General features: G+C 36.1%; 2 protein-coding genes and 1 pseudogene across 2 annotated transcripts; all 3 read right to left on the bottom strand.

Annotated features, from left to right (window-relative positions):
• Nucleotides 1–43,077: 43,077 nt before the first annotated feature.
• Nucleotides 43,078–43,545, bottom strand: LOC121789435 (zinc finger protein CONSTANS-LIKE 5-like). Its single transcript, XM_042187902.1, has 2 exons — nucleotides 43,436–43,545; nucleotides 43,078–43,352 (listed from the first exon to the last, which is right to left on the bottom strand). The coding sequence occupies exons 1-2, from the start codon at nucleotides 43,496–43,498 to the stop codon at nucleotides 43,137–43,139; spliced, it is 279 nt and encodes a 92-aa protein (XP_042043836.1). The 5' UTR covers nucleotides 43,499–43,545; the 3' UTR covers nucleotides 43,078–43,136.
• A 15,333-nt stretch (nucleotides 43,546–58,878) lies between these two features.
• LOC121789432 lies at nucleotides 58,879–79,821 on the bottom strand (annotated as a pseudogene).
• A 29,015-nt stretch (nucleotides 79,822–108,836) lies between these two features.
• LOC121789433 lies at nucleotides 108,837–110,630 on the bottom strand. Its single transcript, XM_042187901.1, has 2 exons — nucleotides 110,319–110,630; nucleotides 108,837–108,890 (listed from the first exon to the last, which is right to left on the bottom strand). The coding sequence occupies exons 1-2, from the start codon at nucleotides 110,628–110,630 to the stop codon at nucleotides 108,837–108,839; spliced, it is 366 nt and encodes a 121-aa protein (XP_042043835.1).
• Between the last annotated feature and the right edge of the window lie 33,549 nt (nucleotides 110,631–144,179).

Below are 144,179 nucleotides of genomic sequence, written 5' to 3' on the forward strand. Positions count from 1 at the left end.
TAAATAAATTACATTCATTAAACACAAAATAAACATAGACACACTTCACACACATAAATACACACTAAACACATCTCCAGTAAAAAATACACACACTAATATTAAAATACATAGATTAAACACAAAATACACAATACATTTAATAAAAATACATACATTGCATAATATACATAAACTATACCAAATATAAATAATCACTATACACATCCTTGATCCAAATACACACATTATAAATATATTACATACATTAAACACAAAATACACATAGACACACTAATAATAAAATACACAAATTAAACACACAATCCACATACTCCAAACTTCGTACATTGCAAAAATACAAATTACTCAAAATACATACATTGCATAAAATAGACACACTATACACATCCCTGGTCAAAATACAAACATTAATAATAAAATTCACACATCACAAAAATACATACATTGCATAAATACATAGACTATACCAAATATAAATAAACACTATACACATTCCCGATCCAAACACACATTATAAATAAATTACATACATTAAACACAAAATACACATAGACACACTTCACACACATAAACACACACTAAACACATCTCCAGTAAAAAATACACACACTAACATTAAAATACATAGATTAAACACAAAATACACAATTCACACACAGACACACTCCATAGCATACATTGAAGACAATACATTTAATAAAAATACATACATTGCATAATATACACAAACTATACCAAATATAAATAAACACTATACACATCCTTGATCCAAATACACACATTATAAATATATTACATACATTAAACACAAAATACACATAGACAAACTAATAATAAAATACACAAATTAAACACACAATCCACATACTCCAAACTTCGTACATTGCAAAAATACAAATTACTCAAAATACATACATTGCATAAATTAGACACACTATACACATCCCTGGTCAAAATACAAACATTAATAATAAAATACACACATTAAACACGAAAAACACACATCACAAAAATACATACATTGCATAAATACATAGACTATACCAAATATAAATAAACACTATACACATCCCCGATCCAAACACACATTATAAATAAATTACATTCATTAAACACAAAATAAACATAGACACACTTCACACACATAAATACACACTAAACACATCTCCAGTAAAAAATACACACACTAATATTAAAATACATAGATTAAACACAAAATACACAATACATTTAATAAAAATACATACATTGCATAAATACATAAACTATACCAAATATAAATAATCACTATACACATCCTTGATCTAAATACACACATTATAAATATATTACATACATTAAACACAAAATACACATAGACACACTAATAATAAAATACACAAATTAAACACACAATCCACATACTCCAAACTTCGTACATTGCAAAAATACAAATTACTCAAAATACATACATTGCATAAAATGGACACACTATACACATCCCTGGTCAAAATACAAACATTAATAATAAAATACACACATCACAAAAATACATACATTGCATAAATACATAGACTATACCAAATATAAATAAACACTATACACATCCCCGATCCAAACACACATTACATACATTAAACACAAAATACACATAGACACACTTCACACACATAAACACACACTAAACACATCTCCAGTCAAAAATACACACACTAATATTAAAATACATAGATTAAACACAAAATACACAATTCTCACACAGACACACTCCATAGCATACATTGAACACAATACATTTAATAAAAATAAATACATTGCATAATATACACAAACTATACCAAATACAAATAAACACTATACACATCCCCGATCCAAATACACACATTATAAATATATTACATACATTAAACATAAAATACACATAGACACACTAATAATAAAATATACAAATTAAACACACAATCCACATACTCCAAACTTCGTACATTGCAAAAATACAAATTACTCAAAATACATACATTGCATAAAATAGACACACTATACACATCCCTGGTCAAAATACAAACATTAATAATAAAATACACACATCACAAAAATACATACATTGCATAAATACATAGACTATACCAAATATAAATAAACACTATACACATTCCCGATCCAAACACACATTATAAATAAATTACATACTGTACATGTATATTTTGTGTGTAATATGTAATTTGTGCATAGTGTGTATATTGCGTGTTTATACTTTGTGCTATATGTGTAATTTATATTACTATGTATATTTTTTGTTTGGTTATGCTATGTATAACGTGGGTCGTGTGTATTTTGTGTATCATGTATGTAGTTTAGTATGCGTAGTGTGTGTATTTTGTGATGTGTACATGTAGGTGTTATGCTTGTATTTTGTGCATAATTTGTTTAAGGTGTATGCTATGTGTGTATTTTCTATATGTGTACATTGTGTTTATACGGTGTGCCATGTGTGTATTTTGAGTATAGTTTATTTAGCCCGTTTGTTTTGATATGTGTATTTTGTGTTGTGTGGGTGTAATACTTGTATTTTGTGTATTGTGTGTGTAGATTAGTATGTAAAGTGTGCGTATATGTATAATGTGTTTATGGTGAGAGCTGTGTGTTTATTTTTTGTACATGTATATTTTGTGTATAATGTATAATTTGTGCATAGTTTGTTTATTGCGTGTATACTTTTTGTATAGTGAATGTGTTTTGTGTATATTGTATTTAGTTAGTTTGTTTTGCGTATAGTATATATAGTTCGTTTGTTTTGTGATTAGTACATGCAATGTGTGTTTATAATTTTTATGTATTATATGATGTGATTGTGGGTGCATTGCTTGTATTTTGTGCATAACGTGCTTATAGTGTGTGGTATATGTGTGTTTTATATGCTTGCTTATTTTGTTTGCAGGGAATGTAGAGCAGCATATGCAATGTGTGCATATTGGGAGTATTGTAGGTATTTTTTGTACTTTTTGCGTATTTTGTGTATTGAGTGTGCGTATTTTGTGTACATAGTGCGTAATGTACATGTTGTATATTATGTGCAATATTGTGTGTATTGTGTTTATAGTTTGTGTAAAGTGTGTATTTATTTTGTGTATTATCTACAATATTTGAAGTGTGTATTTTTTGTTGTGTGTAAATGTGGTTATAATGCTTGTATTTTGTGTATGATGTGTTTATACTTTGTGCTATGTGTGTAATTACTAGTAGTATGTATATTTTCTGTATTGGTTATGCTTTGTATAATGCGGGTCGTGTGTATTTTGTGTATCATGTATGTAGTTTAGTATGCGTAGTGTGTGTATTTTGTGATGTGTACATGTAGTTGTAATGCTTATATTTTGATCATAATTTGTTTAAGGTGTGTGCTATGTGTGTATTTTCTGTATGTGTATTTTGTACATAGTTTATTTAGCCCGTTTGTTTTGATATGTGTATTTTGTGTTGTGTGGGTGAAATACTTGTATTTTGTGTATAGTGTGTGTAGGTTACTATGTACAGTGTGTGTATATCTATAATGTGTTTATGGTGCGATCTCTGTGTTTATATTTTGTACATGTATATTTTGTATGCAATGTGTAATTTGTGCATAGTGTGTATATTGCGTGTATACTTTTTGTGTAGTGAATGTGTTTTGTGTATATTTTATTTAGTTAGTTTGTTTTGTGTATAGTGTATGTAGTTCGTTTGTTTTGTGATTAGTACGTGTCGTGTATGTTTATATTTTTGTATGTATTATGGGATGTGTTTGTATATACAATGCTTGTATTTTGTGTAGTGTATACGTGGGTGCAGTGATTGTATTTTGTGTATAATGTGCTTATAGTGTGAGCTATATGTCTATTTTATATACTTGTATATTTTGTTTATAGTGAGTATAGAGTTGTATGTGCAATGTGTGTATAAGTATTGTAGGTTTTTTTTGTATGCTTTGCGTATTTTGTGCATTAAGTGTCTGTATTTTGTGTATATAGTGCATAATGTGTATGTTGTATATTATGTGCAATATTGTATGTGTTGTGTGTATTTTGTGTTGTGTGTAAATGTGGTTATAATGCTTGTATGTAGTGTAGTACTATTTATATTTTCTATATTTATAATGTGTGTAGTCTGTGTATTTTGTGTATAATGTGTGTATATTAGTATGCATAGTGAGTATTTTGTGATGTGTATATGTAGATGCAATGCTTATATTTAGTGCATAATTTGTTTATGTTGTGCGTTATGTGTGTATTTTTTGGAAGTGTACATTGTGTTTATACGGTGTGCCATGTGTATATTTAGCCTGTTTGTTTTGATGCGTGTATTTTGTGTTGTGTTTTTCTATGGGCATAATACTTGTATTTTGTGTATGGTGTGCGTAGGTTTTATGTACAGTGTATATTGCGTACAGTGTGTATATATATAATGTGTTTATGTTGTGAATTCGGTGTTTATTTTTTGTAAATGAATATTTTGTGTGTAATGTGTAATTTGTGCATAGTGTGTATATTGCGTGTTTATACTTTGTGCTATGTGTGTAATTTATAGTACTATGTATATTTTTTGTATTGGTTATGCTTTGTATAATGTGGGTCGTGTGTATTTTGTGTATCATGTATGTAGTTTAGTATGCATAGTGTGTGTATTTTGTGATGTGTACATGTAGATGTTATGCTTATATTTTGTGCACAATTTGTTTAAGGTGTGTGCTATGTGTGTATTTTCTATATGTGTACATTGTGTTTATACGGTGTGCCATGTGTGTATTTGGAGTATAGTTTATTTAGCCCGTTTGTGTTTTGTATTTTGTGTTGTGTGGGTGTAATACTTGTATTTTGTGTATTGTGTGTGTAGATTAGTATGTAAAGTGTGCGTATATGTATAATGTGTTTATGGTGGGAGTTGTGTGTTTATTTTTTGTACATGTATATTTTGTGTGTAATATGTAATTTGTGCATAGTGGGTATATTGCGTGTTTATACTTTGTGCTATATGTGTAATTTATATTACTATGTATATTTTTTGTTTGGTTATGCTATGTATAACGTGGGTCGTGTGTATTTTGTGTATCATGTATATAGTTTAGTATGCATAGTGTGTGTATTTTGTGATGTGTACATGTAGGTGTTATGCTTATATTTTTTGCATAATTTGTTTAAGGTGTGTGCTATGTGTGTATTTTCTATATGTGTATATTGTGTTTATACGGTGTGCCATGTGTGTATTTGGAGTATAGTTTATTTAGCCCGTTTGTTTTGATATGTGTATTTTGTGTTGTGTGGGTGTAATACTTGTATTTTGTGTATTGTGTGTGTAGATTAGTATGTAAAGTGTGCGTATATGTATAATGTGTTTATGGTGAGAGTTGTGTGTTTATTTTTTGTACATGTATATTTTGTGTGTAATATGTAATTTGTGCATAGTGTGTATATTGCGTGTTTATACTTTGTGCTATATGTGTAATTTATATTACTATGTATATTTTTTGTTTGGTTATGCTATGTATAACGTGGGTCGTGTGTATTTTGTGTATCATGTATGTAGTTTAGTATGCGTAGTGTGTGTATTTTGTGATGTGTACATGTAGGTGTTATGCTTGTATTTTGTGCATAATTTGTTTAAGGTGTATGCTATGTGTGTGTTTCCTATATGTGTACATTGTGTTTATACGGTGTGCCATGTGTGTATTTTGAGTATAGTTTATTTAGCCCGTTTGTTTTGATATGTGTATTTTGTGTTGTGTGGGTGTAATACTTGTATTTTGTGTATTGTGTGTGTAGATTAGTATGTAAAGTGTGCGTATATGTATAATGTGTTTATGGTGAGAGTTGTGTGTTTATTTTTTGTACATGTATATTTTGTGTGTAATGTGTAATTTGTGCATAGTGTGTATATTGCGTGTATACTTTCGGTATAGTGAATGTGTTTTGTGTATATTATATTTAGTTAGTTTGTTTTGTGTATATTGTATATAGTTCGTTTGTTTTGTGATTAGTATATATAGTTCGTTTGTTTTGTGATTAGTACATGCAGCGTGTGTTTATAATTTTTATGTATTATGTGATGTGATTGTGGGTGCATTGCTTGTATTTTGTGTATAACGTGCTTATAGTGTGTGGTATATGTGTGTTTTATATGCTTGTTTATTTTGTTTACAGTGAGTGTAGAGCAGCATGTGCAATGTGTGCATATTGGGAGTATTGTAGGTATTTTTTGTACGCTTTGCGTATTTTGTCTATTGAGTGTGTATTTTGTGTACATAGTGTGTAATGTACATTTTGTATATTATGTGCAATATTGTGTGTATTGTGTTTATAGTTTGTGTAAAGTGTGCATATATTTTGTGTATTATCTACAATATTTGAAGTGTGTATTTTTTGTTGTGTGTAAATGTGGTTATAATGCTTGTATTTTGTGTATGATGTGTTTATACTTTGTGCTATGTGTGTAATTACTAGTAGTATGTATATTCTCTGTACTGGTTATGCTTTGTATAATGCAGGTCGTGTGTATTTTGTGTATCATGTATGTAGTTTAGTATGCTTAGTGTGCTTATATTTTGATCATAATTTGTTTAAGGTGTGTGCTATGTGTGTATTTTCTGTATGTGTATTTTGTACATAGTTTATTTAGCCCGTTTGTTTTGATGTGTGTATTTTGTGTTGTGTGGGTGAAATACTTGTATTTTGTGTATAGTGTGTGTAGGTTAGTATGTACAGTGTGTGTATATCTATAATGTGTTTATGGTGCGATCTCTGTGTTTATATTTTGTACATGTATATTTTGTATGCAATGTGTAATTTGTGCATAGTGTGTATATTGCGTGTATACTTTTTGTGTAGTGAATGTGTTTTGTGTATATTTTATTTAGTTAGTTTGTTTTGTGTATAGTGTATGTAGTTCGTTTGTTTTGTGATTAGTACGTGTCGTGTATGTTTATATTTTTGTATGTATTATGGGATGTGTTTGTATATACAATGCTTGTATTTTGTGTAGTGTATACGTGGGTGCAGTGATTGTATTTTGTGTATAATGTGCTTATAGTGTGAGGTATATGTCTATTTTATATACTTGTATATTTTGTTTATTGTGAGTATAGAGTTGTATGTGCAATGTGTGTATAAGTATTGTAGGTTTTTTTTGTATGCTTTGCGTATTTTGTGCATTAAGTGTCTGTATTTTGTGTATATAGTGCGTAATGTGTATGTTGTATATTATGTGCAATATTGTATGTGTTGTGTGTATTTTGTGTTGTGTGTAAATGTGGTTATAATGCTTGTATGTAGTGTAGTACTATTTATATTTTCTATATTTATAATGTGTGTAGTCTATGTATTTTGTGTATAATGTGTGTATATTAGTATGCATAGTGTGTATTTTGTGATGTGTATATGTAGATGCAATGCTTATATTTTGTGCATAATTTGTTTATGTTGTGCGTTATGTGTGTATTTTTTGGAAGTGTACATTGTGTTTATACGGTGTGCCATGTGTATATTTAGCCTGTTTGTTTTGATGTGTGTATTTTGTGTATGGTGTGCGTAGGTTTTATGAACAGTGTATATTGCGTACAGTGTGTATATGTATAATGTGTTTATGTTGTGAGTTCGGTGTTTATTTTGTGTGTAATGTGTAATTTGTGCATAGTGTGTATATTGCGTGTTTATACTTTGTGCTATGTGTGTAATTTATAGTACTATGTATATTTTTTGTATTGGTTATGCTTTGTATAATGTGGGTCGTGTGTATTTTGTGTATCATGTATGTAGTTTAGTATGCATAGTGTGTGTATTTTGTGATGTGTACATGTAGATGTTATGCTTATATTTTGTGCACAATTTGTTTAAGGTGTATGCTATGTGTGTGTTTCCTATATGTGTACATTGTGTTTATACGGTGTGCCATGTGTGTATTTTGAGTATAGTTTATTTAGCCCGTTTGTTTTGATATGTGTATTTTGTGTTGTGTGGGTGTAATACTTGTATTTTGTGTATTGTGTGTGTAGATTAGTATGTAAAGTGTGCGTATATGTATAATGTGTTTATGGTGAGAGTTGTGTGTTTATTTTTTGTACATGTATATTTTGTGTGTAATGTGTAATTTGTGCATAGTGTGTATATTGCGTGTATACTTTTGGTATAGTGAATGTGTTTTGTGTATATTATATTTAGTTAGTTTGTTTTGTGTATATTGTATATAGTTCGTTTGTTTTGTGATTAGTATATATAGTTCGTTTGTTTTGTGATTAGTACATGCAGCGTGTGTTTATAATTTTTATGTATTATGTGATGTGATTGTGGGTGCATTGCTTGTATTTTGTGTATAACGTGCTTATAGTGTGTGGTATATGTGTGTTTTATATGCTTGTTTATTTTGTTTACAGTGAGTGTAGAGCAGCATGTGCAATGTGTGCATATTGGGAGTATTGTAGGTATTTTTTGTACGCTTTGCGTATTTTGTCTATTGAGTGTGTATTTTGTGTACATAGTGTGTAATGTACATTTTGTATATTATGTGCAATATTGTGTGTATTGTGTTTATAGTTTGTGTAAAGTGTGCATATATTTTGTGTATTATCTACAATATTTGAAGTGTGTATTTTTTGTTGTGTGTAAATGTGGTTATAATGCTTGTATTTTGTGTATGATGTGTTTATACTTTGTGCTATGTGTGTAATTACTAGTAGTATGTATATTCTCTGTACTGGTTATGCTTTGTATAATGCAGGTCGTGTGTATTTTGTGTATCATGTATGTAGTTTAGTATGCTTAGTGTGCTTATATTTTGATCATAATTTGTTTAAGGTGTGCGCTATGTGTGTATTTTCTGTATGTGTATTTTGTACATAGTTTATTTAGCCCGTTTGTTTTGATGTGTGTATTTTGTGTTGTGTGGGTGAAATACTTGTATTTTGTGTATAGTGTGTGTAGGTTAGTATGTACAGTGTGTGTATATCTATAATGTGTTTATGGTGCGATCTCTGTGTTTATATTTTGTACATGTATATTTTGTATGCAATGTGTAATTTGTGCATAGTGTGTATATTGCGTGTATACTTTTTGTGTAGTGAATGTGTTTTGTGTATATTTTATTTAGTTAGTTTGTTTTGTGTATAGTGTATGTAGTTCGTTTGTTTTGTGATTAGTACGTGTCGTGTATGTTTATATTTTTGTATGTATTATGGGATGTGTTTGTATATACAATGCTTGTATTTTGTGTAGTGTATACGTGGGTGCAGTGATTGTATTTTGTGTATAATGTGCTTATAGTGTGAGGTATATGTCTATTTTATATACTTGTATATTTGTTTATAGTGAGTATAGAGTTGTATGTGCAATGTGTGTATAAGTATTGTAGGTTTTTTTTGTATGCTTTGCGTATTTTGTGCATTAAGTGTCTGTATTTTGTGTATATAGTGCGTAATGTGTATGTTGTATATTATGTGCAATATTGTATGTGTTGTGTGTATTTTGTGTTGTGTGTAAATGTGGTTATAATGCTTGTATGTAGTGTAGTACTATTTATATTTTCTATATTTATAATGTGTGTAGTCTATGTATTTTGTGTATAATGTGTGTATATTAGTATGCATAGTGTGTATTTTGTGATGTGTATATGTAGATGCAATGCTTATATTTTGTGCATAATTTGTTTATGTTGTGCGTTATGTGTGTATTTTTTAGAAGTGTACATTGTGTTTATACGGTGTGCCATGTGTATATTTAGCCTGTTTGTTTTGATGTGTGTATTTTGTGTATGGTGTGCGTAGGTTTTATGAACAGTGTATATTGCGTACAGTGTGTATATGTATAATGTGTTTATGTTGTGAGTTCGGTGTTTATTTTGTGTGTAATGTGTAATTTGTGCATAGTGTGTATATTGCGTGTTTATACTTTGTGCTATGTGTGTAATTTATAGTACTATGTATATTTTTTGTATTGGTTATGCTTTGTATAATGTGGGTCGTGTGTATTTTGTGTATCATGTATGTAGTTTAGTATGCATAGTGTGTGTATTTTGTGATGTGTACATGTAGATGTTATGCTTATATTTTGTGCACAATTTGTTTAAGGTGTGTGCTATGTGTGTATTTTCTATATGTGTACATTGTGTTTATACGGTGTGCCATGTGTGTATTTGGAGTATAGTTTATTTAGCCCGTTTGTGTTTTGTATTTTGTGTTGTGTGGGCGTAATTCTTGTATTTTGTGTATTGTGTGTGTAGATTAGTATGTAAAGTGTGCGTATATGTATAATGTGTTTATGGTGAGAGTTGTGTGTTTATTTTTTGTACATGTATATTTTGTGTGTAATATGTAATTTGTGCATAGTGGGTATATTGCGTGTTTATATTTTGTGCTATATGTGTAATTTATATTACTATGTATATTTTTTGTTTGGTTATGCTATGTATAACGTGGGTCGTGTGTATTTTGTGTATCATGTATATAGTTTAGTATGCATAGTGTGTGTATTTTGTGATGTGTACGTGTAGGTGTTATGCTTATATTTTTTGCATAATTTGTTTAAGGTGTGTGCTATGTGTGTATTTTCTATATGTGTATATTGTGTTTATACGGTGTGTCATGTGTGTATTTGGAGTATAGTTTATTTAGCCCGTTTGTTTTGATATGTGTATTTTGTGTTGTGTGGGTGTAATACTTGTATTTTTTGTATTGTGTGTGTAGATTAGTATGTAAAGTGTGCGTATATGTATAATGTGTTTATGGTGAGAGTTGTGTGTTTATTTTTTGTACATGTATATTTTGTGTGTAATATGTAATTTGTGCATAGTGTGTATATTGCGTGTTTATACTTTGTGCTATATGTGTAATTTATATTACTATGTATATTTTTTGTTTGGTTATGCTATGTATAACGTGGGTCGTGTGTATTTTGTGTATCATGTATGTAGTTTAGTATGCGTAGTGTGTGTATTTTGTGATGTGTACATGTAGGTGTTATGCTTGTATTTTGTGCATAATTTGTTTAAGGTGTATGCTATGTGTGTGTTTTCTATATGTGTACATAGTGTTTATACGGTGTGCCATGTGTGTATTTTGAGTATAGTTTATTTAGCCCGTTTGTTTTGATATGTGTATTTTGTGTTGTGTGGGTGTAATACTTGTATTTTGTGTATTGTGTGTGTAGATTAGTATGTAAAGTGTGCGTATATGTATAATGTGTTTATGGTGAGAGTTGTGTGTTTATTTTTTGTACATGTATATTTTGTGTGTAATGTGTAATTTGTGCATAGTGTGTATATTGCGTGTATACTTTTGGTATAGTGAATGTGTTTTGTGTATATTATATTTAGTTAGTTTGTTTTGTGTATATTGTATGTAGTTCGTTTGTTTTGTGATTAGTATATATAGTTCGTTTGTTTTGTGATTAGTACATGCAGCGTGTGTTTATAATTTTTATGTATTATGTGATGTGATTGTGGGTGCATTGCTTGTATTTTGGGTACAACGTGCTTATAGTGTGTGGTATGTGTGTTTTATATGCTTGTTTATTTTGTTTACAGTGAGTGTAGAGCAGCATGTGCAATGTGTGCATATTGGGAGTATTGTAGGTATTTTTTGTACGCTTTGCGTATTTTGTGTATTGAGTGTGTATTTTGTGTACATAGTGTGTAATGTACATTTTGTATATTATGTGCAATATTGTGTGTATTGTGTTTATAGTTTGTGTAAAGTGTGCATTTATTTTGTGTATTATCTACCATATTTGAAGTGTGTATTTTTTGTTGTGTGTAAATGTGGTTATAATGCTTGTATTTTGTGTATGATGTGTTTATACTTTGTGCTATGTGTGTAATTACTAGTAGTATGTATATTCTCTGTACTGGTTATGCTTTTTATAATGCGGGTCGTGTGTAGTTTGTGTATCATGTATGTAGTTTAGTATGCTTAGTGTGCTTATATTTTGATCATAATTTGTTTAAGGTGTGTGCTATGTGTGCATTTTCTGTATGTGTATTTTGTACATAGTTTATTTAGCCCGTTTGTTTTGATGTGTGTATTTTGTGTTGTGTGGGTGAAATACTTGTATTTTGTGTATAGTGTGTGTAGGTTAGTATGTACAGTGTGTGTATATCTATAATGTGTTTATGGTGCGATCTCTGTGTTTATATTTTGTACATGTATATTTTGTATGCAATGTGTAATTTGTGCATAGTGTGTATATTGCGTGTATACTTTTTGTGTAGTGAATGTGTTTTGTGTATATTTTATTTAGTTAGTTTGTTTTGTGTATAGTGTATGTAGTTCGTTTGTTTTGTGATTAGTACGTGTCGTGTATGTTTATATTTTTGTATGTATTATGGGATGTGTTTGTATATACAATGCTTGTATTTTGTGTAGTGTATACGTGGGTGCAGTGATTGTATTTTGTGTATAATGTGCTTATAGTGTGAGGTATATGTCTATTTTATATACTTGTATATTTTGTTTATAGTGAGTATAGAGTTGTATGTGCAATGTGTGTATAAGTATTGTAGGTTTTTTTTGTATGCTTTGCGTATTTTGTGCATTAAGTGTCTGTATTTTGTGTATATAGTGCGTAATGTGTATGTTGTATATTATGTGCAATATTGTATGTGTTGTGTGTATTTTGTGTTGTGTGTAAATGTGGTTATAATGCTTGTATGTAGTGTAGTACTATTTATATTTTCTATATTTATAATGTGTGTAGTCTGTGTATTTTGTGTATAATGTGTGTATATTAGTATGCATAGTGTGTATTTTGTGATGTGTATATGTAGATGCAATGCTTATATTTAGTGCATAATTTGTTTATGTTGTGCGTTATGTGTGTATTTTTTGGAAGTATACATTGTGTTTATACGGTGTGCCATGTGTATATTTAGCCTGTTTGTTTTGATGTGTGTATTTTGTGTTGTGTTTTTCTATGGGCATAATACTTGTATTTTGTGTATGGTGTGCGTAGGTTTTATGTACAGTGTATATTGCGTACAGTGTGTATATGTATAATGTGTTTATGTTGTGAGTTCGGTGTTTATTTTTTGTACATGAATATTTTGTGTGTAATGTGTAATTTGTGCATAGTGTGTATATTGCGTGTTTATACTTTGTGCTATGTGTGTAATTTATATTACTATGTATATTTTTTGTATTGGTTATGCTCTGTATAATGTGGGTCGTGTGTATTTTGTGTATTATGTATGTAGTTTAGTATGCATAGTGTGTGTATTTTGTGATGTGTACATGTAGATGTTATGCTTATATTTTGTGCATAATTTGTTTAAGGTGTGTGCTATGTGTGTATTTTCTATATGTGTACATTGTGTTTATACGGTGTGCCATGTGTGTATTTGGAGTATAGTTTATTTAGCCCGTTTGTTTTGATATGTGTATTTTGTGTTGTGTGGGTGTAATACTTGTATTTTGTGTATTGTGTGTGTAGATTAGTATGTAAAGTGTGCGTATATGTATAATGTGTTTATGGTGAGAGTTGTGTGTTTATTTTTTGTACATGTATATTTTGTGTGTAATATGTAATTTGTGCATAGTGTGTATATTGCGTGTTTATACTTTGTGCTATATGTGTAATTTATATTACTATGTATATTTTTTGTTTGGTTATGCTATGTATAACGTGGGTCGTGTGTATTTTGTGTATCATGTATGTAGTTTAGTATGCATAGTGTGTGTATTTTGTGAATAAAAATAAATACATTGCATAATATACACAAACTATACCAAATATAAATAAATACTATACACATCCCCGATCCAAATACACACATTATAAATATATTACATACATTAAACACAAAATACACATACACACACTAATAATAAAATACACAAATTAAACACACAATCCACATACTCCAAACTTCGTACATTGCAAAAATACAAATTACTCAAAATACATACATTGCATAAAATAGACACATTATACACATCCCTGGTCAAAATACAAACATTAATAATAAAATACACACATCACAAAAATACATACATTGCATAAATACATAAACTATACCAAATATAAATAATCACAATACACATTCCCGATCCAAACACACATTATAAATAAATTACATACATTAAACACAAAATACACATAGACACACTTCACACACATAAACACACACTAAACACATCTCCAGTCAAAAATACACACACTAATATTAAAATACATAGATTAAACACAAAATACACAATTCTCACACAGACACACTCCATAGCATACATTGAACACAATACATTTAATAAAAATAAATACATTGCATAATATACACAAACTATACCAAATATAAATAAACACTATACACATCCCCGATCCAAATACACACATTATAAATATATTACATACACTAAACACAAAATACACATAGACACACTAATAATAAAATACACAAAGTAAACACACAATCCACATACTCCAAACTTCGTACATTTAAAAAATACAAATTACACAAAATACATACATTGCATAAATTAGACACACTATACACATCCCTGGTCAAAATACAAACATTAATAATAAAATACACACATCACAAAAATACATACATTGCATAAATACATAGACTATACCAAATATAAATAAACACTATACACATTCCCGATCCAAACACACATTATAAATAAATTACATACATTAAACACAAAATACACACAGACACACTTCACACACATAAACACACACTAAACACATCTCCAGTCAAAAATACAAACACTAACATTAAAATACATAGATTAAACACAAAATATACAATTCACACACAGACACACTCCATAGCATACATTGAAGACAATACATTTAATAAAAATACATACATTGCATAATATACACAAAACTATACCAAATATAAATAAACACTATACACATCCTTGATCCAAATACACACATTATAAATATATTACATACATTAAACACAAAATACACATAGACACACTAATAATAAAATACACAAATTAAACACACAATCCACATACTCCAAACTTCGTACATTGCAAAAATACAAATTACTCAAAATACATACATTGCATAAATTAGACACACTATACACATCCCTGGTCAAAATACAAACATTAATAATAAAATACACACATTAAACATGAAAAACACACATCACAAAAATACATACATTGCATAAATACATAGACTATACCAAATATAAATAAACACTATACACATCCCCGATCCAAACACACATTATAAATAAATTACATTCATTAAACACAAAATAAACATAGACACACTTCACACACATAAACACACACTAAACACATCTCCAGTAAAAAATACACACACTAATATTAAAATACATAGATTAAACACAAAATACACAATACATTTAATAAAAATACATACATTGCATAATATACACAAACTATACCAAATATAAATAATCACTATACACATCCTTGATCCAAATACACACATTATAAATATATTACATACATTAAACACAAAATACACATAGACACACTAATAATAAAATACACAAATTAAACACACAATCCACATACTCCAAACTTCGTACATTGCAAAAATACAAATTACCCAAAATACATACATTGCATAAAATAGACACACTATACACATCCCTGGTCAAAATACAAACATTAATAATAAAATACACACATCACAAAAATACATACATTGCATAAATACATTGCATAATATACACAAACTATACCACATATAAATAAACACTATACACATCCCCGATCCAAATACACACATTATATACATTAAACACAAAATACACATAGACACACTTCACACACATAAACACACACTAAACACATCTCCAGTCAAAAATACACACACTAATATTAAAATACATAGATTAAACACAAAATACACAATTCTCACACAGACACACTCCATAGCATACATTGAACACAATACATTTAATAAAAATAAATACATTGCATAATATACACAAACTATACCAAATATAAATAAACACTATACACATCCCCGATCCAAATACACACATTATAAATAAATTACATACATTAAACACAAAATACACATAGACACACTAATAATAAAATACACAAATTAAACACACAATCCACATACTCCAAACTTCGTACATTGCAAAAATACAAATTACTCAAAATACATACATTGCATAAAATAGAAACACTATACACATCCCTGGTCAAAATACAAACATTAATAATAAAATAAACACATCACAAAAATACATACATTGCATAAATACATAGACTATACCAAATATAAATAAACACTATACACATTCCCGATCCAAACACACATTATAAATAAATTACATACATTAAACACAAAATACACACAGACACACTTCACACACATAAACACACACTAAACACATCTCCAGTCAAAAATACACACACTAATATTAAAATACATAGATTAAACACAAAATACACAATTCACACACAGACACACTCCATAGCATACATTGAACACAATACATTTAATAAAAATACATACATTGCATAATATACACAAACTATACCAAATATAAATAAACACTATACACATCCTTGATCCAAATACACACATTATAAATATATTACATACATTAAACAAAAAATACACATAGACACACTAATAATAAAATACACAAATTAAACACACAATCTACATACTCCAAACTTCGTACATTGCAAAAATACAAATTACTCAAAATACATACATTGCATAAATTAGACACACTATACACATCCCTGGTCAAAATACAAACATTAATAATAAAATAAACACATCACAAAAATACATACATTGCATAAATACATAGACTATACCAAATATAAATAAACACTATACACATTCCCGATCCAAACACACATTATAAATAAATTACATACATTAAACACAAAATACACACAGACACACTTCACACACATAAACACACACTAAACACATCTCCAGTCAAAAATACACACACTAATATTAAAATACATAGATTAAACACAAAATACACAATTCACACACAGACACACTCCATAGCATACATTGAACACAATACATTTAATAAAAATAAATACATTGCATAATATACACAAACTATACCAAATATAAATAAACACCATACACATCCCCGATCCAAATACACACATTATAAATACATTACATACACTAAACACAAAATACACATAGACACACTAATAATAAAATACACAAAGTAAACACACAATCCACATACTCCAAACTTCGTACATTGCAAAAATACAAATTACTCAAAATACATACATTGCATAAATTAGACACACTATACACATCCCTGGTCAAAATACAAACATTAATAATAAAATACACACATCACAAAAATACATACATTGCATAAATACATAGACTATACCAAATATAAATAAACACTATACACATTCCCGATCCAAACACACATTATAAATAAATTACATACATTAAACACAAAATAAACATAGACACACTTCACACACATAAACACACACTAAACACATCTCCACTAAAAAATACACACACTAATATTAAAATACATAGATTAAACACAACATACACAATACATTTAATAAAAAAACATACATTGCATAATATACATAAACTATACCAAATATAAATAATCACTATACACATCCTTGATCCAAATACACACATTATAAATATATTACATACATTAAACACAAAATACACATAGACACACTAATAATAAAATACACAAAGTAAACACACAATCCACATACTCCAAACTTCGTACATTGCAAAAATACAAATTACTCAAAATACATACATTGCATAAAATAGACACACTATACACATCCCTGGTCAAAATACAAACATTGATAATAAAATACACACATCACAAAAATACATACATGGCATAAATACATAGACTATACCAAATATAAATAAACACTATACACATTCCCGATCCAAACACACATTATAAATAAATTACATACATTAAACACAAAATAAACATAGACACACTTCACACACATAAACACACACTAAACACATCTCCACTAAAAAATACACACACTAATATTAAAATACATAGATTAAACACAACATACACAATACATTTAATAAAAAAACATACATTGCATAATATACACAAACTATACCAAATATAAATAAACACTATACACATCCCCGATCCAAATACACACATTATAAATATATTACATACATTAAACACAAAATACACATAGACACACTAATAATAAAATACACAAATTAAACACACAATCCACATACTCCAAACTTCGTACATTGCAAAAATACAAATTACTCAAAATACATACATTGCATAAAATAGAAACACTATACACATCCCTGGTCAAAATACAAACATTAATAATAAAATAAACACATCACAAAAATACATACATTGCATAAATACATAGACTATACCAAATATAAATAAACACAATACACATTCCCGATCCAAACACACATTATAAATAAATTACATACATTAAACACAAAATACACATTGACACACTTCACACACATAAACACACACTAAACACATCTCCAGTCAAAAATACACACACTAATATTAAAATACATAGATTAAACACAAAATACACAATTCTCACACAGACACACTCCATAGCATACATTGAACACAATACATTTAATAAAAATAAATACATTGCATAATATACACAAACTATACCAAATATAAATAAACACTATACACATCCCCGATCCAAATACACACATTATAAATATATTACATACACTAAACACAAAATACACATAGACACACTAATAATAAAATACACAAAGTAAACACACAATCCACATACTCCAAACTTCGTACATTGAAAAAATACAAATTACTCAAAATACATACATTGCATAAATTAGACACACTATACACATCCCTGGTCAAAATACAAACATTAATAATAAAATACACACATCACAAAAATACATACATTGCATAAATACATAGACTATACCAAATATAAATAAACACTATACACATTCACGATCCAAACACACATTATAAATAAATTACATACATTAAACACAAAATACACACAGACACACTTCACACACATAAACACACACTAAACACATCTCCAGTCAAAAATACAAACACTAACATTAAAATACATAGATTAAACACAAAATACACAATTCACACACAGACACACTCCATAGCATACATTGAAGACAATACATTTAATAAAAATACATACATTGCATAATATACACAAACTATACCAAATATAAATAAACACTATACACATCCTTGATCCAAATACACACATTATAAATATATTACATACATTAAACACAAAATACACATAGACACACTAATAATAAAATACACAAATTAAACACACAATCTACATACTCCAAACTTCGTACATTGCAAAAATACAAATTACTCAAAATACATACATTGCATAAATTAGACACACTATACACATCCCTGGTCAAAATACAAACATTAATAATAAAATAAACACATCACAAAAATACATACATTGCATAAATACATAGACTATACCAAATATAAATAAACACTATACACATTCCCGATCCAAACACACATTATAAATAAATTACATACATTAAACACAAAATACACACAGACACACTTCACACACATAAACACACACTAAACACATCTCGAGTCAAAAATACACACACTAATATTAAAATACATAGATTAAACACAAAATACACAATTCACACACAGACACACTCCATAGCATACATTGAACACAATACATTTAATAAAAATAAATACATTGCATAATATACACAAACTATACCAAATATAAATAAACACCATACACATCCCCGATCCAAATACACACATTATAAATATATTACATACACTAAACACAAAATACACATAGACACACTAATAATAAAATACACAAAGTAAACACACAATCCACATACTCCAAACTTCGTACATTGCAAAAATACAAATTACTCAAAATACATACATTGCATAAATTAGACACACTATACACATCCCTGGTCAAAATACAAACATTAATAATAAAATACATACATTGCATAAATACATAGACTATACCAAATATAAATAAACACTATACACATTCCCGATCCAAACACACATTATAAATAAATTACATACATTAAACACAAAATAAACATAGACACACTTCACACACATAAACACACACTAAACACATCTCCAGTAAAAAATACACACACTAATATTAAAATACATAGATTAAACACAACATACACAATACATTTAATAAAAAAACATACATTGCATAATATACATAAACTATACCAAATATAAATAATCACTATACACATCCTTGATCCAAATACACACATTATAAATATATTACATACATTAAACACAAAATACACATAGACACACTAATAATAAAATACACAAAGTAAACACACAATCCACATACTCCAAACTTCATACATTGCAAAAATACAAATTACTCAAAATACATACATTGCATAAAATAGACACACTATACACATCCCTGGTCAAAATACAAACATTGATAATAAAATACACACATCACAAAAATACATACATTGCATAAATACATAGACTATACCAAATATAAATAAACACAATACACATTCCCGATCCAAACACACATTATAAATAAATTACATACATTAAACACAAAATACACATTGACACACTTCACACACATAAACACACACTAAACACATCTCCAGTCAAAAATACACACACTAATATTAAAATACATAGATTAAACACAAAATACACAATTCTCACACAGACACACTCCATAGCATACATTGAACACAATACATTTAATAAAAATAAATACATTGCATAATATACACAAACTATACCAAATATAAATAAACACTATACACATCCCCGATCCAAATACACACATTATAAATATATTACATACACTAAACACAAAATACACATAGACACACTAATAATAAAATACACAAAGTAAACACACAATCCACATACTCCAAACTTCGTACATTGAAAAAATACAAATTACTCAAAATACATACATTGCATAAATTAGACACACTATACACATCCCTGGTCAAAATACAAACATTAATAATAAAATACACACATCACAAAAATACATACATTGCATAAATACATAGACTATACCAAATATAAATAAACACTATACACATTCACGATCCAAACACACATTATAAATAAATTACATACATTAAACACAAAATACACACAGACACACTTCACACACATAAACACACACTAAACACATCTCCAGTCAAAAATACAAACACTAACATTAAAATACATAGATTAAACACAAAATACACAATTCACACACAGACACACTCCATAGCATACATTGAAGACAATACATTTAATAAAAATACATACATTGCATAATATACACAAACTATACCAAATATAAATAAACACTATACACATCCTTGATCCAAATACACACATTATAAATATATTACATACATTAAACACAAAATACACATAGACACACTAATAATAAAATACACAAATTAAACACACAATCTACATACTCCAAACTTCGTACATTGCAAAAATACAAATTACTCAAAATACATACATTGCATAAATTAGACACACTATACACATCCCTGGTCAAAATACAAACATTAATAATAAAATAAACACATCACAAAAATACATACATTGCATAAATACATAGACTATACCAAATATAAATAAACACTATACACATTCCCGATCCAAACACACATTATAAATAAATTACATACATTAAACACAAAATACACACAGACACACTTCACACACATAAACACACACTAAACACATCTCCAGTCAAAAATACACACACTAATATTAAAATACATAGATTAAACACAAAATACACAATTCACACACAGACACACTCCATAGCATACATTGAACACAATACATTTAATAAAAATAAATACATTGCATAATATACACAAACTATACCAAATATAAATAAACACCATACACATCCCCGATCCAAATACACACATTATAAATATATTACATACACTAAACACAAAATACACATAGACACACTAATAATAAAATACACAAAGTAAACACACAATCCACATACTCCAAACTTCGTACATTGCAAAAATACAAATTACTCAAAATACATACATTGCATAAATTAGACACACTATACACATCCCTGGTCAAAATACAAACATTAATAATAAAATACATACATTGCATAAATACATAGACTATACCAAATATAAATAAACACTATACACATTCCCGATCCAAACACACATTATAAATAAATTACATACATTAAACACAAAATAAACATAGACACACTTCACACACATAAACACACACTAAACACATCTCCAGTAAAAAATACACACACTAATATTAAAATACATAGATTAAACACAACATACACAATACATTTAATAAAAAAACATACATTGCATAATATACATAAACTATACCAAATATAAATAATCACTATACACATCCTTGATCCAAATACACACATTATAAATATATTACATACATTAAACACAAAATACACATAGACACACTAATAATAAAATACACAAAGTAAACACACAATCCACATACTCCAAACTTCGTACATTGCAAAAATACAAATTACTCAAAATACATACATTGCATAAAATAGACACACTATACACATCCCTGGTCAAAATACAAACATTGATAATAAAATACACACATCACAAAAATACATACATTGCATAAATACATAGACTATACCAAATATAAATAAACACAATACACATTCCCGATCCAAACACACATTATAAATAAATTACATACATTAAACACAAAATACACATTGACACACTTCACACACATAAACACACACTAAACACATCTCCAGTCAAAAATACACACACTAATATTAAAATACATAGATTAAACACAAAATACACAATTCTCACACAGACACACTCCATAGCATACATTGAACACAATACATTTAATAAAAATAAATACATTGCATAATATACACAAACTATACCAAATATAAATAAACACTATACACATCCCCGATCCAAATACACACATTATAAATATATTACATACACTAAACACAAAATACACATAGACACACTAATAATAAAATACACAAAGTAAACACACAATCCACATACTCCAAACTTCGTACATTGAAAAAATACAAATTACTCAAAATACATACATTGCATAAATTAGACACACTATACACATCCCTGGTCAAAATACAAACATTAATAATAAAATACACACATCACAAAAATACATACATTGCATAAATACATAGACTATACCAAATATAAATAAACACTATACACATTCACGATCCAAACACACATTATAAATAAATTACATACATTAAACACAAAATACACACAGACACACTTCACACACATAAACACACACTAAACACATCTCCAGTCAAAAATACAAACACTAACATTAAAATACATAGATTAAACACAAAATACACAATTCACACACAGACACACTCCATAGCATACATTGAAGACAATACATTTAATAAAAATACATACATTGCATAATATACACAAACTATACCAAATATAAATAAACACTATACACATCCTTGATCCAAATACACACATTATAAATATATTACATACATTAAACACAAAATACACATAGACACACTAATAATAAAATACACAAATTAAACACACAATCTACATACTCCAAACTTCGTACATTGCAAAAATACAAATTACTCAAAATACATACATTGCATAAATTAGACACACTATACACATCCCTGGTCAAAATACAAACATTAATAATAAAATAAACACATCACAAAAATACATACATTGCATAAATACACATCCCTGGTCAAAATACAAACATTAATAATAAAATACACACATCACAAAAATACATACATTGCATAAATACATAGACTATACCAAATATAAATAAACACTATACACATTCCCGATCCAAACACACATTATAAATAAATTACATACATTAAACACAAAATACACACAGACACACTTCACACACATAAACACACACTAAACACATCTCCAGTCAAAAATACAAACACTAACATTAAAATACATAGATTAAACACTAAAAAGGAAAGTGTGTCATCTTAGTATAGACGGACGGAGTTTGTCATTAAAATATACTCCCTCCTCGGGTTATTAACCAAAATTTACTCTATCCGTTCTCATCTTAGTTGGAGCATTTTTTCGGCACGAAAATTAAAATATACATTATTAGAGATTAAATGAAGAGAATAAAATATGAAAAAAATAAAATAAAAAAGAAAGAAAAAATCAATAGGAGAGAGGATAAAAAATTTTCAAAAAAGGTTACAACCCGACTACTTTGAGCCTACCTAAAAACAAATATGATAAAACTACCATGGGACATAAAAAGTAAGTGAGTTGAAAAAATTGGTGACTCACGTTCATGTATTACTTAAAACTAGTATTATTAATTGTGCTATGCATACTTTACAAATAAAAAATAAAAAAAATGTACTACTCGCGTCCCACTTTAAGTGGAGCATTTCCATTTCGGCAGAGAATTTTATACTTTTTTTATTTATGAATTGAATGGAGAATAATAAAAGTAAGACAAAATAAAGTGGAGACAACGATGTTTATATTTCATAATATATGTTAATTAGAATAAGATATAAAAAATGTGCGCTTACACAAGGACAGAGGGAGCATATACTATCACTTTATTAGATATACATAAATAATCATGTTTAAAAATTTGTAAAAAATAATACAAATGCTAATTATAATATTTTTCAAATTTCAAATAAAACAAAATATTCATACTTTAACATGTATTTTTAATATGAAAAATATTAATATTTCTATTAAATAGTTAATCAAAACAATTTAATAAACAAATAGTAGTAGTTCATAAATTTTAATCACCAAAAACATACTCCGCATATTTAGAAATAGAAACATAACTTAAAATGGTAACAACAAATCTAGTTCATAAGTTTTGAAAAATTTATTTATAAATGATATTAACAATGTTCACAACTATCAACATCATGTTAGAGTTTGGTATACTAGAAATCACCTTTAGAGTGATTGGATATTGTCATAATTGTGTTATGTTTACATTTAATGGTTGTTTTACATGTTTAAATATATAAGAAACATAATGAAGAGCGAGAATTTTTTGCACACACTGTAGGTAAACAAGTAAAACCACAAACTGGTCCGGCAGATTCAATAAACCATCAGGTCAAGCAGATCTTACACCTTTTTGGATGTCGTCGGGTGCACTATCAAGCTACTATCAAAACCTTATCCCACTACACTATTGGCTACTACATGGAAGTAAGGATCGAATCTCACAGGGTTGTATGTGTGAAGAATGTGTTTGGAGGTTTTGGAAAGTGTTCGGTTGCTGCCACGCAACTAGTGGGTTAAGCATAAATCTACTGGGTTCAGCGGAATTAAAAGACTATTCTATCTACTTGACCTAGCGGACAAGAAACGTACAGACGTATGCATGAATATCAAACATGAGTAAATATTTCAATCTAAACTAAGCAACTAAAAACACTTGCAATTAAACGATCATGTTTAACTTTTCCAGAAATAGCCAAAACAATATGCAAAAGCAAGTGGAGACCAGATTTCCTAAACTGACTAGGGTGGGTGGCAGAAAAGCTGTAAAAGTAAAAAGAATAAAGCAAGATGCAGATCTGATCCTAACTACTAAACTAGTTCATCTTCTTTGCGAGACCAACAAAAAGAGCAGAGCGGAACAGGGCATCAAACATATTAAACTTCGGATCAAGACATAACAGTGAAATTTAAGCATGAAACTACCAGATTCTACTCTACTCGACCAAGCAGAATTGGGAATGAACAGTAACAAGCCATAACCATGCATAATTAAAACAAAGAAGATCAGATCCGCCAACTCAAACTCAAATTCAACACCAAATCCCAACATCACCACATTCAGATCCATCCTCCTCAACTCAGATCTTCAAAGTCCAACTCGAATACAACCGATTCCAACACCCAGCATCCAATCAATTGCTAAACGCATCCAAAACAGTAAAGACCCAATATCAACGCCTCGAGATCCAAAGAGACGTCAACAGAAACATCCATAGCATTCAGGTAAGTTCAAACACAAAGGTGCAACGCCGAGCTTAACAAAACATCAACAATAACTTCGGAATTCAGCTACGAAAATGATTCAAAGCATAAAAGTTAAACTAAAACAGAAATTGGAAATTGTTTCTTCGCCCACTTGGGACAGTGTTACACGGCTAAACACGAACAAGACACACCACAACAGCCAGAAATTCACCCCATAACCAAGTACGCAGAAAAAATGAAGTAGAATTGAAGTGGATTGAGCTCTCGGGAAACTTGAGATAAGAGTAGAACTGCCTCTTCTTTGGATATCCATCCCTTTATATAGGTGAGGCTCTGATCCCTAGGGCGTCTTCTGGCTGATTTGACAATTATACCCCTGAGAAGGATCTTAAAAATTTGCTCATTTGCTCCCATTCTGCTCCCATCTCCATCTTTCTGATTCTCATAGGTCCGTGCGGCGACTTCTGGTACTTCACTTCAAATTCACTCGATTGCATCTGCCATGTCAATTTGCACAAATCTTTGGGTCTAGCAGATTTCTTACGCACCTAAACTTAGGAACACATGTTAGCTCCCCGAAAACACAGAAATTTGCCCCATAACCAATGCATGAAACAAGCCTTATCACATAACAAGTCTAAGTCTTTGTTTTATTAGATTGGTTGTCAGCGTCGTCCAATTTAAGGTAACACGGTCAGTTTTGAACAAAGGAAAAACATATATTCACAACCTATATAGGCCTTGAAATACCTATCGTGAAAGGATGCAATATTAGTTTATATATTTCTAACCCTTACTGAAATAAGATGACATTGGTGTTGTATAGCACTAAATGGATCTAACAGCAAAGCGTGTCATCCACAAATGAGACTATTTTTCATGGTTGGATGGTGTATAATTTATGTCATATATCAAATTAAATAAATGAGTTTAATTTAAATTAATTAATTTTACATATTTTTAATTAAATAAATATAACTAATCTTATTTGTACACCAACACTTTACAAATATTATTTGTGATCACTCGTCTTCTTGATAATTGAAATGAGAATCATTTGTTATCTGATATATCTAACATGCACCCTCACAGATGGTCTGATTATCTGTCTGCACCCTCAATGAGTAGTATGTGGAGTTCACTCATGGGCTAAATCTGTGCATGTGTCTGTATGTGATCTAGTGTGCGCACCCTAATCTGTCACTAAGCACTTAAAGGGAGCTATATGTATTTAAATATGTGAAATTGTTGGTGATCTTCATATGTGTGTTGGTGACTGGATAAGGTTGTCATATATTCTTTGTGTTTCACTCGATAATTGGCAATATGCAATTTATTTTGTATACTATCATAAATATTTCATGAATTAATATGTAATTATGACTCAGGTAAATTCGATTATATCAAAGATTAATGACATACATGTAAGATTATATTATGGTTTGCTTCTAATATTAAATATATGCACGTGGATAGGATCATGTTGGTGCTGGAGTCTTTTCATACTATCTCCATCCACAAAAAATAGACTAGTTTTACCATTTTCGGTCGTCCACTAAAAATAGATCAATTTCTAAATATGGAAAATTTTAAACATTAGAATCCTACTAATATGTGGACCCCATCCACTAATACTCCTCCTCCTTACTTTTTCCTCCTCTCTGTTACTTTACCAATTATACATTAAAATCGTGTCATATACAACGATGTTTATTTTTTTACGGATATAGTAAATAATATAATGAAAATGTAAGGATTCCTAACGTTTACTTAACTCTGCAAAGTAGGCTCTAATGGTGAGTATACTGAACTTGTCGAAGCTCAGTCCTTTCCTTCCCCCTGCGAATTAGGTGAGTAGACTAGCCCTTTTGCTCTTTTGTATAGTTGCTCAAGTCAGGTCACCAGCTAAACTTTTGCGTTTGGGTAATACTTTTGGATTTGCTAGTTGTAGCATATATAGGAAGTGTGATATAATTGGAACGTTTTAGTTGTTTCATACACTTTTGTTAAGCATGTATATTATACAAATAGTTATTCATGTTGTATAAATATATATAGACATTATATTGCGATTTTTTCCGTTTTCCAAGTAAAGGAAATTAATCATCTTTATATATAAAAAGGTTATAGAATCAAGGATTTTATACTAATATGAAATTTATACATCACTTATTCAATTATTAAATTAACCAGATAAGGAGGTTACACTCAAAATATACATTGAAACATTTTTATATGACTGAACTATATTTTCTTTACCTAAACTTATTAAATATGATATTTAAACATTAAAAAATATTGCCACACGTAGATTTTGATTTAATATCAATGGTGGAGTGTTGCATTTTTCGACTTTTTCTAGTCCAAACTACCCTCCAATCTTAAAGGGACATTTTAGTTTATTTGTAACAATAGACTTTTACCATTTCTTTTCTAAATGTGCAAAGAAATAAAATAAAATTTATATACAAATAAATCAATCTACATAGGATAATTTAACTTATTAAAATTTTGTTTAAAGGTTTCAGAATATTTGCAAATAAAAAATTTATTTATATTTCTATCACCACAATAGACTAAAATGTCCATTAAGTTTTATTTAAAGGTTTCAAAATATTTGCAAATAAAAAAATTATTTATATTTAAAGGCTGGAATGTATTTTGGTAGAAAAAAGTTCAAAAAGTGCAAAAATCCATTTCTCAGTATTAAACCAAAGTCTATGGACATGTATATAAAAATAAGACTCATATTCGACTAACTTTTTCCACCAATCATTTTTTCAATTTCTTAAAACTCACGCTGAGTCATGTAAACAATATTTGGTGGACAAAGTATATTAAAAGAGGGGATCCTCGAGTATAAAAAAATATCCTTGGAACTCAAATAATTGAATAAGTCGAGTACATTTCTATGTAAATTCAGGACACTGAGGGCTCAAAACATAATTAACCCTTTTTGAAATATATAAAAAAAACAGTTCATAGTTCGGATGAGGTCGGATCAGGAGCGTTATTCTACTTTTCATCCCTTAGATCCTTTATTCTACTTAATATGAGCCGTTATATCTCATTCATCAACGGTCCAGATGATCTGCATTATTACACTATAATGGTGCATTATTAGTCGATGTGCATTATTCAACAGAAAATCTGCATTATGGGTTTAGGGTTTAGGAAAAAGAAGAAAATATGCAAAAAGGAAATGAATACATCCCTATATATATAAGTGCGTTATATTGATAATCCCAATTTCCGTAATAACCCTATAACTAAATCTGGACAACACATATTTCTAATCATGCGGTTGAGATTCAAACTTAGATTTACTTCATAAAAAAAAGCGCGGGGGTAAAACTGTCATTTCGCTCATTTAATTTCGCAGCCGATAAAATGATACTTCGACCTATAAAATGACAAAACTATCATTATAAGCCAAAAGTCTCATTCTATCTGACAAAACTATCATTCTATCCGAAAAAAGTATCATTTTATCAACTCAAAATATCATTCTATCTGCCGTGAGTATCATTTTATCATTTTATCAGTCAAAAGTATCATTTTATTAACTCAGAGTATCATTCTATCCGGCAAAACTATCATTCTATGCAATAAACCTATCGTTTTATCATTTTATCATTTTACGTGATATTTGGCGAAATTCAGAGTATCATTTGATCATTCAGAGTATCATTTTATCAACTCAGAGTATCATTCTATCCGGCAAAACTATCATTCTATGCAATAAACCTATCATTTTATCATTTTATCAGTCAGTCAAAAGTATCATTTGATCAACTCAGAGTATCATTCTATCCGGCAAAACTATAATTCTATGCAATAAACCTATCATTTTATCATTTTACGTGATATTTGGCGAAATTCAGAGTATCATTTTATCAGTCAAAAGTATCATTTTATTAACTCAGAGTATCATTCTATCCGACAAAACTATCATTCTATGCAATAAACCTATCCTTTTATCATTTTACGTGATATTTGGCGAAATTCAGAGTATCATTTTATCATTCAGGGTATCATTTTATCAACTCATAGTATCATTCTATCCGGCAAAACTATCATTCTATGCAATAAACCTATCATTTTATCATTTTATCAATCAGTCAAAAGTATCATTTTATCAACTCAGAGTATCATTCTATCCGGCAAAACTATCATTCTATGCAATACACCTATCATTTTATCATTTTATCATTTTACGTCACTATTTGGCAAAATTCAGAGTATCATTTTATCATTCAGAGTATCATTTTACAATTCAGAGTATAATTTATCAACTCAAAGTATCATTCTATCCGGCAAAACTATCATTCTATGCAATAAACCTATCATTTTATCATTTTACGTGATATTTGGCGAAATTCAGAGTATCATTTTATCAACTCAGAGTATCATTCTATCCGGCAAAACTATCATTCTATGCAATAAACTTATCATTTTATAATTTTATCTTTTTACGTGATATTTGGCGAAATTCAGAGTATCATTTTATCATTCAGGGTATCATTTTATCAACTCATAGTATCATTCTATCCGGCAAAACTATCATTCTATGCAATAAACCTATCATTTTATCATTTTATCAGTTAGTCAAAAGTATCATTTTATCAACTCAGAGTATCATTCTATCCGGCAAAACTATCATTCTATGCAATAAACCTATCATTTTATCATTTTACGTGATATTTGGCGAAATTCAGAGTATCATTTTATCACTCAGAGTATCATTTTATCAACTCAGAGTATCATTCTATCCGGCAACACTATCATTCTATGCAATAAACCTATCATTTTATCATTTTACGTGATATTTGGCGAAATTCAGAGTATCATTTTATCAACTCAGAGTATCATTCTATCCGGCAAAACTATCATTCTATGCAACAAACCTATCATTTTATCATTTTACGTGATATTTTGGCGAAATTCAGAGTATCATTTTATCATTCAGAGTATCATTTTATCAACTCAGAGTATCATTCTATCCGGCAAAACTATCATTCTATGCAATAAACCTATCATTTTATCATTTTACGTGATATTTGGCGAAATTCAGAGTTTCATTTTATCAACTCAGAGTATCATTCTATCCGGCAAAACTATCATTCTATGCAATAAACCTATCATTTTATAATTTTATCTTTTTACGTGATATTTGGCGAAATTCAGAGTATCATTTTATCATTCAGAGTATCATTTTATCAACTTAGAGTATCATTCTATCCGGCAAAACTATTATTCTATGCAATAAACTTATCATTTTATCATTTTACGTGATATTTGTTAAATTCAGAGTATCATTTTATCAACTCAGAGTATCATTCTATCCGGCAAAACTATCATTCTATGCAATAAACCTATCATTTTATCATTTTATCAGTCAGTCAAAAGTATCATTTTATCAACTTAGAGTATCATTCTATCCGGCAAAACTATCATTCTATGCAATAAACCTATCATTTTACGTGATATTTGGCAAAATTCAGAGTATCATTTTATCACTCAGAGTATCATTTTATCAACTCAGAGTATCATTCTATCTGGCAAAACTATCATTCTATGCAATAAACCTATCATTTTATCATTTTATGTGATATTTGGCGAAATTCAGAGTATCATTTTATCAACTCAGAGTATCATTCTATCCGGCAAAACTATCATTCTATGCAATAAACTTATCATTTTATAATTTTATCTTGTTACGTGATATTTGGCGAAATTCAGAGTATCATTTTATCATTCAGGGTATCATTTTATCAACTCATAGTATCATTCTATCCGGCAAAACTATCATTCTATGCAATAAACCTATCATTTTATCATTTTATCAGTTAGTCAAAAGTATCATTTTATCAACTCAGAGTATCATTCTATCCGCCAAAACTATCATTCTATGCAATAAACCTATCATTTTATCATTTTACGTGATATTTGGCGAAATTCAGAGTATCATTTTATCACTCAGAGTATCATTTTATCAACTCAGAGTATCATTCTATCCGGCAACACTATCATTCTATGCAATAAACCTATCATTTTATCATTTTACGTGATATTTGGCGAAATTCAGAGTATCATTTTATCATTCAGGGTATCATTATATCCGGCAAAACTATCATTCTATGCAATAAACCTATCATTTTATCATTTTACGTGATATTTGGCGAAATTCAGAGTATAATTTTATCACTCAGAGTATCATTTTATCAACTCAGAGTATCATTCTATCCGGCAACACTATCATTCTATGCAATAAACCTATCATTTTATCATTTTACGTGATATTTGGCGAAATTCAGAGTATCATTTTATCATTCAGGGTATCATTCTATCCGGCAAAACTATCATTCTATGCAATAAACCTATCATTTTATCATTTTACGTGATATTTTGGCGAAATTCAGAGTATCATTTTATCATTCAGAGTATCATTTTATCAACTCAGAGTATCATTCTATCCGGCAAAACTATCATTCTATGCAATAAACCTATCATTTTATCATTTTACGTGATATTTGGCGAAATTCAGAGTTTCATTTTATCAACTCAGAGTATCATTCTATCCGGCAAAACTATCATTCTATGCAATAAACTTATCATTTTATAATTTTATCTTTTTACGTGATATTTGGCGAAATTCAGAGTATCATTTTATCATTCAGGGTATCATTTTATCAACTCATAGTATCATTCTATCCGGCAAAACTATCATTCTATGCAATAAACCTATCATTTTATCATTTTATCAGTTAGTCAAAAGTATCATTTTATCAACTCAGAGTATCATTCTATCCGGCAAAACTATCATTCTATGCAATAAACCTATCATTTTATCATTTTACGTGATATTTGGCGAAATTCAGAGTATCATTTTATCACTCAGAGTATCATTTTATCAACTCAGAGTATCATTCTATCCGGCAACACTATCATTCTATGCAATAAACCTATCATTTTATCATTTTACGTGATATTTGGCGAAATTCAGAGTATCATTTTATCAACTCAGAGTATCATTCTATCCGGCAAAACTATCATTCTATGCAACAAACCTATCATTTTATCATTTTACGTGATATTTTGGCGAAATTCAGAGTATCATTTTATCATTCAGAGTATCATTTTATCAACTCAGAGTATCATTCTATCCGGCAAAACTATCATTCTATGCAATAAACCTATCATTTTATCATTTTACGTGATATTTGGCGAAATTCAGAGTTTCATTTTATCAACTCAGAGTATCATTCTATCCGGCAAAACTATCATTCTATGCAATAAACCTATCATTTTATAATTTTATCTTTTTACGTGATATTTGGCGAAATTCAGAGTATCATTTTATCATTCAGAGTATCATTTTATCAACTTAGAGTATCATTCTATCCGGCAAAACTATTATTCTATGCAATAAACTTATCATTTTATCATTTTACGTGATATTTGTTAAATTCAGAGTATCATTTTATCAACTCAGAGTATCATTCTATCCGGCAAAACTATCATTCTATGCAATAAACCTATCATTTTATCATTTTATCAGTCAGTCAAAAGTATCATTTTATCAACTTAGAGTATCATTCTATCCGGCAAAAACTATCATTCTATGCAATAAACCTATCATTTTACGTGATATTTGGCAAAATTCAGAGTATCATTTTATCACTCAGAGTATCATTTTATCAACTCAGAGTATCATTCTATCTGGCAAAACTATCATTCTATGCAATAAACCTATCATTTTATCATTTTATGTGATATTTGGCGAAATTCAGAGTATCATTTTATCAACTCAGAGTATCATTCTATCCGGCAAAACTATCATTCTATGCAATAAACTTATCATTTTATAATTTTATCTTGTTACGTGATATTTGGCGAAATTCAGAGTATCATTTTATCATTCAGGGTATCATTTTATCAACTCATAGTATCATTCTATCCGGCAAAACTATCATTCTATGCAATAAACCTATCATTTTATCATTTTATCATTTAGTCAAAAGTATCATTTTATCAACTCAGAGTATCATTCTATCCGGCAAAACTATCATTCTATGCAATAAACCTATCATTTTATCATTTTACGTGATATTTGGCGAAATTCAGAGTATCATTTTATCACTCAGAGTATCATTTTATCAACTCAGAGTATCATTCTATCCGGCAACACTATCATTCTATGCAATAAACCTATCATTTTATCATTTTACGTGATATTTGGCGAAATTCAGAGTATCATTTTATCATTCAGGGTATCATTATATCCGGCAAAACTATCATTCTATGCAATAAACCTATCATTTTATCATTTTACGTGATATTTGGCGAAATTCAGAGTATAATTTTATCACTCAGAGTATCATTTTATCAACTCAGAGTATCATTCTATCCGGCAACACTATCATTCTATGCAATAAACCTATCATTTTATCATTTTACGTGATATTTGGCGAAATTCAGAGTATCATTTTATCATTCAGGGTATCATTCTATCCGGCAAAACTATCATTCTATGCAATAAACCTATCATTTTATCATTTTACGTGATATTTTGGCGAAATTCAGAGTATCATTTTATCATTCAGAGTATCATTTTATCAACTCAGAGTATCATTCTATCCGGCAAAACTATCATTCTATGCAATAAACCTATCATTTTATCATTTTACGTGATATTTGGCGAAATTCAGAGTTTCATTTTATCAACTCAGAGTATCATTCTATCCGGCAAAACTATCATTCTATGCAATAAACTTATCATTTTATAATTTTATCTTTTTACGTGATATTTGGCGAAATTCAGAGTATCATTTTATCATTCAGGGTATCATTTTATCAACTCATAGTATCATTCTATCCGGCAAAACTATCATTCTATGCAATAAACCTATCATTTTATCATTTTATCAGTTAGTCAAAAGTATCATTTTATCAACTCAGAGTATCATTCTATCCGGCAAAACTATCATTCTATGCAATAAACCTATCATTTTATCATTTTACGTGATATTTGGCGAAATTCAGAGTATCATTTTATCACTCAGAGTATCATTTTATCAACTCAGAGTATCATTCTATCCGGCAACACTATCATTCTATGCAATAAACCTATCATTTTATCATTTTACGTGATATTTGGCGAAATTCAGAGTATCATTTTATCAACTCAGAGTATCATTCTATCCGGCAAAACTATCATTCTATGCAACAAACCTATCATTTTATCATTTTACGTGATATTTTGGCGAAATTCAGAGTATCATTTTATCATTCAGAGTATCATTTTATCAACTCAGAGTATCATTCTATCCGGCAAAACTATCATTCTATGCAATAAACCTATCATTTTATCATTTTACGTGATATTTGGCGAAATTCAGAGTTTCATTTTATCAACTCAGAGTATCATTCTATCCGGCAAAACTATCATTCTATGCAATAAACCTATCATTTTATAATTTTATCTTTTTACGTGATATTTGGCGAAATTCAGAGTATCATTTTATCATTCAGAGTATCATTTTATCAACTTAGAGTTTCATTCTATCCGGCAAAACTATTATTCTATGCAATAAACTTATCATTTTATCATTTTACGTGATATTTGTTAAATTCAGAGTATCATTTTATCAACTCAGAGTATCATTCTATCCGACAAAACTATCATTCTATGCAATAAACCTATCATTTTATCATTTTATCAGTCAGTCAAAAGTATCATTTTATCAACTTAGAGTATCATTCTATCCGGCAAAACTATCATTCTATGCAATAAACCTATCATTTTACGTGATATTTGGCAAAATTCAGAGTATCATTTTATCACTCAGAGTATCATTTTATCAACTCAGAGTATCATTCTATCTGGCAAAACTATCATTCTATGCAATAAACCTATCATTTTATCATTTTATGTGATATTTGGCGAAATTCAGAGTATCATTTTATCAACTCAGAGTATCATTCTATCCGGCAAAACTATCATTCTATGCAATAAACTTATCATTTTATAATTTTATCTTGTTACGTGATATTTGGCGAAATTCAGAGTATCATTTTATCATTCAGGGTATCATTTTATCAACTCATAGTATCATTCTATCCGGCAAAACTATCATTCTATGCAATAAACCTATCATTTTATCATTTTATCAGTTAGTCAAAAGTATCATTTTATCAACTCAGAGTATCATTCTATCCGGCAAAACTATCATTCTATGCAATAAACCTATCATTTTATCATTTTACGTGATATTTGGCGAAATTCAGAGTATCATTTTATCACTCAGAGTATCATTTTATCAACTCAGAGTATCATTCTATCCGGCAACACTATCATTCTATGCAATAAACCTATCATTTTATCATTTTACGTGATATTTGGCGAAATTCAGAGTATCATTTTATCATTCAGGGTATCATTATATCCGGCAAAACTATCATTCTATGCAATAAACCTATCATTTTATCATTTTACGTGATATTTGGCGAAATTCAGAGTATAATTTTATCACTCAGAGTATCATTTTATCAACTCAGAGTATCATTCTATCCGGCAAAACTATCATTCTATACAATAAACCTATCATTTTATCATTTTACGTGATATTTTGGCGAAATTCAGAGTATCATTTTATCATTCAGAGTATCATTTTATCAACTCAGAGTATCATTCTATCCGGCAAAACTATCATTCTATGCAATAAACCTATCATTTTATCATTTTACGTGATATTTGGCGAAATTCAGAGTTTCATTTTATCAACTCAGAGTATCATTCTATCCGGCAAAACTATCATTCTATGCAATAAACCTATCATTTTATAATTTTATCTTTTTACGTGATATTTGGCGAAATTCAGAGTATCATTTTATCATTCAGAGTATCATTTTATCAACTTAGAGTATCATTCTATCCGGCAAAACTATTATTCTATGCAATAAACTTATCATTTTATCATTTTACGTGATATTTGTTAAATTCAGAGTATCATTTTATCAACTCAGAGTATCATTCTATCCGGCAAAACTATCATTCTATGCAATAAACCTATCATTTTATCATTTTATCAGTCAGTCAAAAGTATCATTTTATCAACTTAGAGTATCATTCTATCCGGCAAAACTATCATTCTATGCAATAAACCTATCATTTTACGTGATATTTGGCAAAATTCAGAGTATCATTTTATCACTCAGAGTATCATTTTATCAACTCAGAGTATCATTCTATCTGGCAAAACTATCATTCTATGCAATAAACCTATCATTTTATCATTTTATGTGATATTTGGCGAAATTCAGAGTATCATTTTATCAACTCAGAGTATCATTCTATCCGGCAAAACTATCATTCTATGCAATAAACTTATCATTTTATAATTTTATCTTGTTACGTGATATTTGGCGAAATTCAGAGTATCATTTTATCATTCAGGGTATCATTTTATCAACTCAGAGTATCATTCTATCCGGCAAAACTATCATTCTATGCAATAAACCTATCATTTTATCATTTTATCAGTTAGTCAAAAGTATCATTTTATCAACTCAGAGTATCATTCTATCCGGCAAAACTATCATTCTATGCAATAAACCTATCATTTTATCATTTTACGTGATATTTGGCGAAATTCAGAGTATCATTTTATCACTCAGAGTATCATTTTATCAACTCAGAGTATCATTCTATCCGGCAACACTATCATTCTATGCAATAAACCTATCATTTTATCATTTTACGTGATATTTGGCGAAATTCAGAGTATCATTTTATCATTCAGGGTATCATTATATCCGGCAAAACTATCATTCTATGCAATAAACCTATCATTTTATCATTTTACGTGATATTTGGCGAAATTCAGAGTATAATTTTATCACTCAGAGTATCATTTTATCAACTCAGAGTATCATTCTATCCGGCAACACTATCATTCTATGCAATAAACCTATCATTTTATCATTTTACGTGATATTTGGCGAAATTCAGAGTATCATTTTATCATTCAGGGTATCATTCTATCCGGCAAAACTATCATTCTATGCAATAAACCTATCATTTTATCATTTTACGTGATATTTTGGCGAAATTCAGAGTATCATTTTATCATTCAGAGTATCATTTTATCAACTCAGAGTATCATTCTATCCGGCAAAACTATCATTCTATGCAATAAACCTATCATTTTATCATTTTACGTGATATTTGGCGAAATTCAGAGTTTCATTTTATCAACTCAGAGTATCATTCTATCCGGCAAAACTATCATTCTATGCAATAAACCTATCATTTTATAATTTTATCTTTTTACGTGATATTTGGCGAAATTCAGAGTATCATTTTATCATTCAGAGTATCATTTTATCAACTTAGAGTATCATTCTATCCGGCAAAACTATTATTCTATGCAATAAACTTATCATTTTATCATTTTATGTGATATTTGTTAAATTCAGAGTATCATTTTATCAACTCAGAGTATCATTCTATCCGGCAAAACTATCATTCTATGCAATAAACCTATCATTTTATCATTTTATCAGTCAGTCAAAAGTATCATTTTATCAACTTAGAGTATCATTCTATCCGGCAAAACTATCATTCTATGCAATAAACCTATCATTTTACGTGATATTTGGCAAAATTCAGAGTATCATTTTATCACTCAGAGTATCATTTTATCAACTCAGAGTATCATTCTATCTGGCAAAACTATCATTCTATGCAATAAACCTATCATTTTATCATTTTATGTGATATTTGGCGAAATTTAGAGTATCATTTTATCAACTCAAAGTATCATTCTATCCGGCAAAACTATCATTCTATGCAATAAACCTATCATTTTATTATTTTATCTTTTTACGTGATATTTGGCGAAATTCAGAGTATCATTTTATCATTCAGAGTATCATTTTATCAACTCAAAGTATCATTCTATCCGGCATAACTATCATTCTATGCAATAAACCTAACATATATCATTTTATCATTTTACTAGATATTTGGCGAAATTCAAAAATTAAATGAGCGAAATGATATATTTACCCTTCCGCCTTTTTTATGAAGTAGAGTATCATTCTATCCGGCAAAACTATCATTCTATGCAATAAACCTAACATATATCATTTTATCATTTTACGTGATATTTGGCGAAATTCAGAAATTAAATGAGCGAAATGACATATTTACCCTCCGCCTTTTTTTATGAAGTAAATCTAAGTGTGAATCTCAACCGCATGATTAGAAATATGTGTGGTCCAGATTTAGTTATAGGGTTATTACGATATTTAGGGGTTATCATATGATCACGACTATATATATATATACATACATATATATATATATATATATATATATATATATATATATATATATATAGGGTCATGTTAAAGTCCTTTTCGTGCATTAGATTTAAGTTGCTTCTCGATTTGGAGCGTCCGATCTGGAGGATGGACGATCCGGATTACAATCCTACTTAACCATCCCGTACTTCATTATTTAGTGATTTTCGTTCATTATGAGGGTTAATTAGTAATTTTATGTTCTAAAAAAATGCAAACGTTCTGGGTGAGATTTACGCGGGATTCACCCACTACTTTCCATCTACGCAGCGCCGAATCAAATTCCGCTTCTCTCTCCCGCTCCGTTCTCAATTTCCCACCGATAGTAAAACCCTAGCCGCCACCACGCAAGGGCTCGCCGTTCATTCTGAAATTCAACGAGTGTTCCGTTGCTGTTCTGAAAAAGATATCACCGCGTTTGCTTCTGGAGGTAGTGTTTTTCGATTGTTATTGGACTGATTCAATCTACGAGTTGTTACAACTGTGTCCGTGTTTTTGCCCGTAATACACCACCCACACCACGATTCAACCGATTAATCTGTCTGTCTAAATTCATTATATGCATCGTTAGATGAATTCTATATCTGCTGGTGGTGGTCACTGAGAATAGTATGTAGTCGAGTTTGTACATTATTTGCATGATTGTGTGCATTAATATAACTGATGTTGAGTGATTTTGCAGAGCCACCTCACGCAAAACACTACCCTTCAAGATCTCAACCAACGCCGGCTGGAATGTGAGGGATCTATTTCATTTGCATATAGAATTCCTGGTATTGATGTAAATATTGCAATCCTGTTTTATGCATCATTTGACTGCTGTTGTACATCAGTTTAAGAGTGAATACAATATTTATTTGTTCATTACTTGATTGATTGGGTATACGGGGGATTAGGTGAATGCAATATTCCTATGCGCATTATTTGATTGAATCTATACATTATTTAACTATTAGTATTCATTATTTATAAATTAATAGGGATTATTTGACTGCTTGTGTACATGAGTGAATGGGTGAATGCAATATTTCTGTGTGCAGTATTTATTGAATCTGTACATTATTTACCTAGTAATTTACATTATTTGTCAAGTATTGAGCATTATGTGACTGCTTGTGTACTTGGGTGAATGGCTGAATGCAATATTCGTGTGTGCATTATTTTATTGAATCTGGACATTATTTAGCTAATAGTTTACATTATTTATCAAGTATTGGGTATTATGTGAATGCTTGTGTACATGGGTGAATAGGTGAATGCAATATTTGTATGTTCATTACTTGATCGAATCTGTACATTATGTAGTTATTTCTATGCATTATATATCCTGTTTTATGCATCATTTGACTGTTGTTGTACACGAGTTTAAGAATGAGTACAATATTTATATGTTCATTACTTGAGTGATTCTGTTCATTATTTGGCTATTTGAATGCATTATTTATCCTTTTTATGCATCATGTGATTGCTGTTGTACATGAGTCAAAGAGTGAATTGAATATTTGTATGTTCATTACTTGGCCGGATCTGTACATTATTTAGTTATTTTAGTGCATTATTTAACATGGTTTATGCTTTATGTGACTGTTGTTGGACATGAGACAAGGAGTGATTGCAATATTCTTGGTGCATTTGTTGATTTATTCTTAACATTATTTGATTATTAAAATGCATTATGTATCAGTTTTTAGGCATTATTTTGATGCTTCTGTACAATGGTGTATAAGTGAATGCAGTATAACTGTCCACATTATTTTATCCAGTCTGTAAATTATGTAACTAATTATATGTTATTATTGTGTATGTTGTACAACATGAAAGTAGCTAAGATTGGACATCGACGAGGCGGTCGATGATATACTGCCAGTAGGAATTAACCATAAATTCAGGGAGCGCTTATCAGAGGCCGGGACTAGTACAGCTCCGGAAGAGACGGAGGATAGGAAACTAAGGGGTAGGAACGTCGACCATCTGTATTGTTGACGAACCCCTACAGAGTTTCTGAATTGTATAAAGAGTTTAACTCCACGGCAGAAGGAAGACGTCACGGAACTTGTACATGAGTCTAAGAGTGAATGCAATATTTGTACATTATTTAGCTATTTCTATGAATTGTTTATCTTGTTTTATGCATCAATAGACTGCTGTTGTACACGAGTCTAAGAATGAATGCAATATTTGTATGTTCATTATTTGAGTGATTTTATACATTATTTGGCTATTTGAATGCATTATTTTTCCTGTTTTATGCATCACGTGATTGTTGTTGTACATACTAGACCCTAGCCCCTAGGCTTGTTAAACCCCTAGGGAAAACAAGAAACATGCGCCAAACATCGAAACACGGCACACCTGAAATTAAACGGATCAGGATAAATGTTCATTACATATCACATAAAATGCATTACAGAAACTAAACTACGCATTATACTACACTAAAATGTACATTCTGTATATCAGTTTTAAAAAATACCTACGCGCTATACATGTGCAACCCGAGATGAATTACTGCAGCTCGTGTATTTATACAACATTTTTTAGACTTATAACATACTACACCCTAGCCTCTGGGCTTGTTAAACCCTTAGGGAAAACAAGAAACGTGCGCTAAATATCGAAACACGACACAACTTAAATGAAACGAGATAGAATAAATGTTCATTACATATCACAAATAATGCATTACAGAAACTAAAACTACGCATTACACTACATAATATGTACATTATTTATATCTATTTTTAAAAATGCCTACGCGCTATGCATGTGCAACCCCAGATGAATTACTGCAGCTCGTGTATTTAGACAACGTTTTTTAGACTTTGATCATACTACATCCTAGCCCCTAGGCTTGTGAAACCCTTAGGGAAAACAAGAAATGTGTGTAAAACATCAAAACACGGCACAACCTAAATTAAACGGGTAAGGATAAATGTTCATTACATACCACAAATAATGCATTACAGAAACTAAACTACGCATTATACTACACAATATGTACATTATGTATATCTGTTTTAAAATATACCTACGCATTATGCATGTGGAAACCCAAACGAATTACTCCAGCTCGTGTATTTGGACAACGTTTTTTAGACTTAGAACATACTACACCCTAGCCCCTAGGCTTGTCAAACCCTTAGGGAAAACAAGAAACGTTCGCCAAACAACGACACACGACACAACTTAAATTAAATGGGTCAGGATAAATGTTCATTACATATCACAAAGAATGCATTACAGAACTTAAACTACGCATTATACTATACAAAATATACATTATGTGCAACCCCAGACGAATTACTTCAGCTCGTGTATTTGGAAAATGTTTTTTAGACTTAGAATATACTACACCCTAGCCCCTAGGCTTATCAAACCCTTAGGGAAAATAAGAAACGTGTGCCAAACAACGACACATGGCACAACTTAAATTAAACAGGTCAGGATAAATGTTCATTACATATCACAAAGAATGCATTATAGAATCTAAACTACGCATTATACTATACAAAATATACATTATGTGCAACCTCCGACGAATTACTGCAACTCGTGTATTTGGACAACGTTTTTTAGACGCCTATCGAATCATCTTCTCGAACTTTTTTGCATATTTGGACAACCGTACGACGCAGCGTCGCCACCGAGGTGCGACTCCACCTCCAGCTCAGACCGCTACGCGAATCTCCCTTTAATTCTCGGCATCGTCTCCGCGTACGCTTTCCTCGACGCGTATCGAATCGTCTTCTCGAACTTTCTGTTCTTCCTCTTCTCTCTGTACCTCAGCACCCTCGCCTCTCTATCCATTCCCAGCACCGCCACGCTCTCGCTCTTCCCCAAGCTCTCCGTCGCCTCCGGCACCACCCCCACCTCCATTGACGACGACAACACCTGTAATTAGCAATTTCAAAATCAATTGAGCATATCCACCAAATTAGGGTTTATCAAATCAAAAGAGGGGAACAGGAGCATACTCTCTGGCTGATGGATTGCGAGGTGAAATTGTACATGAATGGCTTGGGCACCGCGTAATCCATTTCAAAAGTGGGGAATCCGTTCACGACGGGACCCGGTACGTATTGACCCAATTCGTTCTGCACCGGCACGACTCCGTCGGAGGAGAAGGAATTAAACTAAATCTGGAACCAATTTTTCTGAGAAACTGCAATAATCCGCACGGAGGAAATCTCGCAGCATTCCATAACTAATTAGAATAGATAATCTCTATTCTACCCTTCTCACGTTAATAAATCATAAAATCTGATAATTCCATTCAAATATTTAATCCATTGGATCAGCACAAATACACGGTTGAGATTAAAAAGGAAATTGGATTAAGTAGAGGAAAATGATTTGAATACAATCCTCTATATATATATGTATATATATATATATATATATAAATATAATAAGGGAGCGTTATTCTCCTATTCATCCATGGGATCCTTTATTCTTCTTAATATGCGCCGTTAGATCTCATTCATCAACGGTCTAGATGATCTACATTATTAGTCGGTGTGCATTATTCCACTGAAAATCTGCATTATTAGTCGGTGTGCATTATTCAATGGAAAATCTGCATTATTAAATGACATGTGGCACTAATCTAACCATCGGATGACAAAATCGTGGGGCTGAGATCAAGAAGGAAAAATGAGAAAATATACAAAAAGGAAATGAATACATCCATATATATATATATATATATATATATATATATATATATCATGTTTCACGTATAAAACCATAAATTTTTTAGAAAAAAATTGTATTTGATGTAAATTTCAAGATGGATTAAAGCTATAAGAGCATCCACAACCGTGCTCTTGCCAGCGGCACGGTTGTGGGCCCGACCCCACTTTTTCTGTCTGCTCTCTGGCAAGAGCACAACACCCACAGTTGTGCTCTTCCGCAAAGACGAGCACAATTAATTTAAAATTCAATTACACAAAAACATTTCCATAATACTAAAATTCATTAAAAAACCACAATAAATATTACAAATTACAAATAAAATAAAAAAGACATAATTAAAATCCTAAAAATTAAAAATTACATAATTAAAATCCTAAAAATTAAAAATTAAATAATTAACATACTAAAATTAAAAATTACATAATTAAACTTCTAAAAATTAAAAATTACATGATTATTGGCTAATATTAGCCGAGGAAGACTACGCATCCGGCGGCACCAACCCCAATTGTTTTTTGAGACCCAATATCATGTCCTCATGCGTTTAAAGTTGCGTGGGGTCATAGTTGACCTATCGGCCATATTGAGTTAGGTCAAAAGGGCACACAACGAGTTGTTCGAGGGTGGAGGTGGAACATAGGGTGCGGGTTCGGGGGCGGGGGCCGATGGAGTCGCGGAGCGCCGGCGGTCGACCGCCGCCTTCTTCCTTCCTTGCGGTCGGCGTTGGGAACCGCTTGGTCCGGCGTCGGGGCTACCCAAGTTAGCTCCGGCGAATTGGCTAGCCACTTCTTCGGAGCCGGATGCGGATAGGGATACCGACCTTGACCGTTTGGAGGAGCCGCTCGAGGAGGATGTTACGCCTCCCATATACCTCGGGTGGAACCGCGTTTCCTGTCAAACGTTGAGATACTTGAACGACTTACCGTTCAAGGATTGGTAGGTGTTTAGCGCTGTAATACCCCGACTTTTTCTGCCTTTTTTTTATTGTTCGTAGTGACATCGTTTGTGCACCTAAAATTTTTGCCTTTGTTTCGTTAATCGATAGAAGGATATAATCATTTTGGGGCCTATACCAATCATTCTTTTTCTACCCAATTTATTTATTTTTCCTAGCCCAATTCTTTTTATGAAACTACTTTTGAAAGCCCAATTATTCCATAAAGAATTAAACGGCCAACACAAAAATTTCAGCTCCATAAAATCTTTCAGGCCATGATCTGCGCTAGCTGAAAATTCGGAACTAAATCAGTTTCAGCAAACCCTAGCAATAATCTATTTACTTTCACGTTACACACATCCAAATTTATGGAGGCAGTTTTGAATCTATCAAGGAAGAGAGAGAGGAGATGACGAAGGCGGAGTCTCGCGGCGACGGCTGGTATGTGGGGCGCACGCAGCGGCAACCGCTGCACTAGGCGATGAGGCTGGACGGAGTGACGATGGCTGGAGATAACAGTGTGAAAGCAACGAGGCTGCGTTCTGACCGAAGGAGGAGCTGCCAACTAAGGAAGGGAGACGGCGAGAAAGAGAGATATGCAGCAGGACGGCGGTGGTGTGAATTGGAGGTCACCGGTGCTACAGCCTGCTGAACAGCGGGTAACACCGCGAAAACAGCACCGGGCAACAGGGGCGGGGCTGACCGCGACGATGAAGAAATCACTGCTGGAACGCGATGGAGTCTCGCGGTGGCATGATTTCGGATGGAGCAAGGCAGCGATAGAACGGGATCCACTCCGGGCTGAACTGATGTGGAGCTGCGACGGAGGAAGGGTGAATCAGCGAACAGCAGCAGCAGCTCCTGCTGCGTCGCGGCATTGGCAGCGGTGGTGTTGTATTTTGCCGGCGGAAATCAGCGAAGGAGGAGAGAGACGGGACGGCGAAAGCACCGCGCTGCTGCTCGACGAGTCTCGAACAGCAGCGGCGGCAGGTCGTACGAGCAGACAGCAGTAACAGCCGCAGTGGAGGTCGCTGGAGTGGGCAAGGCGCCGGCTGGAGCAATGACGTCGGCGCAGAATTTGTGAAGAAGAGTCGAGATTTGAGAGAGAAAGAAGACGATGGAGGGGATGAGAAGTGAAAATTGAGAACAGAGGGAGAAAGAGTTGACGTGAAATTGGGGGAGAAAGATGAGTGATTATGGGCTGCTCTTTTCTTTTTCTTGTTGAATATTAATTTTGTTAGTTTGGGTATGCAGTTAGGAGTATAAAATTAGTTGGGCTGATTTGAATACAAGAATCATTAGAGCTCGGGTGACCTCAAAAATAAATGAAAGACAAGACAAGCTTGGACTTAAGGAAGGGAATTCTCCGCGAATCAATTTGAAGTCGAAGTAAGAAATCAGAAAATTAAACGAACGAGGTGGGCTTTCTTTTTAAATAAGGGCTATGCCCTAAGTATATTTTTATGTGAAAATGATATGAATATTTGTCATGCCGTGTTTTGTTTTATTCTATGGAAACCTATCTGATGTGGCTTTTGCCATCAATGGATAATCGAATTCGGGTCTGTCTAGGGAGTAAGTCACTATTCAGGCTAGTGTACACCTATGGAGATCGTGAGCCGTCTTTTGGGTCGGCCGGTCTAGTGACTTGGAATGTGGCCACGTTCCTTGTCATCAATGGATCAGATATGGTAGACATCCATGGGAAAATGACTGCAGTCACGAGTTTTACGATGGAAATGATTTTAGTGTCTTGGGGCGATTTCTAAAGTTAAAACCCCAAGGTCACTCAATGGTGGCATGATAAATATTTTTGTATAAAATGTTTTCGGCATGAGTCCACTGAGTGCATCAAGTACTCAGCCCTGCTTTTATTTTTTAAAAATTGCAGGTTGAGCGTGACGGGTGCGGTGGGTGTTGAGCAAGACCGTTGAAGAAATTTAAGTGTGTAGAATGTGTCATGTCTTCATACATAGCATTATTCTACTCTCGAAATGCTTCCGTGTAGAATGTGTCATGTCTTCATACATAGCATTATTCTACTCTCGAAATGCTTCCGCTAAGTAGTTGTTCTTCTTTTGAGTTCTTGTATCGTTGAGATAGTATTCATTTTGAGTTGTTGATTGTTGAGATACTCTGATTTTATTCGAGTTATTCCCATTTGTTTCGGGCTATGGTTGAGTTGTGTTGTTTTCCCCTTTCTTCCCCGCTTCTTTAATCCTCCCCTAGTCGCGATCAACTGTGTTTTCTATCCTTAGAAAATGCGGGCGTGACAAAGTGGTATCAGAGCAATTTTTCTTTCCGCTCTGGACCCGAGAGTCTTTTTTGTTTTAGTCTAGACTTGTTTCGCTAGACTAAAATAATAATGATAATAATTATGCATTGAAGGCTCAACATCCCGCTTCGCCACGCTCAATCAAGAAAGAGGTAATTTATTTTATGAAAAATTTTTATAAGAAAGTTTTCTGGAAATGAGATGAGAAGAGCTATGGTTACGAAAACAAAGTATGTTTTACAATGGGATAGCAGAGCTATGGTTATGAAAATAAAGTATGTTTTACAATGAGATAGATGAGCTATGGTTATATATATATGTGTGTGTGTGTGTGTGTGTGTGTTTTGCGAGAAGATGAAAATCAATGGTGATAAAAAGATGTATGTCTTGCAATAGGATGACTTGTCTTTTATGATAAGATTTGATTAATGGAAAATGTTGTGTTTATGAATTGTTCAAAAATTTTAAGATTCGAGAAAAATAGTTTTAACTTTTCGTTGGAAAATTGAGCGATGGAAGTGTGATGTTATGAGGTGCAGGGTATAATGCGTTATTCTATGGAGTGTTTTATACGAATGATGAAAGTTGATGCGAAAGTACGTTTTAGTTTTGAGTCAAAACTTTTACTTTAAAAGTGAGATTGGAAATTTTTGAGGAAAAGGGCGAGAGTTTGAAGAAAGCTTTTGTGTCAAAATTTTATGAATGTAAATGTGAAGGGCGAAAGTGTTTTGCTATGGGATGTGAAAATGTTGTGTGTTTATCTTGTGGTATAAATGACGTTAATTGTGGTAGATGTTGAGATGTGAGATGATGAAGTATGTTGCGAACATAGAGTGCTTATGTTGTAGACTAGATTGTGTATGCGCGAACCGTAGTTTTAAGTTGAAATAATCGATCACTTTCCCGAGTGACAAAAACGAACGAGAATCTGAAAATTTGGGGTGAGCCCCTAAATTGTCAAGGCACGACGAGGCAAGGAGATCGAGAGTGCGAATGGAGGCCGATGGACCATGAGACTTTTTCTTGAAATTGCGTGAAACTTTGGAGCAAGCTTGATGTGTGAACTATTTTACTATTTCCTACGTTTTCCCTGAACGGTAAGAACAAAAAGAATACAAGGAAGGTTTCAAGAAGATGAGGATAGAGAAGACGAAATGAAGCTTCAAACACGAAAGTGGGTGCAAGACAAGATGATGGAGAAATTCTATATTCGAAGGACGTAAGCAAATTTCGGGACCAAATTTTTGTTAAGATGGGTAGATTGTAATACCCCGACTTTTTCTGCCTTTTTTTTATTGTTCGTAGTGACATCGTTTGTGCACCTAAAATTTTTGCCTTTGTTTCGTTAATCGATAGAAGGATATAATCATTTTGGGGCCTATACCAATAATTCTTTTTCTACCCAATTTATTTATTTTTCCTAGCCCAATTCTTTTTATGAAACTACTTTTGAAAGCCCAATTATTCCATAAAGAATTAAACGGCCAACACAAAAATTTCAGCTCCATAAAATCTTTCAGGCCATGATCTGCGCTAGCTGAAAATTCGGAACTAAATCAGTTTCAGCAAACCCTAGCAATAATCTATTTACTTTCACGTTACACACATACAAATTTATGGAGGCGGTTTTGAATCTATCAAGGAAGAGAGAGAGGAGATGACGAAGGCGGAGTCTCGCGGCGACAGCTGGATTGTGGGGCGCACGCAGCGGCAACCGCTGCACTAGGCGATGAGGCTGGACGGAGTGACGATGGCTGGAGATAACAGTGTGAAAGCAACGAGGCTGCGTTCTGACCGACGGAGGAGCTGCCAACTAAGGAAGGGAGACGGCGAGAAAGAGAGATATGCAGCAGGACGGCGGTGGTGTGAATTGGAGGTCACCGGTGCTACAGCCTGCTGAACAGCGGGTAACACCGCGAAAACAGCACCGGGCAACAGGGGCTGACCGCGACGATGAAGAAATCACTGCTGGAACGCGATGGAGTCTCGCGGTGGCATGATTTCCGATGGAGCAAGGCAGCGATAGAACGAGATCCACTCCGGGCTGAACCGATGTGGAGCTGCGACGGAGGAAGGGTGAATCAGCGAACAGCAGCAGCAGCTCCTGCTGCGTCGCGGCATTGGCAGCGGTGGTGTTGTATTTTGCCGGTGGAAATCAGCGAAGGAGGAGAGAGACGGGACAGCGAAAGCACCGCGCGGCTGCTCGACGAGTCTCGAACAGCAGCGGCGGCAGGTCGTACGAGCAGACAGCAGCAACAGCCGCAGTGGAGGTCGCTGGAGTGGGCAAGGCGCCGGCTGGAGCAATGACGTCGGCGCAGAATTTGTGCAGAAGAGTCGAGATTTGAGAGAGAAAGAAGACGATGGAGGGGATGAGAAGTGAAAATTGAGAACAGAGGGAGAAAGAGTTGACGTGAAATTGGGGGAGAAAGATGAGTGATTATGGGCTGCTCTTTTCTTTTTGGGCCAAAGTAATAATTGGGCTTGTTGAATATTAATTTTGTTAGTTTGGGTATGCAGTTAGGAGTATAAAATTAGTTGGGCTGATTTGAATACAAGAATCATTAGAGCTCGGGTGACCTCAAAAATAAATGAAAGACAAGACAAGCTTGGACTTAAGGAAGGGAATTCTCCGCGAATCAATTTGAAGTCGAAGTAAGAAATCAGAAAATTAAACGAACGAGGTGGGCTTTCTTTTTAAATAAGGGCTATGCCCTAAGTATATTTTTATGTGAAAATGATATGAATATTTGTCATGCCGTGTTTTGTTTTATTCTATGGAAACCTATCTGATGTGGCTTTTGCCATCAATGGATAATCGAATTCGGGTCTGTCTAGGGAGTGAGTCCCTATTCATGCTAGTGTACACCTATGGAGATCGTGAGCCGTCTTTTGGGTCGGCCGGTCTAGTGACTTGGAATGTGGCCACGTTCCTTGTCATCAATGGATCAGATATGGTAGACATCCATGGGAAAATGACTGCAGTCACGAGTTTTACGATGGAAATGATTTTAGTGTCTTGGGGCGATTTCTAAAGTTAAAACCCCAAGGTCACTCAATGGTGGCATGATAAATATTTTTGTATAAAATGTTTTCGGCATGAGTCCACTGAGTGCATCAAGTACTCAGCCCTGCTTTTATTTTTTAAAAATTGCAGGTTGAGCGTGACGGGTGCGGTGGGTGTTGAGCAAGACCGTTGAAGAAATTTAAGTGTGTAGAATGTGTCATGTCTTCATACATAGCATTATTCTACTCTCGAAATGCTTCCGTGTAGAATGTGTCATGTCTTCATACATAGCATTATTCTACTCTCGAAATGCTTCCGCTAAGTAGTTGTTCTTCTTTTGAGTTCTTGTATCGTTGAGATAGTATTCATTTTGAGTTGTTGATTGTTGAGATACTCTGATTTTATTCGAGTTATTCCCATTTGTTTCGGGCTATGGTTGAGTTGTGTTGTTTTCCCCTTTCTTCCCCGCTTCTTTAATCCTCCCCTAGTCGCGATCAACTGTGTTTTCTATCCTTAGAAAATGCGGGCGTGACAAAGTGGTATCAGAGCAATTTTTTTTTCCGCTCTGGACCCGAGAGTCTTTTTTTGTTTTAGTCTAGACTTGTTTCGCTAGACTAAAATAATAATGATAATAATTATGCATTGAAGGCTCAACATCCCGCTTCGCCACGCTCAATCAAGAAAGAGGTAATTTATTTTATGAAAAATTTTTATAAGAAAGTTTTCTGGAAATGAGATGAGAAGAGCTATGGTTACGAAAACAAAGTATGTTTTACAATGGGATAGCAGAGCTATGGTTATGAAAATAAAGTATGTTTTACAATGAGATAGATGAGCTATGGTTATATATATATGTGTGTGTGTGTGTGTGTGTGTGTTTTGCGAGAAGATGAAAATCAATGGTGATAAAAAGATGTATGTCTTGCAATAGGATGACTTGTCTTTTATGATAAGATTTGATTAATGGAAAATGTTGTGTTTATGAATTGTTCAAAAATTTTAAGATTCGAGAAAAATAGTTTTAACTTTTCGTTGGAAAATTGAGCGATGGAAGTGTGATGTTATGAGGTGCAGGGTATAATGCGTTATTCTATGGAGTGTTTTATACGAATGATGAAAGTTGATGCGAAAGTACGTTTTAGTTTTGAGTCAAAACTTTTACTTTAAAAGTGAGATTGGAAATTTTTGAGGAAAAGGGCGAGAGTTTGAAGAAAGCTTTTGTGTCAAAATTTTATGAATGTAAATGTGAAGGGCGAAAGTGTTTTGCTATGGGATGTGAAAATGTTGTGTGTTTATCTTGTGGTATAAATGACGTTAATTGTGGTAGATGTTGAGATGTGAGATGATGAAGTATGTTGCGAACATAGAGTGCTTATGTTGTAGACTAGATTGTGTATGCGCGAACCGTAGTTTTAAGTTGAAATAATCGATCACTTTCCCGAGTGACAAAAACGAACGAGAATCTGAAAATTTGGGGTGAGCCCCTAAATTGTCAAGGCACGACGAGGCAAGGAGATCGAGAGTGCGAATGGAGGCCGATGGACCATGAGACTTTTTCTTGAAATTGCGTGAAACTTTGGAGCAAGCTTGATGTGTGAACTATTTTACTATTTCCTACGTTTTCCCTGAACGGTAAGAACAAAAAGAATACAAGGAAGGTTTCAAGAAGATGAGGATAGAGAAGACGAAATGAAGCTTCAAACACGAAAGTGGGTGCAAGACAAGATGATGGAGAAATTCTATATTCGAAGGACGTAAGCAAATTTCGGGACCAAATTTTTGTTAAGATGGGTAGATTGTAATACCCCGACTTTTTCTGCCTTTTTTTTATTGTTCGTAGTGACATCGTTTGTGCACCTAAAATTTTTGCCTTTGTTTCGTTAATCGATAGAAGGATATAATCATTTTGGGGCCTATACCAATAATTCTTTTTCTACCCAATTTATTTATTTTTCCTAGCCCAATTCTTTTTATGAAACTACTTTTGAAAGCCCAATTATTCCATAAAGAATTAAACGGCCAACACAAAATTTCAGCTCCATAAAATCTTTCAGGCCATGATCTGCGCTAGCTGAAAATTCGGAACTAAATCAGTTTCAGCAAACCCTAGCAATAATCTATTTACTTTCACGTTACACACATACAAATTTATGGAGGCGGTTTTGAATCTATCAAGGAAGAGAGAGAGGAGATGACGAAGGCGGAGTCTCGCGGCGACAGCTGGATTGTGGGGCGCACGCAGCGGCAACCGCTGCACTAGGCGATGAGGCTGGACGGAGTGACGATGGCTGGAGATAACAGTGTGAAAGCAACGAGGCTGCGTTCTGACCGACGGAGGAGCTGCCAACTAAGGAAGGGAGACGGCGAGAAAGAGAGATATGCAGCAGGACGGCGGTGGTGTGAATTGGAGGTCACCGGTGCTACAGCCTGCTGAACAGCGGGTAACACCGCGAAAACAGCACCGGGCAACAGGGGCTGACCGCGACGATGAAGAAATCACTGCTGGAACGCGATGGAGTCTCGCGGGTGGCATGATTTCCGATGGAGCAAGGCAGCGATAGAACGAGATCCACTCCGGGCTGAACCGATGTGGAGCTGCGACGGAGGAAGGGTGAATCAGCGAACAGCAGCAGCAGCTCCTGCTGCGTCGCGGCATTGGCAGCGGTGGTGTTGTATTTTGCCGGTGGAAATCAGCGAAGGAGGAGAGAGACGGGACAGCGAAAGCACCGCGCGGCTGCTCGACGAGTCTCGAACAGCAGCGGCGGCAGGTCGTACGAGCAGACAGCAGCAACAGCCGCAGTGGAGGTCGCTGGAGTGGGCAAGGCGCCGGCTGGAGCAATGACGTCGGCGCAGAATTTGTGCAGAAGAGTCGAGATTTGAGAGAGAAAGAAGACGATGGAGGGGATGAGAAGTGAAAATTGAGAACAGAGGGAGAAAGAGTTGACGTGAAATTGGGGGAGAAAGATGAGTGATTATGGGCTGCTCTTTTCTTTTTGGGCCAAAGTAATAATTGGGCTTGTTGAATATTAATTTTGTTAGTTTGGGTATGCAGTTAGGAGTATAAAATTAGTTGGGCTGATTTGAATACAAGAATCATTAGAGCTCGGGTGACCTCAAAAATAAATGAAAGACAAGACAAGCTTGGACTTAAGGAAGGGAATTCTCCGCGAATCAATTTGAAGTCGAAGTAAGAAATCAGAAAATTAAACGAACGAGGTGGGCTTTCTTTTTAAATAAGGGCTATGCCCTAAGTATATTTTTATGTGAAAATGATATGAATATTTGTCATGCCGTGTTTTGTTTTATTCTATGGAAACCTATCTGATGTGGCTTTTGCCATCAATGGATAATCGAATTCGGGTCTGTCTAGGGAGTGAGTCCCTATTCATGCTAGTGTACACCTATGGAGATCGTGAGCCGTCTTTTGGGTCGGCCGGTCTAGTGACTTGGAATGTGGCCACGTTCCTTGTCATCAATGGATCAGATATGGTAGACATCCATGGGAAAATGACTGCAGTCACGAGTTTTACGATGGAAATGATTTTAGTGTCTTGGGGCGATTTCTAAAGTTAAAACCCCAAGGTCACTCAATGGTGGCATGATAAATATTTTTGTATAAAATGTTTTCGGCATGAGTCCACTGAGTGCATCAAGTACTCAGCCCTGCTTTTATTTTTTAAAAATTGCAGGTTGAGCGTGACGGGTGCGGTGGGTGTTGAGCAAGACCGTTGAAGAAATTTAAGTGTGTAGAATGTGTCATGTCTTCATACATAGCATTATTCTACTCTCGAAATGCTTCCGCTAAGTAGTTGTTCTTCTTTTGAGTTCTTGTATCGTTGAGATAGTATTCATTTTGAGTTGTTGATTGTTGAGATACTCTGATTTTATTCGAGTTATTCCCATTTGTTTCGGGCTATGGTTGAGTTGTGTTGTTTTCCCCTTTCTTCCCCGCTTCTTTAATCCTCCCCTAGTCGCGATCAACTGTGTTTTCTATCCTTAGAAAATGCGGGCGTGACAAAGTGGTATCAGAGCAATTTTTCTTTCCGCTCTGGACCCGAGAGTCTTTTTTTGTTTTAGTCTAGACTTGTTTCGCTAGACTAAAATAATAATGATAATAATTATGCATTGAAGGCTCAACATCCCGCTTCGCCACGCTCAATCAAGAAAGAGGTAATTTATTTTATGAAAAATTTTTATAAGAAAGTTTTCTGGAAATGAGATGAGAAGAGCTATGGTTACGAAAACAAAGTATGTTTTACAATGGGATAGCAGAGCTATGGTTATGAAAATAAAGTATGTTTTACAATGAGATAGATGAGCTATGGTTATATATATATGTGTGTGTGTGTGTGTGTGTGTGTGTTTTGCGAGAAGATGAAAATCAATGGTGATAAAAAGATGTATGTCTTGCAATAGGATGACTTGTCTTTTATGATAAGATTTGATTAATGGAAAATGTTGTGTTTATGAATTGTTCAAAAATTTTAAGATTCGAGAAAAATAGTTTTAACTTTTCGTTGGAAAATTGAGCGATGGAAGTGTGATGTTATGAGGTGCAGGGTATAATGCGTTATTCTATGGAGTGTTTTATACGAATGATGAAAGTTGATGCGAAAGTACGTTTTAGTTTTGAGTCAAAACTTTTACTTTAAAAGTGAGATTGGAAATTTTTGAGGAAAAGGGCGAGAGTTTGAAGAAAGCTTTTGTGTCAAAATTTTATGAATGTAAATGTGAAGGGCGAAAGTGTTTTGCTATGGGATGTGAAAATGTTGTGTGTTTATCTTGTGGTATAAATGACGTTAATTGTGGTAGATGTTGAGATGTGAGATGATGAAGTATGTTGCGAACATAGAGTGCTTATGTTGTAGACTAGATTGTGTATGCGCGAACCGTAGTTTTAAGTTGAAATAATCGATCACTTTCCCGAGTGACAAAAACGAACGAGAATCTGAAAATTTGGGGTGAGCCCCTAAATTGTCAAGGCACGACGAGGCAAGGAGATCGAGAGTGCGAATGGAGGCCGATGGACCATGAGACTTTTTCTTGAAATTGCGTGAAACTTTGGAGCAAGCTTGATGTGTGAACTATTTTACTATTTCCTACGTTTTCCCTGAACGGTAAGAACAAAAAGAATACAAGGAAGGTTTCAAGAAGATGAGGATAGAGAAGACGAAATGAAGCTTCAAACACGAAAGTGGGTGCAAGACAAGATGATGGAGAAATTCTATATTCGAAGGACGTAAGCAAATTTCGGGACCAAATTTTTGTTAAGATGGGTAGATTGTAATACCCCGACTTTTTCTGCCTTTTTTTTATTGTTCGTAGTGACATCGTTTGTGCACCTAAAATTTTTGCCTTTGTTTCGTTAATCGATAGAAGGATATAATCATTTTGGGGGCCTATACCAATAATTCTTTTTCTACCCAATTTATTTATTTTTCCTAGCCCAATTCTTTTTATGAAACTACTTTTGAAAGCCCAATTATTCCATAAAGAATTAAACGGCCAACACAAAAATTTCAGCTCCATAAAATCTTTCAGGCCATGATCTGCGCTAGCTGAAAATTCGGAACTAAATCAGTTTCAGCAAACCCTAGCAATAATCTATTTACTTTCACGTTACACACATACAAATTTATGGAGGCGGTTTTGAATCTATCAAGGAAGAGAGAGAGGAGATGACGAAGGCGGAGTCTCGCGGCGACAGCTGGTATGTGGGGCGCACGCAGCGGCAACCGCTGCACTAGGCGATGAGGCTGGACGGAGTGACGATGGCTGGAGATAACAGTGTGAAAGCAACGAGGCTGCGTTCTGACCGACGGAGGAGCTGCCAACTAAGGAAGGGAGACGGCGAGAAAGAGAGATATGCAGCAGGACGGCGGTGGTGTGAATTGGAGGTCACCGGTGCTACAGCCTGCTGAACAGCGGGTAACACCGCGAAAACAGCACCGGGCAACAGGGGCTGACCGCGACGATGAAGAAATCACTGCTGGAACGCGATGGAGTCTCGCGGTGGCATGATTTCCGATGGAGCAAGGCAGCGATAGAACGAGATCCACTCCGGGCTGAACCGATGTGGAGCTGCGACGGAGGAAGGGTGAATCAGCGAACAGCAGCAGCAGCTCCTGCTGCGTCGCGGCATTGGCAGCGGTGGTGTTGTATTTTGCCGGTGGAAATCAGCGAAGGAGGAGAGAGACGGGACAGCGAAAGCACCGCGCGGCTGCTCGACGAGTCTCGAACAGCAGCGGCGGCAGGTCGTACGAGCAGACAGCAGCAACAGCCGCAGTGGAGGTCGCTGGAGTGGGCAAGGCGCCGGCTGGAGCAATGACGTCGGCGCAGAATTTGTGCAGAAGAGTCGAGATTTGAGAGAGAAAGAAGACGATGGAGGGGATGAGAAGTGAAAATTGAGAACAGAGGGAGAAAGAGTTGACGTGAAATTGGGGGAGAAAGATGAGTGATTATGGGCTGCTCTTTTCTTTTTGGGCCAAAGTAATAATTGGGCTTGTTGAATATTAATTTTGTTAGTTTGGGTATGCAGTTAGGAGTATAAAATTAGTTGGGCTGATTTGAATACAAGAATCATTAGAGCTCGGGTGACCTCAAAAATAAATGAAAGACAAGACAAGCTTGGACTTAAGGAAGGGAATTCTCCACGAATCAATTTGAAGTCGAAGTAAGAAATCAGAAAATTAAACGAACGAGGTGGGCTTTCTTTTTAAATAAGGGCTATGCCCTAAGTATATTTTTATGTGAAAATGATATGAATATTTGTCATGCCGTGTTTTGTTTTATTCTATGGAAACCTATCTGATGTGGCTTTTGCCATCAATGGATAATCGAATTCGGGTCTGTCTAGGGAGTGAGTCCCTATTCATGCTAGTGTACACCTATGGAGATCGTGAGCCGTCTTTTGGGTCGGCCGGTCTAGTGACTTGGAATGTGGCCACGTTCCTTGTCATCAATGGATCAGATATGGTAGACATCCATGGGAAAATGACTGCAGTCACGAGTTTTACGATGGAAATGATTTTAGTGTCTTGGGGCGATTTCTAAAGTTAAAACCCCAAGGTCACTCAATGGTGGCATGATAAATACTTTTGTATAAAATGTTTTCGGCATGAGTCCACTGAGTGCATCAAGTACTCAGCCCTGCTTTTATTTTTTAAAAATTGCAGGTTGAGCGTGACGGGTGCGGTGGGTGTTGAGCAAGACCGTTGAAGAAATTTAAGTGTGTAGAATGTGTCATGTCTTCATACATAGCATTATTCTACTCTCGAAATGCTTCCGCTAAGTAGTTGTTCTTCTTTTGAGTTCTTGTATCGTTGAGATAGTATTCATTTTGAGTTGTTGATTGTTGAGATACTCTAATTTTATTTGAGTTATTCCCATTTGTTTCGGGCTATGGTTGAGTTGTGTTGTTTTCCCCTTTCTTCCTCGCTTCTTTAATCCTCCCCTAGTCGCGATCAACTGTGTTTTCTATCCTTAGAAAATGCGGGCGTGACAAGCGCGGCAGTGATGATGTCGACCTCGCTCCGGCCGCTCCCGGCATTCCGCGACTCCTGGAGGAAATAGCCATTGAACTTGCCAATTTCTTCGTTGACTCGGCCGATGCAGTTGCGCACCATACTCTCGTTGCGCTCGATCGTTCCCGGCGGCCGGTTTGCATTGTACCGGCGAGAGACGCGCCACCAAAAGTTATCGCCGGATTGGTTCGTGCCAACCGCCGCATCTTCAGAGATTTCGAAGTACATCTTGAACAATTTATCCATCTCCGCCGGAGTGTACGGTGTTCGGACACCGCTACGAGTAGGAGCCGGTAGAGTTTGGGAGGGGGCGGTCGGCCTAGGCTCCGGTGTCCACCCGGATCGCCCTTCGGAGGCACCTTGGTCGTCTATTGGGTATGGCCGGTAGCCACCCGAAACGGCCGAATCTTGGGTGAGAGGAGGGGTCGAATATTCCGTTTCCGGACTAGGAAACGGTTGTGCACCAAACCATTCGGGGTTCCAATCGTGATAGGGAGGGTTGTCATCGCCTTGGCTGGACATTGTTATGGTACGAGAGAATGAAGATGAAAATGAATATGGGAGAATGAAGATGAGAATGGATATTTGAGAATGAAGATGAAAATTGTGTAGTTTGATGTGAATTTTTGGGTGTGAAAGTGGGGGTATTTATAGATGAAAGTGTGTATTTTTGGAGGGGAAAAAAAAAAAAAAAAAGTGTAAAAATCGGTAATAAACGGTTATAATTTTTTTGGGAAGTGAAAAATTTTTTTTATCGTTTTTTTAATTAAAAACTGATTTTAAATTAAAAAAAAATATTTAAAGGCAACGGCTATGCAGTTGCCCAATCGCCGCGCGGCGCGAGCGCAGCGGCGGCGAGACACATCCGTTCCAGCGGCGCGGACGGCGGTGGCGACGGCTGCCACCGTTGCGGATGCTCTAAGTAGGCAAAAATTAAGTGAGCAAAACAATGCTGTCTAGGAAAGCAAGTTCACACCAAGTCACTCCTCAACATGACTCGTAGACTAAGTGAAACTGCAAGCAAGAATCTGTGCCATTTCTGAACCCATAAACACCAATGCGAAAAACTTACATAGTTAAAGCGAAGAGACCACCTAACAGAGATGATAAAAAAAACCTAGATAATTGGCAGAACTGATAGTCGAAACACCCTGTGATACGAGTTGCAGTTTTGAAGAATCACCCTCGAGGAGCAGCCATTTGTTGCTTCTTGATCCTTTCATCATTTTTAACCATACTGAACAAAGCGCAGAAGACGATGGATTTGAGTGTATGCCCAAGTATATTAATTTTCACTAAACTAGAAATTTCATCATTGAGATCTACCCATTCCGCACGATTAACATAGCTCCAAACGTATAGTTTAATGACACAAAACCCGATTTTTTATGCTCGAAGCTGTTAAATAGAAGCCAGCAGGATTTTGCACAGTAGATAAAAGTCTAGAAAAGCATAAGAAAATGGATGGGTTGATTTATGCTCTGTTACCTGATGACATGTGGGGTTATAAATATCCATTGAGAACCTTGGGCCAAAGCAAAATCCACTATAGCATCCAAGCTGATTTTTCTGCTAACTGCATCCTGCAATTTAGAGCAGCATATAAAATTATGGCTCTTGTCTAGTTATTTAGTGTCAGATATCATAATGATGAGCACTGACTACATGAACCCCATCGTACTTGAAGACACTGTGAGTCATGTGAATCATATTGAAGTATATGATCGAAGAAATACATGTATCATTAACATTGATAGCACCACCAAAGCCAATATTCAATTCTGGGTTACAAGTAACATGATTTTCAGCTGAACATCAAGACTCGAAACCAATATTTACTTTAAACTAAAACGATTTTCTGTTAAGCAAACTGAATAACTGAAAGACCACTACGATTCAATAAACTTGTATGGTACAGTACAAGGCATATAGATATGCTTCTCATTCTTCTTTTCTATGCATATAAGAAATCTTATAAAAACGGTTCTTGTTTAAAGTACTATATATTCAGTATATTTAGCTAGTTTATTGGGCATCGACTTGCTTTTTTTGTAACCATCGAGGAAACCTACAGATGCCACTTTATTGTTACCAGTGAGGAAACACATTCTGATGATATTTGGTCTTGTCATCATTGTATCATATATTAATAAATATGCAGTTCCTTCCACAGTTGTAGTAATTTTATATGGTATATATTGAAGGATTCCCAAAATTTCTGTATCCTTAATTTTCAGAATATATCAAAACCTAAAACATGTCAACCCTCAACTCCAAATGATTTACAATAATCAGAGAAAATTTAAATTAATGACAAACGCATAGGATATAGTCAATCTAGAAGCATTTTGTGGATAGGAAGCCAAAAGTAATTGAGGGAGGACATACCATAAATACATCAAATTCATCCATTGCCCGAAAAGGTGCTTCTGTCATCTCATGAAGTGCAAGGGCAAAACATAATGTTGAAAAGGATCTCTCACCACCTGTTGAAACATCAAATAACAGTTAATCGCAAGCAATACCACCATACCCGATTGTGTTTTGTTTCAGTTCACTTTTTTTTTACTTTTTTCTGTTTAATATGAAAGTGTAAGCCAATGACAAAATTCTAGGAATCACAAGCCAAAAGAAATGTGCAATGCATTAATTTAATCATTGATCAAACAGTATTTACTCGCTGTTCTAACCAGTTCAGACAATTAAATGATAAATCTAAAATGCAGATAGAACGAGATGTATGAGAGGCATTGCCTGAGTTTTAAACTAACTATTTTACTTTTGTCTTTTCATTAGCATTAGCACTGTGGATTGGCATTGTGCATTTCCGTAATCTTTGGATTCCAGACATGCCAAAGTTGTTAGAGTAAAGAGACGAAGAAGGCTGGCAACGAACAATAAGAATAGAAAATATAGTTGATATTAATATATAAACTGAAACGAAACAAATGATAATACTCTTATGAGGACACTCATCTAATGAGGCTCTACGACATATTATTCCTTAAACTAAACAAATGATTGAACATTGCTCACAAACCTCAAGGGGCCTACATGTAGGACCTTCAAAAGATTAAAAAGACTAAGGAAATAAATATTACGATAATGATCATAGTGTAATAATTAGAAACTCCACTCCACCACCTCCACCATCCTGTAACCTCTCCTTGTAATAACTCTTCACTACTCCATAATAATCACAATATAATTATTGCAGCACAATGTTCATGTTTGAGAACATGAGGCTGCATGCAAAACCAAACAATTTATCAGAGGAATCATGTACTGAGGCAGGGCCGGCAGTAGTGGAAATGGCATAGGGAAGCCAAGAAGAAAAATTGTGGGTTCAGACCAACAAGGCAACTCTGGATCGAAATGTTGCGGCAAGAAGAACAAGGGGGGTGTGTTTGATAACTTAGGCACTGCCGCAAACACTGTGGTGGCAGTGGGGCAACAGAATTAATCGGAACCAAATTTGTATACCAAACTAGCACTCATGTTGCCCTTAAATTTTAAGGAAGGGCGGAGCGGGAAAAGGCAAAAGCAAAGTAGAGGTTTGGTCAGGCAGCTCGAGCAGATGGGCAGTCGCGGACTCGCGGTTCACTCTGATCCAGAGGAAGGGTGTAGCAGTGCACGACAATGTGAGCAGTTGGCGTCAGGTAGGGGCGGTGTGGAGAGAATGTAGAGAGAGAAGTGTGGAGAGAAATGCAGAAAGCGAAGGGGGATTTAGGGATTTTGAGATAATTGAAGAGAGGTGTGGACAATAGGGTACACTACTCATCCGAAAGTCTAAAAATTGGGTACGTATTAGTTTTATTAAGCTCCCAACTTACTATTAGTTTGACTATCCTCATTCGCTAATTAGGTAAACTAACACTAATTTGAAAGTGATGATCTAAGTATTGTACCCTATTTCTAATCAATTTGAGACGTTTCATTCTTTATTTTTGTTCACACCTTATATCTACACATAAGTATATTATCATTTCTACAGAATATGTTCAAAGAGCTGGTTGTTTTGCAGCAATATACAAATAAGCTCTTACTCCCTCCATCCGCGAAATGTTGTCCAAGTTTGACTTGGCATGGGTTTTAAGAAATGTGAAGAAAAAGTGAGTGGAAAAAGTTAGTGGAATATAGGTCTCATATTTATATATTGGTTTTATAATTGAATGTGAGTGTAATGAGTTAGTTGAAAGTAGGGTCCATTTACCAAAAATAGAAAAAAAACAAAGTGGACAACATTTCACGGACGGACCGAAATGGCAAAACTGGATAATATTTCACGGACGGAGGGAGTAGCAATTATTGTAAATTAGCACAAATGATACAAAATTGGTTTCTCCATATTGTCCACTAGCAGTCAAAACATGAAACATATATCTGCAAAGGATCAAACCTGAAAGTCCACTAGTGTCACGAACAGTGCTGCTTGATGCATCTTGCGGCATCTTTACCTGGTAAGATAGGAACAATGAGGGAAATTATCCAGCCACATATCACTTATTTTTAGATTGGAGACATGGAACCTTGAAAGTAACCATTCTGATCAGGTAGAGTTTCATAGTTCAAGCACTTTACCTCTACTGAGAGAGTCTGCTCTTCATAACTAACTTTGATCTGACCACTGATCCCTTTCTTTTTCAAATGGCCATTGAATCTATCAGATATAATCATTAGATCACAAATCATTGTCCTCCTACAAATAGAGAAAGAAAGATACATCTAATGAGGGGACAAAAATAAAAAAAGAGAAGAGGTCCTACTGCCATGTTAGCTGACGCTTCAAAAGAGTTGCGTTCCTCTGGAATTTGCCCCATCTCACGTTTAGTGCCTTTTCACATGCCTAAAATGAACTTTCATATAAAATTAACATACTTCAAGATGCAAAACAACTATAGACCACTTTTATAGCAAAGAACAAGCGTGAGACATTAAGGATGCTTGAACTCACTTCCAACTTTTCCTTGAAGGCTTTGTAAGTACGCAGTTTTCTTGATATTTTACGCTCTTTTTCTCATGTAACATTCTGAGATCATCAATTGATTCTGGAAATCTGCATTAGAAACTACCATTTCAAACCACAGAAGCACAAATCAACCCAATGTCTACGTATTTCAATATTTTACTTAACTTTGGCCCTCACGCTTAAGTCTTTCAGTCAACCTAGTAAGTTCAGCACTGAGGGTCTCGGGATTGCTTTCCTTAAGGCATCCTAATGCCTCAATCTCACCCTCGGGAATTATAATTGACGCTTTATGACGACTCTCCTGCAATTTCATCATAAACCAAGTGTAGATTTTATTTGAGAACAAACTTACAATTGAGACCTATGAATGCAGTGATTAAGTAATGTCGGTTTAAATGGGTAATAGGGAAATTAAAAAAGGACGATCGCAGGGGAGTAAAATCGGAAACAATTGTGTTAGAACTGATGCGGCAAGGCAAAGCTATTAGAAAAGTAAAAATATATTAGCACTTGAAGAAACTTAAAATATCTACTAAAGACACCACCATATCAACTACAAACACAAAATGTAATCCATCTCTTTCCATAGCACCTGACAGCTGTGCTCAAGCTCCCGATACCCTGCCTCAGCATTTTTTAGGTCAGCAAGGACTTTTGTTTGCATAACTCCTTCATAATGCTTTTTATCCTGAACAAGAATCATATAGGTAAACGTCAAAGAACTTGTAGCAAAAAGAAGGGAAACAGTGAGAATAAGTAAGAAGGCAAAGAAATGGACCTTTTCTGCTTCTTTTAGATCTCTCTCAATCATCATTAATTCATTCTCTGCTTCTGCTAATGCCTCAATTTCTGTCTTTGCCGAATCTACATTATAAATGCTAAAGTAAGGAATAAAGAAACCAATAAGACTCAACATAACTAATTGATACAGAAAGAGGATACCACAAAGATTCTCCAGTGACATTTTAAGTTCATTAGCTTTAGTTCCGGCTTCTTTCACCCTATTATGAACTTTTGCTAGTAAAGCTTTTTTTTTCTTGTATTTCATCTTGCAGTTTCTGCACATAAATTCCAAGTCAGAAAACATGAATAGATAACTATATAAGATGCCCAATATACAGACCAGATCTCTCTAGCTACACTATTTAATTAGCTCTAGAAAGTAGGCCAAGGATTAAGGTGGAATTATTAAAAAGACGCACAGATATCTCTTGACGAATGTCGTCCAGATTAGAATCATCTGCTCCATTAGCTTCTGAGGAAAGCAGTTTCTTCACATCTTTCAGGTCTAATTCTTTTGACCTACAATGCCGCTCCAGATCCATGCGCCTTCTCTGCAAGAATTTAGACCAACTATGAATCAGCATAACGAAGCAACACTTCAGAAAATACAAAAAAATGTACGAACAATTTTAGCATAATTCATAAATTGAATACCATAAGCAATATGACTATATGTATTTATCCTAATTTCATTTACTTTTTTACTTGAATTTCTTTTAAGAATGCCCTGTTATATAGTACTCCCTCTGTCCCAACTAAGTTGAGTCTTATCTACATTATTCCTTTTTTTACTTTACTATATATCCGCTTTAACTATTTATTACTCCCTCTGTCCCATAATAGATGGCACACTTGGGGAATGGCACGGGATTTTAAGAGATGTTGTTTTGTGTGTTAGGTGGAGGGATAAAATAGTATATTTATATTAATGTGAGAGAACTTTTTTCAAAAAAGGAAATATGACATTTTTGTGGGACAAACTAAAAAGGAAAGTGTGACATCTATTATGGTACGGAGGGAGTACGATTTTTTCAAAACGAGTGCAAAAAAGAAGTGACTCAACTTAGTTGGAACAGAGGGAGTATAGTCTTTTATTACAAAACGATCACGTCTTGATTTAATGTGAAGCTTTGTTAAGGTTCTTTTACCAATTGATTCAAACAATATCATTTAGCTGTTATGGCCCGAGGAAGCCTACCTTAAAACATACTCTCTCCGTCTCCCAAAAATTGACAAAGTTGTATAAGGCACGGGTTTTAATGTGCAATTGGTAAAGTAAGAGAGAGATAAGAAAAGGTAAGAGAGAAAGGTAGTGGTAGTGGTGTTAGTGGATTGTGGGGCCCATGTTATTAACAGTTCAAAACTTTTCTTATTTAGACTTCGTCTAATTTGGGGGGCGGCCTAAAATGGAAATACTAGCCTATTTTTTTGGGACGGAGGGAGTATGTTTCAGTGTAGAAGATTAATCTTTAATTTTGTTAGATTACACTAGCAGCTTTGGTAGTTGGACCTACATAATGGCAGTTTAAGTCCGGAAAACTTACAATTGCTTTGGTGTTACATGACATCATGAATTTGCAATTAAGATTTAATGATAAGCAAGAATTATGTACAGGCTTTTAATGTTACAGTTCTATCGCTAATACTGAGACTGCAATTAATGCAATATTTTAGAGACTATTACTGACTCCAAAGTTGGAGGGTATGAGGGGTTACCTTCATATTGCCTAACGTGTTTCGGAGATCCGTTAAGTCTTCCTCCTTGGCACGTTTCTGTCCTCGGCCTTGTTGGGCTTTTAGTTTTGCTTCTGAAGCTTCTCTCTCCAGATATTTAATTTGATCATCAAATGAACCAGAAAGACGGCCAGCCCTAACGTTTTTGTTTGGGGGAAGAATTGTTTGAGCTGAACTACGGTAAAACCTACAAAATTCCTTTAATTTATAATTGACTTCCACCCAAAAATTAAACTTGAAAGTAGAAACCACACTTATGGGGGCACATGGATAGATGGAAAACAGGAACTTAATTTGTAATCAACATAAAGAAAACGCGGTGTTTTCAAGAAGATGAAGCAATTTAATAGGAACATTACTTGTTTATGTAAGAAACTTATATAAATAAGCATTTAGATCAATATACTTGTAATATGAATGCACTTACTTTATCCTTAAGAAGTTAAAAACTCATAAAATAATTAGTCCATCAAAATTCCAACTTACTCTCTTCTTTTGTCGACTTAGTAGGTTACTAATATTAGCTTCACAAGTAGTACATCAAAATTTCAAAAAAATCTGCCAACTTACTCACAATTACTCCCTCCGTCCGCCATTAAATGTCCCATTTTTTCTTTTTCGTCCGTCCGCCAATAAATGTCTCATTTCACTTTTACTAAATTTGGTAAGTGGACCCTACATTTCACTCATTTCACTCACACTTTATTATAAAACCAATATATAAAAGTAGGCCCCACCTTCCACTAACTTTTCTACCCACTTTACTACTACATAAAGTTAAACAATTTCTTAAAACCCGTGCCGGTCAAATATGGGACATTTAATCATGGACGGAGGGAGTATTTCACAGGCTGTACCAAACAGCATAATATCAATACTAAACATCCCATTGATTTTCTATTGAAACAAGATCAATTAAATTTTGCAGCAGAAGATGAATTAGTGTGATGCATTCCTACAAAGAAATGGTATAAAAAAGGCAAGAGAAGACTCTTGTTATTTGGATGTGCAGGGGTTCCAGATTAGCTTACATTTTGTACCCATCCGATGTGTAAACCTCCTTAAGGTTTGGTATCCTCTGATCAAAGGCAACAGTTTTACCAACTTCATAATCTTTGACAAGCACTTGCCTCTCAGCATTACCCTGCAAAAGATGCACATATAATATTAAAAAAGGGGGGTAATAACACCAATACCCTGCTGAAGAAACAAAATATAAACAGGAAGACTCTTGATTAAACATGAAGGGGAAAATCAAATTTAACACTGCATAACCAAACAGCTAAAGCCTTCTCCAAAAAAAAATATGTTTGCAGTAACTCTCTGAATGTATGCAATGTTCCTTTATTTTATATTTTTATAACAAAAGAAAACAATACAAGGAATGAACCATCACTATAGTGCAAAACCTTAAGATAATAGTTTTATTTTAGTTAAAACCAGGGATAGAACAAGAAAATGCTGAAAGCCTACCATATCAATCAAAACATTGAGTACTGTAGAATTGTCTGAATGCAGAACAGACAATGCAGTGGGATGATTAGTCTGAGGCAGCATGTGATTTGGAATGTTGATCCTACCAATAGGCACAGCTAAACTATTAGAGCCAATAGGAACTGCAAATCATTGTCAGAAATTGACTACTGCATAGACATGAACAAGCAACCTCGGTCTGCGAAAATCATGTACGATAATCTGTAAGTGGTTATAGTTAGCTTCCCTTGCACATGCTCTTAAGATACGAGAATCTTTATGATCCGTGACAATGAAAGCATTGAGCAACCTGCCAACTGCAGTTTCAATAGCAATAGCCCACATGTCTCCATGTTCCAATTCCTGCAATAATTTTTCAACAACGTAAAGACCTAAACTACCTCAAAATATTTCAGAAGCCTCACATGCCTGAAAACAACTAAGTGATCCTTTTATCCAAAACAAAAGTGTCTATCCTGTTACACCAGAATCGGGATCTGGGTGAGGGTAGACAGTAATCTCCTTACTAGAAAATTATGTCCTCATCAATGAATTAATAACTAAGTCACATAATGCTCTTGGGTGAAATTTTAACAAGTTAAAAAAAATGACAAACACAGAGAACGGGGAAAGCATTTGATATTGTCATCAAGTCACTGAGAAAAGTCCATTTTGTCATCAGTTAAAGTCCAAAAGTATCTAGATTCTAATCAAAAAACAAGAAGGGATCACTACCTATAACTTACTGAGTCAATCACTGAAACAGTACAGATACTTTATGAAAAAAAAGGAAAAAGGATGGTGGTGAACTGGTGATTACTTTGAGAACAACAGAACTGGTGATTACTTTGACAATGAACAAATGCAACATTATGATACTCATAAAAGATCAAAAAACAGATCCCCTTATGTATGTTCCATGTAGATACACATTTAAGTTAATTGATCAAGAAAAACTCTGGTACACTAGATTTATGGCTTGTTTAAATGGCTCCCAAACTTTGGCTGAAGTTATCTACTTTTCCTTTTCACCAGAATCCAACAACAAACCTTTTCATCCTCCAAAAGCACTAATTGGTTACATTTTCATCAATTATATATGGAGAAACAAAAGCAGAAAATTAAGTATATATTACAAAAACCAACAGTAAACCATGAAGATCCGTTAACAAGCATAAATAGGTAGCATCAATATCATGCGGGATGAAGTATGCCAATGAACTTGTATAATATACCACATGGGCACCTAAGGGACCAATGGGTGGAATACTAAATTTATGCTGATTCCGCTCGATCGCCTGTAAAAGATTGGTTACCCGACCTCCTCCAAATGCAGTAACCTTCAATGAAAAAGAAACTGAGATAAAAAAAAACAAAGTAAACGTAACAGAATATACGAATATCAACAAGATGAGAATCGAGACCTTATTCCTTTGATGCATTTGGATTTCCCGTATCCGTGAGGAAATATCACGATTGCTTTTATCGACATCTTCAATCCGGAGAAGGACATGCTGACTAAATTATTCCATGAACAGTGACTAAGTAGTTAGTGGGCCGAACTATGTATAAAGTCAGTGGTCCAGAAATATCGCCACAAGGTGTGTCCAACCAATCACATATGCAGAAACCACTTCTCTCCTTGATCTTATTTTCCCTCTTTCTGCAATTGTGATCGATTCAACTCACCACGTGGCAATATATGAACATCTCAAACAATTTTACTCCCGAATCATTTTTAACAATTATGAAAAAAATTGGAGTCGGTATCGGTATCGGCATCGTCGGATGCAACCATGTGCCATTGTTAAATTTATTGATACGTTCCTAGGCATCATTAATCGAAAAACATTGTTATAAAATAATAGAATTTTTTGGCCATATATATTTTGAAATATTGAATATATTTCATGGAAACTAATGAAGTACAATTAAACATAGAAAATGAATGAATAAATACAAATTATTTCTATTTTTAGGGCACAGAGGTAGTATATATTTTGTAAAGATAAAATGGGTGTGTGCAAATTAAAGTGATGTGCCCATTAAGAGATAACATAGATTAAAATAACATAATCATATACTCCTTCCGTCACACTCTATGTGGAGCATTTCTTATTCAGCACAGGATTTTATGCAATGTTGTTTTTGTAAGTTAAGTTGAAAGAGAATAAAGTAAGAGACAGAGTGAATGAAGTTTCTATTTTAAAAAATGTGCAATTTAGAATGGGACATCCCAAAAAGAAAATTGTGTCGGTTATAGTGGGACGGAGGGAGTAGTAATTTTTACAATAATTAAAAAAAAACAGAAGATGAATAGGCATGTAAAATAATATAAAGGGATGTTGTCAGCAAGATTCGATATATATACATAGTATAGATAAAAGTGAAACTGTTGGGGGGCAACATCAAATTCGGGGGGGGGGGGGGGGGGGGGGGGTGGGGGGGGGAGGGGGGGGGTGGGGGGGGGGGGGGGGCTAGTGTAGCTTCGTCTATGCCATAAATGAAGATTTTCTTGAAAAGAAACAGGAACTGGAAACATTTAGAAACATGACATGTTGCGAAAGTTCAATTTGTTAAATTTCATGGTGAGAACAAAAAAGGACAATGTAAAGACTAATGACTTCAATTCTTTTGACATTTCCACACATATAGAACATACAACCAGTTCGTGGTATGCAATTCCATTGCATGTCTTTAGCTTGCACTGTCCTGGTGCATGATTTTAAAGATGCACAAGCTGACGCATCATACAGATACCATTACCTGAATGAAAATCTGGTGTATTCATTTTCTAACATAGCTATTCTCTGCTGCATGTTTTCCTCTTCTTCCTTCGATCTGAATGACGATTTCATTTTGATGAAAAAGACCTTTGAATTCTGAAAGTATGAAAGCTAGCACATAGCAGATGAAAGAATTTTAGAATGGAATGCTACCTCTGAGTGTTGACATTAGCTTTATCAACTTCAGCTTGAAGTTCCCTAAGCCTTTCCTCCATCTCATTTTCTTCAGCCTATTGAACCATATCATATTTGCAAGTTATATCTGGTTCAGTTGTATTTTGGTGTAAGATATACTCCCTCCATCCCAAGGTAGTTGGGGCATTTCTTTTGGGCATGAGATTTAAGAAATTGATGTGTTAAAGGTTAAAGTGGAGAGAGTAAAGTAAGAGAGGGAATAAAGTAAGAGAAATGAAGAGAGAATAAAGTATGAGAAAAGATAAAGTTTTTGACATAAAAGGAAACGACGCAGCTAACTTGGGACAACCCAAAAAGGAATACGACTCAACTACATTGGGACGGAGGGAGTACATTTTATGAACAGATTCCTTATGATCCCATATTAATATGCCACATTCAAAACACCAACTCACTCTAAAAACAAGTCTGAGTTCAATGATTTAGTATCCATACTTTTTTATGGGTAAACAATATAAATTTAAAGATTGTACCATAGAGGACTCGAACCTAAGAACTTTGGCGTCAGGCATTATCTCTTAAGTATGTATGTATTTTTTTCTTTGTTTTAGCCATAAATGAATATAAAATTTAAAAGTAGCTTTAGCCATAAGCTATTGGAAAGTAGTGAGGCACTTGCTTTAGAAAGACTAAAGTCCAAAATTGGTTCTTTACATTAGCCCAAATGAACTTTTTGTTCCTTAACATTATGTTTGGTAGCATTTGGTCTGTAACAATATGAATCGGTCAAAAATTGGAGCCGTATAAAATTGACGGTCAAATGCATTTGACCAGTTTGGCCACTTAACCATATACTATTAACTAACCAGTTTAACCTAATAAATTTAATGTCTGAAATCCATTTTTGGTCCCAAATATTTGCTCAAGCTCACTTTTTGGTCCTACACATTATGAATTGGTCCAAAAATTATACTCCTCATAGCAACTGTTTCAGTCCCACAAGAATATGCACCATTTCCTTTTTTGTCCGTCCCACAAGAATATGCACTTTTCTAATTTATAGAAACTATTTTCTCTCTAATGAGGTGGGACCCGTTCTACACAAACCATATTAATTACTTTTTCTCTCTAAACTCTCTTACTTTATACCAATTTGGCATTAAAACATGTGCCGAACCCAAATGCGCATATTTGGGGACGGAGGAAGGGAAAGTAAAAGAAAATATAACTATTTTTGAAAAATTAGATCATGTAGTACAATTCATATAGCTAATTATATCAAAACCATCCGGACTAAAGTCCAAAATTGGTCTCTACAAATGTGCAAAAAAACTTTGGTTCGACCCATTGAGTGTGTTAGCTTCTCATCTTAGATTTTGTTTGGTCCATATGTAAAGGTTTGTCAAAAACTAACTATCAACCACGTGGACCTGATTAATACTGGGGTAAATATAGACCAAAACATAACAGTGTATAGAGACCAATAGGTTTTGAACAAATGTGCGAGACCAACTTGTACTTCCATTTGATTAATTAAAATAATATTTAACCCATAATCAGGCCAAAACATGGTTGAGCGTTTAATTTTTTACAAAACCATTAAATATGGACCAAAACATATTGTTTAGGACCAGAGGCTATTACATAAAATGTATATGACCAAAAAGTTTTTTTGGTAAAATGTACTCTACCGATTTTGGACTTAAACTGCCATTTGTCCATATTTCGAGAAACAGTAGTCTAAAATATAATTCATATAACTAATTAAATAAAAATAATAATTATATTTTCAGAAAAACATTTAGAGAGAAAAATAATTTATTTTCTTGAAAAGAAACTCTTCTTATGTCAAGCTTAAAATTACAAGGAAATAAATATTTTCTCAAAAAAATATATTAGAAAATATAATTCATATAACTTATTATATCAGAGGGTTAAATTAGAAAATACTTAATTTCTAAAAAAATTGTAAAAGAAAATTGTATTGGAACATATAATTAATCATTTGGGGTAATGTAGGAGCACTTTTGAACTCTTAAATTATATTGGCATTGGGAGAAACTGCACTTATGGAGTAATCTGTATTAGATTCCCACGGTAAATAACATCAATGCACATCTCAAGACTCAAAGTAACACCAATGACCTTGGATTAGTTTGTTTCACCTATGTCAGTTTTAAAAGGCCAATTGGTATGTATATCATATCTCAGCAAGTGTGTTACCTGTGTATTTTGCTGATACTGCTCATGCATTTCCTGGATCTGCCTCTCGAGTGATCTGACCTGTTTAACCATATTATCAATTTGCCTATTTATGCGCTCTTGTTCCCCTGTTAGCTCAAGCTGCTCCTTCACAGCCTAAAATAAAATCTTTACATTTCAGGATCTTAGTCACAAAAACAATACTGCTATAGAACTCTACAAGAGTGAGTACACCGATTATGCTGCTGTGTATAGAAGAAAAGAAGCTCAAGCAATTACCAAACTAGATGAGGCAAACAATTTTTCTCAAAGAAACTTGTAAAGGAGAAGATATACACTTCAAGATTTAGTCGAGGCAGACTCTAAAGAACAGTTATTTGGCACAGGCAAAAGAACATTAAAGAGAATGAATGACAAAACTAGAACGTAAGGGAAATGGGAGATCTGAGCAAGAATACATTTTTCATCAGCCTTTGATAATTAAAAGAATCAAGTGTAATACAGAATATCAAATAAATACCATACCATAGAAAGATTTTGCTGTAGATCCTCCTTCAATCTTCTAACTTCAGATGTTCTTTCCATCATATTTGATATTTCATCTTTCTTTGCTGCCAATCGATCATTCAATTTTTCCATCTTGTGCTGCAATAAGCAATGTGGGTATTATCAGTTAGCCAACTCTTTGAATCAAATCTCAGCGGACATCTCAGGTTATTTGGCAAAATAAATTTGGCCAAAAACGAACCCAGCAGGATGGATGCACTAATAGTCACCATTTAGCTAGTCTTATCTTTGGAAACAACCCAATAAGAATTTACTAAGTAATCTGAAGAGTAAGGAGTTTCCACTAAATCGTTTACAACCAAAGCAATCAATGACATCACCAGCAGCTTATTATCACTACTCAGTAGCGGTAAATCAAACATCAACACAGAAGATCTTCCGCAATATGCTTCCAGGTCACTTTGGAGACACAGACAAACAGACAAAGAACACAAAAGATTTTTCCAGGAGATAGAAAAACCACATACATGATTCTGGTCAATCATTGCTTGACAGCTAGGTATCCTTCCTTTTAGCTTTTCAATCAACGTATGTTGCACATCAAGTTTTCTATCAGCATCATATACCCACGACCAAGCTAGTTTCTTTCTTAATAGCTGCACCTGTTGTGACATCTCCATAATTTCCATGTTTTTTATCTTTTCTTGTAATTCATCAAGTTCCTTCTTTGCCGGCCTTAAGGAATCTTCCAAATGACTAATTAGGCCATTTGCATCTTGTAGCTGCTTGTCAATACCGCTTAGTAGGTCATCCACTTGTTGAAGAAGTGTTGCCTTGAAGTAGAACTGTAAAGATGGTGTTACTTGTTTTGTTATAACTAAAACTAGTGATTACATTTATCCAAATTAATGAGATTCAGTTGGCTATGTGGAAGTAGCAAAGTAGTTAATTACAAGTTCACTGTTACCTTGAACTTGTCTTTGTCATTGCCTGAATGCAGAAATTCTCTACTCTTGTCTTGTGTCATGATTGTGCATGGATTCTCTACATCAATCTATATAGCGAAACAGGTCAACCACATTAACAGAAAGATTGTAGTATTATCCATAAAAACTGAAGGCAAAGAGTGGGGAGGGGATATAATAATTAGATTCAGTGTTATTAAAAGCGGAGATGGCGGCGCCGTGGCGGATGCCCGTGGCGGATTTTAGGCTCAACGCCACCGCCACCATGTGATATGGCAGTTTACTCCCTTTTTTGAATGGCGGCCGCCATTTGCGAAGCGCCGTGGCAGGATATGGCTTTCATGGCGGTCGAGATGCCTTTTTTCCTTGTAAAACGACCCCACTTACCCCACTACCCGGCCCACGTGACATGTAACCTAGCCCATTGGCCATTATAAACAGTCTATTTATAGGGTTTATGGGAGTTTCTGGCTTCAATATCATAACCGCTGTTGTCAATCCAAGTTATCGTCTCTCCAGTCTCCACACGCACAAGGCTCCAGATTCTAGATTTTCATTCACGATTCAAGATAGCTGAAAATTTTTATGTACTACTACTTGAACCATCCACAATAGCATCAGACTAGCATAGTCTAGCCAAAAACTCTTCCTGCCACATCATCATGCCCTTCCTTCAGCCTAGCCACTGTCCTAGCCAAGTAACAACCTAGCAATAGGCTAACAATAGCCTAGCCTAATGCCCTAGCCCGACAAATAAATTGACAAATACGATTTAATTCATTTTAATTATTGGTGTTTATCAAATATTAAAAAAATGAAGTGGAATGAGTTGTAAATATAGAGTATAAATAATAAAATAAAAATAAATAAATAAATCGAGTAGCCTATTGCTCGCCGCAAAATAGGCGGCCAGCGATCGGCTAGCAGGTTAGTCCATGCCCAACCTCTCGTCCGCTCCGCGCTCGTCCTTACCGTTAGCCGATTGCAATAGTGGACTAGACGCCCGCCCTAGCCGCTAGAATGTGGCTAGGGCGGGCACTAATCCACTATTGTGGATGCTCAGTTTGTATTAATTCCACTATTTAATTCTCTCTCTTTTCTTATAACTGTTTCTACTCGATACATGGATTAATTCCACTGTATAATTCTCTCTCTTTCCTATAATTATTCTACTCGATGAAAGCGTCTCCATAATTATTGTCTTCCACCATTTAATTTTCTAATTTTCCTATAACTATTCTAATTTTTTTGCATCTTATGTTATGTATTATATTTTATTTATTTGTTAATTTATCGACCGCCATTTACGCCATAATACCGCCATGCCAACTGCAATATCCCTATGGCGGTTTTTTGACCGACCACCATAAGCCGCCATACGCTATTAATAACACTGATTAGATTAGAGAATAATAATTAGATTAGAAAATGAAACTATCCAATAAAAGTATTAAGTCCATTTTAGTTCCCAGAACACACTCATATTTGAGAAGTATGACCTTTTTCGATATTGAACAATATAATAATGAAATATTAAAATGAGAATCATGAGATGCAGTAGCGAAATCCCATCAAAGCACTATGATCATTTACACCAAAAGTGGCTACAAGAAATCCCAAACATGTATGTCCCAAGTAAAGACACTACCTGAAATATTTAAATTGATATTCCACATTAATATGATCATAGGTTCTAAATCTATGTACTAAGAAAAGGAAAGCCATGTTCATTAATAGATTTTGTTGCCACTGTCATGACAAATAAAAGCAACGCAGCACATGACAGCTCAACCCTGTTGACCAACATCTGTTTAAATTTGACATATCTGCTTTCACAGTGCACAAGACATATAAAAAGCTAAGCAAAAGCTACATTCTTGCCAACAAACAGACAATGCTGGTAAAAAAGCTCAGTGGAAAATTACACATGGAATTTTCATATTAACTAGAACAGTCAAAGCATACAACTCTTAGCTGGGACGGAGGGAGTACAGTACTTGAAATTATATAGTTAACTCTTACAATACTTGAAATCTCAAACTGAGTAACATGTGGCTAAAAATATATGGAGTTAGATTTCCAATCCCTCTAACCATTCAGTTCAAGGTTATAAAACTTTATTTTTCTCGGTCTTTTATGGCCAATGCACTAGTCTCAGAGTGGATTGACATCCCTAAGAGTAAAAACAAATCCCGTAATTGTAATAGGCACATAAGTTCTAGCTAGTAGCATTTTCCTCACCTGAATTGATACCGCAGTATCTAAGATAATACGATATCAACACAAAATGATAGTCCAACCATTGGTCTAGTTGAGGACAGCATTGCAGATGACAGAATTAATTCTTGATCTGATCTTTTTCTCTCTCCACTAGTATAATGTGATAATTCTCAAATGGGAAAGATAGTTGAGCACACTAAAGCGTCAAACATTCCATGAAACGCTGCATCATATAAAACTTAACCAACTACTAAAACATATTGACAATATTTGCATTAGTAAACTATTTCCAGAGCCTAAAAGACATTAACACACGAAGCAATGTTATCAATCTCATATGGCGGCTTATGGCGGTTTTCCTAAAAACCGCCACAGGGATATGGCGTATTAGTATGGCGGATATGGCGGTCAAAAATTAAATAAATAAAATAATACTTACATATTTATATATAATTCAAAAATTAAAAATATTAAAAATATTAAAAATAAAACACTTTAAACAATTAATAAAGCATAATATACCACTCTAACCACTGAATGCATTACTTTAAGGACGGAAGATAAGGTGTCAAATGCATTACACACGCAATATTGTCAAATGTCGGATATGGCGGTGCTATGGCAGCGTCATGGTGCTATGGCGTTTCCACCACTGAACGCCCGCCATATCCGCTATTTGATAACACTGACACAAAGAATGGCATACTTTAAGGACGGAAGATAAGGTGTCAATATAATGATATCTCACTAGCAACATGGAATGGAAGGGTGGAACCAGACAGCATAGGAAGATATGTCATATGTGTACACTCAAACATATATTCTTTAAGTTGAGGTGAAGTAAAAGCTATTGAAGTTGTCCATCATAGGCCTGTGGTCACCCTTTCAGTCAAATGTCTATGTCATTTGCTAAGTAACTTAGTGACCCAATAAAGTTTGATCTATAAACATCAAGTGAGAGAGCATCCTGAATCAGCAACAAGGTCAGACACAAGAACTTAGATAAGGGACAGAGAACCAAGTCAATAACATGTCCATATCATTTAACTAAACAAAAGATAGCTTTTCTAGTCATCAATGAAGTAAACAATGTTATCAATCTCGTATGGCGGCTTATGGCGGTTTGCCTAAAAACCGCCACAGGGATATGGCGGATATGGTAGTCAAAAATTAAATAAATAAAATAATACTTATGTATTTATATATAATTCAAAAATTAAAAAATATTAAAAATATAACATCTAAAACACTTTAAACAATTAATAAAGCATAATATACCACTCTAACTACAATGTTTCTTGCATAATGCCCTATTCCTAAATGCAGTACACACGCAATGTTGTCAAATGTCGGATATGGCGGTGTTATGGCAGCGACATGTTGCTATGGCGTTTCCACCACCGAACGCCACGGCGCCGCCATATCCGCTATTTGATAACATTGGAAGTAAAATGAGATAAAGTTTGCAGCAGAATCAATTCATCTTTCATAAGTTTAAAAAATGCATTGAAATGGTTAGTAGTACTGACATTGAAGTATTCTACAATCTCACGGAGATCATCTCTCTTGGAGCCAATTTTTCTACCTGAATAGTGAGCAATCAGGATAGCATACAAATATTTAACATTATAGTTGTCATTATTAACTAAGTAATAAAGAGAGACAAGCATTAGATAGTAATAAAAATAGAAGATAACCAAGATGTCATAAATAAATCCCCACGATTAAATCATTTTCTGGAAAAAGAGCACATAGGAAGGGTGGAACCAGACAAGCATATAGGAAGAAAAATAAATCCCCATGATTGAGGAGAGAGAAAACATTTTCTTGACAAAATTTAATTTCTCGGTTATAGAAATAAACCATCAACCAACCTGCAGATAAGAGAAAACTCAACAGAAAAATTAAAGTATAGGCATTATAGAACATCCCATTTATTCAATTACAAATTGACTTTTATGAGTAAAAATATGCCACAAACGAACTTCAAGAATATCATTATATATTTGAAAATTCTCAAAATGAAAAGTTCAAAGGAAACAACCTCTCACTAAGGGTTTTTCTTACACCAGTTTTCCAAAGGAACAGATGTCATTGTCAATGATCATCAGTAATCCAACTTGGGCAAAAATCTTTTTTACAATGAATTGACAAATGCAGGAACACATCATAGAAAAATCACAGTGTCACCTGAGCAGTGTGAAAAAAAATCAACACAATCAAGTATCAAGAAAGATTTTATTAGTGTAAATTTCAAAGCTAATGTTACAGTGTAATTTTCTTCCTATATAAAAAGTGAATTTTTACTACTCCCTCTGGTCCCCCTTTCTTGTTCCATTTTGCCATTTTCCTCATTCCCCATTAATTGTCCCATTTCAGTCACCTCATTTTTCACTAACACATTCCACTCACAATTATGATAAAAATATGCATGTAAAACAATATTATGGTAATTTTAGCACTAATTCTTTTGTAAGTTGCAGTAAAATGGTGAGAAACTAACTAACTTATTGTTTGATGAGTTCACAAATTCATATTTATTGCTAAGACAAAGCATCAACACATCTGAACAAATGAGCTCACAAATTCATAATCACTTCTACTCGTACATATATTTCTTAATATAGCAGTTTAGGCAGGGATATTGGAAATATTCAACTTTTTCTGGACATGTACCGAAAACAAATGAGATATTAGACCAAGCAAATAAAACCTTGACTGTTTTTTAATGTGATGCTGCCACCAGCAGATTCTGAGATTCTACGCTCCACGGTGATGGTGTCTCCATACAGTTCATGCTTGAAAGCATCTTCACCTTGATTCTTTATCTCAACTTGGACAAGCGCAGAGCTGTATATGGACAAAAATGGATTGAAATAACTTATAAGACATGGTATAACAAGAAACAATTTAGTCAAGCACCATCCATAAATAAATTACGTTAATAACAACTTGCTAGATCCAAATTAGAGACATGATGCTACAGCATGTAATGTATATGATAGGCACACATAATAAACATTATAAAAATGAGATGTAGAAAATCATATGCAGTGGCATCTCATGAATTACGTCAAGTTGGTTATTTTTCATATTTTAGACTTTAGAGTGGTTCAATTTTTAACTCATAAGGGTAGAGAGGAAGAAATCATATTTGAGAAGGAGGCGAGAAATTTTGATTTAGAGACTTAAAATTTCAAATCAAAGAAGTACATACATATAAGACATAAGTCTTCCCCCTAAAGCAAGAGCAAGTAGATAGGGATACATAGGATTCAATAAAACCAGTAATTACCTCCTAGACCATTCGGGCCAATGAGAGAAAATCAGTGCATCATTGTTGATACAACATATTTACATTTGAGTATTTAAAAGCAATTGGTTTCACTACTTGAGTCTCAATTCTCTCTACAACTCAAATTAGTTTTATTTTTTAGTAGTTTACAAACGATATCCACTAAAGTTGCATTCTCTTTGATGAAAGGTATATATTTTCACATTTTTTAACATATTCTATAGAGTGGATCATTTTCCCCAGGCAACCCTTTTCCCCTCCAATTTATGATAATATTAGTGGTGTGTGTGATAAAACTTTCTGACGATAAATCTTCAACCAAAGAGAAGGCACTGTAAGTTTACAACAATGTAAAAACATCTGAAAATGTAAAACATCTTAAAATGCTGATTGCAATTCCTTACCCAAATACTTTCGAGAAAAAAAGGAAAACAAACCTGCAGCCAGTTTTGATAAAATCCTTTAGTGTATTCGCTCGCTGCGTACCACGAGCTCGGCAGCCGAATGCGACACAAAGTGCCGTTAATATTGCGCTCTTTCCACCTGAATGAGTTAACAGGATAAAAATGAAAATAGGAACGAAGATTGAGTGCAATAAGTTGATATACACACAGTGACGGAGATAGAATTAGAGAGAGCGTGCGTGCGTACTCCCATTTTGACCGGTGATGAAGTTAACCAAGTCTCCGAACTCAATGTCGAGATTGCTGTGACACATGAAGTTCTCGAGATGGATCCTAGAGATTATACCGGCTTCCAGGCGTTTCGGCCGGCGAGCGGGGTCGTCAGTGAAGAGAGGAGAGGGCTCCATACAGTGAGAGCGGGGATTAGCAGTCACTAACCGGTAAAGGGATTTCAATTTCAATTTCACTTCTAGAGAAGTGTTGCGGCTTTTTCAATTGTTTTCATACTATTGATAAAATATTTTAAATTTTGTTAATTAGGAGTATTGTTTATTGACATAACTAGTATTATCACTAACACTTTCAAATGAAAATAAATTATAAAGTAAGTAGGACATAAGATTTTTAAATAATAAAGATAAATTTGAGTATTGTTTATTGACAGAACTAGTATTGTCACTAACACTTTCAAATGAAAATAAATTATAAAGTAAGTAGGACATAAGATTTTCAAATAATAAAGATAAATTTTAAGGTAAGTAGATTAAAATAAAAAAAGAGGATAAAATAATATAATGATGTTTATAGTTAAGAATATGTGTTAATTAAAATAAATATTCATAATATTATAAACAAAAATATTATGGAGAAATATCACTCTTCTTCCTCTGTTCTGATCTCTTTTGGCCAACTTATATTTTTTGCAAGCTTAGTAATTAAACTTGCTTTGCCATCATAATTTATGACGTACCGCTTGTGTTCTATTAGGCGTTGATGGATTCTTCTCTTCTCAACTGATTCTTTTCACCTTCCTTTCTGAAAAAGGTAAAATGTCATTCTAAGATAGTACAGTTTATGTGTAACATGAAATTTTTGCGACTTATTTTATTTTTAATTAATGAGGATGTTGAATAAGAATATCTTTTGTGGAAATTGAGTCTCTATGTGTTTGAGTTAATTATGTAAAATTAGTTGTTGTGGGTTATGTGAGTTAATGTGATTAAGCTACCAATGTGTGAATTAAATTAAATGGGATCATGCATAATCATTCTAGCTATTTTATTTGAAATTTTCGGCCCTCCTATTTATTGGAAATAATAATTTATTTCTTGGATTTAATTAATTGCTTTGGGATATTTATCCAAATTAAATCCAAACTAAATTATGCCATCCCTGGAGATTTTCGACTTCTCCTAGTAATTAGGAGAAGGAATTATTTTGTGGATTTAATTGGTATCTTGTTTGTCTTATTCCTTGAATTAAAATCCAATTAAATATTACCATATCTTACCAAATTTGAATCATATTCCTATTTGATTTAAGGATTTAAGGATTTAAGTATTTTTTCCTTGATCTCTCTCATTCCACACGCCTACTTTCATTTTTAATTGTGGGATTTTATTTTATTCCCCCACCAATTTAATTATTTTATTTAAGTGTGGGATTAAACCTAGAGAATAAATAAGCCAAACTCTAACCCTAGCCCCATTATCGCATCAATTATCTTTCCTACCGATTGTTTTTTAACAAGAAAGGTATATTTGAATTCTCTTTCTCTTCATTTCCATTGAACCCATGTTTCTTGACTCCCTCATGCATATAGTGAGTGTATAAATCATAGATCTAAAAATTAATCGGTTGGGATTGATGTTTTGCATGAGAAAGTAGTGGATATGCGTTTATGTATGTGTATGTGTGAGGTTGTGGATGATTCGTTGGTGAATGATATGTGAATAAATGAGAACATGGTTGTGAGATCTTTTTGAAGCATGATTTTGTGTTGGAAGCATGAATATATGTGTTTGGATGACTGATAGATAAACCCTAATTCGAATTTGTGAAGCATAAAAACTGTGATCTTCAAACAGTAGATTCCGACGTGTGTTTGACCAACCAAACGATCTTATTTTCGCAAGAAATTTTAACTGAGTAAAATTTGAGATGTCTTCTCTGCTGTGTATAAATTTCAGCCTCTTTTGACGAAAGATGAATTTTAAATGAATTTTTAAAGTTAACTTCGCCGTTCTGTCAGAATTTGTATTCTCGCCTAGTGAGTTTCGTTTTTGGTTTGACCGACCTAAAGATGTGATTTTGATGTGAAATTTTAACTGGATGATCTTTGATGTGTCTACTATGTTGTGATAAGATTTCAGCCCCAACGGAGGTCGAATGAATTTTTAATGATTTCTACAAAACGACTGCGCAATTCTACCAGATTTCTGTCATGTTAAAATAATACATGTTGTCAAGTTATGAGTGAATAAATGATACATGTATGAATACGAAACGTATCATATGATGTGGCTATGTGTTACACGTTGATGTATGCTTGAGTGTTCGTTTCGTTTAAGATGGTGAACGTTGGGATGAGCAATATAAGAAAACGATGAAAAGAACGATAGGACATGCATGAGTAATGTGTTGATAGAAAACTGATTGTGTTGTATTATGTGGTTATGATGTTGATAATGGTTGTTGTGCGTACGTGGGTACGAAGAGCAAGGATTTCAATAAGTTGTGAATCGTGTTTGTAAGCAATCGAGGTGGGCCTTTCTTTTACTAAACTCTTTTACGTTTCAAAAGTATGATTGTGGAGCTATAAGGGTGGTTTAAAGTGTTATGTCATGTCGTGATTGTTTTGATGTTGAGATTGTTGCCTGATGTCGAGTTTGTTTGAGCTTGCTCCGTTAGGCTATATGGCTATGTTGAGATTGTGCTTGATGCCTAGTTTGTGAGTTTGCTCCATTAGGCTATAGGGCTATGATAAACGAATTCGGGTCTGAGTAGGGCCGCAAACCCTATCAGGCTGTGTACACAGAGGGGATCGTGAGCCGTCCTTGCTAGTCGGCCGGTCTCGTGGGCGAATAGTGTGGCCACACTTTCGTCGCACTATGGTAAGAGGATGTGAATGATTGGTTGTTGAGAAAGTGGGGAGATTGATTTGCATGGCCAGGCTATGAAACTGTTTTTGTGATACTCGATGATATTTCTTTTCTAAAATGTTAAAACTCAAGTTCACTATGGTATGGATGACATAACTTCTATCAAATATTTTGGCGCGTGTCCACTGAGTATATCAAGTACTCAGTCATGCATATGTTTTCCTTTATGTGCAGGTTGAGCGGTGATGTTGCGGCGGATGTTGAGTCGAGCCTTAAGAAATTCCTGATGCGTCGTATCTTCATACATAGGCATCTTAAATACTTGTTTTTTCGCTGCCGTGTTTGAAATTAATTTCTAGAAGTCTTCCGCACTATTTAATACTGTTTTATGACATTAAGTATTTTGAGGCTAAAATCCGTTGCTTAACTTTTCAATAAACTAAAATATTTCTTTTTGAAGTTAATTGGGTTTTCCATATTTGCGTCCCTCTTTTCTTCCCCGCTCCTTAGTCCATCCCCTCGTCACGTTTTCCCCGTCTTCACTATCCTTAGTAAGGGTGGTCGTGACATTATGAGAGTATTTGTTAAAGAGCAAATCAGATACTAAACTGATGAAAATTGAAAGGCGATGAATGTCGTGAATAAGAACATGTTTACTAAACATGTAAAATTGAGAGAGAAACTGAATTAGGTTGAGAAATTTTGTTATTAGGAATTCCTCAGTGCCATATTTATAGGCTGTTAAAACTTCTCTGGAATAGCTTTTGTCTTATTTACTTGTGTATAAAATTGTTCACCATATTTCAATCTTAAGATCAATTTTTTTTTTTGATAGATTTAAAAATTGATATGACCGCCTCTATTATGGAAATTGCCAACTCAATACTGATCTGACCGCATCTCTTAAGACACACTCCCTCTCATTTCTAAGGGATTGACTGTTTTTCACCGTGAGTTTCGGAAAAATGATAATAAATAGTAAAAATATAAAGAAAATAAAGTAGGTAAGAATGCTGATACGATTCTCTTCTATATTATTCTCTTTCTTACTGTACTTTCTCTTCACTTTAACTATTTATTATCATTTTTATAAAACAACGGCAATAACTTGAGCTGGGATGGAAGGAGTATATCTAACTCAATAATTTCCTCTCACTTCCACATAGATCACGAGGCTCGAGATATAAAGTGGGAGAAATAGTTCATTTAATCACTCAGCTTCTTTCTAACAAAGTTGACTTTTTCACTAAGCGGCTTATTACCCCATGAATATTCACGTAATGGTAATATATTATTGCAAAAGCTTACTCTGCAATATGTAGCTAAGAAGTTAATATACGTTTAAGCCATATTTTATCAAATTGGGCGGGAAAATTGAGCCTGAAAAAACTGTGGCTTTATATATTTATAGATTATAGATTATAAATTATAAATAAAAAATGGAGTAATAACATTAATATTTATAAAATTATAAATAAAATAAGAGAGAGGAATAGGGCGGGGAAAAATACTGAAATATATGCCTTATCATATAGACAAAATATCGAAAATACAAAATTTTCGGTATACCGTGATTTTCAGTACGGTATGATACCTTACCGAAAGATTTCGGTATGGTAACGGTATGAATTTTCATATACCATGCTTTACCAATGCATACCGAAATTCCGGTATATATAGTTAATTGAGTAAAGGTCAATTTTGGTCTTAAACATATGACTAAAATACGAATTTGGTCCAAAACATTCACTTTTTGAAAAACAAGTCCATTATCAATGAAAACGTCGACGAAGTAGTCCTTTTTTTACGGTTTTGTCAAAAAACTAACAGTCAATGCTAATTGCACAGGCATGACCGTTAGTTTTTTGACGGAATTGTCAAAAAAAGGACCACTGCGATAAGAATTTCATTTGTTATGGAACTGTTTTTTTAAAAGCGAGTTTTGTACCAAATTCGTATTTTGGTCATATGTTTCGAAAAATAGACCTCTACTCTTAATTAAGGTATATACCGTAAATTATAAATATAACTATATATAAAATATCTTTTTAAATTAGAAAATCAATTGTGAAATATAAAATATATTTAATATACTTTTTAAATTATAAAATATAAATAAAACTCAAATTGTTTATTTTTTATTGATGTTGCAAGTCAGGTATACCGTAAAAGTATGGTATACTGAAAATAAGGTATGGTATTAGTATGGAATTTTGTCATACAGAAAATAAGGTATACCGAGGTAAGGTAAAAGTATGATTTTTTTTCATACCGAATTTACGGTAAGGTATACGATATGGTGATTTCAGTAAGGTAAATCGTACCTACCCACCCCTAGAGAGAGATGAAAGGTAGTGTGAATAGTGTTAGTAGAGGTGCTTCACCTCATTAGTAGTGTAGTATAATGGTATAAGTTGCAAACAAAATGATGTATAGTGAAAGTATGTTGTTTATCTATTCCAAAATTAGAAAGTTTATACTCTCTCCTTCCCACTTAACATGACACACTTTCCTTTTTGGTTTGTCCCAACCAAGATGATACATTTCTATTTTGGTAACTTTCTCTCTCCAATTAATACACTCAACTACTATTTTTTTCTCTTTCCAATTAAATATTCAACTTTCTTCCTCTCCTCATGTAATACTTCCACACCCTCTTTCTCACTCAAATTAACCAGAATAACATGTTCCAATTAAATATTCAACTTTCTTCCTCTCCTAAAATCTCGAGCCCATTAAGAAATGTGTCATCTTAGCTGAGACGGAGAGAGTACTTTTCTGGGACGGAGGGAGTAGATTAAATTATAACATGTTCTCCCTCGCTCCCACAGAGTTTGTTCCGGTTTGACCAGGCACGAGTTTTAAGAAATCATTTGATTTTGTATTAAATGGAGATGTGTACTGGAATAAGGGTCCCACATTGAGGAGATTGAGAGTTGTCTTTAATGTCTATTTTTGGTAAGATTCCAAGTGGGACAAACTTTGTGGGGCGAACGAAAATGGTAAAGTGGGACAAACTTTGTGGGACGGAGGGATTAATAATTATAGTGGGTTAGGAAGGGCGGCATAGCCCACACACGTACGCCCCCGGGTCGCGCACTTGTCTCGCCTCGTCGAGGCCAACAGCCCCAGGCCGCGCATGCCGTGGTCATGGGTGGGGCGGAGGCGTAGCATTGTGCCTTGTGCTGGACGATAAATGATCGGCGCTTGGGACTGGTCATTGGGCTTGGCGCTTTGAATAGTCTTATTATCATGATACTGGTAACTGGTCTTTGGCTATTCTTTGGGTCTGGTCGTTAGACTTGCCGCTTGAGCTTTACCCGAGCTCAGTATATATAATTATTTTAGACCACCTCACCAATCCAAGCTAGCTAGCCACATAGTCAACATGGCGCGGCAAAGCAAACGTGGTTGACACATTGGATGTCCACATTCGTGAACGAACCTGAACGCACAACACGTCCAGATACATCCATCCAGGTTAATCCTCTAGCTCCAACACTGGTGTCTGTCACAACTTGTAACCCCCGGCAGTTATACTCAAGCAATGTTGACATACTTATTATCTTTATTGACTCCAGCCTCCACATGCATTGGACTACACCTATAAGGCTATAAATAGGGTAGTCATCCATGTATTCTAACGTATAACACTAACCAACATTCTCTTCATAAGAGCTCTCTCCCTCTCAATTTTGTTTTTATTTCAAAACTCTTCCCTCGTTATCATTGATAAGTTGTATTCTGGGTCTTTGTTACTGGTCAGTATGTGAGCTTAACGTGCATTATCTGCAAGAAAGTTGCTTAAGTGTGCAGGAAAAAATGTACAAGCCATTAGGAAAGAACCCAGAGATTAAAGTGAGAAGGGACGCCAGAAGGGTGCAATACTGATCAGGATGCATGCCAAAAGGCTCGAGAAGGAGAAGGAATGACTGCTAGGAAACGACCAACTATTTGATGAGGGCAAAAGCGACAATGCACAAGGAGAAACAACCCTAAGTTTGATGGCAAGCTACCCTATAGATAGAAGGTCACTTGGAGAGAGAAGCAACACTCAATTTCAACAACTCACTTTCTTTCTCGGATAACTCTAGTTCTAGCAGCAGTGGAGACTAGCTCTTACACTTCTCGTTCCTCGCTACCAGTCATTATCACTTGATGATTTCGGGGACTTGCCGGAGAAGAGTTCACATCGTTCCAACTTACATCTTTGTAGTAGAAACACCATTCCACCGCCCGAGGGGCAAAACAATCTTTAATCGCTTTCGTAGTTAAATTTTAGTTGTTGTTTCGTTTTGAACCTTTGCTATTTCCAATTGTCTTTTGGATTCTGAAATGTTTCACCTTGATTTGATCTTTATGAAGTTTGACTTACCTTTCGTTTATTTCTTAGCCGTGATGTTTTCGTTCTTGCTTAGATTTGTTAGATCTAGTAGTTTAGAGTAGTTTTAGTACGTTCGAGCATGCTTTCTTGTGTAGTTGTTTAGATCTAGTTTGTTTGCGTAATTTCTTAAGTGTTCAAGTGGTAAATCTGGAGAAAAATACAAATGTTTTAGTCGAGTCAGTTCTGTCACCTTGCATGTCTCGTAGTTAGCGTAATTTAGGATTAACAGTTTTAATCTTTTAATTCAAGTATTAATTTTGATTTCAAATCAGTAGCATAATTCTTGTGAAGTTGTTAATGTAGATCGTGAGTTTGCAGCATTTCTGCGTAGCTTAGTGATGAAGATAACGTCATTTTCTGCTTTTGTGGACCACTTTTACTTTTAGCTCCTTTTACATTTTGTCCTTTATTTTTCTGCACACCCTGCAGACCTGACAATGTGGTCCTGAACCCACCAAATGTTTTTTGCTATTCTGTTTAGCCATTTATAGTAACCTCTACTTTTCACATGTACCAGATCTACTTTATCTCATACCTTTTACTTACTTAGAACCATGCTAAGATTAATCCGTTTACTGATCAGTAGAGTATAGGTCCTTAAAGTTTGCGCACTAGGTAAAACTCAACCTAAAACGTGGTAGCTAACCAACCCTTCCAGAATATCACCACAATTACAACTTGCATCCATCTATCTCCGTGGGATTCGACCCTTACATCCGCTATACTAGCCAGTAAAAGTGGGTAGAGGAAATTATTAATACCGAGGGGTTTTAGATCATTGTGCCAACGACACGACTAGGTTAGGAGTCTCCTCCTGATCAGTTGATTACACCAATGAATCTGACCAAATACGACTTCTCGCACTTTCAATCATCTAGAACACCGAAGCTATCTAGTGGTGCTACTTCAGAGACGAAGTCGTTTTATCTTTTGGGATGACATGCCAAACCGAGAGCATTATCAGAGCGTATCTTGTCTAGCAGAAAGAGGACTCGGCCCGGCTTTCCTTTTATGGTTTATAATTTCATTTGTATTTTAATTCAATTTATTTCCGTGTAACATTTCCATTATTCTTTTGGATTGTATTGTGTTTGGCTAGTGTTCATCTCCATTACTCAGTTTTTCACAACACAAACATGGTATTAGGATTATAGTTATAAATATATAACAAAAAAATCATAAAATGAATTTCCCACACCCTAATCGCCTTACAATCCAGACAGGTTGGCTCGATAGACATTCCTAAACTTTACAAAGGAACAACAAGCAAAGCCCCAACTAGAGCCATTATACTAAAAAACATTGAATTTTCAATAATGTCATTATTAACATTATTATTGATAGAAATTCATAGGTTCCATTCTAAAACCAATTGGTGATAGGAGGAGGGGTCCATTAGACTTATATATTAGTTTCAGTTTTCTCTTGACACCGATGTGGGACACTTATATATTATATTTTTAGTTCCAATTGCCAACACCCTCCCTCAAACCCTTCAAGGTGAACTTGGAGGGGTTGGACTTTTTTCTGATCAATTGGACAACTGGCCCAATTTTTTTCCTGATCGGTTGGACCACTGGCCCAAATTTTAAACCCAGTTATACTGCTGGGTCAGTCATTTTTTTCGGTTTCAGCCCAGATATACTGCTGGGTCAGTCAATTTTAGCCCACAATCGGTGACCCGCTCTGATACCATGATAGAAATTCATGGGTTCCATCCTAAAACCAATTGGTGATAGGAGGAGGGGTCCATGAGACTTATATACTAGTTTAAGTTTTCTCTTGACACCGATGTGGGACAGTTATATATTATATTTTTAGTTTCAATTGCCAACAATTATTTACTATAACTGTATCTAATATTAATTAAGTAAACTAATTTTATAAATATTATTCCCCCGTCCTTAGAAAATAGATTATAATTGAAAGAAAAAGTGATTGGAATAGACCCACCTTATTAGAAAGAAAAAAGTTTCTTTAAAATAAAAAATGATCAATTTTCACTAACATTCTAAAATGACATATGTGATCTATTTTTTAAAAGATTGAGGGAGTATTATTAAAACATCCAAGCTATGAGCCACATAATATCTTTAGATAAATATATGAATGTTTCACTCTTTGTCAACAAAATAATCCTTTGTTACTATGATGGTGTTATAATAGAAGTTCAGGGACGAAGCCACATTAGGGCATGGGGGGCCCATGGGCCCCTCAGCTATTCTAACTATTGATATATATAGGATTATATATATATATATATATATATATATTGCATACATTAATATCAAGTTATCTAGCTTAGATGATTGGTGTGTTGGTCTACCCTCCAGTAGTTCTAGGATCGAACTTGCTCTCCCATTTCATTTTTCCACTGAGTATTGCTGCATCAATTTCTACACTCTAATAACTCTAGGATTGATTCCTTGGCTCTCCCATTTTGTTTTGAAATGCATCCTGTTCTTCTAATATTTTCTGTTTTACTTCTTAATTCCAAATTGTTTTAGTACAAAAAGACATGCATTTTTTCTCCATTTCATCTTAGTTTAGTATAGTTTTTGATAATTATTTAAGAATTGTTTTCTCATCATAAATTATCTTACTCCGAAAAATATGTGATGATTCTTTTATTTGTTTTACTTCCTTATTCCAAGTTGTCTTCGTTCAAAAATCATGCAATTTTCTTCATTTCTATTTAATTATATAGTCAAGTTTAGTACTAGTACTAGTACTTTTTAGTTATTTCAAAATTGTGTTCCTTATCACAAGTGATCTCGCTCCAAAAAAGTATGCGCTTTATCTTGTTATCCATTTTCTATGTCATTTTAATAAGTTTTTCACATAAACACTCACAAAAATATATTCTATTATTATACACACTCTTACTGTGCAAGTTCATTTTACATTGATTCAATTTCTTGTCATATATATTGAATTTTAGTGTGATCTACCGATATCGACGTCATTTTTAACGATAATCATTGTGCACCGACGAGAAAATATCCCACATATGTTAAAATGACTTGAATACCCTACAACTATTAACGGCGATTTGGGCCCCCCAACGTAGAAATCCTGGCTTCGTCACTGAATAGAAGTAATATGCGTAAATTTTGAACTTTTCGATTATATCCGCGACTTTCAAGTTCTCTACAGTAACATTGTTCGTAAATCATACTCCCTCTATTCCATGTTACTCGCACTTTTCATTTTAGATCGTAAATTCAGAATTCATTTTCCAATATAAATAGAACACTTAATTAACTCTAATTTATTAATTAAATACCATAGTTCTTATTTAAAATATAAATTGTGCAAATAGTTTAAGACAAGCTGAAATAAAAAAATGCGACTACCATGGGGCGACAGGATAGATGTAGTATTTTCGATTAACTAAAATCGATACGCATGGAGCCAAATTTGAGTACACACCCTGCGCGGACATCATAAACACATACAAATAAACATTTTTCCGTTTATGTTTTTCATTTGGTGAAATGTGAATTGTGTTACAACTGCAAATTAAATAATACTCCTACAAAGTTAGTTCTGACTAAAGAAGAACGACAAATTAAAAATAGTAAGCATCCCTGTATAAAAATAGTACTAGAAGATATAAACTAATAATGTTAAATTTTCAAATAGAGTAAAGGCCAAAATTGGTCCTGAACATATAGCCATTTTACGATTTTGGTCCTAAACATTATCTTTTGAATTTTTTGGTCCTGCACATATGGACATTTGATCATTTTGGTCCTCCGTCAATATTTCCGTTAAAAACTAACGGTCAACATTATCTTTTGGATTTTTTGGTCCTGCACATATGGACATTTGATCATTTTGGTCCTGCACATATGGAATTTTGATCATTTTGGTCCCCCGTCAACATTTTCGTTAAAAACTAACGGTCAACATTATCTTTTGGATTTTTTGGTCCTGCACATATGGACATTTGATCATTTTGGTCCTGCACATATGGAATTTTGATCATTTTGGTCCTCCGTCAACATTTTCGTTAAAAACTAACGGTCAACGGCCGATTTTTGACTAAAACAATGGGTTGGGTCGGGTCGTGTTTGGGTCGGGTTTGGGTTATACGTTAAGAAAAAAATAATATTTTCTAAAAATCTAAGCATAATATTTTCGTTAAAATCTAAGCATAATATTCTTAAAAAATTAATTAATATTTTTTAATTAATAAAATTAAAGTATAGTATTTTTTAATTAATTTTTTCATGAATTTGAAGAAAATATTATGCTTAGATTTTATTAAAAATAATTTTAAATTATTTAATTTTATTATATAGATTTAATATTAATATACTTTAATTTTATTATTTTGATTAAAAAATGATTATTTTAATTTGGTAATTTTTTATTTTATTGTGTAATATCATGTTTAAATCGTATAATAACATCATGTTTTAGTCGTTATAATATTTTTAATCAACAAAAATAACTAAAAATTAAAGTTTTATAATTTTTTAATTAATAAAAAATAATTATTTTTTTTCTTAACGTGTAACCCAAACCCGACCCAAACACGACCCGACCCAACCCATTGTTTTAGTCAAAAATCGGCCGTTGACCGTTAGTTTTTAACGAAAATGTTGACGGAGGACCAAAATGATCAAAATTCCATATGTGCAGGACCAAAATGATCAAATATCCATATGTGCAGGACCAAAAAATCCAAAAGATAATGTTGACCGTTAGTTTTTAACGAAAATGTTGACGGGGGACCAAAATGATCAAATTTCCATATGTGCAGGACCAAAATGATCAAATGTCCATATGTGCAGGACCAAAAAATCAAAAAGATAATGTTTAAGACCAAAATCGTAAAATGACTATATGTTCAGGACCAATTTTGGCCTTTACTCTTTCAAATATATCAAATTGAGGTGGTATCAAGCATACTGTATTAGTGGGAGTCCTCGAACTCAAAGCCATAGGTCCGAGGCAGTAACGTGCTCTCAACTTTCCAACTATCATGATAGCAGGGGTGTCGAAACGGGTATCCGCGGTACCCGTACCCGTTTGTAGCCCAAATCCTTGTCCCGTTACCCGCCCCGTACCCGACCCGTTTAAAATATATTATTCAGTAAAATATTATATAAAGCCAACGTGATGAATATTATTCAGATTGTGTTACCATATTTAGATATATTGAGTAAAATATACCTATAAAATCAAATGCAAATGCAAACAAATTCAAACTCCAAATCACCATTCAAAAGTCTAAATATGAAATCAAAACCAATTAACCAAGTTCAAGGGTAACCAACAATGCAGCCAAAAGTCTTAACAATCCAAATATCCAAAGTCTAAATATAAAATAAGTAAATAAATGGTTAACTGATCAAGCAATCATCCTTCATTTGGCATGAGCGTCACTCGTGCACTCGTTGGAGCCATGGCTTCAATCTTGGTTAAGACTAAACAAATAAATAAAAATAAATAAGAATTCTACTTCTTATAATATGAAAAGGAAATATAAATTATATAAAAATTAGAATTATACTTACCACCATGATATTCCTTTTCTTGTTCTTCTTCATCAACGTCTTCCTCCTCATTTTTAAAAATTTTAATACAATATTTATATTTAAACGGGTATATAAGCGGGTATTGGGTATACCCGTTCCCCGCAAAACCCTGAAACTCAATACCCGTTCCCGCTTATGTCGGGTAGCGGGTACCCGATACCCGACGGGTAACGGGTCGGGTGTGCGGGTACCCAATACCCGCTACCCGTTTCGACACCCCTAGGTATAGTAAGACTATTCCACCCGCCGCCTAATTAATTAAATAATTAACAAAAAGAATAGTAAAAGAGCCGCGCCACATTAATTCATGCACACTAACAAATCGTCTATACATATTCCTTATAGTTTTAGTTAGCAAATATTTGATGAGTTAAAGATGGATAAATTACAAGAGCGTAGGCATCAGAACGGAAGCACCTCCCCCGGCATACCCCGGAGAAAGAGCTTCAGCGCGGCGCCAATGCCGGGAGCGTCAATCTATCAGAAGAGAGGAGCAAAGACGGAGGAGGGGCCGAGGAGAACCTCTCCTTCTGCATGGGCCTTGTCGCCCGGGAGGTCGCTTTCTTCTCCATCTCCCCCGGCGCCCGAGAAGCGGTGTGAGTAGGGTTTGGAACTACTTCAGGCAGAAGAAGGTTTCACCTTTATTGGAAGAAGAGTACCATCAGTACCGCCTAATGTACAACAGACTGTTGCAGTGGAGATTTGCAAATGCTCGAGCTGAATCTTCCTTGGCTACCGTCAACAGAGCGGCTCAGGTATTTAGTATCGATTGAAAGATTCTCCTTTATTCCCACGTTATTCAAATCTATATTTAATTCACTACTTATTAAATATTCTGCCCTTCCCAACTAAACTGAGTCTATATTCTATTTTGGAATATACCAACAAAGTTGATTCATTCCATTTTTAACATAAAAAACAAAATATTTTTGCACGCTTACCTTACTTTACTACCTACTTAATTTACACCCATTTATCTCTTACTTTTAATTATTCCTCCCTTTTTTTCATTCATTTATTTAACGCAATTTCTTAACTTTTGTTTCCAAAAATTTTACTTCGATAGGGAGTATTAAACTTGTTAAAGTGCATATATATACGTGTGTTTAAAAAATAATTCCAACGTTTGTCATAATAAATAGCTATGAACGTAGAAGGTATCAATATTTTATATTATGATTTATGAGTATATATAAATGACTACCCCAAATAATGAATATTTTGCATATAACGTTCATTATAGGATATAGTCCTTTATAAATATTTCATTGCTCCATAGAGTTATTTTTTGAACACGTATGGAGATTGATCAATGCGGAATTAATTTTAAATGCAGAATGCATAATCAAAACGCAGAAAGTCATTGTTTAATTTGTTTTTAGTTCATTAACATTTTGTGTGCATTATGTTTGACACTCACGAGGTGAATGAACCATATAACACGGAATTTTCTAAAATAAACTAAAAACATAATAATGAATCTCATGTTACCTAATAATGACCTTTGCGCTATAGTTCTGCGTTATGCATTTAAAATTCATATACTCCAAAAATGTCTAATTTTATGAAACAGAGGAAGCATGTTTATTGTGACAATACAACTATATTGCGAATTCTCTACTTGAGCCGAGCATGTGAAAATAATATAGAAAAAGCAATAGGACTATAATTTCCATTGTCGTGATTTAAGTTTTAGGCACACATACAAGGTTTAATATATACTCCACTATATTTTTTAGATGTTTAATCAAAGAAGTACTGAGCAGGGAAAGTTGTTGAATGGGTGGATAAAAATTTGAATGAGAAGAAAGTTGAGAGTAGAGAAAAGGTGTGAAATTGAGAAGCTGAAACAAGGAATAAAATATTGAGGTCGGAAATGGGAATGCTGAATGAATGGTGTCGAATTGAGGGTAGGACTATGGAAGCTGTTGGAAGGGTGGTCAGAAAACTATCCGCCATTTCACTTTGCGTTCCTCTTGTCCAAGACGCACACCTACTTAATTATCTTTGGCTTAACTATTTTTTCTCTAACTTACATTTTTTATTTTATCTAAACTTTGAAATACAATTTATGTAAAAACTTAATTAATAAGGGATATAATCATTTCATAATTATCTCAAATTGATAACTAACAACTATGTCAATAATTATGTTATGAATGTCAACACAAAGGCATTTGTATGCCAATTAAATGTTGTTGACATATGTATGTCTTCAATTGATATGTAAATATAGATGTCAACAAATTACATACACATATTATATTTAGTTGACATAAATATCTTCGTGTTGACATCTGTAATCTTGGTTGTTGACAGGGGCGGAGGGAGGGTGGGGCCAGGGGGGCCCATGGTCCCCCCACTAATTCTTAAAAAACTTAGGGGTATTTTAGTAATTTCACAATAATTATAATTTATAATAAATATAATATTAGAGATAGGTTTCAGAAAAATATATATGAATCGTGCCTCTGAATTTAGCGTATTCATTCTGTCGTTCCAAGTCTGAAATCTGGTAAACTAGAACTAGGTATATTCAAAACTCAAATATAATTCAATTAATTTTTCTACATATGTTGTTTTTTTGTTTGGCTGCAATAATAATTCAAAGGGGGAGAAAGAAGATAGCTTATGTAATTCAATGGCTACGGTGGTTCTGTAGTTGGAATTTTATAACTCCAATTCTTTATTTGATGTGTGTGTTAATAGTTTTGCATACAGAAAATATCAAATATTTTGAACTTAATCAGTGTTGACTATTTTTGTAGGTATATGGATCGTTATTTCAAGAAACTTTCTTCCGTTGATTCTTCATCAGTTGAACCTTCACTTCTTCAACCTCAAGAATTATCGAATGAAGATAAAAGTAAGGTTGATTTAGAGAATCTTCCAAGTGATCCAGGAGAACGACCTGATATAATGAGTTATCCACCAAATTTAATAGAACAAGTTCGCAGAGCTTACTTACTTAAAGGTCCGTGTCAACCACGTAATCATGATTTTCGTCCTACAGTAGATGGAAATCGAAAACGTAAATTTGTCTCACAATGGTTTATTCATTAGTTAAGTTGTCATTGATCTTACCAGTTGCCACTGCATCAGTAGAAAGAGCCTTTTCAGCAATGAAGATCATCAAGATTTCTCTACGTAATAGCATGGGAGACCAACTATTGAATGATTGCTTAGTTCCTTACATCGAAAAGGATGTGTTTGTTAAAGTTACCAATGAAACTATTATGCAGCGGTTTCAGAAGATGAAGAATAGAAGACAAATGTTATGATGTGATTGCATTTGACTTTTACATTTTGAACCTTATAATTTAATTTATGTAATTTTTTTGAAGTTTAATTTTGGACCCCTTTATGAAATCTCTGGCTCCGCCACTGTCTCCAGGTCGCTTCAATGACATTTCTTGATTTAGTCCTCTTCCTGTGCTTATTTCATCACTTGCAATCTCTTTAATAATATTCTCTCTCTGTTTCTTCCGAAGTATATCTCTGCGCTTACAAGAACCTCCAACAGTATTACACAAACGAGAGATAGAATTATAAAAAGATCCGACAATTTTATGTTTTTTAGCAACAGCAACAATCGTGAGCTGTAGCCATTGAATTACATAAGCTATCTTCTTTCTCCCCCTTTGAATTATTATTGCAGCCAAACAAAAAAACAACCTATGTAGAAAAATTAATTGAATTATATTTGAGTTTTGAATATACCTAGTTCTAGTTTACCAGATTTCAGACTTGGAACGACAGAATGAATACGCTAAATTCAGACTTGGATTGGAACGGCAGAATGAATACGCTAAATTAAGAGGCACGATTCATATATATTTTGCTGAAACCTATCTCTAATATTATATTTATTATAAATTATAATTATTGTGAAATTACTAAAATACCCCTAAGTTTTTTAAGAATTAGTGGGGGGACCATGGGCCCCCTGGCCCCACCCTCCCTCCGCCCCTGCCTGGAGATACTCGTTGGAGTTCACATTACGGTACTCTTGTCAACTTGATACATTTATATTCTTCTATTGTTGATGTTCTTGAGTATGTTGGGGAGAATGGTCATGACGATTCAATAAGGGCTGAAGCTGATGATGTGCTAGAAATTATAAATAGTTTTGAGTTTGTCTTTGTGTTACATCTTATGAAGCAAATCTTGGGAATCACACGTGAACTCTCCCAAGTGCTACAAAACAAAGATCAAGACATTGTTAATGCGATGAATCTTGTCAAGGTAGCAAAATCACGTCTACAAATAATGAGGGAAAAAGATTGGGATGTATTGCTTGCTGATGTTTCTAAGTTTTGTAGCAAATATGAACTGGATGTGCTTGACATGGAAGATGAGTTTGTAGCTCGAAAAAAGGAAGACGTAGAGCTGAGAAAATGAAGAATCTCCACTATTATCGAGTTGAGCTCTTTTGTTCTGTTATTGACTTGCAAGCTCAAGAGTTGAATCAACGTTTTGATGAAGTCAACACAGACTTAGTTTTATGCATGTCATGTTTTGATCCTAGGGATTTATTTTCTGCATTTGATTTGGAGAAGTTGCTTCCTCTTGCACGGTATTATCCTTCTGAATTTTCTGAAGTTGCTTTGTCCGAGCTTAAAAGTCAACTTGAGAACTCTATTTTCGATGTGCGCATAGATGAAAAGTTTTCACAAATATCAGGAATCAGTGGTCTTGCTCAAAAGATGGTTTCTACAAGGAAACATGAAGTTTTTCCAATGGTTTATTCATTAGTTAAGTTGTCATTGATCTTACCAGTTGCCACTGCATCAGTAGAAAGAGCCTTTTCAGCAATGAAGATCATCAAGACTTCTCTACGTAATAGCATGGGAGACCAACTGTTGAATGATTGCTTAGTTCCTTACATCGAAAAGGATGTGTTTGTTAAAGTTACCAATGAAACTATTATGCAACGGTTTCAGAAGATGAAGAATAGAAGACAAATGTGATGATGTGATTGCATTTGACTTTTACATTTTGAACCTTATAATTTAATTTATGTAATTTTTTTTGAAGTTTAATTTTGGACCCCCATTATGAAATCTCTGGCTCCGCCACTGCCCGTTGCCAATGTACGTTTTCTTTTCTTTTCTTTTGCTCCATAAATTTATTGCTATTATTTTACATTCTAAACAGCTTATATAAACAATAAAAGAAATTAGAGTATGTAGTTGTTGAAATCCCCGTCTTTGTCTCACGTCAACTTAGTCGTGAACACATTCTCATTTTTTCACATCAACTAGGTACTGACATCCTCTTTGTTTATTACTCCAGAGAATCCTTAATGCTTTGGGCCGGGCCGCAATGAACGAGTCCTGGCCGGGGCGTTGCATTGGAGGAGAGGAAGATGCGGCCTGGGCCGGTCTCGGGGCCGTAGTTGCGGCTTGGGGACTCTCCAGGGGTCCGGCCTGGCCTAGGGTTAATTGGTTCAGGACGGGCCGCAACGCGGTTCTGCCCAGCGTTAATTCGTGTTCGGGTCGGGCCGGCAGCAACTTTTTTTTTAATTCGAAAATTTATCTATAAATGTCACTCCATCCATTTTCATATCTATTCAACTTCATTTCTCTTCCTAAAATTCGAAAAAATGTCTCCTCGTCAAAGATTATTCGATACTCAAATGTCCCGAATGTTAGAAGAGGCGGTACCGACAATCCAAGAAGAAATCAACAACGAAGTTGAACGCTACGAAGCTGTTATTCAAGCTTAGAACGAACAACAAGTCCGGGTACCACTACCCGGATGTATATTCACCGAGACCGTGAACAAGCTGCTTTGCGGCTTTTCACATATTATTTCTCTAGCGATCCGTGATGGAGTGATCAGATGTTCCGTCGCCGGTTCCGGATGCGGAGGCCTTTGTTCCTGTGCATTGTAAACGCAATTGTAGCTAGTGACTTGTATTTCTGCCAAACCATCGATGCTGTGAGCCGGCAAAGTATATCGACTTTGCAGAAATGCACGTATGTCATACGTCAACTCGCTTACGAAACTACAGCAGATATGTTCAATGAGTATCTCCATGTAAGCGAGCATATTGGACGGGATTGCCTAGCTAAATTCTGTCGGGCAGTCATCGAAGCATTCAATGATATATACTTGAGAAAGCCAACGACCGACGACGTTAGGAAGTTGTGGAGCGACGATCCGCTCTCCAGCACCGGGAGTGACTATACTGTCACCGCCCCGCCCGTGCAGGGCCTTCCTCCCGACATCCGCAATGTCATGGTCCGTTCAGCTGCGATGCGCCAAGACGAACTACACACTCGCCTCCAAGCCGATCTAATTGAAGAGATTTGGATACGCACCAATGTTTTCTAGCATTGACGTTATGTTTTAATTTTTTTTTGTATTTTTAAATTTCCATGCTGTAATTTTCAATTTCCGATAGAAGAACAACTTTTCCGTGTTTTAAAATTTCAGTATTTTTTATTTTACTAGTAAAATAGATTGAAGTTGTGAATAGTGTCATTTATTAGTTGTGGCCTGGATTGGGGCCTGCAGAGTTAGAGCAGTTGTGGCCTGAGACTCAAATTTAGGGGAATGATGACGTGGAGGGGACTTGGGACCTGAATCCGGGCCAGGGTTAAGGATGCTCTTATGTTTCTCAAAAATAAAAACTCTTTCTTTTGTGGTTAGTTTCTTATAAATAGAAAATGGACCCTACCATCCACTACTTTTACTCTTCTTCTCTCTTACTACCTATTTTTTTCTCTTCGTCTCTCTTACTTTACCAATTTAGCATTAAAACCCGGGTCGATTCAAAACTTCTTATTTTTAAGAAACAGTGGGAAGGAGTATTAGATAACTCTCCACTCTTGTGAGGCCTTTTTGAGAGCTTACTTCATGTAATCAGAGTACACCAAGATCAATGACGGGTCTCGGACACGCTGTTGATGTGGCCAAGATAATCAATCAATGATCTGCAAAATCGAGCACTTTCCTAATACCACAAGAATATGAAGATAACATTGAGTACGTAGAGTAGTTGGTGGTCGTGGGCCGCTAATGAGGGGTAGTACACCAAGATGTCATCGAAGAAGACGATCATAAATTTGCTCAGTGAAATATGTGGTTCATGGCGGGTTGGAAAGAGGATGATGCATTTGTGAGGCCAAGAAAGGCATGGTGATTAATTCATAGTGGTCGTTATGTGTTCTAAATATTGTTTGGAACACGTCATCGGTGCGCATGCAGATTTGATGATAGCCAGATTGGAGGTCTAATTTGGAAAATACACCATGCTCATCAAATAATCCATCGGTTGTAGGAAACTAGGAATTAGGAAGTGATCATGAACGGTATCCGTGTTTAGGATGTAGAAGCAAAATCAACTTTCTTTTTTCTTACGAGGAGCATAAGCAAAGAAAACATGTTAAAACTTGGGCCAATGAAGCCTTGAGTGAACATTTCACAAACTAGGCGTTCAATATCTGCCTTAGATAACAATATGGCCTGACGTTGATAGTATTTGCATTTGGTATCATGTGAATGCGGTATTCCCAGAGTTGGGATGGCTTTGGCATCTTGGCGGGAAAATCAATCAGCTCTAGCTTTCATAGCATTGTTAGCGACTACCGAATATATCTTGCATAAATTAAGTATGCAAAAATAAGATATATACTAAAAATGTAGAATAAGCTTTTCGTCTGCGACTATGGGATGCAGAATTGATGTGTACTTGACACGTCCCCAAAGATGGCTGTGTCAACGGGTAACGTGGTCTCGACGACAATCGATTCTATCGAAACATCTACGTTGTCGGCATTGTCCATGAAGGCGAGGATTGCGCTTATTCACAAAACACACAAAGACCTTTTCATTGGCATTTTAATCATTTAGCTAAGGAACACGTAAAATAGGTAATGATGTGGCAGGGGCGGGCGAAGATGTGCAATTTTATGGGGATGAGTACGACACGAGGTCGGCTGTCGGGGACTGTTGGGCTGTCAGTGCAGCCCACAACATGTGAGTTGACCCGAATAACCCGCTAAATTTTAGAGGGTTAGAGGTGGTAATTTCTAGTCCGATAAAATTTTAATCTGATTAGCACGCAATCCGAGTAGGGCTGACCCGGTGTGTTGGACCTCGGTGCAAGTATTGTCTATTATTCCTTCTATTTGACACCTTATTCGATACTTACTTGATGCCTTTTTATAATATAAATAACTAAACAAAACAACCTTCAGTTTTATATTAAATATACATACATATTAGATTTTTGTTAATGAAATACTCCATCCGTTACTTTAACTATTTATTATAATTTTTATAAAACAAATGTGCAAAAGTGACCGGGACTCCTAAAGTGGGACGGAGGGAGTAATAGATAAATAAATTAGAAATTAAATTTCAATTAAATATTTTTAATTTCTAAAATATGCTTAAAAAATTCTCTAAAATGCTTAAGTTTTACTTTATCTATTTAAATCCTAAATAGTACTCCCTCGGTCCGCCATTAGGAGTCTCATTTATGAGCGGCACGAGTTTTAAGAAATGTTATGATAAATGGGTAGAAAAAAGTTAGTGGAATAGAGGTCCCACTTGTATATATTAGTTTTAAATGAAATGTGAGTGAAATAAGTTATTGGAAGGTGGGACCCTATTACCATTTATGGTAAAAAGTGAATTGGACTCCTATTCGCGGACAAACTAAAATGAAAAAACGGGACCCCTATTCGCAGTCAGAGGGATTAGTATTTAATCATTTATGAGTTTAAACATGTATCTCATAATTATCATAATTTACATCCTATAAATATGATTAATTTTCATCATTATTTATTATATTGATGACATATTAATTTTTTCGATTGCAGCCTGACTAACTGATAAGGCTCGTTTCATGCATTGTTTTTTGGTAATATTACATGCTTTTTGGGGGAGATAATGCGCAAATTTGAGCTTAAGTGTGCAGATATTTGCTGGGTCAAGAAGATGCTGCAAATTGACGGAGCAGATGTAAAATTAGCAAAAAAATGAGTAAAAAGTATCAAAAATCTGCTAGGTCAAGGAGAATTATCAGGAGAGCTGGTGCGTGAAAAATCTGCCAGACCCAGGAACGCACACAAATCACCCGGGGCGGGGAAAATGGAGCAGAAAAAGTGAAGAAAGGACCAGATTTAAAAGATCCTATTTCAAGGGTAAAAACGTCAAATCATGAAGAGCACACCCTAGGGATTCAAGCTTGAAGCCTCCCTATATAAAGAGACCAACATGAATGAAGAAAGGGAGCGCTTAACGCTATGGTAGTTTAGGTAGGGAGCTCTCGGTAGCGCTTAACGCTACCGTTCTCGTAGTTTAGGTAGGAAACTCTCATAGGCGTTTAACGCCACTGCTCTCTTAGCTTAGTTTAGTTTGGTTGCTGATTTCTTAGCTTAGTTCAATGGTTTCGACGGTGGAATTGACGCCTCCGACGTTGGATCCTTGCTTTCTTTACCGTTTTTGAGACGATGTAGTAAGATCTCGAGTTTCATCGGAGGAATTGACGACTCCGCCTTTGGATCTCGACTTATTTCTGGTTTTATTAAGCTTTGGTGTTTATTTTCATGTTGATGATGCTATTTACTCATGTTTCTTGGATGCTTTTCGCAATTGATGGCTTAGATGTTTAGATCCATGATGTTTACATGATTTCCAGTAGTTTAGAGGTTGAGATATAGTTGTTCTCGTGCTCGATTTCTGAGATCTAATAGTTTAGGTGATGCATGCAAGGTATATCTGTGTTTATTCTACTTTCCGCTTGACCCAGGAGAGTAGATCTGGTAGTTCTAGCTTGAATTTCGTGTTTACGAGAGGTTTTGAAGCATGCTTTGTTTCCATGGTGTTCAATGCTCTGTTTTCACTCTGTTTTTAGCTTAGTTACATGAAGAAGATGAAGTTTGCTGGTAGTTAGGATCAGATCTGCTTTAGTATATTAGTTGCAGCCTTCTTGTCAGTAGCTATTTAGGGAAATCTGTTCTGCTGCTTTTCTTACGATCTGTTGTCTGGCTGTTTTAGGAAACTTATTTGCTTGACCCAGGAAATTCGGTGAATGATCCAAAGTTAAATTCAGTTTCGAATCATGCATGCGTTTATATTTCAAGAAATTTCCATTCTCTGGACCCAGTAGATAGAATAGATTAGATTTATTTTCCCAGGTCTAGTAGTTAAAACTCAACCTTTTTGTTGTGTGACAACAGCCGATCCTTTTTCCGTTTGTGTCGTAGAAACAATCTCGAGTAGGTCCCTAGTCTCTGTGGTTCGACCCCGCTCTTGCCGCTTATACTATGTAATATTTGTTGCATTAGTGGGAAAATTATAAATCTTGTTGAAAGGAGGAACACGTGCACACGACACACGTGCAAAAGTCATCCCTTCACTAACTCACTGGGCTATCCTGAAACCCAAACTTTTAGGGTTAGCATTGAATATTTATAACTCGATAAAAATCACAACCTAGTTTGTCCACACCCGATTAACCTGAAATTCGATTAGGGTTGGTCAGAAACCTGTTGGGATGACTGGATTGACATGCGTCAATGACAATCGTCTCTGCTTAGCACATTGCCCATTCACGGCCCAGGGCAAAAGTTGCCAGTGTTTTGGATTTTCAGATGTTGAAATGTTGTTTAAGTACTACAATAGGCAAATGTGACATTTAAAGACGGAAGAACTGAAAAGAAAACATGGGACACATATTCGCAATGAAAGGATTATTTAGTATTCTCTTTGGTCCCCTATAGATCTCTTATATTTGAATGATGAGAGTTTTAGGAATTGTTGACTTTGTGAAAGAAGATGAGTGAAAAAAGTTGGTAGAATAAGAGTCATAATATTATTTAATTATATCTAGTAAAAATTGTAAGTTAAATAAGTTAGTGGATATGAAGTTCGTTTACTAAAATTAATAACAATGGTATTTATTGGGACTGTCCAAATAAAAAAAATATGAGATACAATATATATATAAGACTGGAGTATTTATGAAAAAGAATACGCACAAATAAAGTAAAATACATAAAATATTTAAAAACTACTGGTAACCATACACCAAACTTGTGAAATTTTTTCACAATTTGTCCAGTTTTAGGCGAATTATTCATATACAGTATGTTCAAGGCTGCACCTTGTTTATTTTTTTAATACATGTCATTTACTCCATAGAATTAGATTAAATTAAACGAAATGTACTGTATAGTCTATGGACAGTCATAAACTCATCGTTTAAAAAAATCAAACATGGTTTTTTTTGTTAAGTTAGAGATCATTTATACTCCTCCTTTTGTTCTAAAATTGATGTCACATTTTCATTTTTATTTTTATTTTATAAAAATGTCATATTTTCTCTCTTCATTTAACATACAAAACAAAATTTCCTAAAATTTTGTATCATCATCCAAGTATGACATTTATTATCGGACGAAGGGTATCATATTATTATAATTATGAATTTATTGAGTTACCTATAGTTAGTTCATAAACTATAATTTTCACTTATAATTCTACAACCGAAAAAACACGTTTCTGCGCAAATTATAAAATAGATTATTAGAAAATGGTGTCTATCTGTATTTTATTCTTCAAGTAGTTAGTTAGCAAACAAAGACTAATTTCAATTGTTAGTCAAATAATGTCTCAATTATATTTGTTTATTTATGTATATTTCCAAGTTGTATTAAGATTGAATTGGTGCAGGCTGAAGAAAGAGGATTGAGGGTCCAACATATGCAATTAATGAAGGAAATGAAGGAAGTGAAACGCAGACATTCGTAAGGGACAACATTTATCCTGAGATACATTAAATATTTTATGAATATTAAGTTTATTATACATCAATTTTTTCTTTAATAAGAATGGGAGTTCCCATTTATGGATTGTAGTGATTCGAACTCAACTTATCTATTGGGATCGAAAAATCTTACTACTAAGTAAATTGCACTTCATTATTAAAATTGGCATTATAATTAACGTACTCGTAATTACAAAATTTTAATTTTTTATCAAATAATAATAGCATTATCTTATTCTGACTAAATTTATATTGTGTAAAAATATTGAATATATGTGTTTATCTAGTGCATTTGACAAGGTGTTTTTGTCATATAGAGACGATCAATTTGACTATGAGGGAGGAATGTTTTACTATATAACAAAATAACAACTATTAGTTATCCTATGCTTTAATTCCAATAAAATTGAGTAAATAATTATTTTCTTCTTTGTATTACATGCTTTATGACACTATCTTCGTCCCTTCATAACTGAGTCACTTCAACATGTTTTAGAGAAATAATACTTGTTCCATTAAATAGTTAAAGTGAATAAAGAGTAAAATAAGAGAGATAATAAGGAAGAGAAGATAGTACTATATTTATAATAATTATTTGTAAATAAAAGAAAACCTTCATATAATTTAGGGTTAGTTGTTTGTAAAATAACAAAGAATAGACCATTCTTGATATATCTCAAGCCTTTCCTAAGATTTAATTGAGCACACGAACTAATTATCGAAGATGTTTTCCCTCGCAAATGTATTTATTTCGGACTTGGGATAAATTATTCATCCTTCGAAAAAAATTCCGGGATTAATTAAATATTCCTCACCATTAAATTTATTCATCGGCCCAAGGATTTAAATTAATCTTGCCCAAGTAAATTTTATTCTCAGCCCAACTAATAATTTAGTAGTTAGCCCAACCTTTTTCCCTCCCATTTAATTTAGGGTCCAAAACCAAAATAAAATGGAACCCAAACTAACAAATCATCACTCTAATATAATAGGCCCAATTCAAAAAATAAGTGAGCCCAAATGAGAGGAACCCACATATCAAATACCCTAAGTCATCTTCTTTCTCCCTTATTCACCAAAAATGCACAGCCTCCTTCCCCTCTCCCTCTCTTCGCCGCCGATCCGCCGCCCTACCAGCGCCGCCGCTCCGGCAGCGTCCCTTTCCTCTCCCTCTCTCTCTCTTCTCTTCCCTCTTCTCTCTCCCTCACGTTGCCGCCGTCCTCTCTTTCTCTCCAGATTCACCGCCGCCGACACTGTGCATGCACAGGCGGCGGCTTCTCCGGCCTCTTCCCAGAGTCCGGCCATATTAGCAGCGGTCTCTCTCTCTTGGTCGGTCTCTCTCTCTCCCCCCCCAATTCGCCGCACCGCCGCCGCCGCTGTGGATCCATTGCGTTGACTTCGCCGCTGCCCGCCGATGGTCGCTGCTGTGCAGTCGCCGTTGCTCGGCGCCGGGAGACGCTGCTGCCGCGCGTCCAGACCCTCTACCATCGCGTCGATCCCCACACCGGCGGCCTCTTCTCGTCGGTAAGCTACTGCTCGCCCCTCCGTCGCACGCCATGTGGGGTCACCGCTGACGTACAACAGCGCCGAGTTCGGTGCCTGTTGTCGCTGCCCGTTGTTGCTGTCCGGTGGCTGCTCGATGGTCCCCGAACAGCTCCGAAACGACACCGCGCAGCCCCGAAACCAACCCGAACCACCCCGCAAGTTAAGTCCCTTTTATAAATTATTTTCTTTCGCAGTGGGTGTTCGTTATTGATTGATAAGAAATTGCTCGAATTAGGTTTGCTTGTTGGTTGAGAGTTTATTCGCATTAATTGTGGGAGATTGGTGTTAAACTTACTATGTATTGGGTAATTTCTGATTTGGGCAGATTCTACTTTCTCTTTAGATATGCATATGGTTGTACGTATGTGAGAAGAAAAAGAAAGGTTTGGGATTTACCTTTTTATGGTGAAAAAAAGTGTTGTTGGATTGTAGGACTTGATCCTACCGTTATCTGCAGCTCTTCACATTCGATTCCTTGTCAATCCTATGTCACGTTGGTGTGTGTGTGTGAAGAGAATTCTGGGATGTTTGATAGTGAAGGGTACTTGAAAGTACAAAGACGTGGGGGGGGGGGTGGGGGTTATATACTTGTTCCTTTGCAAGTTGCTATGCAAGTTGTGGGGAGTTTAAATTTGGGGAAGGTTTAGCATGGGGAAGGTTTTAACTTGGGGGAGGTTTACTGCATAGAATCTCTTCAAAGATTATGTTTGGACTTGGGATAAATCTCGTCCGTCTATTAATTCTACTCATTTCTACTATTGGATTTCGTTTGATTTTTTTCCAATTATATACATGTAGATTTCATTTATAACTAATGTATCTCACTCTCTAACTTTCTTCTTATGTAGAAAAGAAAATCTCTATGTAGGGAACATGGGTGATACCTCGGGCTTCCTTGGAAAATACTACAACCATCGAACTGGTTATTCGGCACTCGCACGTTTCTCCCCAATTGATTTAGATTAGGATTCGATAAATTGGAATCATAAGACTTTTTCGAACTTCCGATGGATATGCCGGACATTTAAAATTTTGATTTTGGGATCTTATTTATTTATTTATTTAAATTTATTATATTCTAATTGGTGAAATGTATTTACGTGCTTTATTCACTTGCCTGACGTCAAAACAAACAACAACGATAATTTATCGTAGCTCGGATTTAATCGCATAAAAGTCACTTATATAGATAATGAAGCTAATAATAATATTTCTAATAATATCTTCTTAGCGGGCTGTTACAGTATCATTCTCACACATAACGTTTATTCACATGCGTACACTTGCCAAAACATCCTCATAATATCATTATCAATTTTATACATCAATCTCACATTCTTTCAACAACTTAGAACATACCTCACTTTCTTTGGTTGAGCGCGATGCTTTGGATATTGAGACTTCGTGACACTTCTAGTCTAAGGTTGACTAATCTAGACTTAAGGTAAAAGAAGACTCTCGGACCAGAGCGAAAGAACGAAGCTCTGATACCACTTTGTCACGACTGCCCTTACTAAGGATAGCGAAGACAGGGAAATCGTGACTATGGGGAAACAATAAAAGACGACATTGATCAACACTCAATTAACTTCCAAAAGAAATATTTTAGTTTATCAAAAAGTTAAGCAGCTGATTAAAGTCTCATGGTAATTGGTATCGCAAAAAAAAAGTGTAAAGTAAAACGAAAGACTTTATTAAAACAATTCAAGACAAGGCAGCGAAAAACAGGTATCTAGGGAGAGTCATAGGATGACGCCCATGTATGAAGACACGACGCTTCCGAATTCCTTAAGGCTCGACTCAACATCCGCCGCAACATCCCGCTCAACCTGCACATTTTAAAAACGAAATGCATGGTTGAGTACTTAATGCACTCAGTGGACTCATGCTGAAAACATTTTATACAAGTTATGTCATCCATACCATAGTGAACTCGAGTTTTACATTTAAAAAGAAATATCATCGAGTATCACAAAAAAAAAACAGTTTCACAGCCTGGCCAGGCAAACAATCTCCCCCACTTTCTCAACAATCCAACAATCACATCATCTTTCCACAGTGCGACGAAAGTGTGGCCACACTATTCACCCACGAGACCGGCCGACTAGCAAGGACGGCACCCGATCCCACCAGTGTACACAGCCTGATAGGGTTTGGCCCTACTCAGACTCGAATTGGTTTCACACATAGCCATATAGCTTAACGGAGTAAACTCAGACGAACTAGGCATCAGGCAACAATCTCAACATCAAAACAATCATGGCATGACATAACACTTTAAACCACCCTTATAGCTCCACAATCATATTTCGAAACATAAAAGAGTTTTAGTAAACAAAGCTCACCTCGCTTGCTTATACCACACAATCACAACTCAAAAGCAACCCTCGTTCCTTGTGCCCACGTACGCACAACAACCCTTGTCAACACCACAACACAATCAACCTTCCATCAATATAATTTATCATTCATGTCCTATCGTTCCTTTCATCGTTTTCTTAAATTACCCATCCCGAACTTTCACCAACATAAGGAAACACACCATAGTATACCTCAACGTATGACACATAACCACTCCATAAGATACGTTCCTTAATCACACATGCATCATGTAATTCCTCCAAATCACACATGCATCATGTAATTCATCCAAACTTGACAACAAGTATTATTTTAACATGGCGGAAATCTGGCAGAACTGCGCAGTTGTTTTGTAAAAATTATTAAAAATCCATCCGACCTCCTTTGGGGCTGAAATGTTGCTACAACATAGTAGACACATCAAGGATCATCCAATTAAAATTTCACATCAAAATCACACCTTTAGGTTGGTCAAATCAAAAACGAAAATCACTGGACGAGAATACAAATTCTGACAAAACTGCGCAGTTAACTTTAAAAATTTGCCTTTCGTCAAAAGAGGCTGAAGTTTATACACAACACAGAAGACATCTCAAATGTTTCTTAGTTAAATTTTCATGCCAAAGTAAGATCGTTTGGTCGGTCAAACATTCGTCGGAACCTACTGTCCGAACACCACAAAAATCATGGTCAACATTCACAAACTAGGGTTTGTCTATCATACATCCACACATTCATATTCATGCTTTCAACACGTATTCATGCTTCAAAAATGACATCACAACCATGGTCTCCTATTTACACATAATATTCACCAATGAATCAACCACAAACTCACATACACACATACATACACGCACATACACACTTTTCTTATGAAATCATTCTTCCCAACCGATTAAATTCTAAGATCTACGATTTCTACACTCATTATATACATGAGGGAATCAAGAAACATGGATTCAATGGTAAAGGTGAGAGATGATTCAAGTATACCTTTCCCTTGCAAAAATAATCGGTAGAAGCGAAAAGTGGCTCGATTCTTCAATGAATCTTGAATCTCCAACTCCAAAATGATGCAAGAACAAGGGATTGGTGAAGAATTTGTGGAGAAGGAGAGAGGGAGAGAAAAATTGTGTGGGAGAAAGGGAGAATGGAGGGGGGCATTTTTTGTGCTAGGGTTAGAGTTTCTCTAGCATTTAATTAATAATTATTCTCACATTAATTAAAATAATTATGGAAGAATAAAATAGAGGTCAATAAATAAATCCACAATTAAAATAAGAAATAGGCGTGTATGAGGGAAGGAGGATTTTCAAAAAGTAGGCATTATTTGGAGAGAAATATATTCACAATTTGGTAAAAATATATTGGGTATTTCATAAATAAGGTAACAAGATAAATTAAAAGAAATCTCCAAGAAAGAAATAAAGGGGGCGTGTATTTTAAGGGAGTAGCAAGGAAAAATTTAAATCCTCCAATAAAATAGGAATAGGATCTGAATTTGGTACTTTCTTTTTGTAGGAAAAGACCTCCACAAAATAGGTAACAAATAAATTAATTCCCCAAGGAAAATCATAGGTACATGGGCGAAAATTTATTGGCCTTAAAGAAGGAAATAGTCAAATCCTAATTAAAATAATTAAATCTACAAAAATAATTCATCCTCCTAATTAATAGGGGATTTTTGAAGATTCCAAGGAAAACGCTAAGGGTCGAAAATCATTTAGAATAAATTAGGGATAATTTGGTTTGAATTTAATTTGGATAAATACCACAAAACAATTTATTATATCCAAGAAAGAAAATAATATTTTCAATACTTTGAAGATGCCGAAAATTCCAAATAATATGGCTAGAACAAAATGCATGATCCCATTTAATTAATTTCCCACATTGGAAAAATATAGTACATTAATCCACATAACTTTCAACAATTAAAACTCACATCGTTAACTCAAACACATAGAAATTAAATTCCATGAATGAAATTCCAAATTCAACTACCACATTAAAGAGAGCAAAAAGTCGCAAAAATTTCGGGGTGGTACATCCTTCCCCTCTTAACAGAAATTTTATCCCGAAATTTGATCGTCTTACATAAACAACTCGGGGTACTTTTCCATCATTCTATCTTTTAACTCCCACGTGGCTTCCTCGGGACCATGGTGTCTCCACAACACCTTCACGGATGTTATTGATTTGTTTCGCATCTCTTGTACCTTTTGATCTAGGATCGCTTCGGGTCTCTCCTCGTAGCTCATGTTGGGGATCAAGACAACCTCTTTTTGACGAATCACATGCTTGGGATCGAACACATACTTGCACAACTGCGACACATGGAACACGTTGTGCACATTCCCAAAACCAGAAGATAACGCCAAGCGGTACGCTACAAGACCTACTTCGTCAACAATCTCGTACGGCCCTACAAAATGCGGTTTCAATTTACCCTTCACGCCAAACCATACGACTCCTCTCGTTGGGGATACTTTCAAGAACACTTTGTCACCAACATCGAATTTGATCTCCATTCGGCGCACGTCGGCATACGACTTCTGTTTATCTTGAGCTTCCTTGATCCTTGCACGGATTTGATGCACAATTTCGGTAATCTCCTTGATAGTTTCGGGTCCTAACATCTTTCTTTCACTAACCTCATCCCAATGGAGTAGGGATCGACACTTCCTGCCATACAAGGCTTCATACGGAGCCATATCGATCGTCACTTGATAGCTATTATTGTAGGAGAATTCAACCAATGGTAGAACAGTCTCCCAACTTTCCCCTCGATCTAGGACAACGGCGCGTAGCATATACTCAAGTGTTTGAATTGTCCTTTCCGACTCTCCGTCCGATTGTGGGTGATAAGCAGGGCTAAAGTTCAATTTCGTGCCTAGCTCCCGTTGCAAACTCATCCAAAACTTTGACGTGAATTTCATATCGCGATCAGATACAGTGGTCCTTGGCACTCCATGTAAACGTACAATCTCACTCACGTAGGGCTTAGCTAACTTGTTCGATCCGTAGGTAATCCTTATTGGTTAGAAGTGCGCGCTATTAGTGAGTCGATCGATAATTACCCAAATCGCAGTGTTTCCCTTTTGTGACTTTGGCAAACCCGTCACGAAATCCATGGCTATATGTTCCCACTTCCATTAGGGAATTTCAAGCGGTTGCAATTTCCCATATGGCCTTTGGTGTAAGGCCTTCACTTGTTGACAAGCTACACATCGTCTCACGAACGATGGTACGTCTCCTTTCATTCCGTTCCACCAAAAGCTTTGCATCAAATCTCGATACATCTTCGTGCTTGCAGGGTGAGGAGTGTATGGGGTGTCGTGTGCTTCACTCAAAATCTCATCTTTCAGTGCCTCGTCGTTCGGTACATATAATCGTCCATCGAACGTCAAAGCATTGTCCACCTCTTCACGAAGATGGTCAAGTTTCTCGGTCCCCACCTTCGCACGTGTTTCTTACAATTTCCCATTACGTCGCTGAGCTTCTATGATCTTGGATCTTAAGTCTGGCTCAAACACTAACGTCGCTATTCTTCCTTTCACTGTCTCCAAGTGCATTCTATCGAATTCACGGATCAACGCTTCCTCTTGAGTTAGGAAAGAAGCCAGTTGAGGTTGGTTCTTCCTACTCAAAGCATCAGCCACTACGTCGCCTTGCCCGGATGATAGTGAATACCACAATCGTAACCCTTCACGATCTCTAGCCAACGTCGCTGTCGCATGTTTAGTTCCTTCAGCTCAAAGTACTTGAGACCCTTGTGATCCGTAAAAATCTCGCATCTCACTCCATAGAGATGGTGTCTCCAAATCTTTAGCGCGTGCACTACTGCTGCTAGCTCCAAATCATGAGTTGGAAAATTAAGTTAATTCGGTCTCAACTGTCGGGAAACCTATGCTATCACTTTCCCATCCTGCATCAACACGCATCCTAGTCCTACTTTTGACGCGTCAGTACAGACGGCGAAGTCCTTGTCAAGTTCTGGTACCGCTAGGACAGGTATTGTAGTCAATTTCTCCTTCAATAGGTGAAAACTTGCCTCCCATCCCGACGTCCAAACCACCTTGATTCCTGGAGGGTCTTGGAAAGGGTCGAAAACACGGATAGAATGCGGATCAAGTTATATGGAATGATAACCGAACCGATTGATTCAGCTAGCAAATGTCGTTGCCACTTAATCAGTGCACTATAGTTCTCGCTCTTTCCTCCTTGCCAAAGTAATTTATAACTCCCAATTTCGCACAACTTTAACAGTAAAGCGGCAAGTTCGGGGTCGATCCCACAGAGAAGTTGGTGTGTCGAGTGTGTGAGTAGTGAACAGGGGATTTTGGCTGCTGCCACGCTTTAACTTGGGAGTTTTAACTGCTGATTTTACTCTAGGCAGAATTTAAACTATTTAACTTGCACAAGGTAAATTTAACTACTTGATCAAGTGAGTTGCAGACGTAACGAAATAGTAAATGCGAGGATGAAAATGAAAGCACTTCAATTAAACTAAAACTTGGAGATTACAGCAAAGCTTGAAATTTAAACTAAGCTAACTACTGGAAATTAAACTAAACTAACACTTCGAAAACTAAGAAAGCGGTAAAAACCGAGAAGAATCTCGGCAGGAGACTTAAGATTACGCTAACAGAAAACAAGTATTCTGCAGCGCTCCCTTCGGTCGCCCTTCTAACTAAGCTATCTAGAGATTTTGACTAAGCTAGAGAACTGAACTAAACTAGAGAGCTAAACTAAGCTAGATAACTAAGCTAAACTAGACAGAAAGTAAAGGAGCGGATGTTTTTCTTGTGGTAACATATCCTCTATTTATAGGCTCGTCTCCGACTCCCAGCTGGATAACGATCTTGACAGGGAATATTCGCTCATGCAGAGAATGAACGACTCATTGATTGCTACGTGCTATTCTTCTAGAATGACGACGTTTTTTTTTGTAACAACTTCGTGACTCAGCTTCGTCCTTGCGTCTCATATTCCAGCACGTGTCCCCTTCTAGAACGTTGTCCTTGGTAACAGAATGGTGCGCCACATCCAGCTCATTCCTCATATGTCCTTCTTCTGGCAGCCAGTGGTCCCCGCCTAACTGCTTGAGTTCTCCCCTTGCTCAACTCCCCCGATTTTTGGCCTTTTTCGCCGATTGTACTTGCTTGATTAGTTTGGCCTTGTTGCCTTGGTCAAGCGGCATTTCTGCACAATTAACACTCATTTTGCACGGTAAACCGATCAAGTAGTATACATTTTGCTCATAAACCATGAAATAGAACTTATCAAACTGCTCACACTTAAAACATACTTGTCCTCAAGTATTAAAAAGAAAAGAAAAGATAAGGCAAATTTCAGGCATGATTTGCTTATTTCAAAAAGGTAAAAAGAAAAACAAACTCAAAACAAAAACATACATATGCATTAGATCGAATAAATTTCCAACAATCATACCCGAGGTAGAAGTCAATCCATTTTCCAGTAGCTTATGTTTCTTCTCTTTCGCGTTGGCTTGATCAAGGTGTCAGCTTGTCAAGATTGCTCAATTTCAAACCACTGTTGGATTCACTCATTTCTCACCAGAGATGTTAGGACTGTTCACTCGGTATTGCCACAAATTTAATATTTAGAATCGGACTACACAAGATAGTTCCTTAAGGTCTTTATTTTGGTCGTAACGGGGCTTAAGGGGTAGTAACGTATTAGGGTAGGGTCCTAGGGGTTCTAAGTTTAAAAAGTTTAAACTGTAAAAGGAATCACATGAGTCAAGGACCAAGGATTTGACTGAACTAGCTGGGTCAATATGGGATAGTTATTTTCCTACTGGATGCTTTACTTGGTCAATTTTTCGACCTTTAGCCTTTTCAAACCTTCGGCTTTCGATTTTTTGGGTCAGGTTACAACCTTTTCCTGACTTGGATGATTTGACTTGACTTGACTTTCTGACTTGATCAACCTTATTACCCTTTTGTTTTGACAATTTTGTTGCTATCCCCTTCTGTTTCCCTTGAAAAACTTCATTTCCTTGACCCTTTTCCCATGTGATATGAAACTTAAATTTTGGTTTTAAGGCTTTAAAGGACGGGTAGAAGTGTTTGGGCTCAACGTGGTTAACTAAGGGGTGCATTGATTAATGAGGCGGGTTCATGGAACGAAGGAAAAAACGGCTCAACTGGCTCAGTTCTAATGCCTTTAGTCATTACTACTTGTGCAATTTTCATCTCAATACTAAAAGTCAGCCTCTCGTAAATCTTTTTCTGTGTAACATAGTAGAAAGTGTTCTACTTTTGGCTTATAACTCACATATAGAGAGGCTTCACAGTTGGTTTAAAAATTAAGCGTTTCCATCATACTTGCGTCATTCAAACTGATCAAGTTTTTGCAATCAAGTTTTTACATGTAAGTGTATTGACTCGTTTTTCTAATTCTTCCAAAAAGTAATCAAATCTTCCATTTATCCAATTTCATGCATATTGCCTATTTATTACTTAACTAAAAATTTTAATTTTTGAAAAATTTTGGGCATGTATGATTCTACTGTAACTAACCCATCCCCCCTCCCCATTGCATATGAACTCGTCCTCGAGGGACTGGATGCAGTGGAAAGAAGGGTTAGGCACAGGCAACGGCACAACAACAAATAAGGTAAACTTCTCACAATTAGACCAGAACTGGGCTAAGTGTGAGATAGTGCCAACAATCAAAACATGCTAAAAAAAACATGGGCATAACAGACAACAATTTCCATAAACTTCTCACACTTAGTTCGTTCATAGGACTAAGTGTGAAAACGGACTCAAAGAAATATAATATTCACAAAGAACTGAGTCAAGGGTGATACTACTGCCTTTTTAGATAGTTGAATCAGGGAGATGTCTCACGGCTTCATTTCACAGGCCTTCCTTATTGCCTTCATGGCGTTTGAATGCCTCGGAGCTCCTCCTCCTTGGCTTTTTATTCTTTTTCTCCTTGGCGCGGAGAAGCATACTGAGAACGTTGGTATCCTCCTCCGAACCTTGGTTGGAATGGTGGCCTTCCTGGGGGAGAAGGGACACTTCCTTCCTCTTTCCTCTTGCCCCCTTGTCTTCTCCATAGTCTTGCTTGCTTCTGTGGTTGCTCTGGTCCTTTGCTTTTCCTCCTCATCCGTTGCTGTCTTGAACCCTCTGCTTCAAGAATCAGCTTGTTCATTGCCTGGCGGCGAGTTCTTCTCGGGATGGAGTCTCCTTCTATGGTCGATGAAAGGTTAAATTCTGTTTCCTTTCGTCGTACAGGGGAATCACTAGGACGAGGCAGCCCTTTTGTTGGTGGTGGCGGAGCAGAGTCCTTAGACCGAAAAATTCCTTGATGGGCTGTATGGGCGGTGTAGACCTCCGTGGGATCAGCGTCGGTGGGGAAACTTCTGAGTATGGAGTCCACGCGCCTGATGTAAACCGGATCTACATATTGGAGTGGACCTATGAATCTGGAAGGTGACGATGGTGTTATGATGGCTGATGGAGAAAATTTAGGATTTCCTGGTTTGGATGGCGACGAGGATCTCTGACTACCACCATTAATACCATCTCCTGAAGAGGAAAAGAGGGCATTGAGTCGAGTGCTCTGCATTTGTGATTGTGGTGTAGGCTCTGAACTTGGGTAGAGTTATAGTAGGAATATGCAAAGGCTCTAAGGGTATTTGATGGAAAGTTGGATTCGAAAGTCTCCCCCCCTTTTTTTTATACTGCAATCCCGACTGTTGAGATTTGTACAGTTGTTTAGCTCTTGTGCGACTCTTCACGTGCAGGCGTACCTTTTAAGAGCGCCAGTTGGCAAAAGCTTCTCTGATACGCTTCTTCCTTCTCTCCAAGACGTCCCTTAATTGCAACAATCGACGCCGCCTGACACCTTCCTAATGACTGCGCACATCCTATCATCACCTGCCCCTATCAACTCAATCACTGTGCCACTAATTAAATTTCAACTTGTACTGATCAAGTGGACAAAATTCCACTAAATCAGCTTCTTTCCTCTACTTTCTGACCTTTATTTTTTTTTTCTGAAAAGAAATGAAAAATTATTTACACTAACAAGGGCTTGACCGGGTTCCCTCGAGATGTCACTTGATCAGATAAGTAGATTTAAGAATTGTTGCTTGATCAAGCAGACTACCCACGAGTACCAGATTAGCCCTTTTACGTGCTTACTGGCGAGAGTTGGGCATATGTGGTGGAATATTTTCCACCACAATTGCCTCTATTCCGTCCTTTACAGGTGACCTGTTTGCAACCAAATAGTTGGTCCTTCCTGCGAACATTGCTTTTTTTCGTGCATGCCATTCCCAGCTTCCTTGTTTGGTTTGATCAGCTCTCTCTTCCTGGCAGCTCCACTGTCTTTCAGACATCGGGTTGATCAGGTACAAGCGTTCTTTAGGGAAAACGAATGGAGTGGCTTCCCCAGAATCTCCTTGCAGCACTTGGCCTAGTTGATCCGCCTTTCCGTTCTCACATTTTTTTCGATCAACTGCTTCCCACTCGAATTCCTATAGAAGGAGTAACCATCTGATCAAATGCGGGTTTGACCCTCCCTTAGCCGATAGGTCTTTGATGGCCGCATGGTTTGTATACACTTTCACTTTGGAACCAAGTAGGTACTGTCTGAACTTCCCAAGTGCAAGGACTACTGATAGCATTTCTTTCTCGGTCACATCATAGTTCCTTTGTGCTCGACTCAATGTTTTTGAAGCGTAGAGGACCACATATCTTCTCCCCTGGATTTCCTGTGTTAATACCGCCCCCACAGCATAGTTGCTAGCCTCGTATATCACCTCAAAAGGGTGATTCCAGAATGGGGCGCGTATTATTGGGGAACCCATCAACTGGTTTTTTAAAAGTGGAGACGCGGCCTTGCAGGCGTTAGAGAATTCAAACTTCGCATCTTTCTGGGGAAACTTCGTCGGGAGTTGGGGTCCCTTTGCGAAATCTTTGAAGAACTCTCCATAAACTCCAACGCACCCCAACACGGCTCTGATTCCCTCCTGGTTGGTGGAGTACGGAAGTTTTGCCACCTGTGTGCGCTTTGCTGTGGCTGTTCGAAGATCTGCCCAGTTTGAATTTCGCTTCTTGGGTATCAGTTTGAGTTGACACTGGAAGAGCAGTTCCTCCTGGCCAATCATGAAATCTTCCCTTCTCAAAGTGGGGTCGGTTATTCCTTTTTTCATAATGGCTGGAGGCCGGTGCAGTTTTGGATTTATCTCCATCAGGTCTGCTGTTTTCCACTTGACTCCTTCTTCACCAGGCCTCAGCTTTTTCCTTGATTGCCCTTTTTGTCCAAGCAGATTTGGTTTGACGTGTTCGTGATACGTCTGGCTGGTCAGGCTCTTGATGGTAACTGGTGACCCAGATAAGGGCAATAATTGCTCTGTAGGTGAGGGATTCTTCCTCAGCTGTATACTTGATGAGGCAGCTTGGTCAAGCGGTTTTGCGATCTGCTCCGATTGAATAATCTCTTTTGACCTGGCTGGTCGTGATGGTTGGCAGAATTCCATAATTGCTCTCTCAATGGCTTGTTCGTCCATTTCTACAGTCATTGTTGTTTCAAACCAGTAAGCTGCTTCTCTCTTAAGTTCTTCGTCAGTAGTGGAATCAACGGGGATTTTCTTCTCCAGATCCTCTTGCTTCAGAGATCTGACAGCTTCTGCCGATTTAATGCTCTCTCTGCCCTGAGGCTTCATCGCAACTTTGTGGATGTCGACCGTGAGTCGTTCTTCGTTAAACTTTAGGTTTATTATCCCGTGGCGGACATCGATGACTGTGCCGGCAGTGGATAGGAATGGTCTTCCCAAAAGAATTCCGACAGACTCTTCCGCCTCTGGCTCCGTCATCTTTATGACAAAAAAATCGGCGAGGTACATAAATTTGTTAACTTTGACGATTTCATTTTCCAGAACTCCCTCAGGGTAAATACAAGACCCATCTGCTAATTGTATTTCCAGGTCTGTTTCAACAAGTGTAGGTTCTCCCAGTTTTTTGTACATAGAATGTGGCATGATGTTGATGGAGGCCCCTAGGTCACACATGGCGCGCCCCATCGGAACGTCTCTGACGGAGATTGGAAGTGTAAACACCCCAGGGTCAGTTCTCTTTAGTGGAAGATCTTTAGGTTCGGCCATCTTTTCTGTTTCGACTATTCTCCCTTTCTTAGCAACTCGTTCTTGAGCGTTAGACTCTTCTGCCTGTACGACTTGATCAAGGGTGCTGGACTCGATACCTCTGTTATGAGTGAGTCTGGACACTGGAGGACTTGCGGATGAAGTTTGCCAAACTGTTTCTGATTTTAGAGAGACTGTATTGACACTCTCTCTCCCAGCAGGTTGCTGCACAGTAGCTAGAAATTGACCTTCGTTGCCTCTCAACTCGCCTAGTGACATGGCAACCTGAGATAGCTGCTTAGTGAGCATATCGAGCGCAACCCTCTGTTCTTTTTGAGCTTCTTGAATCTCTCGCATTGTATCTTGGGACTGATGCGCGATCATCATATCTCCGGGACCTTCATTTTGCTGCTTGTTGTATCTTTGATTAAAACGACCTCCTCCATGGCCTTGCTGATAGTACCCGAAAGGTCCATACTGCTCTGACTGGTTCTGGGGGAAGTAGTTCTGTTGGTTCCCTTGCTGGTTTCCACTTGGATATGGTGGAACATAATTCACCATTTGAGTGCTTGGCTGCCTTCCTTGGTTACCATCCTCTTGGATATGGTGGAATATAATTCACCATTTAAAGCTTTTCCGTCCGAATTGTTTCCAACACGGTTCGCAGATGCCATCCATGCTCTTCTTCATTCTTTGAGTATACCAACACATCGTCGATGAAGACTAACACAAACTTATCGAGATACTCATGGAAAACTCAGTTTATCAAGTCCATGAAAACTGCCAGGGCGTTAGTCAGTCCAAATGGCATCACAACAAATTCATAATGGCCGTAACGAGTGCGAAAAACAGTCTTAGGGACATCCTCTCGTCGGACCTTTAGTAGATGATACCCCGACCGCAAGACCATTTTCGAAAATACGCCCGCTCCTCGAAGTTGGTACTTATTCTTCAAGGTCAACTTGTTGAGCTCACGATAGTCGATGCACATTCTCATCGTTCCATCCCTTTTTGTTTACAAACAACACAGGCACTCCCCATGGTGATACACTAGCTCGGATAAATCCCAAATCTAGCAGTTCTTGCAACTAAATCTTCAATTCAGCCAACTCTTTAGGAGCCATTCGGTACGGTGCTTTCGATGCTAGCTCAGATCCAGATTCCAAGTCGATGGTAAACTCCACTTGTCTGTCGGGCGGCGGTCCAGGAAAAGTTTCAGGGAACACATTGGGAAAAAAATCTCGTACTACTGCCACGTCTTCCACCATCAAATCCTTCTTTTCCTCTCCGTTCAAGTACACAAGATACGTCGGACGCCCTTTTCTTATCTTCTTGGTTGCTTGTAAAGCAGAGATTATGGAGGTTCTTCGGTTCAAAGAGATCCCGTGCAAGATGGTCAGCTCATGTCCACTGGCTTGGAAAGAAATCTGTCTCTCTTTACAGTGAATCGTTGCGTGGTTCTCGGTAAGCCAATCCATTCCCAAAATTTTGTCAAAGAAAGTAACTTATTCCTTATGAGTATCCGAACAGCTCAACTTCATCCTTTCACTAAAGTCTAGTACCAAGAACTTAAAAATTGATCAAACAGTCTTACTTGGATATGAACTTATTTCCAAAATTGTAACAACACTGCTGAAAGTGTCTTAATCGGAAAGGCTGTAGAATTAATCAAGAAAACAACAACATTTCTAGCTCGACTTTTGTTTTGAATCTCACTAACTTGCAACAATAGGTTATGATCATCCCCACTGAGCATGAAGGGACATAAGATAGGTCATGCATGTAGGATGTAATCGAAGTAATTCTCAATTCACATGGTAGGCTACCAAACAAGAAAATTCAGTTGTTTGACCAAATTTGAAAGGTCCATACATCAATGGAAAAGGACTTAAACATGTCGCGGAAAAAATGATCAGTTGCATGAGGATTGAGAAATGTAGGTAGTTGTCACAAAGTAGCACTGATCATGGTTCCACGAAAATCATAATATGGAATAATAAAATCACATCAATGGGTTCATAAGTTTGTGAAAGGCAACCAAAGTCAAAGGAACTTTAAAAAGAATCAAGTGGAATAAATTCGTTAAGGCAATGTACAAAATATAGACCTTAATTTCGTTCAGCAGCTGCTGCGGCTTCTAATGTGTTCTATTCAGCAGCTGCTGCGACTTCTAATGCTGCTCTGTAACGAGTGGTGACAACGCAGGCTTTCTGGACTCTCCAATAAGCGTTAGTCTCTCTGTATAGAAAGGGGTGATTCCAGTGTCCACCGCATTGGTACCTTCTCATCAATAGTGAAAAACGAAATGAGAAAACAAGAAAATAAGATTATGTACACCTACGCACTACGCACAAACATAAAGTAGCACCATGCTTCCCAAGCAACGGCGCAATTTTGGAGGGACTTGGAAAGGGGCGAAAACGCGATTAGAATGCGGATCAAGTTATATGGAATGATAACCGAACCGGTTGGATCAGTTAGCAAATATCGTTGCCACTTAATCACTGCAATCTTGCTCTCGCTCTTTCTTCCTTACCCAAGTAATTTGTAAACTCTCAATTTTGCACAACTTTAACAGTAAAACGGCAAGTTCGGGGTCGATCCCACAGAGAAGTTGGTGTGTCGAGTGTGTGAGTAGTGAACAGGAGGGTTGGCTGCTGCCACGCTTTAACTTGGGAGTTTTTAACTACTGTTTTTACTCTAGGCGGAATTAAACTAGCTAGCTTGATCAACAGAACTTTAACTACTGGGTCAAGTGAATTGCAGGTAACAGCGGAAAAGTAAATGTGAGGATGAAAAAGAAAATAACTTTGATTAAATTAAACTAAGTACAGCGTGAAATTGAAACTAAGCTAACACTTTGGAGACTAAGAAAGCGGTAAAAACTGAGAAGAATCTCAGCGGGAAACTTAAGATAACGCTAATAGAAAACAAGTATTCTGCAGCGCTCCCGTCGGTCGCCCTTTTAACTAAGCTATCTGGAGAACTAAACAAGCTAGAGTGCTAAACTAAACTAGATAACTAAGCTAAGCTAAACTAAGCGGAAAGTAAAAATCAGATTCTCTTTCTTGTGGTGGCACACACTCTATTTATAAGCTTGATTCGGCCTCTAGTTGGATAACGATCTTGACAGGGAATAATCGCTCATGCTGAGAATGAGTGATTCACTGATATCTACGTGCTTTTTTTCTAGAATGACGACGATTTTGAGTAATAGATTTATGACCCAGCTTCGTCCTTGCGTATCATAAGCTAGCACGTGTCCCCTTCTAGAACATCGTACTGGATAACAGAATGATGCGCCATATCCAGCTCATTTCCTCACGTGTTCTTCTTCTAGAAGCCAGGGGTCCCCGCCTAACTGCTTGATTGCTCCCTCTTGATCAACTTCCCCGATTCTTGGCCTTTTATCGCCTTTTGTACTTGCTTGATCAGTTTGGCCTTGCTGCCTTGGTCAAGCGGCATTCGTGCACATTTAACACTTGTTTTGCGCGATAAACCGATCGAGCAGCGTACATTTACCCTCAAACTGATGCATGAAATGAGCCTTATCACGCCCGTATCAAACAACACAACAATAGGTGTATCGAGGAGTTTTCCCATACCTGCCAAATTCCCGTTCTCGTAACTCCCTTGTTCAGTCTTGGGTTGTCTAAAACTCAGCGCTTATGCTCTAGCCTTGGAGGGAAGTCTTGGACGGTGAAGTTGTTGTCGCGGAGGTTGATCACGATTCATCCTTGGTTCCGCCGGTGGTGCCCTAGACTGCGGACGGAATCCTTGGTTGTTCTGCCTTGAACCCATCCCCATGTTCTTGCTCGGACACTCTCTAGAGAAGTGACCATTTCCACCACAGTTGAAGCACTTGGTGGTGTTCTGTATTCTACATTCTCCGAAATAGTGCTTGGACCACACATTGCATTGCGATGGTCTGGGTCGAAAGTCACCCCTCTGGCTAGAGAAATTCTGTCTGCCTCCATACTGTGGTTGGTTTTGGGTGGGCTGGTACTGTAGGAATATTTATATTCCTATATGTGACCTATGTAGATATTGGTTTAATATTAAAGATTAAGTTCAAACATATCAGTTGGATTTTAATATAAAAGACGATACCGTGATGGATCGGTTTCGATTAAAGAATTAGAATCGGGTGTATTGATAACCCTCTTCTCTTGCCTTGCATAGATGGTATAAACATGTGTACATTAAAGTGTATAGAAGATGGAAAGCTGTAGAATAAAGTCTACAGAAAATCTGATGGGTTTTACATGAAAGGGTGTAAGTGAACGGATGCAACCTTTCACAAAAGGTTGCGTATAACTTACATAAACAAATCAGATTTTCAGATTTGAAGGTGATAAGAATCTCTACAGAATTCTATATACAAGAAAGGGAATACAGTAAAGTCATATTATTACAAGATTCTTCTCCATCGAAAGAATCCGAAAAGCAAAGGCTAGAGAGATGAAAAGATCAACCACAGCTTTTAGGGAAAACATCAACTCGTGTAATTCCAGCCTACATCAAATATAAGCTATGTATGGAGGTTGGTAAATCATCTCTTTGATGTGGTATATGTTATGGTTGAATTAATACAAATCTAGAATGTGATTTCGGTATAGAAATCGGTAAAGCATCGAAAGATGGTAACAGTTGGTATCAGAGCCAATCTAGATTTGGTTTATTCACCAATTTAAGTGTTCAAATTGAAATATGAATGTCATTGTTTCATTTTGATGTTATTTGATTCCGTTGCGCATTGGGTGAGTGTTTCATGGAAGGTAGAAACATGAAAATCAAAGGGAGAAATCGAGTACAGATAAAACACCCGACCGGGTGATCAAACACCCGACCGAGCGTTTTCACAAAACACGTTGGTTGATGAAATGCCCGGCCGGGCGGTAACAATTATTCAAAACGCCCGACCGGGTGAACTTTCTGGAGTCCGACAATGCATGGCGTTTGAACGTCCGGGCGGGCATTTAGACGGATTAAAAATGCCCGACTGGGCGAACTCTCTGGTCTCACCGATGCAAACGCCCGATCGGGCGTTTACAAGGTATAAAATCGCCTGACCGGGCGAATTCTTTGGAATTTCTGAGAATGTTTTATTTTAATCCTTTTAATATGCATGTTAATGTTATATGACTTGTTAATCACCAAAGTGGTCTTGCTATATGATATTATGATTATGGAAAAGGATGAAAAGTTATTTATTGATCATGATTAAAGGATGCTATAAACGACATGAAGTTGATTGATCAATAATTTTATTATCTATATACTTGGAGATCACCCAAAGGTGGATCATTGTGTATAAGTTAATAAAAATGAAAAGGGTTAGGTTTGTCTACAGTATCATATGTGGTATGTACACCCAAAGGCAACATGCTTATTTGATATGTGTATGATTTGATTGATCATTAAACTATATTCTAGCATCGATGAAAGCACGTGTGTTTAAGTATTGCCTAAAGGTTGCTTGAATGCATGTTATTTAAAGTTTATTACAGTTATCTGATGTTAAAGCCTCAAAGCACTAATAGAGAGCATGTATAAATGTTGTAGCCTCGTTAAATATGTATGGATGTGCAAACTCTGTCATTAAGTTCAATAGGCAGAATTATGGTAGATGGTCCGAACATATCCAATTTTCACTGGGTATTATGGCACTTGACCATGCCATACTTACGGAAGATGAACCCTTAGTCATTACGGAAGAGAGCTCCGAAACGGAAGAGTCTCGATATGAGACTTGAGAGCGCTCTAATAGGCTAAGTCTGAATCTTATGAGGATGACGATGGCGGAAAATTTTAAGCCATCTATGCCTAAGACAGAGAATGATAGAGAATTCATAGAAACGATAAAGGAGTGTTCTCAATTGGAATTGGCTGACAAGTCAATTGTATAGAGCTTGACGAGTGAGCTCACTACAAGAAAGTTTGACTGGTCCCAGCCAATACATGATCATGTAACATACATGTCAAACTTGACAGCAAGACTCACGACCTTGGAAATGGAAGTTCATGAATAGTTCTTGGTTCAATTCATCATGAACTATCTTCCACTTGAATTTGGTTAGTTCTAGGTGAATTATAACACCATTAAATAAAAATGGGACTTTAAGGGTTTAAAGGCCATGTTAGTTTAAGAGGAAGGGAGATTAAGGAAGATGAATTACCAAGATGTGAATCTGATAGGTCATGAAGGAGCCGGCACCAGTAACGGTAAACCAAGTAAGGACAAACGTAAGGATTCTTCTTTTTCTGAAAGGCCTTGAAAAGAAAATCTAGAAGGAAATGGAGTGTTTCTTCTGTGGAAAAACGCTACACTTCAAGAAGGATTGTCCGAAAAGAAAGGTATGGTTTGATAAGAAAAATAAACATAACAGTTTCATTTACTTTGAATTGAATCTTATTGAAGTGCCTAATAATACTTGGTGGTTAGATTATGGTGTTACTACTCGTGTGTCTTATATTGAATAGGGATTCAATACGATCTAACCTATAAAAGGAAGTGAACAATACTTGTTCATGGGCAACAGGATGAAGGCACAAATTAAAGGCATCGGGACCTAAAAGATTGATCTTAGACACTGGATGTCATATAGATCTTAAGGATTGTCCCTATGTACCGGAATGTGCTAGGAAATCTTGTTTCTGTTAGTAGGTTGGATAAGTATAGGATTTAAAGTTAAGATTGTAAATAGTATATTCTCGTTGTACTGAAATGATTACTTCTATGGAAGTGGTACTTTATTTGATTCACTCTGCAGTTTAAATCTTGATACAAAGCTTTCTGAATCCTTGTTTAATATTGAAAGTAGAGGCATAAAACGTAGTATGTCAAGTGAATTTTGACTTTCTTGTGGCATCAAAGACTAAGAAAGGATAATGAGGTTGGTAAAGAATGAAATTCTTCCTCAAATTGGATTTTAGTGATCTAGATATGTGTATAGATTGCATAAAGGGGAAGTAAACTAAACACATAGTAAAGAAATCAGCCACAAGAAGTTCTCAACTTCTTGAGTTAATTCATACTGATATATGTGGTCCTTTTGATGCACCTTCGTTGGGTGGTAGAAATTATTTTATCACCTTTATTGATGATTTCTCACGGTATGGTTATATATATCTATTGCGTGAAAAGGCTGAATCAGTGAATGTCTTAAAGATATTCATAGATGAAGTGAAAAGACAACTAGATAGAAAAGTAAAAGTTGTGAGATCAGATAGAGGTGGTGAATTCTACGGAAAATTTAATGAGTCTGGACAATGTCCAGGCCCATTTGCAAGGTACCTCGAAAGTAAGGGCATTTGTGCACAGTATAAAATGCCCGGTACTCAGCAACATAATGGTGTAACGGAAAGGTGGAATCGTACTCTTTTGGATATGGTTAGATACATGTTAAGTGGATGTAGTTTACCTCTTTCGTTGTGGATTTATGCTTTAAAGATTGCAACATATATGCTCAATCGGATTCCTAGTAAAACAGTTCCAAAGACTCCTTTTGAACTGTGGACGGGAAGGAAACCGAGCTTAAGACATATACGTATTTGGGGATGCCCTACAGAAGTAAAGTTGCATAACCCACTTGAATAGAAACTGGATTTAAAGATGATCAGTGGATTCTTCATTGGCTATCCAGATAAATCGAAGGGATATACATTCTATTGTCCGAAACATAGTACGAGGATAGTTGAGACGGAAAATGCTAGGTTCATTGAAAACGATGAAACTAGTGGGAGAGGTGAACCTCGTAAAGTGGACTTTAATGAAGTTCAAGGAAACGTTGTTCATCCATATATTGTTGCACCTAAGGTTGTTATTCCTATTGAACAACATGAAGTGCATAACCCACTTGTTGAGATTGAAGATGAACCAGTCATAATTCAAGAACAGAATGATGAACCAATAGAACCTTTAAGGCGATCAGTAAGGGAACGTCGATCGGCCATGTCGGATGACTATGTGGTATATTCTGTTGAAAGTGAATGTGACTTGAGCATTAATAAGGAACCGATCTCATTCCAACGAGCCATGTAAAGTGACAATTCTAAAAATTGGTTAAATACAGCAAAGGATGAGATGAAATCTATGAGCGATAACAATGTTTGGGGCTTAGTAGAATTGCCTCCATGTTTTTAAATCCATTGGTTGTAAATGGATTTTTAAAACAAAACGTGATTCGAAAGGTGACATTGAAAGTTACAAGGCTCGCCTTGTCGCCAAAAAGTTTCACTCAAATGGATGGCATTCACTACAAAGAAACCTTCTCTCCAGTTTCAGAGAAGGATTCTTTAAGAATTGTGTTGGCTTTGGTGTCTCATTATGATTTAGAGCTCCATCAAATGGATGTAAAGACTGTCTTCCTAAATGGAGTACTTGAAGAGGAGGTATACATGAAACAACCCAAAGGATTTATGATAGAAGGACAAGAAGAGTTAGTATGTAAGTTGAAAGTCAATATATGGACTCAAACAAGCTTCTAGACAATGGTATATAAAGTTCAATGATACCATTGTGTCATATGGTTTTGTAGGAATCATCGTTGATTGATGTATCTATATTAAAACCAGTGGGAGCAAGTTTATTATATTAGTCCTATATATTGATGACATTTTGCTAGCCGCGAATGACATGAGATTATTACATGATGTAAAGAAATATCTCTCTTCAAACTTTGAAATGAAGGATATGGGTGAGGCATCTTATGTGATCAGGATAGAAATATTCCACGATAGATCACAAGGATTGTTAAGTTTGTCTCAAAAAAGATATATCAATAAGGTCTTAGAGAGATATAGAATGGATAAATGCTCCGAAGGGATAGCTCCAATTCAGAAGGGAGAAATGTTCAGTAAAGTAAAATGTCCGAAAATGAATTGGAGCATAAGGAAATGGAAAAGATTCCCTATGCATTAGTTGTTGGGAGTTCGAACTATGTTCAAACATGTACTCAACCAGATATCACCCTCGCAGTTGGTATGTTGGGTCGATATCAAAGTAATCCCGGAATGGACCACTGGAAGGCTGCAAAGAAAGTGCTCAAGTACTTGCAAGGCACATAGAGCACATGTTTATGTAAAGATGATCCGATGACTTAAATGTCATTGGATATTCAGATTCAGATTATGCCTGATGCGTCAATGGTAGAAATTGATGATTGGCTATTTGTTCCTTTAATTAGTGGGAGCAATATCATGGAAAATGGAAAATAGTTTGTCATTGCTATTTCCATTATGAAAGTTGAATTTTGGTTCGCTTTGAGGCCAAAGTTCATGAAAAGTAATAGCGAAACATAAATCTTGAGACTTGGGATTGTTAACATTATGGCCAAGTCACTAAGATTTTGTTGTGATGATTTCGCAGAAATCTTCTTCATAAAGAAATATAGGTACATAAAAGCTGATACACACATGCAGTGTGAGTACTTATTTGTAAAGGAATAAGTACAGAAACATAAAGTGTCTTTTGAGCAGAATAGAACAATATAATAAGAACGTTTACATTAAATGAAAGATTACTGAAAGAGCGCAGGTTCGCAGGAGTCGTTCAAGCAAGGATATATCCTACTGTTCAGGATAAGAACCTCAGCTAACCTAGAACCTGGTTTCAAAGAATCCTCAACCCACTTCTACTGATCAGTATAGTGGTGGCGAGGGTCGAATCCCACAGAGATGGTGCGTTAAGATTATTGGAGTGATATTCTGGATGGGTTGGTTAGCTACCACGCTTCGGGTTGAGACTTTATCTGGACTGGAATTTAAAAAGGTATCTACTGACTAGGAGGTGGGAGAGGTGTTGGACAGACAGTTGTGTACGTGGAAAGTGGGGAACATGGTTTCAGGAGGTATATGGAAAGTACTAGTTTACTATAAAAGGCTAAATAGAATATCAGAGAAAAGAGGTGGTAGTTGGGTGGCTGGGCTGTCAGATCTGTATGGTACATGCAGAAAAGTAAAGGACAAAAAACGAAAAGTAACTAAAAAGCAAAGTGGTCCCCAACATTGGATATGGACATCGTCTTCTCTAACAAACACAAACTAAAATCAGAATATCAAGCAGATTCAGCACCATTAAAACACAGATTAACAACTCAAGAAACAGATCTGCAATTAAAATCTCAAATCAAAAGATCAAACACAGAAACTGTAATTACGCCGACTGGTCAACATGCAAGTTGGCAGAAATCACGTAAACAGGGTTTCCACACTTAACCATTTCAGAACCGAAATCTAAAAGTTAACTAGACTATTAAAGTCAGATCTACCAATCGGGAATGAAACATGCTTGTATCACTTGAAAATTACTAATGCAGCTGAATCTAAGTTATCTAGGCAGGAAAGAAAGGAATCGGTACGACAAACTGAACAGAAATCAACTTCATAGAACTAAACATGTTCGGGTCTTCAACGAGTACTTCAAAGAACCGAAAATCAAACGCAACAAAGATCCAACGGAACAAAAAGCAAGTAAATTTAACTACGAAAGCGTAATAAAAGTGTTTTGCAACTCCGGGCGGTGGAACTTCTGAACTAAGATCTTGCTGGCTGGAATGAGGACGAGTGGAACTCCGGGAGCTTCTGGATCTCAAGTGATCATGGCTGTGGCGCGGAACGAGAAATGCGAAAGACAATGCTGAAGGGGTGATCTGCCGAAGAGATTGCTAACTAAGCTTAGGAGTCTTCTAACTACTCGATGATGATCTTCTCTCCCCAAGTGGCTTCTTTATATAGGGAGGCCTCCCTTGACTTTTAGGGTAGACTTCAGGCGATAAAATGACTCTTTTGCCCCCTTGCTGGCGGCTGATCCTCCCAGCTATCCTTCTTCTCCATCTCGAGCCTTTTGGCATGCATACTGGTCAGGATAGCGACATCCTGATGCCCTTTTTCACTTGAATCATTCCGAAACTCCCCCGCTGGCTAGAACGCTTAACCTGCACACTTTGACAACTATTTTTGCAGATATATTTCACTTATGCGCATCATACTGACCAGTAACCTAGGCCTAGAATATGACTTATCAATCTGCTCACACTTACCACATGCTTGTCCTCAAGTGTGAAGAACAAACCCAAAGAAATAAGTCGAATTCTAGCCTGGTTACTCCCCTGACCTACACAAACCTAGACTAGACTCTAACTATGACGCAAGGACAAAACACACCTAGATCGGGCTATATTTTCAACCATCCCTTACCTCGGGATCGGGTGCAATCCGGCCTAAGACAGCCTTGAACTTCTGCTACCCCTCTTTTCCTTCCTGGTCAGTACATCCGCTTGTCAAGATCGCCCATACTCTCGCCCAAACACTAGGTTCACTCAGTCACTCATACCTTACCAGGAATGTTAGGACTGTTCTCTCTAATTGCTGGACCACAAAATGCTTCGGACTTAGATCTCACGTGCAGCGACTGAAAGACTTAAAGGCTTGTAATGGGGCCATTGGCTTGTAGTGTTTTGGGGTGGATGTTCCTAAGGCTCTAAGGTTCAAATCTTCTTATTTGTTGATGTGGGGGAACTGTGTGCATTAGGCTTCTGATTAGTTGCTTTTTAGCTGGCACTTTTGGCTTGGGTCTCCAACTGGTCAGTATCATCTTGTGGCTTCGCCACCCTTATTCCTTCTTCATTTTTTTGTGGTCAAACCTTTCTGACCATTCTCTTCATTTTCGCCTGCTCTTTCTATTTTTTTTCTTTTTCTTTGTGGCTTCGTCACCCTTATATCTTCTTCTTTTTGGACCTGGTGTGACTCCCTGGTCGATTTTCTTCTAAGTTTTTTGTCCAGCTGGTTTCTGCCTTTTTGTACAGCTTTCTGGCCAGTAAGTTTCATTCGCCTCATACCTTGCACGCACAGTCCCAGGGGCTAGGGGTGTTTATCTGGATACAAAAGGTTAAGAAAAAGGGTTCTAAAGGTGGTTTTTTTTTTGTGGGGGGGGGGGTTTCCTACTGCCTTTAGTGTTTGCTACCCGTGGTCACTTCACCCTATGCAATTTGTGGCAGCCACTCTTTTCTTTTCAATATGTGTGGAAAGTGGTTCCACTTAAAGCTATAGCTCACATATTAAGAGGGCTTTTGTGTTTGGCTCTGAGTAGGGCTTTTCTCTCATACTCACATCATCTATCCTGACCAGGAGGTACTAGGGAGGGTGGTTTTGGTTTTCCAGCATGTCTTATCTCCCTCAATTCCCTTCACTGTCGGCTCGAATTAGTTGAGTTTTAAGCCCAATCACACTAAGAACAATAAAAAAAAAACTAGACCTAAAAAGACATCAGCACAAACACCGATCACAAATACACATACATCATACTGACCATTGCATCCCCCCTCCCACTTCACAAGTGTCTGCCCTCAGATAGGGCTGTGAAGTGGAAAAAGGTAATGGTCAATTTGGTGGACACACAGACAAACAACAAAACTCCATACTAAAAACGAAACTTCTCACACTTAGACTATAGAATAGGCTAAGTGGGAGAGTTTAAAAACCTAAACAGAAACTAACAACACAAACCCATATATACACACTTCTCACACTTAGGCTATGCAATGGACTAAGTGCGATTCAACATGCAAACGAAAACACACGAAGAAAAACATAAAAAAAGAAAAAGAAAAAGAAATAAGCATGCTCAAACGATATAACCCATTACTTCTCACACTTAGACTATAGAATAGGCTAAGTGTTATGAAGTGGGGTCTGCGCACAAACACAAATTAACTACCTAAACAAATATTAAAACAAACAAATATAAAAACATAAAACAGAAAACTAAAAAGAAAACTAACTTGTTAGTACGGGGGAGGTCTAGCGATGTCTCCTGCTCCTTCGTGGAGCAGGTGGTGCAGGTTGTTCCTCCAGTTGTTCCTCTTCCGTTCCAGCTTGGTCCTCATCCTCATTCGCCGGCTCTTCGGCTGCTGCCGGCACCTCGGCGTCCTCTTCCTCTGTCTCAGGTGGGTGTGTTTCATCATCCTGGCCTCCATGGCCGCTTGGTCCAGTAGCTTGTTCTTTCCGCTGGTGGGTCACCTCCTCTAATATGTTATCGATCATGGATAACATCATATTCATCTCTGTCTGCATCTTCTGGTTCTCTTCACCCAAGTTGGTCACTATCACCTCCATCGATGCATCCCTCTGAGCCAGCGTCCGCTGCTCTGCAGACCCTTTCAACATCCGTTCCACAACTGATGTCAATCTGACCATCTCCGCCTTCAGCTGCTGATTCTCTTCTGTCATCTCAGTAACAGTCCTCTCCAATATAGCAACTCTCCCTCCAACTGTGGCTTCCTCGCCCATTGCATAAATTAGTGTTTGGAGACGACGGAGATGAAAGAGAATTTTTTTTTGAGAGAGAGTAATTGCAAAATGAGGGTTTGTGAGGGGAAAAAGGTGAGCCGGTATGGTTATGTGGGAGAGAGATTGTAGTTGCAGGTGGTTGCAACCGGTTATTAGGGGTAGCCGGTCGCAACGCTTCAGATGGGAGTCGGTTGAGGTTGCTGGCCTCTCATTGGTCAGCGTGTCCTTTCTCTCTGCTCACGCGCCATTTTTTTCCTGCTGCCAACCTGCAAAAGCTGCACAAGCCTTAATTCAAAATTCCCACTTAATGAATTCCCCCTAAATTTTCCCAAACTAGAAAAGAAAACGAAAAGCGGGCTTATAAATTAAAAAGGGAGTTTCACTAAAAAGTTAGTTGGTGAGTCAGTACGTACTCCCAATTAAAATTTAGGCACGAAAATATTTTTTTGGTTTTTTTTTTCTAAAAAACATTGAAGGTTTAAAATATTTAACTATTACCTAATTACAATATTTACACTTCTTAGGTAATTTGGAACTCTACTCGGCCACGCATGTAAGTTTTAAGAAGGATTGGCCTAGTGGAATTCTAAATTCCTATCCTACTGGTCAGTGGGAAGATAAGACACCGGGCTGTAGTGGGATCTCATCCACTACACCCACTTCACTGTTTTCCCTAAAGATCTTCAGCCTATGCCCATTTACAATAAAAGGTTCAGAGTGAGGGAAACTCCCTGAAATTTCTACGGCTCCATTAGATCGGAGTGCAGTGATGGTATAAGGTCCGGTCCACTTTGACTTGAGCTTCCCAGGCATGAGCTTCAGTCTAGACTGGAAGAGTAGTACTCTCTGCCCTACTTGGAGATCCTTAGTCCTCAGATTTCGATCATGCAATAATTTGGTTCGCTCTTTGTACCACATGGCTGAGTCGAATGACTCCAATCTGAGTTCCTCTAGCTCCTGCAGTTGTAACTTCATTTCCTCTCCACAAGCTGCAGCATCCACATTCACTTGTTGTACTGCCCAGTAGGCCCGGTGCTCAATTCCAACGGGTAGATGGCACATCTTACCGAAAACAATTCGATACGGGGACATTCCTATTGGAGTCTTGTAAGCTGTCCGATAGGACCAAAGAGCATCCTCAAACCCTGCACTCCAGTCCTTTCTCGAGGTGTTAACAGTCTTCTCGAGGATCTTTTTTATCTCACGGTTGGAAATTTCCGCTTGACCGTTTGCTTGTGGGTGGTAGGGGCTTGATAGTCTGTGGTGCACACCATATTTCTTCATTAGGGCTTCAATTGTACGATTGCAGAAGTGCGTACCTTGGTCCGATATGATCACCCTTGGCACTCCGAACCGGGTGAAAATATGGCTCTTCAGAAATTTGGCAACCTCTCTCGCTTCACACGTGCTTGTGGCTTTTGCCTCCACCCATTTCGAAACGTAATCCACTGCGACCAGGATGTACAAATTACCGTAGGACGAAGGAAATGGACCCATGAAGTCCATTCCCCAGATGTCGAATAGCTCACAGACAATTATCGGTACCTGGGGCATCTCATCTCTGGCAGATATCCCACCAGTCAGTTGGCAACGTTCACAGCTTCTGCAGAACTCGTACGCATCCTTGTTTAGTGTTGGCCAATAGAAGCCGCTATCCAGAATCTTTCGCGCCGTTCTCTTAGGACCGAAATGTCCTCCACACGCCAAGGAATGGCAATGTGTCAAAACGTCCCCTTGCTCCCAGTCAGGAACGCACCTCCGTATCACTTGATCGGATCCTACCTTCCATAGGTAGGGGTTGTCCCAGAAATAGTATTTTGCTTCGCTTTTCAGCTTCATTTTCTGGGCTTTGGTAATATTCGGCGTTGCTGGAAGCTTCCCAGTTACTAGATAGTTGGCCAAGTCTGCGTACCACGGTTCTTGCCCTATCTTCTCTTTCCCCTTCTCTGTATCATACTGGCCAGTAAGCTTCATTATCTCTTCCCAGTCAATCTCTCTGGCCTCAAAAATCACCTTGCATAAGTGCTCTTCCGGAAACTTGTCTTGCACTTCCTCATCATTTCCATCTTGTAGAATTCTACTCAAGTGGTCCGCCACCTTGTTCTCGACTCCTTTTTTGTCTTCCACTTACCAATCGAACTCTTGTAATAGGAGCACCCATCGGATCAATCGGGGTTTGGATTCCTTCTTGGAAATTAAATACTTAATCGCTGCATGGTCGGTATACACGACGACCTTGGATCCCAGCAAATATGGCCTGAATTTCTCGAAGGAGTACACCACTGCCAGCATCTCCTTCTCAGTGGTATCGTAATTCCGCTGGGCTTGATTTAGAGTCTTAGATGCATAAAAAATGACGTACCGTTTCCCATCGATCATCTGGCCCAGTACGGCTCCACTTCGAAAGGATAATCCCAGTCAGGAGCCCGTATGATAGGTGCGGATACGAGCTTCTCCTTGAGAAGGTTAAAAGCGGCCTCGCAGTGCTCATCAAAGTCGAACTCAACCTCATTCTGTAGAAGTCGGGTAAGGGGTTGGGCGATCTTAGAGAAATCCTTGATAAACCTTCTTTAAAAACCGGCGTGCCCCAGAAAACCCCTTATACCCTTCTGATCAGTAGGGAATGGTAATTTGGATATGACATCCACTTTAGCCCGATCCACTTGAATCCGTCTCTCTGAGACCACGTGTCCCAGAACGATCCCCTCGGTGACCATGAAATGACACTTCTCAAAATTCAAAACCAAACTCTTCGCTTGACATCTCTCTAGAACTATATCCAAATGATGAAGGCAAGAGTCGAACGAGTCTCCATAGACCGTAAAGTCATCCATAAGTATCTCTATGCAATCCTCAATCAAATCGGAGAATATGCTCATCATGCACCGTTGAAAAGTACCTGGAGCGTTGCATAAGCCGAAAGGCATGCGTCTGTATGCATAGGTTCCGAACGGGCAAGTGAAGGTGGTCTTGTCCTGGTCTTCAGGGTCCACGTAAATCTGGAAATAACCACTGTACCCATCCAGAAAGCAAAAATACTTCTTCCCAGCCAGTCGCTCCAACATTTGGTCGATGAAAGGCAACGGGAAATGGTCCTTCTTGGTTGCGTTGTTCAACTTACGGTAATCTATGCACATGCGCAACCCGTGTCTAGCCTCGTTGGTATCAGCTCATTCTTCACGACTTGGATCCCTGATTTCTTTGGAACCATGTGGATAGAGCTGACCCACTCACTGTCCGGTACGGAATAGATAATCCCGAGCGACAATAACTTCAAGATTTCCTTCAATATTTCTTCTCGCATGTTAGGGTTTACCTTCCTTTGAGCATCTCGATGTGCCTTCGCTCCCTCTTCTAACCTAATGTGGTGCATGCAAACATCGGGACTCATTCCCACTAGGTCTGTAAGGCTCCATCCAATCGCCTTTTTATTCTTGCTCAACACAGTCATATAGCCTCGCCTCTTGCTCTTTCGTAAGGCTGCTGTTGATGATTACTGGATACGAATTCTCCTCCTCTAGGAAAGCGTACTTCAGGTTTGATGGCAATTTCTTCAGTTCCACCTGAGGTGAGAGTGTATCTTCTGGCAGCGGGTTCTTTTCAACCTCGTCTTTTCCTGACTCTCTCCCTGAGGGATCCTTTATACTGACTGGTAGCTGAACCCTAGTAGCTCCAAGGAACTCCGATTTCTGACAAAATCCTTTGATTGCTTCCTCTATTTCCTCGTCAGTTAACCCCTGGCTACTGATCAGGTCACACCAAGCAGCGGCTTCTATATCAGCCTGTTCATACACATCTAAAACTTGGAGTTTGTCCTGCAATAATTCAGTCTCAAGAAAATCTTGGACTAGGGGGTCAATTATGTCAACATAGCATAGATTTTCAGAGTCAATAGGCTTCTTCATGGCCTCATTGATATCAAAAGTAAATTTTTCCCCATGGAATCAATGCAAATTGTCCCCTCAGCCATGTTTACTATCGTCTTGGCTGTCCTCAAAAAAGGTCTCCCCAACAAAATGCCACTAGACTCCCTAGCCTCGGTTTCACTCATTTTTATCACGTAAAAATCAGCAGGGTAAGTGAAATTGTGTACCCTAACCAACACGTTTTCTAGGACACCCTCCGGACTTATGCATGATCGATCGGCCAATTGAATCAACACCCTAGTACTTGACAATTTAACTCCCTTCAAACGGTTATAGATTGACAAAGGCATGACATTTATTGAAGCTCCTAAGTCACACATTGCATGTTCGACCTTGACATCCCCGACAGTGATAGGAAGAGTGAACATACCTGGGTCGGCTCTCTTGGGCTGTAGCTTCTCCTGCACTATTGCCGATGCGATCCCTTCGACCATGATCTTCCCTTCTTCCTGTGCCTTCCCGGCTATGAACTCTTTAATGAACTTACCTAACGGAGGTAGCTTCACAGCCTGGAGGAATGGTATAGTCACCTCCAACTTCCCGAAAATTGACATGTAATCGACGGGGTTTTCCTTCTTCCTTTTGGTCACGAAGCGGTAGGGAAATGGCTTCTTTCCCTTTTCCTCTTCGAATTTTCCTTCACCAGCCCCTATGGAGTTCTCCTTAGGTGCATTTGGGATAGGGTCTTTCATCGTCGTACCAGTCCTTTTTGGTGAGTCTATCTCGGGTGGCATGCCCTTGGTTCCTCCACCCTTAGCGAGTTCTTCGTCCAGGAAAAATGGATCTTGCATCTGTGGTAGAGATCTCCGTAGCTCCTCTCCCGAGACGGTGTCTCTTGATAACGTTGCTCCACTTGGCTCCACACCGGATCTTCTAGTCATAGGTCCTTCATAAGACGTGCCGGAGCGTAGTGTGACCTTGCTCACATTCGCCTTGTCGGGCACATGGGCTGTTGATGGTAGTTTCCCTGAGTTTCCTTTCATTTCGCCCATCGAACTGGCCAGTTGGGCCAGTTGCCTATTCATCATGTCCATGTTCGCCTTGTGTTCTTTCTGGGCATTTTGCATCCCTTGCACGACTTCATTATGGGACTGTAGCTCCCCCTTGATGCTCTGTTGGGATGCGAGCAACTCCCCCATCATGTCTTCCACGGATCTCCTCAACCTATGGGGGTACTGGGCTTGACTTGTCCCTTGTTACTGGTTATATTGAGGCCCTTGGTTAGACTGGAAATTCTGAAAGTTTTGGGGACTCTGGTTGGACTAGTACTGGTTATACTGACCGGGAGAGTTGTACTGGTCTTGGTGGTATTGATTCGGGTTTTGGTTCTGGAATTGGTTTTGGTTCTGCTGAGGTGGTGGTCCTTGGTTAGGTTGATTCTGGTAGTTTTGGAAGTTTCTTTGGTGGGGTGGAACGTAGACGGGGTTCGGGTTCTGGTTTTGAGGCTGCTGGTTTCTTCCTGACCAGTTGGACTAGTTATTAGGGTTTTCTAGGCCGCGGTTGAAATTCTGATTTGGATGGAAGTTGTATTGGTTCTGGTTCTGCCCTCCATCTCCCCATCGGAAATTCGGATGAGCCCTCCATGGTGCGTCCCATTGTCTCCCTTGGATCCAATGCCCACTAGAATTGTAGTACCCAGCTGCATTGACCTGCTCCATGTCCGCGAAAGCATTGGGTTGATCATAACTTGGTCCTTGGTCTCCCCGTTCTGTACTCTTGCAACTCCTAGCTGGGGAAGTCGGGGTTGTGTTCTTCTCTATCGCACTCAGAAGTGTCTTTTTCATTTTGTCTATCTTCAAATCCATCTTCTTATCCTGGTCAGCAGAAAAGGCACTGGCAATTCTTTCTCTGCTATACTCATCTCTTGAGCTGTCGTATTCCTTCTTTGCGCTCAACAGTCTCCCTAGGACCCTCTTTGCCTCACTGACCCTTAACTGTGTGAAACTTCCCCCGATGAGGAGTTCGCCAAGTCTTTCGTGGCCCTGTTCATTCCCTCATAGAAGACATGATGTATCTCTATGTCCGCCATGTGATGGTTGGGACACGCATCCAAAAGGCCCATATACTTCGCCCAATATTCACTCAAAGGCTCGTCGTATCCTTGCCTCACACTAGTGATCTCTCTCTTCAATGCGCTCGTCTTAGATGATGGGAAAAAATTTCCTATGAAAACTGACTTGAAGTCGGCCCAGCTCTCGATGGAATTAGGAGGCAGTCGCATGAACCATGTGTTTGTCTCTCCTTTAAGAACGAACGGCAAGGCTTTCAACCTGTAGTCGTCCTCGGTTGCCCCTGCTGGTCTCCTCTGCGCCCTACAAATCTTACAAAACTCATGAAGGAACTCGTAGGGGCCTTCATAGCTTTTTCCGCAGTATGTAGGTAGAATTGCTATGACATGAGGCTTCACATCACAAGCAGTCTGACCAGGGGTGACCACGATAGCTTGCGGTGGTTCTCCTTCGCTATGCGCATTCAGCATACCGATTTCTGGATCTTCGTCCACGTTGGCAGCTATTTCCGGATTGCCTTCCAACAGTGCTATCTCCACGGGTATTGGTCCTTCTATGGTGTACTGCTCTTCGTCGCTACTCGTGCCTAGGTCAGACAGAGCTTTCGATAGGCCAGAACGAGTAGTCACGAATATGGTTCCTCGCTGGAGTATCTTCGGTCTCCACTGGTCAGGAGCCGAACTGCTTCTCATAAACTGAAAAGAAAAGATAAAAGAAAGATTATGCACAATATATACTCCAAAGTATCATTCGCAATAACTGTAAATAACGCCATCCATCCCCGGCAACGGCGCCATTTGAAAGAGCGCAGGTTTGCAGGTGTCGTTCAAGCAAGGATATATCCTACTGTTCAGGATAAGAACCTCAGCTAACCTAGAACCTGGTTTCAAAGAATCCTCAACCCACTTCTACTGATCAGTATAGTGGTGGCAAGGGTCGAATCCCACAGAGATGGTGCGTAAAGATTATTGGAGTGATATTCTGGATGGGTTGGTTAGCTACCACGCTTCAGGTTGAGACTTTATCTGGACTGGAATTTAAAAAGGTATCTACTGACTAGGAGGTGGGAGAGGTGTTGGACAGACAGCTGTGTACGTGGAAAGTGGGGAACATGGTTTCAGGAGGTATATTGAAAGTACTAGTTTACTATAAAAGGCTAAATAGAATATCAGAGAAAAGAGGTGGTAGTTGGGTGGCTGGGCTGTCAGATCTGTATGGTACATGCAGAAAAGTAAAGGACAAAAAGCGAAAAGTAACTAAAAAGCAAAGTGGTCCCCAACATTGGATATGGACATCGTCTTCTCTAACAAACACAAACTAAAATCAGAATATCAAGCAGATTCAGCACCATTAAAACACAGATTAACAACTCAAGAAACAGATCTGCAATTAAAATCTCAAATCAAAAGATCAAACACTGAAACTGTAATTACGCCGACTGGTCAACATGCAAGTTGGCAGAAATCACGTAAACAGGGTTTCCACACTTAACCATTTCAGAACCGAAATCTAAAAGTTAACTAGACTATTAAACTCAAATCTACCAATCGGGAATGAAACATGCTTGTAACACTTGAAAATTACTAATGCAGCTGAATCTAAGTTATCTAGGCAGGAAAGAAAGGAATCGGTACGACAAACTGAACAGAAATCAACTTCATAGAACTAAACATGTTCGGGTCTTCAACGAGTACTTCAAAGCAGCGAAAATCAAACGCAACAAAGATCCAACGGAACAAAAAGCAAGTAAATTTAACTACGAAAGCGTAATAAAAGTGTTTTGCCACTCCGGGCGGTGGAACTTCTGAACTAAGATCTTGCTGGCTGGAACGAGGACGAGTGGAACTCCGGGAGCTTCTAGATCTCAAGTGATCATGGATGTGGCGAGGAACGAGAAATGCGAAAGACAATGCTGAAAGGGTGATCTGCCGAAGAGATTGCTAACTAAGCTTAGGAGTCTTCTAACTACTCGATGATGATCTTCTCTCCCCAAGTGGCTTCTTTATATAGGGAGGCTTCCCTTGATTTTTAGGGTAGACTTCAGGTGATAAAATGACTCTTTTGCCCCCTTGCTGGCGGCTGATCCTCCCAGCTATCCTTCTTCTCCATCTCGAGCCTTTTGTCATGCATACTAGTCAGGATAGCGACATCCTGACGCCCTTTTTCACTTGAATCATTCTGAAACTCCCCCACTGGCTAGAACGCTTAACCTGCACACTTTGACAACTATTTTTGCAGATATATTTCACTTATGCGCATCATACTGATCAGTAACCTAGGCCTAGAATACGACTTATCAATTACCCAAGTGGCCATGAAAAGTATATGGGTATTATAGAGAAAGTCTTGCTATATGAATTATATTGTGCTCATAAGGAGTAAGACACTTGGAATTCAATAAAAGTCTGTTACTGTGTGTTTATATGTTATCATTAAAGTTTGTATACAGTATGGCTGTTTAGATAACATATGTTGTATTGAGAATTAAAGCTCATCTCAATGAAAGGTTTATTCATATAAAGTTAGAATTGATTTGTGATACATGGAAGGAATCATGTCGACTAAATGATTGTGTGACCGCCATGATTCAATCAAGTCTAACTTTATATGTATTTAAAGGATATACGAACTTCATTGTAAAGTGTGTAGAAAGGTTATTAAATCATTAAAAGATATAAAGGTCAAGTGGGAGAATGTAAGAATATTTATATTCCTATATGTGACCTATGTAGATATTGGTTTAATATTAAAGATTAAGTTCAAACATATTAGTTGGATTCTAATATAAAAGACGATACCGTGATGGATCGGTTTCGATTAAAGAATTAGAATCGGGTGTATTGATAACCCTCTTCTCTTGCCTTGCATAGATGGTATAAATATGTGTACATTAAAGTGTATAAAAGATGGAAAACTGTAGAATAAAGTCTACAAAAAATCTGATGGGTTTTACAAGAAAGGGTGTAAGTGAACGGATGCAACCTTTCACAAAAGGTTGCGTATAACTTACATAAACAAATCAGATTTTCAGATTTGAAGGTGATAAGAATCTCTACAGAATTCTATATACAAGAAAGGGAATACAGTAAAGTCATATTATTACAAATTCTTCTCCATCGAAAGAATCCGAAAAGCAAAGGCTAAAGAGACGAAAATATCAACCGCAGCTTTTAGGGGAAACATCAACTCGTGTAATTCCAGCCTACATCAAATATAAACTATGGATGGAGGTTGGTAAATCATCTCTTTGATGTGGTATATGTTATGGTTGAATAAATACAAATCTAGAATGTGATTTCGGTATAGAAATCGGTAAAGCATCGAAAGATGGCTAACAGGTACCTCTTGTTTTCGTAGTGAGTCCTGTTCCCATCCCACTTCCTCTTCTCCCGGAAATGATGTGGTGGGTGTAAGGCCAGTGCTGTGTTCTCCGTCACTCTCTCCTTGGGTATAGCTGCCTCAACATCTAGCGTAAGGCCCAATGCTTCTGCATATGTAAGTTTCCCACGACTAGCTAATGTCATCTTTATCTCATGCCTTAGACCCTCATGGAACTTCTCGGCCAGTTTCTCGTCAGTATCAACTTGTTCAGGTGCATACTGGGTCATATCGCAGTGTTCGATCATATTCAGTCACTGACATGCGCCCTTGGGTTAAGTTATAAAACTCAGCCGCCTTCGCCTTTCGGTAGCTCTTTGGCACGTACTTGTTATATATTGCCTCCTTGAAATTCTCCCAAGTTATTCTACCCACTTGATCTCGTGGTGTGGTCTTCATCTTGGTATCCCACCAGAAGTCAGCTGACCCAGTTAATTGGTAGGTCACACAAGCCATTCGTTCTACATCGTTGCACATCAGAATCGTGAAAATACGCTCCAATGCGTGTATCCAACTTTCAGCCTTTTCCGGCTCTCCCATTCCATCTAAGATAGGTGGTTTTTGTTTCAGGAACAATTTCACAATTTCTCGGTCTACTTGAGGCGGATGAGGTGGTGAAGGTGGTTGTGGGATTGTTTTCCCTACACTCTCGTATACCGTCGTCTGAGGTGTAGGCACCCGGTTCCCATTCCTTACATTACATCTTGGCGGCATTCTGATTCATTACCAATCAAATGGGTTATTATCGCACTTATTCAAATCTATAAATAGTTATGTTGTATAGTTGGAAAGGTCATGTAATATTTCACAAGTAGGGATCAAGGGACAATTGTACAACAAGACAAAAGATAATTGTGTCATAGATAGAGTAGGACCATTGTATCATGGTGTAGCAAAAGATATTTGCACAACGGGATAGCAAAAGACATTTACACGATAGAATAAAGAGAAACAATTGTATCATGGATTAGCAAAAGATGTTCGCACAATGGGATAACAAAAGACGTTTGCACGATAGAATGAAGAGAAACAATTGTATCATGGATTAGCAAAAGATGTTCGCACAATGGGATAACAAAAGACGTTTGCATGATAGAATAAAGAGAAACAATTATATCATGGATTAGCAAAAGATGTTCGCACAATGGGATAACAAAAGACGTTTGCACACAGAATAACAAAGGACGATTACAAAATAGGATATCAAGAACAATTGCCCAATAGAATATCAAAACACAATTGCCCAACAAGGTAGCAAAAGTAGAAGTTTCCATAGCAAAACGTTGCCTCCAAGAGGTCTTAGTATCAATCACAATCACAACCAAGGAAGGAGGAGCCAAAACGTGGAAATAAAATGAATAATAGTCTAGCAAAAACAATATGGTATCAAAACAAGGGACAAACGAAACAATCTTCCTAAATTTCTCCTTCCTCCCTCTCCTCCTCCTCCCCCTTCTCGGTCTCACCATCAGTCTCTATATTCAGGTTCTCTTCTTCCTCGAAGGGTTCCTCCTCTTCTTCCTTGTCTTCTTCTTCAGCGCGTACTGGTGAAGGGACTGTCGTGATTATCTTCTCGACCTCCCTTTCTATTCTTAAAGGGGCTGAGGTGCGCATTCCGAGGCTTGTTCTTCTAGGCACGCACGAGACACGTGGCTCACTATCATATCGATACTTCTTTATGAGGGCTTGATCCGGCAGAAGGATCTGCGGAGGTGGGGAAAGCGGTGGTCCATCGGTTGCCCTCACTAAGGCCGGAAGTAGTACTTCTAGAAGGTTGGGCAAGTCCCCTCGCGGTGTATACTCAGGCGGACTATACCATGTGAACGATTCTGCTGCCTTAGCGACCCACTGGCTCCAAGAGGGCGGTAGGGTGTGGATTTGTCACGACCGCCCTTTAGGGTTAGTAAAAGCGGACGATCGTGATTAAGGGACTTAATGAACAAACATAGAAAACTAGGGTTTAAATAACGATTTGACCAAGAATTTAAGTTAAATAAATAAATGACCAAGGGTATTTATGTTTAATAAAGGAAAAGACTTAAAGGTTTGACATTATTCAAAAGATAACAAGTTTTCAACATCCAATTAAACAGTTTCAAAGTTTAACGCAAGTAAGTATAGAAAACATCACAGCGGAAGCATCCAAGAGAGGAGTGCAGTCATGTGTGAGGACACAACAACACTTGGAGTTTCAAAACAATCATAATATATTATTAATTCTGCTCAACACCACTAACCACTCGTTGCCGCTTAACCCGCACATAGAGAAAACACATGCAGGGCTGAGTACATATGAAAATACTCAGTGGCTCATGCCGAAAACATTTTCAAATAAAAGTATATGTTATCATGCCATATGTAAGTAATCATCGAGGTTTTAACTTTAGAAATGCCCGAGGCACCAAAATATTTTCCATTATCCAAAATCTTGACTGCGCAGTCATTTTCCCATAGACGTCAACCATATCTGCTCATACATGACAAGGAATGCGGCCGCAAACCACGTCACTAGACCGGCCAGCCCGTACGCTAGCACACGGTCTACCATAGGTGTACACTAATCCAAGTAAGGTTTGCGGCCCTACGCGGATCCGAATTCGATTTAAATAATGGTGGCAAAAGCCACCTCAGATAGGCACATTAAAACAAAGCACGACATGATAAACATAGTAATTTCCATCGATAAAGTAATTAGGACATGGTCCTTAGTTAAAAGAAAGCCCACCTCGACCATTTAGATTTTAAGTAATGCTTTCCCTTTGTTATCACAGTTCACGCACGAGTTATCACCTTTAGATAATATGTATTACCAACCAGTGACAAACATTGAACCATCATTATGCATGTCCCAACGTTTTTCCTTTATCCCCATCGACAAAGAAAACACACCATAGCATACATCTTTGTATAACACATCACCTCATCATAGAGGGGTTCTGAAACACTTATATAAATCATGTGTATCATTTCATGTAACAACATAGTTACTTTTGTAAAGATAGAAATCTAGCAGCACTGCAATATCATTTTGTAAAAATCATTAAAATTTCACCCGACTTCCGTTGGGGCTAAACTTTTACCACACTGCAGTAGACTCCTCAAATAACTTCCAGTTAAAAAATCACGTCAAAATAACCTTTTTAGGTCGGTCAAATAGAAAACGTAACTCAATGGTCGAGAAAAACAGTTTCTGGAAGAACTGCGCAGTCAACTTTAAAAATTCATCAAAAATTCATCTTTCGTTAAATAGGTTGAAATTAATACACAACACAGAAGACACCATGACGTTTACTCAGAAAAAAAGAATTGTACAAAAAAGGAGTTTTTTTGGTTGGTCAAACATGCGACGGA

Source organism: Salvia splendens, unplaced genomic scaffold, assembly GCF_004379255.2.
Source record: "Salvia splendens isolate huo1 unplaced genomic scaffold, SspV2 ctg236, whole genome shotgun sequence".
Lineage (NCBI taxonomy): Eukaryota > Viridiplantae > Streptophyta > Magnoliopsida > Lamiales > Lamiaceae > Salvia > Salvia splendens.

What these genes read in the sequence shown, in the direction of transcription:
- LOC121789435 (XM_042187902.1), bottom strand. Translation starts at nt 43,498, where the DNA reads ATGGATTACGCGGTGCCCAAGCCATTCATGTACAATTTCACCTCGCAA. An exon ending in CGCAATCCATCAGCCAGAGA is followed by an intron (nt 43,353 to 43,435) that starts GTATGCTCCTGT and finishes TGCTAATTACAG; the next exon opens with GTGTTGTCGTCGTCAATGGA.
- LOC121789433 (XM_042187901.1), bottom strand. Translation starts at nt 110,630, where the DNA reads ATGGAGATCAAATTCGATGTTGGTGACAAAGTGTTCTTGAAAGTATCC. An exon ending in AAGCGATCCTAGATCAAAAG is followed by an intron (nt 108,891 to 110,318) that starts GTACAAGAGATG and finishes ATGTGTAAATAG; the next exon opens with GAGACCATGGTTGTGATGTC.